Source organism: Amblyomma americanum, chromosome 1 (genome assembly GCF_052857255.1).
Source record: "Amblyomma americanum isolate KBUSLIRL-KWMA chromosome 1, ASM5285725v1, whole genome shotgun sequence".
Classification (NCBI taxonomy): domain Eukaryota; kingdom Metazoa; phylum Arthropoda; class Arachnida; order Ixodida; family Ixodidae; genus Amblyomma; species Amblyomma americanum.
Window position 1 is genome coordinate 67,819,481 of NC_135497.1, and position 125,115 is coordinate 67,944,595.

The 125,115-nt window shown below is 47.6% G+C and overlaps 4 protein-coding genes and 96 non-coding genes across 100 annotated transcripts; 99 read left to right on the forward strand and 1 right to left on the reverse strand.

Moving 5' to 3' along the window:
• Positions 1-12,381: 12,381 nt before the first annotated feature.
• On the reverse strand, positions 12,382-19,783 carry LOC144102025 (Krueppel-like factor 1). The gene is made up of 2 exons (XM_077635314.1): positions 19,471-19,783; positions 12,382-12,617 (listed from the first exon to the last, which is right to left on the reverse strand). Exons 1-2 carry the CDS (start codon positions 19,781-19,783, stop codon positions 12,382-12,384), a joined length of 549 nt encoding a protein of 182 aa, XP_077491440.1.
• An 8,370-nt stretch (positions 19,784-28,153) lies between these two features.
• Positions 28,154-31,385, forward strand: LOC144102094 (uncharacterized). The gene is made up of 2 exons (XM_077635412.1): positions 28,154-28,270; positions 30,372-31,385. Exons 1-2 carry the CDS (start codon positions 28,154-28,156, stop codon positions 31,383-31,385), a joined length of 1,131 nt encoding a protein of 376 aa, XP_077491538.1.
• Positions 29,712-29,785, forward strand: TRNAN-GUU (transfer RNA asparagine (anticodon GUU)). The gene has a single exon. It is a non-coding gene; the product is annotated as a tRNA-Asn (tRNA).
• TRNAN-GUU (transfer RNA asparagine (anticodon GUU)) lies at positions 30,035-30,110 on the forward strand. Its single transcript has one exon. It is a non-coding gene; the product is annotated as a tRNA-Asn (tRNA).
• A 3,976-nt stretch (positions 31,386-35,361) lies between the features above and the next one.
• Positions 35,362-35,435, forward strand: TRNAN-GUU (transfer RNA asparagine (anticodon GUU)). The gene has a single exon. It is a non-coding gene; the product is annotated as a tRNA-Asn (tRNA).
• A 246-nt stretch (positions 35,436-35,681) lies between these two features.
• On the forward strand, positions 35,682-35,755 carry TRNAN-GUU (transfer RNA asparagine (anticodon GUU)). Its single transcript has one exon. It is a non-coding gene; the product is annotated as a tRNA-Asn (tRNA).
• A 248-nt stretch (positions 35,756-36,003) lies between these two features.
• Positions 36,004-36,077, forward strand: TRNAN-GUU (transfer RNA asparagine (anticodon GUU)). The gene has a single exon. It is a non-coding gene; the product is annotated as a tRNA-Asn (tRNA).
• A 245-nt stretch (positions 36,078-36,322) lies between these two features.
• Positions 36,323-36,396, forward strand: TRNAN-GUU (transfer RNA asparagine (anticodon GUU)). The gene has a single exon. It is a non-coding gene; the product is annotated as a tRNA-Asn (tRNA).
• A 246-nt stretch (positions 36,397-36,642) lies between these two features.
• On the forward strand, positions 36,643-36,716 carry TRNAN-GUU (transfer RNA asparagine (anticodon GUU)). Its single transcript has one exon. It is a non-coding gene; the product is annotated as a tRNA-Asn (tRNA).
• Positions 36,717-36,961: 245 nt separating this feature from the next.
• On the forward strand, positions 36,962-37,035 carry TRNAN-GUU (transfer RNA asparagine (anticodon GUU)). The gene has a single exon. It is a non-coding gene; the product is annotated as a tRNA-Asn (tRNA).
• Positions 37,036-37,600: 565 nt separating this feature from the next.
• TRNAN-GUU (transfer RNA asparagine (anticodon GUU)) lies at positions 37,601-37,674 on the forward strand. Its single transcript has one exon. It is a non-coding gene; the product is annotated as a tRNA-Asn (tRNA).
• A 246-nt stretch (positions 37,675-37,920) lies between these two features.
• On the forward strand, positions 37,921-37,994 carry TRNAN-GUU (transfer RNA asparagine (anticodon GUU)). Its single transcript has one exon. It is a non-coding gene; the product is annotated as a tRNA-Asn (tRNA).
• A 246-nt stretch (positions 37,995-38,240) lies between these two features.
• Positions 38,241-38,314, forward strand: TRNAN-GUU (transfer RNA asparagine (anticodon GUU)). Its single transcript has one exon. It is a non-coding gene; the product is annotated as a tRNA-Asn (tRNA).
• A 249-nt stretch (positions 38,315-38,563) lies between these two features.
• TRNAN-GUU (transfer RNA asparagine (anticodon GUU)) lies at positions 38,564-38,637 on the forward strand. Its single transcript has one exon. It is a non-coding gene; the product is annotated as a tRNA-Asn (tRNA).
• Positions 38,638-38,883: 246 nt separating this feature from the next.
• On the forward strand, positions 38,884-38,957 carry TRNAN-GUU (transfer RNA asparagine (anticodon GUU)). The gene has a single exon. It is a non-coding gene; the product is annotated as a tRNA-Asn (tRNA).
• A 246-nt stretch (positions 38,958-39,203) lies between these two features.
• TRNAN-GUU (transfer RNA asparagine (anticodon GUU)) lies at positions 39,204-39,277 on the forward strand. Its single transcript has one exon. It is a non-coding gene; the product is annotated as a tRNA-Asn (tRNA).
• A 245-nt stretch (positions 39,278-39,522) lies between these two features.
• Positions 39,523-39,596, forward strand: TRNAN-GUU (transfer RNA asparagine (anticodon GUU)). The gene has a single exon. It is a non-coding gene; the product is annotated as a tRNA-Asn (tRNA).
• Positions 39,597-39,842: 246 nt separating this feature from the next.
• TRNAN-GUU (transfer RNA asparagine (anticodon GUU)) lies at positions 39,843-39,916 on the forward strand. Its single transcript has one exon. It is a non-coding gene; the product is annotated as a tRNA-Asn (tRNA).
• A 246-nt stretch (positions 39,917-40,162) lies between these two features.
• TRNAN-GUU (transfer RNA asparagine (anticodon GUU)) lies at positions 40,163-40,236 on the forward strand. Its single transcript has one exon. It is a non-coding gene; the product is annotated as a tRNA-Asn (tRNA).
• Positions 40,237-40,499: 263 nt separating this feature from the next.
• LOC144102168 (uncharacterized) lies at positions 40,500-41,803 on the forward strand. Its single transcript, XM_077635514.1, has one exon. The coding sequence runs from the start codon at positions 40,500-40,502 to the stop codon at positions 41,730-41,732; it is 1,233 nt and encodes a 410-aa protein (XP_077491640.1). The 3' UTR covers positions 41,733-41,803.
• A 3,544-nt stretch (positions 41,804-45,347) lies between these two features.
• Positions 45,348-45,421, forward strand: TRNAN-GUU (transfer RNA asparagine (anticodon GUU)). The gene has a single exon. It is a non-coding gene; the product is annotated as a tRNA-Asn (tRNA).
• Positions 45,422-45,670: 249 nt separating this feature from the next.
• On the forward strand, positions 45,671-45,744 carry TRNAN-GUU (transfer RNA asparagine (anticodon GUU)). Its single transcript has one exon. It is a non-coding gene; the product is annotated as a tRNA-Asn (tRNA).
• Positions 45,745-45,992: 248 nt separating this feature from the next.
• TRNAN-GUU (transfer RNA asparagine (anticodon GUU)) lies at positions 45,993-46,066 on the forward strand. The gene has a single exon. It is a non-coding gene; the product is annotated as a tRNA-Asn (tRNA).
• A 246-nt stretch (positions 46,067-46,312) lies between these two features.
• TRNAN-GUU (transfer RNA asparagine (anticodon GUU)) lies at positions 46,313-46,386 on the forward strand. The gene has a single exon. It is a non-coding gene; the product is annotated as a tRNA-Asn (tRNA).
• Positions 46,387-46,635: 249 nt separating this feature from the next.
• On the forward strand, positions 46,636-46,709 carry TRNAN-GUU (transfer RNA asparagine (anticodon GUU)). The gene has a single exon. It is a non-coding gene; the product is annotated as a tRNA-Asn (tRNA).
• Positions 46,710-46,955: 246 nt separating this feature from the next.
• On the forward strand, positions 46,956-47,029 carry TRNAN-GUU (transfer RNA asparagine (anticodon GUU)). The gene has a single exon. It is a non-coding gene; the product is annotated as a tRNA-Asn (tRNA).
• Positions 47,030-47,275: 246 nt separating this feature from the next.
• Positions 47,276-47,349, forward strand: TRNAN-GUU (transfer RNA asparagine (anticodon GUU)). The gene has a single exon. It is a non-coding gene; the product is annotated as a tRNA-Asn (tRNA).
• A 3,252-nt stretch (positions 47,350-50,601) lies between these two features.
• LOC144102272 (uncharacterized) lies at positions 50,602-51,159 on the forward strand. The gene has a single exon (XM_077635611.1). It carries the CDS (start codon positions 50,602-50,604, stop codon positions 51,157-51,159), a length of 558 nt encoding a protein of 185 aa, XP_077491737.1.
• Positions 51,160-51,362: 203 nt separating this feature from the next.
• Positions 51,363-51,436, forward strand: TRNAN-GUU (transfer RNA asparagine (anticodon GUU)). Its single transcript has one exon. It is a non-coding gene; the product is annotated as a tRNA-Asn (tRNA).
• Positions 51,437-51,684: 248 nt separating this feature from the next.
• On the forward strand, positions 51,685-51,758 carry TRNAN-GUU (transfer RNA asparagine (anticodon GUU)). Its single transcript has one exon. It is a non-coding gene; the product is annotated as a tRNA-Asn (tRNA).
• A 249-nt stretch (positions 51,759-52,007) lies between these two features.
• TRNAN-GUU (transfer RNA asparagine (anticodon GUU)) lies at positions 52,008-52,081 on the forward strand. The gene has a single exon. It is a non-coding gene; the product is annotated as a tRNA-Asn (tRNA).
• A 249-nt stretch (positions 52,082-52,330) lies between these two features.
• On the forward strand, positions 52,331-52,404 carry TRNAN-GUU (transfer RNA asparagine (anticodon GUU)). The gene has a single exon. It is a non-coding gene; the product is annotated as a tRNA-Asn (tRNA).
• An 862-nt stretch (positions 52,405-53,266) lies between these two features.
• On the forward strand, positions 53,267-53,340 carry TRNAN-GUU (transfer RNA asparagine (anticodon GUU)). The gene has a single exon. It is a non-coding gene; the product is annotated as a tRNA-Asn (tRNA).
• A 246-nt stretch (positions 53,341-53,586) lies between these two features.
• Positions 53,587-53,660, forward strand: TRNAN-GUU (transfer RNA asparagine (anticodon GUU)). The gene has a single exon. It is a non-coding gene; the product is annotated as a tRNA-Asn (tRNA).
• Positions 53,661-53,906: 246 nt separating this feature from the next.
• Positions 53,907-53,980, forward strand: TRNAN-GUU (transfer RNA asparagine (anticodon GUU)). The gene has a single exon. It is a non-coding gene; the product is annotated as a tRNA-Asn (tRNA).
• A 246-nt stretch (positions 53,981-54,226) lies between these two features.
• Positions 54,227-54,300, forward strand: TRNAN-GUU (transfer RNA asparagine (anticodon GUU)). Its single transcript has one exon. It is a non-coding gene; the product is annotated as a tRNA-Asn (tRNA).
• Positions 54,301-54,549: 249 nt separating this feature from the next.
• On the forward strand, positions 54,550-54,623 carry TRNAN-GUU (transfer RNA asparagine (anticodon GUU)). Its single transcript has one exon. It is a non-coding gene; the product is annotated as a tRNA-Asn (tRNA).
• A 245-nt stretch (positions 54,624-54,868) lies between these two features.
• On the forward strand, positions 54,869-54,942 carry TRNAN-GUU (transfer RNA asparagine (anticodon GUU)). Its single transcript has one exon. It is a non-coding gene; the product is annotated as a tRNA-Asn (tRNA).
• Positions 54,943-55,191: 249 nt separating this feature from the next.
• TRNAN-GUU (transfer RNA asparagine (anticodon GUU)) lies at positions 55,192-55,265 on the forward strand. Its single transcript has one exon. It is a non-coding gene; the product is annotated as a tRNA-Asn (tRNA).
• Positions 55,266-59,276: 4,011 nt separating this feature from the next.
• Positions 59,277-59,350, forward strand: TRNAN-GUU (transfer RNA asparagine (anticodon GUU)). The gene has a single exon. It is a non-coding gene; the product is annotated as a tRNA-Asn (tRNA).
• A 248-nt stretch (positions 59,351-59,598) lies between these two features.
• On the forward strand, positions 59,599-59,672 carry TRNAN-GUU (transfer RNA asparagine (anticodon GUU)). The gene has a single exon. It is a non-coding gene; the product is annotated as a tRNA-Asn (tRNA).
• A 249-nt stretch (positions 59,673-59,921) lies between these two features.
• TRNAN-GUU (transfer RNA asparagine (anticodon GUU)) lies at positions 59,922-59,995 on the forward strand. Its single transcript has one exon. It is a non-coding gene; the product is annotated as a tRNA-Asn (tRNA).
• A 249-nt stretch (positions 59,996-60,244) lies between these two features.
• Positions 60,245-60,318, forward strand: TRNAN-GUU (transfer RNA asparagine (anticodon GUU)). Its single transcript has one exon. It is a non-coding gene; the product is annotated as a tRNA-Asn (tRNA).
• An 862-nt stretch (positions 60,319-61,180) lies between these two features.
• Positions 61,181-61,254, forward strand: TRNAN-GUU (transfer RNA asparagine (anticodon GUU)). The gene has a single exon. It is a non-coding gene; the product is annotated as a tRNA-Asn (tRNA).
• Positions 61,255-61,500: 246 nt separating this feature from the next.
• Positions 61,501-61,574, forward strand: TRNAN-GUU (transfer RNA asparagine (anticodon GUU)). Its single transcript has one exon. It is a non-coding gene; the product is annotated as a tRNA-Asn (tRNA).
• A 246-nt stretch (positions 61,575-61,820) lies between these two features.
• TRNAN-GUU (transfer RNA asparagine (anticodon GUU)) lies at positions 61,821-61,894 on the forward strand. The gene has a single exon. It is a non-coding gene; the product is annotated as a tRNA-Asn (tRNA).
• A 249-nt stretch (positions 61,895-62,143) lies between these two features.
• Positions 62,144-62,217, forward strand: TRNAN-GUU (transfer RNA asparagine (anticodon GUU)). The gene has a single exon. It is a non-coding gene; the product is annotated as a tRNA-Asn (tRNA).
• A 246-nt stretch (positions 62,218-62,463) lies between these two features.
• Positions 62,464-62,537, forward strand: TRNAN-GUU (transfer RNA asparagine (anticodon GUU)). Its single transcript has one exon. It is a non-coding gene; the product is annotated as a tRNA-Asn (tRNA).
• An 862-nt stretch (positions 62,538-63,399) lies between these two features.
• On the forward strand, positions 63,400-63,473 carry TRNAN-GUU (transfer RNA asparagine (anticodon GUU)). Its single transcript has one exon. It is a non-coding gene; the product is annotated as a tRNA-Asn (tRNA).
• Positions 63,474-63,719: 246 nt separating this feature from the next.
• TRNAN-GUU (transfer RNA asparagine (anticodon GUU)) lies at positions 63,720-63,793 on the forward strand. Its single transcript has one exon. It is a non-coding gene; the product is annotated as a tRNA-Asn (tRNA).
• Positions 63,794-64,039: 246 nt separating this feature from the next.
• On the forward strand, positions 64,040-64,113 carry TRNAN-GUU (transfer RNA asparagine (anticodon GUU)). The gene has a single exon. It is a non-coding gene; the product is annotated as a tRNA-Asn (tRNA).
• A 249-nt stretch (positions 64,114-64,362) lies between these two features.
• Positions 64,363-64,436, forward strand: TRNAN-GUU (transfer RNA asparagine (anticodon GUU)). The gene has a single exon. It is a non-coding gene; the product is annotated as a tRNA-Asn (tRNA).
• An 862-nt stretch (positions 64,437-65,298) lies between these two features.
• On the forward strand, positions 65,299-65,372 carry TRNAN-GUU (transfer RNA asparagine (anticodon GUU)). The gene has a single exon. It is a non-coding gene; the product is annotated as a tRNA-Asn (tRNA).
• A 246-nt stretch (positions 65,373-65,618) lies between these two features.
• TRNAN-GUU (transfer RNA asparagine (anticodon GUU)) lies at positions 65,619-65,692 on the forward strand. The gene has a single exon. It is a non-coding gene; the product is annotated as a tRNA-Asn (tRNA).
• A 246-nt stretch (positions 65,693-65,938) lies between these two features.
• On the forward strand, positions 65,939-66,012 carry TRNAN-GUU (transfer RNA asparagine (anticodon GUU)). Its single transcript has one exon. It is a non-coding gene; the product is annotated as a tRNA-Asn (tRNA).
• Positions 66,013-66,257: 245 nt separating this feature from the next.
• TRNAN-GUU (transfer RNA asparagine (anticodon GUU)) lies at positions 66,258-66,331 on the forward strand. The gene has a single exon. It is a non-coding gene; the product is annotated as a tRNA-Asn (tRNA).
• Positions 66,332-67,193: 862 nt separating this feature from the next.
• Positions 67,194-67,267, forward strand: TRNAN-GUU (transfer RNA asparagine (anticodon GUU)). The gene has a single exon. It is a non-coding gene; the product is annotated as a tRNA-Asn (tRNA).
• Positions 67,268-67,513: 246 nt separating this feature from the next.
• On the forward strand, positions 67,514-67,587 carry TRNAN-GUU (transfer RNA asparagine (anticodon GUU)). The gene has a single exon. It is a non-coding gene; the product is annotated as a tRNA-Asn (tRNA).
• Positions 67,588-67,833: 246 nt separating this feature from the next.
• TRNAN-GUU (transfer RNA asparagine (anticodon GUU)) lies at positions 67,834-67,907 on the forward strand. Its single transcript has one exon. It is a non-coding gene; the product is annotated as a tRNA-Asn (tRNA).
• Positions 67,908-68,156: 249 nt separating this feature from the next.
• TRNAN-GUU (transfer RNA asparagine (anticodon GUU)) lies at positions 68,157-68,230 on the forward strand. The gene has a single exon. It is a non-coding gene; the product is annotated as a tRNA-Asn (tRNA).
• A 246-nt stretch (positions 68,231-68,476) lies between these two features.
• TRNAN-GUU (transfer RNA asparagine (anticodon GUU)) lies at positions 68,477-68,550 on the forward strand. The gene has a single exon. It is a non-coding gene; the product is annotated as a tRNA-Asn (tRNA).
• Positions 68,551-68,799: 249 nt separating this feature from the next.
• TRNAN-GUU (transfer RNA asparagine (anticodon GUU)) lies at positions 68,800-68,873 on the forward strand. The gene has a single exon. It is a non-coding gene; the product is annotated as a tRNA-Asn (tRNA).
• Positions 68,874-69,118: 245 nt separating this feature from the next.
• TRNAN-GUU (transfer RNA asparagine (anticodon GUU)) lies at positions 69,119-69,192 on the forward strand. Its single transcript has one exon. It is a non-coding gene; the product is annotated as a tRNA-Asn (tRNA).
• Positions 69,193-69,441: 249 nt separating this feature from the next.
• Positions 69,442-69,515, forward strand: TRNAN-GUU (transfer RNA asparagine (anticodon GUU)). Its single transcript has one exon. It is a non-coding gene; the product is annotated as a tRNA-Asn (tRNA).
• Positions 69,516-73,528: 4,013 nt separating this feature from the next.
• On the forward strand, positions 73,529-73,602 carry TRNAN-GUU (transfer RNA asparagine (anticodon GUU)). The gene has a single exon. It is a non-coding gene; the product is annotated as a tRNA-Asn (tRNA).
• Positions 73,603-73,851: 249 nt separating this feature from the next.
• On the forward strand, positions 73,852-73,925 carry TRNAN-GUU (transfer RNA asparagine (anticodon GUU)). The gene has a single exon. It is a non-coding gene; the product is annotated as a tRNA-Asn (tRNA).
• A 249-nt stretch (positions 73,926-74,174) lies between these two features.
• TRNAN-GUU (transfer RNA asparagine (anticodon GUU)) lies at positions 74,175-74,248 on the forward strand. Its single transcript has one exon. It is a non-coding gene; the product is annotated as a tRNA-Asn (tRNA).
• A 249-nt stretch (positions 74,249-74,497) lies between these two features.
• TRNAN-GUU (transfer RNA asparagine (anticodon GUU)) lies at positions 74,498-74,571 on the forward strand. The gene has a single exon. It is a non-coding gene; the product is annotated as a tRNA-Asn (tRNA).
• Positions 74,572-75,433: 862 nt separating this feature from the next.
• TRNAN-GUU (transfer RNA asparagine (anticodon GUU)) lies at positions 75,434-75,507 on the forward strand. Its single transcript has one exon. It is a non-coding gene; the product is annotated as a tRNA-Asn (tRNA).
• A 246-nt stretch (positions 75,508-75,753) lies between these two features.
• TRNAN-GUU (transfer RNA asparagine (anticodon GUU)) lies at positions 75,754-75,827 on the forward strand. Its single transcript has one exon. It is a non-coding gene; the product is annotated as a tRNA-Asn (tRNA).
• A 246-nt stretch (positions 75,828-76,073) lies between these two features.
• TRNAN-GUU (transfer RNA asparagine (anticodon GUU)) lies at positions 76,074-76,147 on the forward strand. Its single transcript has one exon. It is a non-coding gene; the product is annotated as a tRNA-Asn (tRNA).
• Positions 76,148-76,396: 249 nt separating this feature from the next.
• Positions 76,397-76,470, forward strand: TRNAN-GUU (transfer RNA asparagine (anticodon GUU)). The gene has a single exon. It is a non-coding gene; the product is annotated as a tRNA-Asn (tRNA).
• A 246-nt stretch (positions 76,471-76,716) lies between these two features.
• TRNAN-GUU (transfer RNA asparagine (anticodon GUU)) lies at positions 76,717-76,790 on the forward strand. Its single transcript has one exon. It is a non-coding gene; the product is annotated as a tRNA-Asn (tRNA).
• Positions 76,791-77,039: 249 nt separating this feature from the next.
• TRNAN-GUU (transfer RNA asparagine (anticodon GUU)) lies at positions 77,040-77,113 on the forward strand. The gene has a single exon. It is a non-coding gene; the product is annotated as a tRNA-Asn (tRNA).
• Positions 77,114-77,358: 245 nt separating this feature from the next.
• On the forward strand, positions 77,359-77,432 carry TRNAN-GUU (transfer RNA asparagine (anticodon GUU)). The gene has a single exon. It is a non-coding gene; the product is annotated as a tRNA-Asn (tRNA).
• A 246-nt stretch (positions 77,433-77,678) lies between these two features.
• Positions 77,679-77,752, forward strand: TRNAN-GUU (transfer RNA asparagine (anticodon GUU)). Its single transcript has one exon. It is a non-coding gene; the product is annotated as a tRNA-Asn (tRNA).
• A 4,016-nt stretch (positions 77,753-81,768) lies between these two features.
• Positions 81,769-81,842, forward strand: TRNAN-GUU (transfer RNA asparagine (anticodon GUU)). The gene has a single exon. It is a non-coding gene; the product is annotated as a tRNA-Asn (tRNA).
• A 249-nt stretch (positions 81,843-82,091) lies between these two features.
• Positions 82,092-82,165, forward strand: TRNAN-GUU (transfer RNA asparagine (anticodon GUU)). Its single transcript has one exon. It is a non-coding gene; the product is annotated as a tRNA-Asn (tRNA).
• A 249-nt stretch (positions 82,166-82,414) lies between these two features.
• TRNAN-GUU (transfer RNA asparagine (anticodon GUU)) lies at positions 82,415-82,488 on the forward strand. Its single transcript has one exon. It is a non-coding gene; the product is annotated as a tRNA-Asn (tRNA).
• An 862-nt stretch (positions 82,489-83,350) lies between these two features.
• TRNAN-GUU (transfer RNA asparagine (anticodon GUU)) lies at positions 83,351-83,424 on the forward strand. Its single transcript has one exon. It is a non-coding gene; the product is annotated as a tRNA-Asn (tRNA).
• Positions 83,425-83,670: 246 nt separating this feature from the next.
• TRNAN-GUU (transfer RNA asparagine (anticodon GUU)) lies at positions 83,671-83,744 on the forward strand. Its single transcript has one exon. It is a non-coding gene; the product is annotated as a tRNA-Asn (tRNA).
• A 249-nt stretch (positions 83,745-83,993) lies between these two features.
• On the forward strand, positions 83,994-84,067 carry TRNAN-GUU (transfer RNA asparagine (anticodon GUU)). Its single transcript has one exon. It is a non-coding gene; the product is annotated as a tRNA-Asn (tRNA).
• Positions 84,068-88,614: 4,547 nt separating this feature from the next.
• Positions 88,615-88,688, forward strand: TRNAN-GUU (transfer RNA asparagine (anticodon GUU)). Its single transcript has one exon. It is a non-coding gene; the product is annotated as a tRNA-Asn (tRNA).
• A 246-nt stretch (positions 88,689-88,934) lies between these two features.
• TRNAN-GUU (transfer RNA asparagine (anticodon GUU)) lies at positions 88,935-89,008 on the forward strand. Its single transcript has one exon. It is a non-coding gene; the product is annotated as a tRNA-Asn (tRNA).
• Positions 89,009-89,254: 246 nt separating this feature from the next.
• On the forward strand, positions 89,255-89,328 carry TRNAN-GUU (transfer RNA asparagine (anticodon GUU)). The gene has a single exon. It is a non-coding gene; the product is annotated as a tRNA-Asn (tRNA).
• Positions 89,329-93,343: 4,015 nt separating this feature from the next.
• Positions 93,344-93,417, forward strand: TRNAN-GUU (transfer RNA asparagine (anticodon GUU)). The gene has a single exon. It is a non-coding gene; the product is annotated as a tRNA-Asn (tRNA).
• A 249-nt stretch (positions 93,418-93,666) lies between these two features.
• TRNAN-GUU (transfer RNA asparagine (anticodon GUU)) lies at positions 93,667-93,740 on the forward strand. The gene has a single exon. It is a non-coding gene; the product is annotated as a tRNA-Asn (tRNA).
• A 249-nt stretch (positions 93,741-93,989) lies between these two features.
• Positions 93,990-94,063, forward strand: TRNAN-GUU (transfer RNA asparagine (anticodon GUU)). Its single transcript has one exon. It is a non-coding gene; the product is annotated as a tRNA-Asn (tRNA).
• A 248-nt stretch (positions 94,064-94,311) lies between these two features.
• TRNAN-GUU (transfer RNA asparagine (anticodon GUU)) lies at positions 94,312-94,385 on the forward strand. Its single transcript has one exon. It is a non-coding gene; the product is annotated as a tRNA-Asn (tRNA).
• Positions 94,386-95,244: 859 nt separating this feature from the next.
• Positions 95,245-95,318, forward strand: TRNAN-GUU (transfer RNA asparagine (anticodon GUU)). The gene has a single exon. It is a non-coding gene; the product is annotated as a tRNA-Asn (tRNA).
• A 246-nt stretch (positions 95,319-95,564) lies between these two features.
• TRNAN-GUU (transfer RNA asparagine (anticodon GUU)) lies at positions 95,565-95,638 on the forward strand. The gene has a single exon. It is a non-coding gene; the product is annotated as a tRNA-Asn (tRNA).
• A 246-nt stretch (positions 95,639-95,884) lies between these two features.
• Positions 95,885-95,958, forward strand: TRNAN-GUU (transfer RNA asparagine (anticodon GUU)). The gene has a single exon. It is a non-coding gene; the product is annotated as a tRNA-Asn (tRNA).
• A 4,805-nt stretch (positions 95,959-100,763) lies between these two features.
• TRNAN-GUU (transfer RNA asparagine (anticodon GUU)) lies at positions 100,764-100,837 on the forward strand. Its single transcript has one exon. It is a non-coding gene; the product is annotated as a tRNA-Asn (tRNA).
• Positions 100,838-101,083: 246 nt separating this feature from the next.
• TRNAN-GUU (transfer RNA asparagine (anticodon GUU)) lies at positions 101,084-101,157 on the forward strand. The gene has a single exon. It is a non-coding gene; the product is annotated as a tRNA-Asn (tRNA).
• A 249-nt stretch (positions 101,158-101,406) lies between these two features.
• On the forward strand, positions 101,407-101,480 carry TRNAN-GUU (transfer RNA asparagine (anticodon GUU)). The gene has a single exon. It is a non-coding gene; the product is annotated as a tRNA-Asn (tRNA).
• Positions 101,481-101,725: 245 nt separating this feature from the next.
• TRNAN-GUU (transfer RNA asparagine (anticodon GUU)) lies at positions 101,726-101,799 on the forward strand. The gene has a single exon. It is a non-coding gene; the product is annotated as a tRNA-Asn (tRNA).
• A 249-nt stretch (positions 101,800-102,048) lies between these two features.
• On the forward strand, positions 102,049-102,122 carry TRNAN-GUU (transfer RNA asparagine (anticodon GUU)). The gene has a single exon. It is a non-coding gene; the product is annotated as a tRNA-Asn (tRNA).
• Positions 102,123-106,138: 4,016 nt separating this feature from the next.
• On the forward strand, positions 106,139-106,212 carry TRNAN-GUU (transfer RNA asparagine (anticodon GUU)). Its single transcript has one exon. It is a non-coding gene; the product is annotated as a tRNA-Asn (tRNA).
• Positions 106,213-106,461: 249 nt separating this feature from the next.
• TRNAN-GUU (transfer RNA asparagine (anticodon GUU)) lies at positions 106,462-106,535 on the forward strand. Its single transcript has one exon. It is a non-coding gene; the product is annotated as a tRNA-Asn (tRNA).
• An 862-nt stretch (positions 106,536-107,397) lies between these two features.
• Positions 107,398-107,471, forward strand: TRNAN-GUU (transfer RNA asparagine (anticodon GUU)). The gene has a single exon. It is a non-coding gene; the product is annotated as a tRNA-Asn (tRNA).
• The last annotated feature ends 17,644 nt before the right edge of the window (positions 107,472-125,115 follow it).

Below are 125,115 nucleotides of genomic sequence, written 5' to 3' on the forward strand. Positions count from 1 at the left end.
GTCCTGCAGGAGTCCGAGCACAGGGAGCAGTCCCAGGACATGACGGCTGCTTCGAATTTGCTGTTCGGTCCGGTCGGCTTCACCTACTTTGTCAGCACCTGTCCCTGGCATTCCCTGCACATTCACCACATGTCACGTGGTGATGACGGCAGTTCCGCATTCATTAAGACAGCGAAAGACTTGCCAAATGAAACTCATTATTTGTCTGACTAGCGCCCACAAATAAGAGACCAACAAGCGTGCTCGGTGGTCATCGAAGAATGGAACCACCGTCACTCTCGGCCGCTCTCACTTTGAAGCTGGAGAGGAACTTTAGTTACAAGGCACGAAAAGCACCTGGGATGATCTCGAACAACGAGGCTGTGATCCTTCGAGATGAATATAGTCCCATCTCGAGTCGCAAACAAAGTAATAAAGCATGACAAATCTTCGAGCCAGTGTTAAGATAAAAGTTTCATAATAATTTTCGGTAGAGTGCTGTAGATATTTCCCGTAGCCACTGCTTTTCGGACCTGATGGTAGCCTCTTTGTTTTCGATAATGACACTTCTCTGCAGTGCTTTCGTGTGAAAGGTGAAAGGTACCGCAAGACCTACTAAGTGGCCTCGTAAAGCGGAGCAACGTATTCTCACGCGGGAAAAAAAAAACTAGTTTCCGCTACTCCTCCCACCTCATCCTCGTGTTAAACGTCGGATTATAGTATGCAGTGATTGAATTGAGGATTATATTGCAATCTCTAAGCTGCGTGTCACCATGCTGGCTCATACGAAAAACAAAACAGACGATTGACGCAACAACCAAATGCATTCGACACCTCGTTAGTATGATAGAATGCCGTCCACGTGACCTGGACATTCGTGTGAATGACGAAACCTGACGTGTTCTTGCTTCGAATAACACACGCACCATTCTCAAACCCAATTTGCTGCAACGCCCAAACCATAGAAAAAAAGCTTATTTTTTTTTCTCTCCGAACCGAACATGTAAATTGCATTCTAACGCTTTGGATGGAGTATTGTCCGTATTACTAATAGTTTAACGTATTTATGAGAAGCAAGTTAAAAAGCTGCTTGGATGCCTTGCAATGACCAGCAAGCATTTCGCGGTCACTCAATGTTCGCGAAGCGGGCTAGCCATCTACAGTACAAATCCGTGGACGTAGGTTTTGTCACAGCCGCGGACACAATGATAAAGAAGGCTCTTATTCAATAACTTTCTTTACCTCAGAAGAATCGCAGTTACCCCCCCCCCCCCCCACCTCCTGAACGGTTAGTGCGCGATGAGCGTTACGCAATCACTCTAAGCAGAAAGGAGTAAAAAGAGAGTAAACTCTCCTCTAGCATACTTCTTTTTAAAAAAAGGGACTGCGCTAGAGGACATTTCACTGTCTTTTTACTCCTATAAAGGCGTTTTCGTGTTCAGAGTGAATGCACCCCGAGCCTTCTATTAGAGCACGTATGACGGCTTGCTTCACAGCACCCTCATCCTCACCCAGTTTCCGTTTCTCTCTTGCCTATTCGCGAAGCGGTTACTTACACATTGCATTAATGGGGCTTCACTGAATGCTGCGTTGTAGCTTTCTAGGACAGATAAAGGACTGATATATTGTGCTCCTTGGAGGACAAAGGCGGCAAGGACTCTGATCCGACAACACGCAACAATTAAGAGGGGCTGTTCCCCGAGTAAGGGAGTACGGGCCTTTCTTTGAGGTGTTGCTCAATTTGATACGCTTCCAAAAGCGCCAGATGGACTCCGGCTGGATAATTTGTTATGTGATGAATCGCAAAGTAGGCCCCGCGCGCATAATTTATGCAACCGCGCCGCAGCCGGCTCTGGCCTTTTGTGCGGGAGCTCGTAGCACGCGGAGAGCGTCGAACGCGAGAAGGGGCCGCTCGCTTCAATGGCGCCAGCGGTGGCCCACAAAGACGAGCCCTACCTGCGTGCGTAGGCAGCGGCAACGCGCAGCGATGCGCGCCGCCTCTGGTCTCGTTCCCAAAAATGAAGACGACCGCACCCCGGGCTATGTGCGCCGATTGCAGCAAGAATCGGCGGCCTCGGCTCTTTGAGGGCCACAGAAGCGCGAGCGTTTCTCGCCATGTTTTCGCTGGTTTCACAACATCATGGCACTGAGGTGAGAGAGAAATGAAAAGAGAGAAAAAAACTTGGGCTGGGAAGAGAAGGGGGGGGGGGGGGGGACAAGAAAGCGAAGCGGTAGCCGTCACAATCCCTGCTTCTCTTTTGCCCCGACTTTGGCGCTGCGAAACGCGCTTACAAATGAGCCAAGTCGCCCATTGTGTCCGGAAGCGTTTAGTGAAGTGGTTCCCGAGGCACGTCAGTCGGTCACGCCGACGCTTCAGGCAGGCTCGTCGTCACAGCAACAACGCCTCGGCTAGAGGGAGTGGAGGATGAAAAGAGAGGCCCTAGCGATGCCTTTTTAACAAAGTGCCGCTTTCGCTCGACAAAGAACGGCGCCGGATCGCACATGCGCACACACAGACACGCGCACAGAATCCACGCTGGACGCTGCCACTGGCGGTCGGGTTTCCACGTGGGCTCTTGTAACCGTTTAAGAAGCGCGCGATGAAAGCGTGTTGCTAAACGATTTGCGCCGGTCCTCTATAAATGCTGTTCGTACCCCTACCCTCCTCCCCTTTCCTGCTTTTATTACTATTTTTTCTCATGCGACGAAGTTAGACGTCTGTACAAACGGGGAACAACCGAACGCCTCACACCAATGCGCTTTCTCCCGTGGTAGCCAGAGTACGCTTTCCGTACTGTATGTTCGGCTCGCGTTTAACCGTGAAGAACCACCGGCAGCTCCTAAAGAGGAATTTCTTTGCCGGCTTGCGAAGCACCGTCGCGGGAAGGCGCCTCAGTGCTCGCGCTGCGGGTGCGGGTCGACGGTTAGTCACGGCCGTCGCGGCCGCCAGGGCACCCTCAATCTTGCCGGTCCCAGGCGGAAAACGCCCGGCCGTGGCCGATGGGCCCAACAACGGCCCCTCGTCGTCGGCCACGGCTGGCGAAGAACGGCACACATGCACTCGCATATCAATGCGCAGCTCGGTCGATGCTGAGTCCATCCAGTTGTCCATTCAGCGACTCTTTCGAAGGGAGATGGAAGAGCCGCGATCCTGACGTCTTATTTTCCCGGGAGTGATTCGCCGCGGCTTGGTAGCCAGACGTGAGGGCGCACAGATGGCGCGGTGTGCGCGACGTTCGCGCTCTTTCCATGCACGAGGCCCGAACGCAGCGGACCGTGATTGCCCGCGCCCCGAGCGAGGAGGGTGCCTCCCCCTTTTTAGGATCGGGGAGGAGCGATGTAACTTAGACCTCTCCGTGCTAGCGACTCATGTCTCCGAGCTGCGGCCTTTCTCGCTTCAAAAAGTGGTTAGTAAAACCTTGTTTATGATTGCTTGTTAGATAACCTGTTAGGCGCTGTTTTGCTAACTGGGACGTGCGACGTCTTTCTTTATCTTTTGCTTGGGTGGTATATTACGTTTCAGGGTGCATACCGTATGCAAAGCACCTTACGCATGACGTTAATCTATACCTTTGCGTCAGTGATCCACTTGGAAATATTAAAATTAAAAAAAAAACAATCTTGCGTTCACTCATTTGTCGCTCTAGCCTCTGTGGCTTCACAATATGCATGCGCTTCTCTCTGTAAATTATGTTGCTTTTTACCTGGAAAGCACGAAAAAGCCTCGTGTCTCCTAGCTTCGTGCACATCTTCGGCATAGCACCCGTTGGAGATTCAAAAGCGTCGATGACCCCCTTGAGTGGCCTCTCTTGATGCGGAAACAAAAGCGCTCGAAGAATACGGCATTTTGCAAAATCGAAAGTGCCGTGTTGTTCGCTCTTCCCTAGTAGCACAAACTGCATGGTTTCAGAACACCGGGCCAATTTATTCTGTGTCATCGGTTGTTACACGTTCACTAACATTGCTACAACGCACTGAACATTGTGAGATGTGGTGAACACAAGCGACACATGAAGATTGCGACGTTATGGTGCCTTCGGTCTTCGCCTGCGTTTTACGGACGTATGCAGACTTGCGAATCCATGTGGCATCTATAGGAAGATTTGGGCAGCATGAGATTTTTTCAGCGCAACGGTGCGGTGAAGTTGGGGACTTACAGCATTTTCCCCACCTTTACTTTTAGTCTACATACAGTAATTGTGTACTTAAGTTTACAGACTTTCGCGGAAGAACTATCCAGTTCTTCCTCCCGTAAACTGCACAGTATAGCACCACAATTAAGTTTAAGGGTTGTTAATTGGCACTCCTTTACCTGCATGCACTTGAGCTGGCCAATAATGGTCGACTAGTGTGTAAGGAGTCCTGAACACAGGGTCTTTCTTTCGGCCAAGTGAGTGCAGTTGCACATATTAGGATACTATTTTATTGTATTTATTGTAGTCTTTGTTGCATCCTTGAATTTCTCAAAGAACGCTGATTAGCGCTGTGCCCGCTCATAGAACATGAGCACAACCTTGTGTCGTGCATAAATCGTGCCTATGGTCGTGCATATGGTTTAAAACATTTTCTGAGTGTTATAGTTACCGTTTTCGCTGCGTGGTTGACTTTAGCTGACCGTTCGACAGTTTATCATGAACGTTTCGTTGGTTTCCAAAGTGTGAGATTAGTGATTGCGGTAGAATTCAAAAGCGCAAGACAATTTCCAGAGACCGAAAGGCCGCCATAAAGCAGTTGCCTCATGCGAAAAGAAATGTCAGATAGCGAAATGTCCAAACACAGCTCTGAGCATGTTGTCTGCACCCACTGGCTAAAACGAATTAATCACTGAAGCCGACGGCCGCGCAAAGGGACCAGAAAGAATCTTATATCTCTGTTATGCAATGAAGCGCTCTAACTGCAGCGTGGTCGTGGGTCATGCGGGAAAGTCAACCAAAATGATTTCGCCGTGAAACCGTCTCCGCGTGCCCTCTTTCACAGCAGGCCGTATTAGCTTCTTCGGCTAGAAAACTCGTTTAAATATTCGTAATGGGTCTCCCCTGTCATCTACGTCATTATTCCTCAAATATCCATTTTGTAAACGTTAAAAGCAATGCGGATCGCAGAAAAAATGGGCTGCTTTGGCAATGCTGCTTTACTGGTTGGTGCATTATATTCGACTGTGTCGGGGGCGCGTGGTTCGCATGTTGAAAGCTTCTCAACACACATCGGCAGCGTGCTGAATGCTAAAGAGGTTGTACCCGGTCTACAAGGTGGCATGTACGCCTGTTCGCATCCTAAAGTGGCGGCCAAGGTCACCTACTTCTGTAACGAAGCAATGCCTATAGCGAAGAGATCACTCCAACCCTTTGACTTCATTATAACGAAGTTAAACTGCCCTTGTAAACAGACTAATTCAGTCTCGGCTACCGCACATTTGTCTGCACGTGCAATGGAGAAGAGGCAGCCTTTCAGGCAGCCTGTGGTAGCGTGACGCCTCATGTTTAAGTTATCCCCTGATTCCTTTTATTCGCCTCTGAAACCTGGAAAACAAGCAAACAAACAAACAAACAAACTAGTATAACTTTTCAGCAATAGCTGAAGAAAAAAAAATAGAAATGCGAGGAAGTAAACATGGCATTTTGTTGTGTCCCGGCTTCCTGAGCAAGCAGTACGCCGGCGCGCTTTCGACCACATATTCCTCGTTGATTGTTAGGTGAGTGTCGTGCCAGGCTCGAACCAAACCAGTAAACATACGAGGTATATGTACACTTTCCGTCGCGCGGAAGGATCTGTCGCTGTCGGCGCGTCACACAGCGAAAATCAATGAACAGTGCAGCTCAAAAAGAAACGCGTCCTCAACAAAGAATACATCGAGGAACGAGCTCATCACAGGAAAATATGAACCAGCCTACGAAAATTACCGTCCAGGAATCTTCAGCATGGCCATAATGTCTGTCAATTGGAACCAAGGGCTGAAATGAACCAACTAGCCCGAGGAGTCTTACTGAATAAAATTCCGCGCTCGCCTGTGTGGTATGCGTGTTCTTTCCTTCGTCTTTTTTGGCGCAGTTGAAACCAAGCAAGAATGGAACAGAATTGACGGTAAAAAATGATTATGTCACGCTGGCACAGGTCGGATTGGGGCTGTGAGAGGTATCTAGGCCAGGGGGCGGGCATTGTCGAGTATTGGCCATTTGAGCTCATATGCTTCGGGAAGGCATACATTGCTCCATGTATTAGCCCTCCAGGAGAATTGTACCCACTCCACCCCTCCCCTTACGCAGGCATAGGGATGTACACATTCAGGCAGGGGTACAAAAAAGCTGTCGCTCTTCATCCTTCACACCAGGGGGAGGTCTGGAAGCTTTAGAATAAGCACAAAGTCGAGCCTTGGCAACCATGCACTTCGCCGGCAGCGGTCTAAACCACATGCGTGGGAATCAGACGGATCATTCGTTTTCCTCCTTTCTCGGACGGAATAAGACGGAACTTACCCCCACTAATCGTCATCACGTTCGCTTTAAGGATTCCGTGCGTACAAAAGTACGCTATATACACTGCACTTTTCAAGCGTGACGGAGTGCAGTGGAGCGTAAGAGGCCATCCGGTACCTTCTTAGTATCGCACTAGAATTGCCTGAGCCTATCATACGAACTGCAGGGCGATGAACGTTACCAACGTTTTGCCAATCTAACTCAAATAAAAGCAAAGGACACAACATTGAAACCAACGAGAACCGGGCCACTGGCCGCAGCGGCCCTCTCACCGGTCAGTGCTGCATCCTACCCTGCTTTGACGCAGGTCTAGATCAGGTTAGACTATCGAACCTTTTTAGTTCATATAGCCATCCCTATTATATGCCCCGAAGCAATGAACGCCATTTTTAAATGTAAAATAACTGTTCGAATGCGCCCACGTGCTACTTACAGTGATGACTGCATAGCTCTGTCGTCACTACTTGATTTTTTTCTTAATATGTGTGAAATTGCACATAAATTAGCTCGATGTTAGCGCAGCGCCCTGTTTCTTCTTTAAGACGATGCCCTGTCTGGTGCGTGAATTCCAGATCGAGGCTGGAGGTTTTATTTTACTATTTACGTATTAAATATGAAAAAAATGCATGTTATTACCTATCTAGTCAAAAATAAAGTGACGGGCGATCAATGCGATTTATGCTGAGGGTTACCCATTAGCATGTTACTTCGATTGTGTGGCCGATTTGTGCCGATTAACTTAATTCACTCACATTAACGGTAATTTAGGTTTCCAATTTAAAATTTGTTTATTTCCATGTTGTTCAGTTAGTTCAAGTCAGATGTTCAATAGCCATAATTATCCATCTTGGGTGGTGGTTGTGCGCTTTTCACTCTCATGCACGCAGTCTTCAAACCGGAAATGACACCGGGTATGCCCACAAGACCATAATAATGCTAAAGTCGGATACAACTTTAGAACGCAGCGACTTTTCCACGTCAAAAAACCCCCTTTCCAGCCAATGGCATCGGCTGGTTCATGAACATGCTAGCGTGACAATTCAAAGAGAGAACTATTCCCGACCATGGAGGGAAGGGACTATTCTTTTTCATCTGCCACTCCCTGCATTTCCCGGCTAACAGGCTCATGAGCATCGGCCGAGGCCATTGGCTGGAAGGGGGTCCTTCGACGGGGAAAAGCCGCTTCGTTCTTGAGTTTTATCCGACTACAGCGCATTAAAGCTCCACCCTCATCTCCCCTTTCCTCACCTCCACGGCGCGGGAGTTGAGGTGCCCACGGAGAAGTGAGCAAGTCACTGGGCTTTTCCTTTCCTAAAGCCTATTTCCCTTCTCTCCTTCATCGCTTCCTTCAAGTCGCGGTTGAGGTGTCCACCGAAAAGTGGTGCATTCACTGCGCATTTCCTTTTAATTTTTAATTCCCTTCTTCGTCTCGTCTCTCCCGGCGCCGTCACTGCACCTTTCCTTTCCTTTCCAGTTTTCGCTCTCTGACCCCAAGGCTTCACGCGCCGACAACGGTCACTTTTTCCGATGATAGCAGTACTAATGTTAACGCATTAAAATCATAGCGGGAAGTGTAGCGTCTATTTTCGGTACAGGCCTTTGTTCGGCCATCTTCGCTTTTAGTCGAGAGTGTTCGACGAGTAGAAGTCGACCTTGCTGACTCACTGCCGAAATGCATGGAACATCCGCCTTGAAGAGAAGAACTCGTAGCAGTGCTTGTACATTAAACCTTGAGTCCATTTAACGTTTCTACATATCACTCACCTACTCACAAAAGAAACTCAAGGGCGGAATGACTCGCTGCCCAGTTCTGCAGCCCATAATCTTTTACCAGCACTCATTCAGCTCTTAAATGTGGTCTTGGGCGCGGCCCGGTGCGAGAATCAATTTCTTTGTTTCTAGGGGTTTTAACGTCCCAAAGATACTCAGACTATGAAGGACGCCTTAGTGTAGGGCTCCGGATAATTTAGACCGCCCGCGGTTTTTTAACGTGCATTGACATCGCAGAATACATTGGCCTACATCGAAATGCGACCGTTGCGGTCAGGATCGAACCCACGTCTTTCGAGTCAGCAACCGAGCACCGTAACCACTGAGCCATCGCGGCGGCTCGAGAATCAAGTGCATCTGAGCTCCAGAGCGTGGTCGCCTTTTATACGTTCCTTTAAACATTTTGAGCATTACGTAATATTCTCCCCAGCCTTATTTTCGAAGCTTTGTGATTCATATGATTTTCTGCGTCATGTGAAATTCTGCAACAAGCCTACTGTATTGCATTGTACTGTATTGTACACTTAGTATAAAATGATGCACGGGCTGCTTTTTGTGTGCTTCGCCTCTTGTATACGCCCCCTCACATAATACTCTTTGGGAGCCTGTGAGTATTTGGAATAAACAAATAAGTCATAAATATCTCCTAAAGTGAATATTTTTTCTCGCGGTCGCAGCCACACACCATGCAGATGTCTGAGAAGCGCCTACATTGTATTAAGACGTCTGTGCTAAGAAAACTTTGGAGATTATACAAGGCTAAATTTCTTTTTTCATGTACTTCAACTTATTACAGTGGCTTTAAAATATAGTTTTTGGCTGCATTCTGACCTGGTTCACCTGCAACCGCAGATTCACAACAGGCTTGTCCCGTGAAGTACAGGGCGGTCTTCAACGAAGCAGTTCCGGCCAGCGTCTTTAAGATTCTAGAAGTACGCTGCCTGCGTGTATGGTGTGTTTGTTGCTCCAGGAGTCCAGGATGTATTAAAACCCTACCAAGCCTGGCTCAACCAGGCGACTAATCAGGCGCAGAGAGATCTGTTCGCAACTCTGATGCATCATCACAGTCGCTCAGTGCATGTTCTGCAGTTGTATATAGTTCCATGTCGCGCAGCATTAACCAAAACTACTCGTTTCGCTGTTCGCACGTCGCTGTGTCACCATAGCATGCATTCCACTGGGCCTATGTGGTGAGATAAAATACACGGAAAGTATTCGCATCTGTCAGCAATCTGAACGCCAGCTCCCTGTGTATAATACCTTGAATAATAAAAAAGGCTGCCGCGAGGATGCATCTTTGCTACATATTTTCGCCGATGTCCTTTTCTTTGATGCCGAATCGGTGTCCTGCGTGTCACTGTCGGAAGATAAAAATTAATATGCATGTATCTCAAGTTGCGTTCCTTATTGACATCAATTAAGGCGCGTGAAACAATGGAAAGCTGCTTCTAAAAGGAGTGCGCTCCGAGTGAGAATATGCAAAGAAATGACAGTGTGTTTTCTTGATTTGCTCAACGTGTATTCTTTCCGAAGATTTGAGGCATAGTTCGCATATCTTAATGCATTCCATTTTCCGAGCCGAAACTGGAAGCACATACTGACTTGTCCTTTGGCACGAGTATTGAAACACCTCTGTCTTCATACCAACTCACGTTCTAGCTTTCTCCGCCCTCAACTTCGAGTATGGATGATATGAAAGGCAATCCAGATATCGCACACCGCTATTCAGTAGCACCACTTTTGCAACAAAGCTCCCCGCGTTGAAAAGAGCCCCGTGGGTATCACAACAAAAGATCAGAATTCATTGCTCATAAATCATTTATTACGTCAATAAATATAAAAATATGACAATATTTACAATTGAGTGAGACAGTCGCAAGCATGGCTCTTTCCACAATAATGACAACAGTGTCGCCAAAGGCTGAGAAATGTTTTCACTTTGAGCATAGATTGTTCAGCTGACAAGAAGTCTATTATTAAACATTATTCAGCGAGATGCTGATATGTATTACTCATTAAAAACTTGTATTTTAAAGGCAACGTTTCGCTGTGCGCGAGTGAGCGCGATAATAATTGCACAGAAAGCATGCGTATTCTCAGATACAGAAAGAAGAATGGCTCCAGTCGGACAGTAACAGTGGTAGCGAAACAAAATCAGATGCAATACTTTATTAAAGCACTCAAATTTTGCACCCACATCCTCATGCAATGGTAAGTAACAATGAACAGTGCTCAGTTTGAAGAAAAAATAAAACTTATAACATATGATCAAGCCTTCCTTGAAATTTCCAAGATAATTCGCATTCTTTAGCTCGGCACAATCGAATCAAGCTTTTTGATATCTAAAATTATTATGTTAAATATACTTCAGTACTCCTGGACTGCGCCAAGATCTGGAGCTAGTCACAAAAGATTACCAGAAGAACAGATGACCAGGTTATGAACTGTAATATGGGCAGTGTTTGAAGGGAATATCACGACATGAAATTTTTAACGCCATGACACATGGCTGGCTATTACTCCATGACGACATTGCGACAGGTATTATATAAGTATTTTGAACACTTACAGGTGTGCGTACATATCGAAGCAAAATTTAAACAGAATGCCACCCTGTCATCTAACTGCTTTGGTTCGCAGCAGAGTATTAATTGGCTGGCGTAGTATGATGGCATACAACTGCAGCAATAAACCGTTCACACATGAGCACAGTACACATGGTTAAACTACAAAAGGTTGTACATTAATGCACTCTTGTCTCCAAACTCTTTTTCGTTTACTTCTGCCACGTGCTAATGAAGTTCGCACGCGTTGAAAATTAATGATTTTTTTGTGGTAACATACATGAACCCACAAAATACGACGCGGAGGCAAGCGATTTAGCATCCGGTTCCCTTCACTTTAGCGCGGTAATAACTTGTCGTTCACTCTGTGGATTTGTACAAAACTATGGTATTCTATTTACAAGTTATGTTCTGTATGTACAAAAGCGCCATATATATAAGCTATTATAAATTAGTTGGCCCACGGGTAGTCCACGCATCTTTAGCATCTTTCCTTGTAAACTGCAGCAGGCAGTGCTGCAGGCGATGATTCATGAAAAATTACACATATAACATTGTACATTGGCTTCTAATATCACTGCTTTCCGGGGATGGTTAAAAGTGATAAGAAATCTTTGGAGTGGCGTGCTAGATTGGTCCCTCTTCACCCGTTTATTTTTTTTCTCTTCTGTGCCCATGGAAGTAAGGAAGTAATGAAGTACTCTTGGTGGCTCCACCAGTTTGCTTTAACGAATTGGAGCCCTTCGAAACCTTCTATACGGTGGGCCAAGCTTTCTGGCGCTCGTCACATGGGCATCTTGCTGTGTAAGCACAAAAAAAATAATCTGCTTAAAACCAAACTGCTGCCCCATGGTTGGCATCTGGCAGCCGGATCGCTTCCATTCGATTTTTTTCATGGAATCACCTGCTGTGTCTGGTCCCTCCACTTTTGCTTAAGTAGCATTTTGGATGTCTGCGTTGAAATGTAGCCACTGTTACACTCCAAAGCGGAGCCAACAAGCGGTGGACCTGGAACGCGTGTTCAGTGTTGGGGTATGAAGCCAAGATATCGTTATTGGCTCTGCGCACGTGAGTTTTTGCAAAAATGACAGTGAAGGCGACGTGTGAGAGAAATAGCGGCATCGCATCATTTTCCTTTTCAAGCGAAAATTTCGCGCGCGAATTTCAGCCCATTTTCACGCGACTCCTCGCGATCAGTGTGCGATCAAAGAAATCACACATGGGGGTTTGTAACATTAGAAGAAAAAAAAGTTCCTTGTTTCAACCTATTCTTTGTCAAAGCGTAAGTCAGCACTCTGAAGTTAAGTACTACGGCACTCAACTTTTCGTTCCGTTCCAAAACAAGTGGCGGGGACCGAGGCCCGCCGTACCCTTAGACCCTTCCTCGCGTGGCTATCGAAACAGCGCAGAAGCCTGCTTCGTGGCGCGTCCCTAGTGGCGGGAAATAGTTCTCGTCCAGCGGACCACACGCGGGCCCCGCGCAAAGTTTTTGACGAAGGGCAGGTGATCCAGGCAGCTCCATCTGACTACGCTGTCCCTGCGGATCCTCAGCCGTCCGGTCTGGTCAATGGGGAGGTTGATCGGCGCGTCCCGTCTCACATGAAGAAGAAGTCCGGCGTGGCACCGAAGAAGTAGGGTAGGCCTGGCAGCAGGGCTCTCTCGTGCGTCTTGACGTGCTTCTTGAGGTGGTCCTTGCGACCGAACGGTTTCTGGCACAGCGGACACGGGAAGGGCCGCAGTCCTGTGTGAATGCGACGGTGTCGTGTCAGCTCCTCGTTGCGGGTGAAGGTCTTGCCGCAGCCCTCGTGCTCGCAGGCGAAGGGCCGCTCTCCTGCGTTGAAAGAAAGGGAGCCCTGCTTGTGCACGCCCTCGGAATTTTGTGCGCAGATGACATCCTTCCCGAAATGTCCACTGACACCTCCGCAGACAACGCTGCTACTACTTCTGCTACTGCTATTTCTGCTACAACAACTGACAACAATAATACTAGTGATGAGCATAAAAACCGAAAGGCGCGGAGTGGTTGCCATGATGAACGGACTCGTGACCAAACAAAAGCTCACGTTGTCCCACGACCACGAATATCTGTCTCACCGTTTTCTTTTTGTCCTGTTTCTCGCTAGTCACTCTCCGCCGCCCCCAGGAAATTCCGCAAACGCGAATTCTTATATTGCTGCTATTTTGAACGCTATGCCACGTTCTGTATTGCTTTCTTAGATAGTGGTCATTAAGTACTGATAAGAATGGTCTTAGTGTCACTTACATATGTGTATACGGTCGAGCCCACTTATAACGGCCGCAGTTGTAACGAACGCTCCCTTATTACGAACAAGAGTGGTGCCACCGTCAATATATGCATAAGAGCAATGGAGCTGAGTCTCAGATGCAACGAACTACCGTGATAGCACAACTCGGTTACAGCGAACGAGGAGGCGCCGTAAATTCGGCCCCTTAGTAAAAAAAAAAAAGCGCGTTTCCCGATAGCGTGGATACCGAAAAGCGTTTCCTAGTTGCCGTGACAACTCCCCCCCCCCCCTTCCCCTTAAAAAAAAGCGATAAAAAGTCCACATTGAAACCATCGGCCAAGCGAGCATCGACGTGCTACAGTTTCAATCGGTGCATGCTCGTGTGCCTGTTGATGCCAAGTGGAAACATAAATGCGGTGTGTGCGAAAGAGGGACAGCTCTGAAAGCGAAAGAACTGCACGCGGTTCGCGATAAACTAATGGCAGCTCTGCGGTGGTATGCCTTGCTGGCACAGGCGGTCACGTAATGTGCGATCTCCAATCGGTTCTCCAACTTGTGCGCTGCTGCCGGCCGGAAGCACGCGCTTATAATTTGGCAGCGCAATTGATACGTTCTGCGCGTAAGTGCGTTCCGCTAGTTTCGTCGCTGCATCCTTACAACTTTCCCATCAACGCTCACGTCGTAATTAGCAATGCCGCATTCCTAAAGCAGCTCGTTAGTAGAAATGGTTTTGGCGAGAAGCACATGACCACTCTGGATAGCTTGGAAAGCGCTGTTATATATAGGGCCTACATGAAGAGGCGGACGTCCATAACGGACCTTTTCAAGAAACAACGGCCATATCATGGCCCCACTGTATTTTTCGCTGTTATAGGGGAAGTCCATTTACTACATACAACGAACGCGATCCCGGTGACCGTCAATTTCGTTATAAGCAGGCTCGATAGTATTGAGGCACCTCTCCTCATCGGAGAGGTGCCTCAATACCCTCCCTAAGAGTGGATGATCTGTCTTTTACCCGCGGAGACTAGTGCAGAGACTATCGATACAGCGCCCTTAGGAATGTGGTCGACTTCTTTCACGTCCCCTTAGCAGCGCAGAAAAAAAAAAGTCTTTAGGCTCGGACTGGCTGTTCTGATCTCTTTTTCCTGCATATACAGCGGGCCGTATATGTGAGGGCTTCTAAAGCCACTTAGCTCCTCACAGAGAGTCCAAATGCCCTCCTGCAGCAGTACTTTCCCACGCGTTAAATACTGACCGCCTTTTATCTTTTCCATTGCTAGTCGTGCATGTCAGCGGCCATGGACGCTTTTTTAACTACGTAATGACAGATACTACTTTGAACCTCCCCCTTTTTTTGAGGAGCACGCGCATATTTCTTCGTTTTGGCACGTATGGCGCTGCATTTGTTGTGGGAAAGAATAGCGGTAGGCTTTTCCAAGCAATCAATCGTTTTAGATGGACGACATGATGGATAGTTAAATCCTAACCTCCTTTACCTCCTGCACAGCTGACAGATATGTTATTAAGAGAATATATGTGTTATTAAGCGGCTGCGGCCTGTAGCCATCTAATAAACTGGACTGCTCGCAGGATGCTTGAAAGTGCCACTGACGGCGCGAGGAATCAACCTGACAAAAATGACGGCTGTCCCGCAAGCGTTGACAACAGCGATTCACAGCGACATCAACACCCCAGTACTTCAGAGCCACTTGAAACTGTGGGCATTTCCTTCCCATGATGTTTCGATGTTTTCAGGTGACCTTACAGCAACAGTAAGCTCAGTAGTCGCTACCGTTTTCTGATTCGCCGGGCATCTCAGGTTTGTGTCAGAGATGTCACGTTACCCCAACGCAGAAACAGAGGCCCCGATATTGGCAAGCACTCCTTCGCAAGGACCGGATTTGATCACCATCATGTATATAGGTAGCCACTTCTTTACATACGTCTAAAATACATAACCCTTGCCCATAGGTCCCCAGTGGCGGTGGATCACCTGACCAAGGCGGAGACGACATCTGTGACGCAGCATAGGGGTTCAGAGCATCTTTTGACCTGGAAATACCGCCATCAGAAAATTAACCTTACAACGTTTAAGGCTGGAACCTTGTCGAGAGATTATAACCCAGCAGGGCCGCTCAAATAAGCATCGACGATTATATATGGCATCTCACTGAACTTTGCGAGGTTAGGAAGACTGGGGAGAGATATACAGTGTTGAACAGTGGGAACGTCCTCTTCTCTGCTGGTCTGTCCGAATGAAAAAAAAAACCCGGAGTAGGATTCTAGCTCCATGAAGGAATAGCGGAAAACATAAAAGAATTCTCCAGAATTAACAAAAGGGCAGCACCAATCTTAGTAAAGCTCAATAAAAGGCAAAACTCAGGCGTCCCAGCAAACCTCAAAGACTAAATGGTCGAAAGGTTCTATGAAGGTGTCGACACGACAACCATGGGGTAGACGCGCAGTTCTCAGTAATTTAAGCTGAAAGTTCGAAAGAAATTTGGAGGTGAAAAGGTTTTCGGTATCTATGGCATATGCTCCAAGGTTGGTCGAAGAGAATTTGTAGAATATGCGAAAAGGCACAGTGTAAGGATCATGAATACATTTTTTCATAAACGCATGAACAGAAAGTGCACGCATGAAATCCCGAATTGACTGGCTAAAAATAACATAAACAAAAAAAAATATGCAGTTCAACATATTCCAGCATTCCGCCTCAGCCAAGACGAGTATAACGTAGAAGTAGAACGCGGACATCACGAATCACCATCACAAAACAACTAGACAGGACATTGAAAAACTCTCGCAGAAAACGATGGACCTCGTTCAAAAGATGGCATCGAATGAAATACCACAAATGCAAGTCAGAACTAGCAGAATGGTACAAAATTTAGCAACAAACGGAAGGTAAGCGGCATATGGAAATATAACACGAAGAGGATTGAGGACACAGTACTGCAAAAAGGAAACCCGCAATTAGTAAGCCGGAAACTACTCTCTGGCATAAGTCAGGTGTACGAAGTAGAAGAGGAAGATGGCAATGTTATTATGAACCAGGAAAATATGGGGCAGCAGAAAATTTAATTACGCAATTGAACAATAACCAAGCGAAGTAGGCATCACTGTTTGGAAGTATTAACACCGAAGGCGTAGAAAATGTCTTCAGATCCAAAGCATTAAGGGAAGCCCTTAAAAATGGCGAAGAGGGAAAAAGCGGTGAGTGAGGATAAAATGTCTGCAGATATAATCGGGAGCATAGGTATAGTGCTCTAAAAGCTTGCAGCCTCTGATACACGACGTCTTGTGACCTTTGCGAGTATACCAGGGACATAGTAAGACGTTAACACTATACTAATTCACAAGAAGGGAAGGATCAAAGACGTGGAAAACTACATATCCATTAGCTTATTGATCGCTGTGTACAAGACAGTTACCAAGGCAACAGCGATTAGAATTAGGGCAACGCTATATTTTATGAAGCCCCCCCCCCCCCCCCCCCGAAAAAAAAAAGGCGGGTTTTCAGTGACATGATCGACAATAGGATCGCATATATGTCGTCATTACAGTTGTAGCCAAAGTCGCGGAGTACAGCACTCCCTTTTTGTATGCTCTTCAAAGTGTACGAAAAGCCATTCATAGAGTGTAAGCAGAAGCGGCCATGCAGGCGTTGCGACACCAAGGCTTTGGCAAGTTAACGTGTTTCCAACACTTTTATTTTTTTTGGAAAATATCTACGGGGACTGTATAGTCCTACAAAAGACGAGAGAGAAAACACCATAGAGGGGTGTCATTTGCGAGTAAGCGAGTAAGCGAAATGTCTTCACCGTTATTCGCTGCACATCGGTAAGTAGTATGCCCAACGGTGTAAGAATTGACGAATACCTGAACAATAATGATGTGTTCGCGATATGTTGTCATCACTATGCACTGAAGGGATGAATTACAGTCATTTGTTGAGGGCCTAGACACTCGAAGTGCATTGGTATATGCTTAAGAAAAAAAAACAGAATGAGTGCGGCCAAATTATTTTTGTCCAGTTCGTCAAAGGTTGAAAAATTAGCGAAATGTAATAAAGTGTCTGATGTAGTCAAGGGGTACATCCACCTCGGCCAAGTATTGATGATAGATTCACATTATAACAAATAAATCAGAAATCAAATAAGAAAAAGGTGAGTGAACCGCTCGCGATAAGCAAGATGGATTGACAAGCTTGGAAAGTTTGCTGAAAAAGTGTGACAGCGTAGTTGCTGCTGGTGCAAAACAGGAAAAAATTGAGATAATTGTGACTATATATAGGGGTGCGCGAACAGTAAATTTTCAAAACCGAACAGAATACAAATACCGTAGCTTTTCTGTAGAAGAGAATGCGAATAGCGTATCTAAAAACTGAACTGAATTCGAATCGAATACTGACCTAACCGAATCGATTACGAATCGAATATTCGTATAAAACGAACAGTCGTGCTAAACAGCGACGAGCTAGCAGCGGCGCTGCGGTACGGCGCTATAACTCGTGGAGTTTTAGCTACAGCAGTGAAAACACGCAACACTGATTTCCATGAGGAGGAACGCAACACTAAGTCACTGCATTAACTATATGACCATCATGTCATACATAAAGGAAAGTTATCGCTTGCTAATTGACTACAGCGGATAAACTGGCAACACATCTCAGTCGATGAGAGGGGCGGTAGCTGTTATGAGCCATGGCCTCCAAGGTCGCGCATCAAGGCATGGTTTACTGTAAATGCCTGAGCACTGTCGCGTTGTACAGTCTTGGAGGACATGTGTCAACATTATGAACGCCGACGCACCAATGCACAGCGTCGTGTAGTTGGACCCTCCGTCCAGCGCAGACCGACTGCGGCAGCATGCTGTGCGGCGTGGGAGAGAACCTTGTTTTTAAAACAGTCGCCCATGGAAACAACGGCCAGTCTAATTCGAGCTCCTCGTCAACTATTCGAAAACGATTCGAGAACTTTACAGTGAATTCGATTCGCTTCGAACAAACTTGAACCTGCACTTCTCGTTCAGCGAATCGAATAGACGGATATTCAATTCGCACACCCCTGATAGTGGGAGATCTTTTTCATGTGGTGGATTCAACTCGGCTGATCAGGATAATGATCGAAGAAATAAATCCACGCAAATAACCTAGGGCAGTTCGGGGCCTAAATATTGTTCCATTACTGTCTTGTTAGATTTGGGTTATGGGGTTATGGGGGCTTAACGTCCCAAAGCGACTCAGGCTATGAGGGATGCCGTAGTGAAGGGCTACGGAAATTTCGACCACCTGGAGTTCCTTAACGTGCACTGACATCGCAGAGTACACGGACCTCTAGAATTTCGCCTATATCGAAATTCGACCGCCGCGGCCGAGATCGAGTCCGCGTCTTTAGGGTCAGCAGCCGAGCGCCATAACCAGTGAGCCGCCGCGGCTGGTTTTCTTGTTAGTTCTACGCGTTATTCTTGGGCATATGAATTTGTTTCTTTCCGGTATCGATTCATTGTTCATACAATGGGTACAAAGATGTCTGCGAACGACTATTGCAAAAGAAAAATCCATATTTCACAAACGACTTTCTTATGCTCGTACAAACATGCTGTGTCAGAAAATAAACTCGGAAAAGAACGTTTCTTTGTATGTTCCACCTAGCACCTAAGTGAGATGCATACTTCATTTCGCCTGAGACAAACTACGTGACTTGATTATCATAAAGGAAACTTTGTATCAAGGTCCTAACATATGTTTATCCAGAGCGGAATTCATTTGCTTGAAAAGCGGGCGGAAATTTCTAGTGACGCCAGTTCCATGCACCACCAACTTATACTCGATGGCAGTCTACAGGCTGCTCCACTGAGAACGTACACGCACAAGAAATTTGGCCGGTTTTAAATTGCCATAGTAGTAAACGACAAATGACACGGAACGAGGATATCGCACAGTACTACAATTCATACTATCAGGGTAAGAAGCTGTTTGCTGCGAATGCGAAAGTACAGCGTCGTACGATTTGCATAGCAACTTATGCCTCAGTGACGAAATTTCTACTTACATACAATGAATTTTGAGAACATCCTATATGAAGAGAGTGTGACACGCGGCCATTTAGCCTACAGATTACTACGCCTTCCCTTCTCTGGTTTTCACAGATACGATTAAAGCCACATTTTCTCGAAAAGTCTGAATTTTCCATTTCTTTCCCAATACGCAGTGACAGGAAGAGACAATTCGGCGCGTATCTTTAAGGATACCCACAAGACGCTTTAGACGACCCACAGCGGACACTGTTGGAATCGCTGCTCGTCAGCAAAAGTGCATTTGAGTGGCCGAGTCAATTGCCAACAGCTAACTCCCCAAGGAGGAGCGCTGTGCCACAACTTCGAGGCATGTTGTGTCACCGCGCTCCCGCACAAGCGGACAGCTGAGCGTACCGGTATGGATTCGCACGTGTCCCTTGAGCTGGCCATTGTTGCTGAAGGAGACCTTGCAATGCGGGCACTGGAAACGCTTGGGCCTCTGCTTCTTGGCCTTCCAGCGGGCTGCCAGCTCCTGCTGGAGGAGTACGGGCGCGTGGTGGTGCTGCGCCACTTCCCACGCGGTCAGCTGGGACGGGAAGGCCGGCTGCAGTGCCGACACGGCGGGCGGCGGCAGCAGGTACACCGGCTCGGGCTGCACGATTCTGGCCTCGCTCTGCTGCTGGGCCCAGGGCCGGAAGATGGGCGACGCGCGCTCCTTGCCGGTCATGGCTCGCTCTGCGCCCGCGGGGCGGCCTCGGCTGTGGCCACCACCGCCGGCCTGGGGATTGGCCCCCGGCGGGACAATGCGCTGGGGACGGGCGTGAAGCAGGCGGAGACTCGGGAGAGAGGGGGGCCCGCCCCTCTTTAGTCGGGGGCTCGGGCTGACGTCATGGACCCCGGCGGGGGCTCGCGCCGGGGGGGCACCGCCGCCGAGTGTTTAGGGAGAGCCGCGCGCGCGTCGCTTTGATGGCAGTCATCATGGGAGGATGCAGCTCCCCCGCTCCTAATTCAATAAGGCAGCGCCAATCCAGGGCCCGCCGGCGGGGCGCGCCCTTCCACCCGCGGCTGCTCACCCCTCGAGGCGGGGGTGAGGGCACGCATCTGGGCACACGGCTCCCACTGGTGGACCGCGCTTTTGACGCCGGCAGTCCGGTGGTGCGGCGCCGTCTGCTCGGTGATAACGACGCGAGCCACGAGTCGCCGGGACGCTTGCCGCTGCGAGAACACATGAAATCGGACGGACATATCACGCGCAGGCCGCGATCTCGGTCGGAAAAAGCTGCATTTATTCACTTTCGGTCTCATTTCGCTCATATATATATATATATATATATATATATATATATATATATATATATATATATATATATATATAGAGAGAGAGAGAGAGAGAAAGACTTGTCCTTTCTCAAGTCTTGAGAAAGGGCAGGCTCTGTCCGAAACGTCGACTCAAAATAAATCTATGGCTAACTGAAGCGTTTCACAACTTTGCAGATATATATATATATATATATATATATATATATATATATATATATATATATATATATATATATATATATATATATATATATATATATATATATATATATATATATATATATATATATATATATATATATATATATATTAATGTGCTGATCAATGGGACAATGGGATAATAATACTTCGATTAATCAATCACTTAAGGAAAATTACTTATAAAGCAGCAGAAAAAACTACCATGCCGCCGATGGGTTCCGAACCCACGACCTCCGAATATCGCGTCCGGTGTGCTACCATATATATATATATATATATATTTCTTGGCAGCTGATCAATATAATATAAAGTCAGCAGAAATTGAAAAACACAACAGGATTTAATTCACGACGTTTTGGCGGGAGGACCAGCCTTTTTCGAGGGTCAAAAAGGCTGGACCTCCAGCCGAAACGTCGTGAATTAAGTCCTGTTATGGTTTTCAAGGTATAGCGACTATATATATATATATATATATATATATATATATATATATATATATATATATATATATATATATATATATATATATATATATATATATATATATATATATATATATATACATACGAAGAAATCGACGAACTTTGTTGTGTGTGTGTTGGGAGGAGGGTGCGCGCGCACGTGTTTATTTGTTTATATATATAGCTTGGGGGGAGAAACGTATTTGGCTGCTGCTAACGTGCATAGACGAGTTGACCCTTATTAGAGAAACATTTAATTTATTAAGCCATATTAAGTCGACATTTTGGCCAGAAGCTGGCCCTTCAAAGGGAGAGGAGGAATCTAGGAAATGAATAAGAAAAGAAAAATAAAAAAATAAAGAAAGCTGGAGGAAAAGAGAAAGAGCCAGAAAAAGAGAACGCTCTAGCGGGAAAGTAGTTCGCAAAATAAAAAAAACGAAGTAAAATGAAAGCAGGGTGGTTCAGGTTGTGCCGTGATCATTAGGCATGACCAAGAAAAGTGCAAACGCTGAAAAACGAAGAAAAATAAAAAGGTCAGATATGTATATATATATATATATATATATATATATATATATATATATATATATATATATATATATATATATATATATATATATATATATATATATATATATATTGAAGAGGACAAGTTCGTGGCTTTCACACGTGCTCTTAAATAGCGTACTATTAGTTTTAAAAAGTGTTAAATATTAAAAAAAGATCGGAGAGGAGAATAGGAAAAGGGGACTTCATAGCTGCAGCGCGAGAGTCATCAGTGAGCACAAGGACGGGAAAATACAGACCGTATCAGAAAGACACACAAATGGGTGCAGCGGGCTAAAATTCCGCTTCCTGGTAAGCGTGATACGCAGTAGTCGGGAAAAAGCCCAACGAAACAGGACCGTGAGCAGTGTCCCGCACACTGTACTGAACAAAAATATATGAAATATCAGATTTTCGAATTTAACTTTTCTTACCGCACTAAAATTTGCACACGAGGTTGGTGGGAGTGTCAAACACACTACCAAGGAATGTTTAATCATCATATGGACCGACAATTTCCTCCCACAGCAAATTTATTGAAGAACTGCTTTATGCACTGCATGAAGGTATCGGCTATTATATGTTTTTTAATTACAAAATGTGACAGCAATTTCAAGAAAACGTTTGCACAATAACCTGGTGTGCGTCATTATTTCACACGCAAGCCTTTTCCATCTATCACTGCTTGACTGCGCCGATGCATGGAGTCCAAGAAGTTGTCAGTGAGCGTCTAGTCCATGTTTTCCCACGTTTGCAGCAGCTTCTCGACTTGCTGCTCAGCACTGCTGGCTTTTTTGTTCATCGAACTATGTGCGATTCCTATTCAAAGATATTCAATTGAAATAATCTAGTAAGTACACCGTCTTGGCCACTGCACAAGTTCTACCGTCCTTTTCATCTTTTTTTCTCGCAAGCGTAGAGGAGTGCTTCGGGTCCTAATTCTGTTGAAACACATATCCAAGTCCAGATTCTTGCGTGCCTATGGCAGCATACCCCTTTCAGGAATACCCTGATCAACATCTTCGCCCATGGTAACTTCAATTCACTCAAGGAGACAAACTCCACGAGCAGAGCCCGGGGCCATTGCGTTCCCGCCTCTGTGCACGGTTTAACGTGGGAGGTTGATAACGAGGTCCATATGAATTGTATTTGGGGCGACGTATACAACAAATTCCATCATTTTCGCACAACAAGAACTTAGATTTGTTTAATGTAATCACTGTTTTCCATTTGTAACCTATGCCACCAGGTGTTCCTTTACCTACATCATCCCGGAAACCCAAATATTTTCACAGATGTCAGGGGTTTGAACTGGATTCCTGTCGTTTAGCTCGGCACACTTCGTGACGTCTCACCGTACATGGAGTTACTGTAGAGCCCGATAACAGGGTAAAATATTCAGAAATGTCATTAACAATCAGTCTCAATTTTTCTAGGCTCGCCCGAATAATGAATTTCTCGACAACTTGGAAGACTGAGAAACCACACCTTCTCTGAACCAATATCTCTTCAAAACTTGTGAAGCCGTTGACTACGCTACACTGAAATCGAATGAAAGCTGGTGGTGTTTCATCCCCTTCTCGTCGCCGTGGATGAATGCCGTTTGAGCAGTCTTGGTGACGTTATGTTAACCTCCCACTCCGCTCACTGCTTATAAAGGTATGCAGTATTACATGTGACCGCAGAATATGTCACCTGAACATGACAGCGAGTTAATAATAATGTAGACCACACGATAATGAATGCAGTGAGAAGTGCCCATGAACGGAAAAAAATGAAAAACAAAATTGAAGCAAACAGTTACGCTCCCACTGACTCCAGGCAGAAGAAGATGGCATTAATGCGTCTTAATAGAGGGTGATTTTTTAAACTTTACACATTTTATTTAAAAAGTGTGAGATTCGTCGGCACGGTTCATTCAGCTGGATTGCACAGCAAGCCGAACATTATATACTTCATATAGTTAAATAATTAGACTAATTAACTTGAATTAACTAATCAACTTTTCTATTTTTAATATTTGGGTGCAAAGTTAAATAGCCAAGTTGATGGCCATCAACGTCGAAGGCGAGCCGTGATTTTAAATTTTTGTCAATCGGCAATGTGCTTCGAAATATCTAACGCCGACAATACAAATTTGAAAGCTAGTTGAGTTGTCTTTCCTGTATTACTTAAATGTGCGAGAGACACCAACTTATAAATATGCAATGCGGAAAAGGCAACCCAAGAATATTTCAAAAGTGATGTATCCAGGTTGGCAAGGTACCACCGTCCCCTTGTCTATGCCAGGAGCTGTTCCTAGGCGCAGTTCTATATATGAGTACTGCCGATACTTCCTCTAGCGTGACCTCTGCATCGAGCTCTGATTAGCTTTCTCCCTGGTATTCTGTGTTGGAGGGTGAGTCTAGTATGCTGCAGATGTATCGTGAGCTACAAATGTAGCTCTGACGCAAGTTCTTAGTCCGTACCTCGAAATTCGTGTAACGCCCGCCGGAGGTTTTTGCTTTGTTTCCCCTGGCTTTAAGGGGGGTGGAGTTAGTAGGCCATCTTAGTAGGTTCCACATGATTTTAGCATTTAGCTTGCCCTTGAGGGAGTCGCACTTGGCGATATCAGTTTTTGTGGAGGGCTGCTATTCTAAGTTTTAATCTGCGATTGTGCTTCTCGGTATCCCTTTCCTGATGAGGCTTGTTCGCGCCTCCCAAAGGTGTAGGAGATGGTTGTCGATAGCTGGGTGTCCTTCCGAGGTCTTGAGGGTTGTGGTTAGTTGGTCCTCGCATTGAAGTAGAGACGAGGCCAGTCTTCTTAATGAAGATGGTTGAGAGCGCCTCGACCCTCTTTTCGGAATTTCTCCCAGTCTGTCAATTCAGCTTGGCCTCTGGGAGTGCGTGACTTGTTGCATTTCATGCTAATGTGAAGAACGTGATAGAAACTTCCCAGATTTTCTCCAGTATTACACAGCTGGTAGTTTCTGGAGCTCCTTAATAAGGTGAGGTCCCGGCATGTGCCTTGAGTGACAGTATTGCCCATTCTAGTCGGGTAACCCTGCTCCGTCAGATTTGCAAAAGCCATGTTTGTGATGGCTGTGGGTAGTTTCTTGCTTTTGCTGTCTTCCCTGGGATATCCCCAGAGGTGGCTTCTGCCGTTACTTTTACTATGAAAAGTGGCGCTTTTTGGATAGTTTGGAAAGCCTCAAGGAATAGTCCATCAAATGGGATTACCACACTATCGCGGGAGTGTGCTAAATAGTCTCATAAACTCGTATTATAGTTCTCTGTCTGTTTCCAAGTCTAGTGTTGTCGCCTTTCATTATTTACTGATTAGGATGCACATCGACGTGCATTGTGGAGGCTGCTGAAAAATTTGTACCAGCTTGCGTTCTGTAATGTGCACTCACTTTGCACAGCACACGGGAGAATTCTGCACTCCGCCTCCATCGAAACGCGGCCGCCGCGGCCAGAGCTTGTCCCGCGTCTTCCGGCTCAGCAGACGAGGAAGGACTGAAACAGGGAGTGAAAAAAAGGAAGATACATAGACGGTGTAGTGGAGGGCTGCCTTTTATAATCTTGATCCCCTGGGGTCTTTCGACGTGCACGGACATCGCAAAGGAGACGGGTGTCTTTTGCATCTCACCTCCATTGAAACGCGGCCGCCGCGGCCGCGAATTCAGCCGGCGTCTTTATGGTCAGCACGCGCCGCCGAAGACGGAAGGACGAATTTCATTCCGCGTAAGCTGATTACCGCAAAAGACGCTGCCATGGCGGTAGCCAGCTTGGCGTGCACGTTCATATATCGGTGACACAGAAAACCAGTCACAATCAATAGTCGACGGCCTAATTTTAGCGGCACAGTGCAATTATTACTAGGGCTCTGTGTTTTTCGGTATATACCGATAAACCCCCGAAAAACAACCCCCAAGGCGGCTTTCTCTGAATCGGTGATGAACCGAAAAACTCATAATTTCAGCTGTCCTTGAAAAAAAAAGGAACGCCAGCTTTACGTGAAGAAATCTAACTTACATTTTATCTCGTTGACCGGAACACAGCCGCATTATCTTTAGGGTCGTTCCTTTCTATCGAAGCCAGGTTCCCTGTCTCGTTCCATTCTTTTAACTCTACCAGCATGGCGATTTTAAAGTATATAGGACAGGCATGAGTTTCCTGGAACAAGCAGAGAAGATGACACGGGAGTATACCAGGACAAGCTACGCACGCACTGATGAGAGGAGTCGGGTCCTTACTTGCCCTTTGGCGTTTTCTTTTTTTCTTCGGCGTCCGGAAGGCCAGCACCAGCACGCCCCAGTCCATTTGTGATCGCTTCAGTTCAGACGAGTGTCGAGCGCTCGTCAGCATGGGCAGAAAAGAGAAAACCATAGAGCACTGCGTCCAAGAATTTGATGGTTTTGAAGTTTATGTGAAGGTGCAAACAAGTGCCTTGTGTGTAAGTTCTGCCGACTAAGTATCTTCGAGGACCCTCCCATCAGCAGTCATCTGAGCAAGCACGTATAATCTGCTCTAGATATACAACTTGAAAAGCCGCGAGGATTGCCAGGTATGTAGGATTTATGTCAAATATCTTCCATTCGCTACCTCTTACGGGGTGACGTGGGTCTTAAAATGAGAAAGAAAATCGCGAAAATTCGGTTTTCTAAAAATATTTTTGGCATGGTTGCACATTTCAGATTCTATAGCCGTTCAGTATACCAAAGTCCAACGCCACCTAGAAATGCAAAAAAAAGACGTTTTATGCGCTCCCATGACCAGAAAACGATCCAGAATGGCGAGACGAAGCCGAAGTCTGCGCGCCGCTAGTTCCGCTTATTCTCGTCGTATATAGCGGCCACTTCAGTGTCGTTCGAAAGCTCGCTTCCTCCGCCATGTTTTGAATGCTAACGCGCCGCGAACGGCCGTGCGCAACTATAGTTCTTTCGCGCCTTTTCTGACGCATGCTTTCAGACAACCTGATTGGCTTGCCACGACTGCGGCCAAACGCAGTGCCGCTATTGGCAGGAGCGCGAGGCTCCTCTCGGCCTCCACGGGGGTTTACACTCTCGCCCAAGCCGCGCGGCCCTCCCGAGGCTAAGCGTGTGAGGGCTTTGTTCCCTGCGTGGTTTTGCAAGTTTTCTGTTGCCGCGCTTGCCTAGCTAAGTGTCTCTAGATTTCTTCAGTGTTTCTGCAGTTTCCTACGTCGCGCACTTTTGGAAGCACCGAGGAACTAATGCCGGAAAAGGCATGTTTGAAGACTGCGACGCGTCATGCGTGTGGGAAGAGACAGCGCCGTATACGTGCGCCCAACCGAAAGTCGCGTGGCACGACATCGAGATGATAGAGCGTGCCGCCTGAGGATCTTTTCACTGCGTCAGCTAGCGTCGATTGCCCCATTTCCGGATGATACGAACGCGTAAAATTGTCCGGTGGGAGCACTTTGTGTACAATGTACAGAATGTTCGATGTTCTGAACACTCTCCCGATCCTCAACCGCGAGCCGCGACTGCACCCTCGAGTACTAAACTCTGCGCGTACATCGCCGACGCCTAGATCGTCGGTCGCGCTGAACGCACCGCGAGTGGTGGTTTACGGCCGTGCCGTAGTAAAGAAATCTGGTCCACCGCAAACATATCTGCGTGAATGCACTTATCATGACTCTGCAAGATACATCAGCATCTTTAATGCGTTAAAGATACTGATGTATCTCAGTTAGAAGTACTATTTTAATCATGCATCCTGTTCTGTTCGAGGATCACCAGCTGAGATGACACTTGCACAGACAATAACCAGGTTTGCAGAGAAGCGCATGACTGGCAACGACGCCGCTCACGAATGTTGTCGGAGTCTGTGCCAAGTTGATGTGGCACTGCATCGAGCTGACGGTCCAGTGGGGGAGCTCTTCCGCACTCGCTGCCCTGCCTCAAGAACGCTGCCAGCATCCGATCAACTCTTCAGAAAGTACATTCCTAGGACGTGGAGTCTGTGAATTAGTCGCCGATTGTTGGGCATGGGTAAATATATATTCATGAAACCACTGAAATGCACGGGAGACCGACTTTGCTTTTCACGTTCTCCGACACGGATTCTAGCTTTCTGAAAAGCACAGGGCTTGCTGATTTGCGCGTCTTGAAGCAGTGCAATATACGGCCACAGGCCTTCTACTTCAAGAGATGCTCACGAAGTATGACAAGTCCCTTAGCGATGTGTCGGCGTTTGTCTCATACTCGGCATCGTATATGACGCAAATTGCTCACGAACTAAGCGCGTCCTCTCCTGATTTTGTCGTGAAGCACATAAGATATATTTGTCGTCTTTTAAACGTTGTTTTGACGGAGTCTATGAAAGTGGCATTTTTCAGTGCTGTGCGAGGGTTCCTCATTCTTCTGCCAGCAAAGTTTAACGGCTCAGGGAGGATTGCTAGTTAAGCAACTTGCCACTGCGGTTCCCACGCGATGGTACTATTTTTTTTTTGTAGCGCTCACTGGTGTTCTTGCTTACTGCAGAGCAATCAAGCACCTATTCGATGACACAGCTAATGGAGAAAGCTCCGGAAAGCGCGGTCAGTACACGCCAACCTCGAATCCATGACTGTACCGTTTATGAAGTGTAATTACGTGGCTGAGAACGTCCAGCCAATAGTCAGAGCAATAGAATCCCTGGACTCTGAGGAGGTGCTGGTCTGCCACGTGAACTCAATCATGGTTCGTCTATAGAGTCCACCCTCGCTAGTCAATCTATTCCTGAACGACAAGCGTTTAGTGCGAAGGCCGGAACACTCATTGACACAACGAGCACTGACGTCCGAGAGAAATGTGCGCGCAGCTTCAGCGAACACTCGCTTGAGATTCAGACAAACTGGGAAGCCGCCGTAAACAGGAATACTCCGGCGAGCTTTCATTCATTTCTCGACCAATGACTTCTAATGACATATATATTATTGTAGGCAGAGAAAAATAAAGACAAATAATGTTACAGAAGGAACTAATGACAGCAGGAAGCATTAACTAATGACAGCAGAAAAAGACTTCAGTGGATTGGTTTCGCCTATAGTGAGCTCTGCAGACCTACCATCTTTGAAAGAGGAATTCTTCGAATATTGACCCTGTAAAGTTCCGTCTGCTGAAGTTTGCCTTGGCAGCCTCTGGAGAACGCACTGCAAAGAATGGCCGGTCTTGTCAAAAGCTTCCCTTGATTTTCTTGCCATCCCCGTGTCAAGCGCCAACGTAGAACGTGCGTTTTCTGACCTGCGTTTCCTGAGCCGCAAGGAGCGTGCTCAAGGAGAAGGAGAAGCAGAACAGACTCCAAGCTACGGTACCGCTGCAGCAACGACTGTAGTGACGGACTTCATTCGCTTCCATCCGCGCTCCGGATGGCATCTCTCCATTCTCGTTTACAGTGACTTATGTTTGTGATACGTCCACCGAAAGTGTGTTCTTCGGCATCACACCAAATCAGCTGTGCTGAGCGCGTAGACACGCCTGGTTCACAATATTCCTCGAGGAACGAACGTCCCCGCTATGTCGAAGCCTAAGAGGGCTCGTGTCTGTGTCGAGGCTAGAAGTGCAATAAGGAAAGGAAAGACCCAACAGCAGTCTCACATTGGCTGGACACGTGTAGCGTACCGTGAAGAAGGGGATTGTGGAGTGAAAGGCAATGCTAAGAACGAAATATTGTGCGAAACCACGATTTTTAGCAGATGGGCGCCACCGCCACATACCTCCAATCGCGATTGAGGTCTACACTCAACCAGGGAGCCAGTTGTGGACCTTTAATTTCTTCAAAATCCACGGAGTCTAAGCCTTCCGCAGGTTTTAAGCAATGTAAATTCGCATACCTGCCTCAAATTGTAGGTGGATGCCACCGCCTATATACTCACAGCGCGATGGAGAGGTCCACTGACCAAATCGGCCAGTTACACTTGATACTCAGAGGCTTCACACACATACACAGACAACCATGTGCACTGCTGGAACACGGAGAGAGAGGCTAGAACTGCTGCCTCACTAAAATGAGGAAGGTCTCTTTCTGTGCATCTTTTGTCAATTCTTTTTTGCGACCCCTTTTCCTTCACTTAAAAATTAAAGTATCAAACTTGCTCAGCTTATTCCACTTTCATGTCGAGGTCCCTTCTGCCGGCGTTCAGCCTCCGTGGCGCAATCGGCTAGCGCGTTCGGCTGTTAACCGGAAGATAGGAGGTTCGAGCCCTCCCGGAGGCGATCTTATGTTTTTGTTTTTCATTTCATCCCCACCCTCTCTTTTCAGTTTTAATCGTTAGCGCTTGTCCGCACCTTATGTTTCGCTGTTCTTATATGCTTCTTCTCTGCCTTGGTCATCTCTATAAAAATGAGAGAGCTCTTCTTCTGCCATTTTATGCATTCCCACTTCCTTAAGCTGGACAATGAATCGCAACCTTGTCGCCCAGCTTGCTATAATTCTTGAGTCGAGCTCCGCTCTCGTGCCCCTCAGCCTCCGTGGCGCAATCGGCTAGCGCGTTCGGCTGTTAACCGGAAGGTTGGAGGTTCGAGCCCCCCCCCGGAGGCGATCTTGTATTTTTGTTTTTCATTTCATCCCCTCCCTCTCTTTTTAGTTTTCATCGCTAGCGCTTGTCCGCACCTTATGCTTAGCTGTTATTATATGGATCTTCTCTGCCTTGGTGATCTCTATAAAAATGAGAGAGCTCTGTTACTCTGCTTCTTCTGCCATTTTATGCATCCCCACTTCCTTTAGTTCGATAATGAATCGTAACCTAGTTGCCCAGCTTGCTACACTTCTTGAGTCGAGCTCTGCTCTCGTGCCACTCAGCCTCCCGTGCGCAAGATTCGACTTCCGGCCACCGAGCGTGACGGACGTGCGCCGACGGGCTCCGTTGGAGCAGCTACAGCGGCCATGTCGGGACGCGGAAACAGGATTCTTGCATCTGACAGTGATTATCAGGTCGTATTGCCGATTTGCCCGACAGGGCGTTTTGTCGAGAACACTGTTTTTTTGCACGGCGATATCAGGGCCCGCCCATTCAGGGTTGAAGATTTCCGCGACGCGCTCGCTCCGCTTTCGCTCATGCCAGACGTTATCGCCCTGGGGGCGTACCGCATGAACCATGTGTGGGCCGTGACCTTTAAGGACGCCGACGCTGTGAAGAAAATCGTCAGCGCGGGTGACCTGCAAGTGAAAAACACCCGATGTTTTGTCATTGATACTGCCAATCGAGATGTCCGGATGAAGCTTCACTGGCTCCTTCACAGTGTACCGGACGACGATGTGCGGCTCGCCTTCGCAGTATCCGGGAAGGTGACCGACATTTCAAGGGAGCGGTGGCGAGCACTGGGCGTCTCCGACAAGAGCTCAACAACGAGGCTTGTGACCCTTAAGTTGAATGCTGGTGTCCAGCTTGATGACCTTCCGCACCAGGTTAGCGTCAGCGGCGAGTTGGCTCTTGTGGTTGTGCCTGGCAGGGCTCCGCTGTGCCTGCGCTGCCGCGGCACAGGTCATATTCGGCGTGAGTGTCGCATTCCTCGCTGCGGAACCTGCCGACGGTTCGGTAATGAGGAAGGCCAGTGTCCTCGCACTTATGCCAGTGTAACCGGCCCTGGGAATGGTGACAGGTCGTCCGAGCTATACATGGATGAGGCTGATGCAGAAGAGGCCACGCAGGCAGAAAAACCTGCTGCGGTACTCACGAAACCCACGCTTGATGTTCAGGTAGCGGCAGAGCCCTGCCCCAGCGTTAGCACCTACCCAAGTTTGAAGAAAGATGCTAAGCAAGAAGAGAGTGCGGGGTTGCAAGACGTTTCGAAGGAGCTCACGACGGAGGACTAGAACTCCGTGTCTACCGAGGTCGACCCAATAGATATTTCTCGGGGAGCAGCTGGCGTTGGTGCCTGCCTGGCAGGAAAACGCTCGCGCGAGCAATAAGATGCCGAAGGAGAGCAGCCTGACGCCAGTGCCAGCGAGGAACCACCGTCGAAAACGGCTGGTATGAGACGACCGACCTTCGAACCTCGTCCGAACCTCCCGAGTGAGCCGAGGCAGGCGGCAAAACCACCTCCCTAGCAGTGCTGTTCCAGTGTCGGGTTGTGGGGGGGTTGGGGGGAGGCGGCGCCTACAAGAGGAAGACGACGGTGATGACAGTGTGTGTGCTTGTTGCCCTGAGACGTGCAGACAGCTGGTTGACTTTCAAGACACCTGCGGACGGCTGAATGAAAGAGCACTACATGGACACTTCAGGCGCTGCGAGTTCAGAGGCACCTTTGGCCCCTTACAAACATTTCTTGCGGGGCCTGCTCCAGTAGATCATCGCGGTCAAACTTGATGCAGCGTTTTGTTTAGCGTCACTAAATGTTCGTGGCTTAGGAGCACGAAGGAAACAAAAGCAGCTCTATCGCCTTTTTGTTGAAAACGATCTTGATTTAATTGCCATCCAAGAAACTCAGATTCAGAGCGCGGAGCAAACTGATCGCATGGTGTCCTCATTTAGTTCTTTGTACGACATATGTGTTTGTCATTCTGTCGGCACGTCGGGAGGCTGCGCTCTTTATATTCGTAAAAGTTTAGGTATTCATGTTGTTTCTGTTGCTGCTTTCGAAAGTGGTCGCCTACTTGTTGTTGATTTTTGGTTTTCGAATCTATGTTGGCGTGTTGTCTGTGTTTATGCTCCGAATGCCGAAACTGAGCGCAGAACCGTTTTTGAAGGCCTTGAAGCGCATCTAAATTGCGACAAGATTTTAATCCTGCTAGGTGACTTCAATTGCGTTTGTTTTGCTCAGGACCACGCAAAAACTTCGCGGGTGAGGGATAAAAGCGCTCAGCTCCTTAATTCTTTTGTCGGTGACTGTAACCTTGAAGACATGGGTAATTTTTACGCTTGCAATGCTCGCCCCAGATATACTCATTTTCAACGTGATAGCCACGCCAGACTGGACCGAATGTATATCTCACTTGAACTTGTTCAACTGTGCTCTGGGTATGACGTTAAGCCCGTAAGTTTCAGTGACCATTGTTCAGTTATTGCAAGTTTCGGCACCAAACAAAGGAGGTCACAATTTAACTGGCATGTGTGGAAGTTCAACGCGAAACTTTTAGAAAACAAAAATTTTGTAAAAGTGACCACGAAAGAACTTGAAAATCTACTTTCAGCGCAGCCCTCCAGTTATGCAGTTGAATGGGAGGAGCTGAAGCAGCGAGTAAAGATTTTGGCGATCGAAAATGCCAGTACACTTCGATATGCTGAGAAGCAAAAGGAGAAAGAAATGCACAAAGAACTCGATTTTTTGCTTAGCATGGATAGCTTTCATCCAGGAATGTACACGAGAGAAATAAAAGACGTGAAACGGCAGATTGAATGCCTTGACACTGATAGGTACGTACAAGGCAGCAATGATCCGGGCGAGGTCTGAAAAACTCTGGGCGGGAGAGACGCCAACAAAACGAGCGCTGTCCGACGAGACAAGATACTCGAATCAAAAAGAAATACGGCAAATTAATAACGGAGGCATCGTCACTAGTGAACTTGCTGAGATCAAAAACGTGATTGTAGAACACCACACGGAATTGCTTGGCCACAGACTCGAAGTGAATGACGACTTCCTGACTGACTTCTTGCACCAAATGCCAAAACTCGATGATGAAGTCATAACACGTCTCGAGCAACCCATTACTTTGGCTGAAATTGAACAAGCAATAGACGGACTGCCAATAGGAAAGTCGCCAGGACCTGATGGCCTAGGCGCTGCATTCTACAAAGCATTTAAGCTCCCGGTCGCCCACATTCTGCTCAGAGTGCTAGCCGAAGCGTATGAGCGTAAGCAAGTTCCTCTGTCATTTACCAGCTCGCACATCGTTTTAATTCCCAAAATCTGAGGATCCAGAAAAGCGCTTGTTGGTTGGGTCCTATCGCCCGATGAGCCTCACCAACGTGGATTACAAAATATTCATGAAAGTACTGGCCAAAAGGCTACAAAGTGTGACAGCAAATCTAGTTGGGCCACACCAGACATGCGGCATCAACGGCCGTAGCATCGCCACAAACGTACACGTTGTACGGACAGTTTTGGAATGCTGTGACGTGCTTGGTGCCCATGTAGCAGTGATGCAACTGGACCTCGCCAAACCCTTCGACCGGGTTTCGCATGACGCCCTGTTTCTGTTATCGGAACACTCAAACGTTGGCCGCGTCATTTTGGAGGGCGTTAGAATGGCGTATGCGAACTGCACGCCGAGAATTATTGTTAATGGGGAGCTCACTGATGGTATTTGCGTGAGATCGTCAGTAAGACAAGGCTGCCCTCTGTCATCCTTATCGTTTGCAGCCTATATTGAGCCTCTCTGTTTGGCGATCATAAATAACGACCGTATAAGTAGTAGTTTTAGGCTACAGTCAGCGCATGTGAAAATACTAGAGTACGCAGATTACATTTTGGTGTTTTGTTCGAACAGAGAAAGTGTTCAAGAAACTACCACTGTTGTGGAAAAATACTGTAACAAACAGGCTGCAAAGTGAACTGGGAAAAGAGTTCTGGGTTTTCGCACGGCGACTGGGACGTCAACCTCAGCACTATTCACGTTTGCAATGGTCGAACTTGCCGACTCAGTATCTGGGCGTGCCGCTCGATTCATACCTTGATCCCACCCACTACTGGGGCAACGAAGTGGAGAGGGCGAGAGAGAAGCCAAATGGATGGCAAGGCAAGCCACTGTCAATGTTTTCGCGTGCTTATGCGTGTAATGTATTCCTTGTTACCAAGATATAGTATGTCATGAATGTGCTTTCCGCTGCTCGGGTTAGCATCCAGAAAATCAACCGCGTTTTTGCAGTTTTCATGTGGTCATCAACGTGGGAAAAATGTCTCAGAACAAATTTGTTTCTTCCTGTAAAGGCTGGTGGGTTGGGGCTTGTGCATTTATTTTTGTGACAGGTTGTTTCACAATATTTTTTTCTTCGCGACCAGGGAGACGCCTTCTTGCGGACACTCATCCAGGCATGACTGCGAAAAATGCTCCCTCAGTTTGTGGTCTCCTCCAGTGAGAATATGGGTGGCGCAGTGACAGGTTACATGCGCGAGTTGTCCTGTCGTACAGAATGTTGCACGCGCGTTTTTCAATGGACAACTTGAGTAATGTGTGTAAAGGAAAACTCTATAAGGATCTTGTGGATGTGATGATTCCATTGCCAATGTACCGTTTACCGCACCATGGAGGCCCTGGACAAGATGTCTTAAAACATGTGAAAAGGATGCCAGTTAGACCCTCAGTTAAAACTTTCTTCTTTAAGTTACATGCCAACACACTACCAGTTAAAACTTGGTTGCTTGAAAACAGTATTTTCGTTCCTTGGACAACAAACTGCCTTCTTTGCAAGAAGTCTGAAACAACAGAGCACGTCTTTCTGGACTATTGGGACCCAATCTTTCATTGGGACGTCCTCCAGAGAACACTGAAAAAAGAGCTTCCTTTAGACCCATATGAGATACGGTTTCTACCAGTTGAGATTGAGGGAATTCCTTTCGATTTAATCATGCTCCTGGGCCTCCACAGCCTGTGGAAAACGAGGATGCAAGTTCGACATGCAGATCTCAATACACGTCCTGTGCGCGAAAACTTCATTGAAAGTGTGGTGTTCCTTACAGAAGTATACAAGGCACTGCCCGATCCACCTGAGTGGATTACCTCACTGGACGAACTTGTGTGGTTGAAGAGATTTTAAACCTTTCTTGATAGCCAATGTGTCTCTGTCGCGGTTTTAACATTTGTGAAAATTGTTTTGTTTCTATGTGAAATTAGGCAATAAAGAAAAAAAGCCTCCGTGGCGCAATCGGCTAGCGCGTTCGGCTGTTCACCGGAAGGTTGGAGGTTCGAGCCCTCCCGGAGGCGATCTTATGTTATTCTTTTTCATTTCATGCCCTCCCTCTCTTTTTCGTTTTAATCGTTAGCGCTTGTCCGTACCTTATGTTTCGCTGTTCTTATATGCTTCTTCTCTGCCTTGGTGATCTGTATAAAAATGAGAGAGCTCTTCTGCCATTTTATGCATCCCCCCTTCCTTTAGTTCGTTAATGAATCGTAACCTAGTTGCCCAGCTTGCTACACTTCTTGAGTCGAGCTCTGCTCTCGTGCCACTCAGCCTCCGTGGCGCAATCGGCTAGCGCGTTCGGCTGTTAACCAGAAGGTTGGAGGTTCGAGGCCTCCCGGAGGCGATCTTCTGTTATTGTTTTTCATTTCATGCCCTCCCTCTCTTTTTCGTTTTAATCGTTAGCGCTTGTCCGTACCTTATGTTTCGCTGTTCTTATATGCTTCTTCTCTGCCTTGGTGATCTGTATAAAAATGAGAGAGCTCTTCTTCTGCCATTTTATGCATCCCCCTTCATTTAGTTCGTTAATGAATCGTAACCTAGTTGCCCAGCTTGCTACACTTCTTGAGTCGAGCTCTGCTCCCGTGCCACTCAGTCTCCGTGGCGCAATCGGCTAGCGCGTTCGGCTGTTAACCGGAAGGTTGGAGGTTCGAGCCCTCCCGGAGGCGATCTTATGCTATTCTTTTTCATTTCATGCCCTCCCTCTTTTTTTCATTTTAATCGTTAGCGCTTGTCCGCACCTTATGTTTGGCTGTTCTTATATGCTTCTTCTCTGCCTTGGTGATCTGTATAAAAATGAGAGAGCTCTTCTGCCATTTTATGCATCCCCCTTCCCTTAGTTCGTTAATGAATCGTAACCTAGTTGCCCAGCTTGCTACACTTCTTGAGTCGAGCTCTGCTCTCGTGCCACTCAGCCTCCGTGGCGCAATCGGCTAGCGCGTTCGGCTGTTAACCGGACGGTTGGAGGTTCGAGGCCTCCCGGAGGCGATCTTATGTTATTGTTTTTCATTTCATGCCCTCCCTCTCTTTTTCGTTTTAATCGTTAGCGCTTGTCCGTACCTTATGTTTCGCTGTTCTTATATGCTTCTTCTCTGCCTTGGTGATCTGTATAAAAATGAGAGAGCTCTTCTGCCATTTTATGCATCCCCCCTTCCTTTAGTTCGTTAATGAATCGTAACCTAGTTGCCCAGCTTGCTACACTTCTTGAGTCGAGCTCTGCTCTCGTGCCACTCAGCCTCCGTGGCGCAATCGGCTAGCGCGTTCGGCTGTTAACCGGAAGGTTGGAGGTTCGAGCCCTCCCGGAGGCGATCTTATGCTATTCTTTTTCATTTCATGCCCTCCCTCTCTTTTTCGTTTTAATCGTTAGCGCTTGTCCGCACCTTATGTTTCGCTGTTCTTAAATGCTTCTTCTCTGCCTTGGTGATCTGTATAAAAATGAGAGAGCTCTTCTGCCATTTTATGCATCCCCCTTCCTTTAGTTCGTTAATGAATCGTAACCTAGTTGCCCAGCTTGCTACACTTCTTGAGTCGAGCTCTGCTCTCGTACCACTCAGCCTTCGTGGCGCAATCGGCTAGCACGTTCGGCTGTTAACCGCAAGGTTGGAGGTTCGAGCCCTCCCGGAGGCGACATATGCTATTCTTTTTCATTTCATGCCCTCCCTCTCTTTTTCGTTTTAAACGTTAGCGCTTGTCCGCACCTTGTGTTTCGCTGTTCTTATATGCTTCTTCTCTGCCTTGGTGATCTGTATAAAAATGAGAGAGCTCTTCTGCCATTTTATGCATCCCCCCTTCCTTTAGTTCGTTAATGAATCGTAACCTAGTTGCCCAGCTTGCTACACTTCTTGAGTCGAGCTCTGGTCTCCTGCCGCTAAGGCTCCTTGGCGCAATCGGCTAGCGCGTTCGGCTGTTTACCGGAAGGTTGGAGGTTCGAGCCCTCCCGGAGGCGATCTTATGCTATTCTTTTTCATTTCATGCCCTCCCTCTCTTTTTCGTTTTAATCGTTAGCGCTTGTCCGCACCTTATGTTTCGCTGTTCTTATATGCTTCTTCTCTGCCTTGGTGATCTGTATAAAAATGAGAGAGCTCTTCTGCCATTTTATGCATCCCCCCTTCCTTTAGTTCGTTAATGAATCGTAACCTAGTTGCCCAGCTTGCTACACTTCTTGAGTCGAGCTCTGCTCTCGTGCCACTCAGCCTCCGTGGCGCAATCGGCTAGCGCGTTCGGCTGTTAGCCGGAAGGTTGGAGGTTCGAGCCCTCCCGGAGGCGATCTTATGCTATTCTTTTTCATTTCATGCCCTCCCTCTCTTTTTCGTTTTAATCGTTAGCGCTTGTCCGCACCTTATGTTTCGCTGTTCTTATGTGCTTCTTCTCTGCCTTGGTGATCTGTATAAAAATGAGAGAGCTCTTCTGCCATTTTATGCATCCCCCCTTCCTTTAGTTCGTTAATGAATCGTAACCTAGTTGCCCAGCTTGCTACACTTCTTGAGTCGAGCTCTGCTCTCGTGCCACTCAGCCTCCGTGGCGCAATCGGCTAGCGCGTTCGGCTGTTAACCGGAAGGTTGGAGGTTCGAGCCCTCCCGGAGGCGATCTTATGCTATTCTTTTTCATTTCATGCCCTCCCTCTCTTTTTCGTTTTAATCGTTAGCGCTTGTCCGCCCCTTATGTTTCGCTGTTCTTATATGCTTCTTCTCTGCCTTGGTGATCTGTATAAAAATGAGAGAGCTCTTCTGCCATTTTATGCATCCCCCCTTCCTTTAGTTCGTTAATGAATCGTAACCTAGTTGCCCAGCTTGCTACACTTCTTGAGTCGAGCTCTGCTCCCGTGCCACTCAGCCTCCGTGGCGCAATCGGCTAGCGCGTTCGGCTGTTAACCGGAAGGTTGGAGGTTCGAGCCCTCCCGGAGGCGATCTTATGCTATTCTTTTTCATTTCATGCCCTCCCTCTCTTTTTCGTTTTAATCGTTAGCGCTTGTCCGCACCTTATGTTTCGCTGTTCTTATATGCTTCTTCTCTGCCTTGGTGATCTGTATAAAAATGAGAGAGCTCTTCTTCTGCCATTTTATGCATCCCCCCTTCCTTTAGATCGTTAATGAATCGTAACCTAGTTGCCCAGCTTGCTACACTTCTTGAGTCGAGCTCTGCTCTCGTGCCACTCAGCCTCCGTGGCGCAATCGGCTAGCGCGTTCGGCTGTTAACCGGAAGGTTGGAGGTTCGAGCCCTACCGGAGGCGATCTTATGCTATTCTTTTTCATTTCATGCCCTCCCTGTCTTTTTCGTTTTAATCGTTAGCGCTTGTCCGCACCTCATGTTTCGCTGTTCTTATATGCTTCTTCTCTGCCTTGGTGATCTGTATAAAAATGAGAGAGCTCTTCTGCCATTTTATGCATCCCCCCTTCCTTTAGTTCGTTAATGAATCGTAACCTAGTTGCCCAGCTTGCTACACTTCTTGAGTCGAGCTCTGGTCTCGTGCCACTCAGCCTCCGTGGCGCAATCGGCTAGCGCGTTCGGCTGTTAACCGGAAGGTTGGAGGTTCGAGCCCTCCCGGAGGCGATCTTATGCTATTCTTTTTCATTTCATGCCCTCCCTCTCTTTTTCGTTTTAATCGTTAGCGCTTGTCCGCACCTTGTGTTTCGCTGTTCTTATATGCTTCTTCTCTGCCTTGGTGATCTGTATAAAAATGAGAGAGCTCTTCTGCCATTTTATGCATCCCCCCTTCCTTTAGTTCGTTAATGAATCGTAACCTAGTTGCCAGGCTTGCTACACTTCTTGAGTCGAGCTCTGCTCTCGTGCCACTCAGCCTCCGTGGCGCAATCGGCTAGCGCGTTCGGCTGTTAACCGGAAGGTTGGAGGTTCGAGCCCTCCCGGAGGCGATCTTATGCTATTCTTTTTCATTTCATGTCCTCCCTCTCTTTTTCGTTTTAATCGTTAGCGCTTGTCCGCACCTTATGTTTCGCTGTTCTTATATGCTTCTTCTCTGCCTTGGTGATCTGTATAAAAATGAGAGAGCTCTTCTGCCATTTTATGCATCCCCCTTCCTTTAGTTCGTTAATGAATCGTAACCTAGTTGCCCAGCTTGCTACACTTCTTGAGTCGAGCTCTGCTCTCGTGCCACTCAGCCTCCGTGGCGCAATCGGCTAGCGCGTTCGGCTGTTAACCGGAAGGTTGGAGGTTCGAGCCCTCCCGGAGGCGATCTTATGCTATTCTTTTTCATTTCATGCCCTCTCTCTCTTTTTCGTTTTAATCGTTAGCGCTTGTCCGCACCTTATGTTTCGCTGTTCTTATATGCTTCTTCTCTGCCTTGGTGATCTGTATAAAAATGAGAGAGCTCTTCTGCCATTTTATGCATCCCCCCTTCCTTTAGATCGTTAATGAATCGTAACCTAGTTGCCCAGCTTGCTACACTTCTTGAGTCGAGCTCTGCTCTCGTGCCACTCAGCCTCCGTGGCGCAATCGGCTAGCGCGTTCGGCTGTTAACCGGAAGGTTGGAGGTTCGAGCCCTACCGGAGGCGATCTTATGCTATTCTTTTTCATTTCATGCCCTCCCTGTCTTTTTCGTTTTAATCGTTAGCGCTTGTCCGCACCTTATGTTTCGCTATTCTTATATGCTTCTTCTCTGCCTTGGTGATCTGTATAAAAATGAGAGAGCTCTTCTGCCATTTTCTGCATCCCCCCTTCCTTTAGTTCGTTAATGAATCGTAACCTAGTTGCCCAGCTTGCTACACTTCGTGAGTCGAGCTCTGCTCTCGTGCCACTCAGCCTCCGTGGCGCAATCGGCTAGCGCGTTCGGCTGTTAACCGGAAGGTTGGAGGTTCGAGCCCTCCCGGAGGCGATCTTATGCTATTCTTTTTCATTTCATGCCCTCCCTCTCTTTTTCGTTTTAATCGTTAGCGCTTGTCCGCACCTTATGTTTCGCTGTTCTTATATGCTTCTTCTCTGCCTTGGTGATCTGTATAAAAATGAGAGAGCTCTTCTTCTGCCATTTTATGCATCCCCCCTTCCTTTAGATCGTTAATGAATCGTAACCTAGTTGCCCAGCTTGCTACACTTCTTGAGTCGAGCTCTGCTCTCGTGCCACTCAGCCTCCGTGGCGCAATGATTCGACTTCCGGCCACCGAGCGTGACGGACGCGATATCATGAGCTCCGTCGGAGCGGTTTCAGCGGCCCAGTCGGGCCGCGGTAACAGGTTTTTTGCGGCTACTGCCGATCATTACCAGGTTATTCTGCCCAATCTGCCATCCGGACGCATCGTCGCCAACACCGTTTTCATGCACGGCGATCCAAGAGCCCGCCCGTATCGTGTTGAAGACTACCGGGACACTTTGGCCAACCTTGGTGCGCTTCCCGACGTTGTGGCGTTGGGGGCGTATCAAATGAACCACGTGTGGGCTGTGACAATGACAACTGCTGATGCTGCTCAGAAGCTGCTTTTGGCCGTCGACGTGAAGGTAAAGGATCGCCCATGTTTGCTCATTGATCCGAATAACCGAGAGGTTCGCGTAAAGCTGCACTGGTTGCTGCATGGCGTTACCGACGAAGACGTTCGCGTGGCACTGTCGCCCTACGGGAAGGTGTTGGAAGTGACCCGGGAGAAGTGGCGGGCGCTCGGTGTCACTGAAAAAGGGTCGACGACTCGTACAGTTGGACTAAAATTGCATGCCGACGTCAAAATAGACGATATTCCGCATCAGCTCAAGATAGCCGGAGAGCTAACTCTTGTTGTTGTGCCGAGCCGCGCTCCTCTGTGTCTGCGCTGCAAGAGCACCGGGCACATTCGTCGCGACTGCAAAGTGCCGCGCTGTAGTCGTTGTCGTCGTTTCGGCCACGTCGATGCTGATTGCGCAAAGACGTACGCCAGCGTAGCCGGACCAGTGCAGGCAAACGACATATCGGACCACCTGATGGACGAGGAAGACTCAGAGGAAACAGCAAGGACGAGCCGTAACCTGGTTACGCAAGGTGCATCGTCGAACTTTCAAGGGGAACAACTAATTGACGGCGGAGATAAACCCGCAGACAAGCGGCGACATGACGACGCAGAAGGCGGGAACGAGAAGGATGAGGCAAGCACTACGGGCCACCCCTCTCCCGGAGGAGGCGAGAAACCACCCACCGAGCCGGCACCAGTCACCGTGATGGACAGCGACAGTATTAGTGCCGCTGCAAAGCGACCTCACGACGCAGGCGAAAATGGGAAGGAGCTTAGTGTCGTTGTTGCAGACGAGCCGCCAGCCAAGACGACTGTTGGACGGCGTCCTTCATTTCGACCGCTGCCGAACACTTCGGCGGCGCGCAAGACGGCGGAAACGCCGCCTATGCCGCCGTGAGGACCGCCCTGTGCTAGCACACTCCGGATCAAACCGCAGTTGTGAGGTAAGCGCCATGCCCCCGGTTTTCTTTCCCGCCTTGCTATGATGACTATGGATAAGTTCATTCGCGTGGCCACATTAAATGCCCGAGGGCTTGCCTCAAGGAGGAAGCAGAGTCAACTGTACCGCCTGTTAAGCGACTTTGACCTTGACATTCTAGCTGTGCAGGAGACGAAAGTCGAGGGCGACGTGGAAACCGGGGGCATGGTGCAGCAATTCGTAGCGCGATACTGTGCTATTGTGAGCCATTCCGTGGGATATTCTTCAGGCTGCGCATTGTTGGTACGACATAGTCTAGGAGCTAAAATAGAAGCCGTTACGTCATGCACGTCAGGACGGTTTATTGTATGTGATTTCTTGTTGTCGTCCTTGGAGTGGCGTGTAATCTGTTTGTATGCGCCGACTGTTGCCGGTGAAAGGTGCAGGTTTTTTGAACAGCTAAAACAGTATACCCAGTGTAATAGGTTGGTCATTCTTATTGGCGATTTCAACTGCGTTCTTTCATCCCGGGACAAAACTAGCACCCGACCGTACAAGGATGCAAGCACGACTGCCCTAAATGAAATAATAGGGAACAGTAGTTTGGCGGATGTGGCTGAATGCCTTGGTGGTGGAAGAAATACGCAGTACACCCATTTTCAGGCTTCGAGCCACGCTCGTTTGGATAGAGCATACGTAAGCCTTGATTTGGTACCCTTTTGCAAGGAGTACCGAGTGAGCGCTGTTTCATTTACTGATCACTGCTTAGTCAGTTTTCTAGTAGCAAGCACGAAAGAAAGGAAAAGAAGCTTCGAGTGGCAGTTATGGAAATTGAATTCAAAATTACTGGATGATGAAATTTTTATGGCAGACGTGACGACGCAAGTTGATGCAATGAAACATATGGGTAATACGACGTACAGAGAAAAATGGGAGAACTTCAAGCAGACAGTTAAAATGAAAGCATTGGAGCGGGCGAGCGCTATACGCAGACAAAAGGGGGCAGAGGAAAAAACGATGCGCAGAAACTTGGAAAAATTGATCAGTGAAGAGTGTAGTAGACCCGGCATGTTCATGGACGATATTCGCGCACTAAAGCATAAAATAGAACAGTTCGACATCGAAAGATACCACGGTGCTCTGGTGCGAGCGAGAGCTGAAAATCTGATAGCGGGGGAAGTTCCATCAAAAAGAGCGTTGGGCGCAGAAAAGTGGCACGCGCGGCGCAATCAGATAGTGGAAATTGAAGTTGGTGGAAAAGTTAGTGACACAGCAGAAGATATTGAGCGCGCTTTCTTCGAGCACTACAGTGGGTTATTTGCCAACTGCTCAGTTGACATTGATCGTTTCAAGAAGGACTTCCTTTTGTTGATGCCCAGCCTAGACGACAGTACGAAGGAATTATTGGAGGCAGCTATCTCAGTAGAGGAGGTGAAAAACGCTATTGAAAGCTTGCAGCCGGGGAAGTCTCCGGGCCCGGGTGGTCTGACCTCAGCCTTTTATAAACGTCTAAAAAGAACAATTTCACCAGTTTTAGCTGCTGTCTATAATGAGGCATTCGATCTCAATGTACTGCCGCCTTCCTTCACATCCTCCCACACTGTTCTTATACCGAAATCAGAAGACCCCTCTGCATTGCGCAGAGTAACTTCTTATCGTCCAATTTGCCTCACAAATGGAGACTATAAGATAATGATGAAAATTTTGGCTAAGCGATTGCAGACAGTCATTACTGACCTGGTGGGGCCGCATCAAACGTGCGGTATTAAAGGCCGATCTATTTTCTCAAATATACATGTAGCGCGTAGTATCCTTGAGTGCTGCGACGCAATGGGCACACAAGTGGCAATGATCCAAATTGATCTGGAGAAAGCTTTCGATAGGGTGCCTCATGAAATTCTTCTGTGCATTCTAGATCATGTGAATGTGGGTAGAATTATTCGAGGCGGGGTCGCCATGGCGTACCAGGATTGCACGACAAGTCTAATTGTCAACAAGGTTGTGGGTTCACGCATTCCAGTCAAACGCTCGGTGCGCCAGGGTTGCCCTCTTTCGCCACTGTGATTTTGTTTGTATATAGAGTCATTTTGTTTGAGCGTGATACAGAGCGATTGTATGCGCGGTTTTAAACTACATCAGTTAGAAGTCCGACTGTTGGCTTATGCGGATGATATAGCCATGTTTTGTAATGATTACGACAGTGTAACACAGGCTGTTAAGTGTGTTAAAAGTTTTTGTGCGGCCAGTGGCAGCGCGGTAAACTGGAGTAAGTGCCTGGGATTCTGGCACGGGGATTGGCCGGAGGCCCCAGACACTTTTGCCAACATGAGTTTTACTACGACTCCTGTTAAATACTTGGGAGTTCCTCTTGAGTGTTACAAAGACAGCGAGGCCTACTGGAGGAGTGAAGTGGATAAAATGAGGGAAAGAGTGAATAAATGGAATGGATGGAATTGGTCCATGTTCTCGAGAGCCACAATTTGCAACATATTTTTAGTGAGCAAACTTTGGTATGTCCTTCAAGTCTTGCATTGCTCCAGGGTTCATATCCAAAAATTTCATCGGGTGTTTGCAGTGTTCGTGTGGGCATCTTCCTGGGAAAGATCAAGCCGCACCAATTTATTTCTACGAGTTCGAAATGGAGGACTCAGTTTGTCACATTTGTTTTTGAGACAGGTTGTCAATCGGTATTTATTTCTTCGGGACGTTAAGCACCCGTTTCTACACACTGTCTGTCAACTTCGCCTGGGGAAGCACTTGCCTAATATGGTTGTCTCTGCTGGCAGTATGCCCGGTGGAGTGCATGGTTTTCTACGCGAAGTTGTGGTTTCATGTAGGTTTTTGATGGCGCGATTTTCACCCCAATACCTGAGTGAAGTCAACCGGAAAAAACTGTATAAAGACCTCTGTAGTGTGGTTCTCCCCGTGCCTTTATATCGGTCCCTTTACAGGGAAGGTATAGGTAACAAGGTACTAAAGCGTGTTAAGGCAATGTTAGTCCCGTCTGGTGTTAAGACTTTCTTTTTCAAATTACACACTGGAACTCTGACTGTCAAACCGTGGATGGCTGAAAAAGGTTTTTTTGTTCCCTGGGGTACTCACTGTATAATATGCAGAAAGCAGGAGACAATTGAGCATGTGTTCCTTGAATGCTGGGATGCTGTGTTCCTTTGGGATGTGCTTCAGCGCACAATCAAAAAAGAATTTCCGCTTGATGGGTACGGAATTCGCTACTTGCCAATCGAAAGTGATGACGGTACCCCATTTGATTTGATCATGCTAATAGCCCTACACAGTATTTGGAAATGCAGAATGGCAGTAAGGCACGCCGATCTCGATGCAAGACCGGCACGTCAATATTTCAAAGAAAGCATAAGCAACTTTGTTCAGGAGAAAAAGATGCTGGAATGTAGTCCAGAGTGGCTGTCACGTATTGAGTTATTATTGGCGATGGAGGAATTTTAGCATGAGCGTGACCGCACAAGCTGAGCGGCCGTTGTTTTAACAAAGATGTTGGTTGTGTTTTAGTGCTTATGTATGAATATGTGCTTTCTTTTCATGTGGGTCACAATACCGGCAATAAAGAAACAAAAAGCCTCCGTGGCGCAATCGGCTAGCGCGTTCGGCTGTTAGCCGGAAGGTTGGAGGTTCGAGCCCTCCCGGAGGCGATCTTATGCTATTCTTTTTCATTTCATGCCCTCCCTCTCTTTTTCGTTTTAATCGTTAGCGCTCGTCCGCACCTTATGTTTCGCTGTTCTTATATACTTCTTCTCTGCCTTGGTGATCTGTATAAAAATGAGAGAGCTCTTCTTCTGCCATTTTATGCATCCCCCCTTCCTTTAGATCGTTAATGAATCGTAACCTAGTTGCCCAGCTTGCTACACTTCTTGAGTCGAGCTCTGCTCTCGTGCCACTCAGCCTCCGTGGCGCAATCGGCTAGCGCGTTCGGCTGTTAACCGGAAGGTTGGAGGTTCGAGCCCTCCCGGAGGCGATCTTATGTTATTCTTTTTCATTTCATGCCCTCCCTCTCTTTTTCGTTTTAATCGTTAGCGCTTGTCCGCACCTTATGTTTCGCTGTTCTTATATGCTTCTTCTCTGCCTTGGTGATCTGTATAAAAATGAGAGAGCTCTTCTTCTGCCATTTTATGCATCCCCCTTCCTTTAGATCGTTAATGAATCGTAACCTAGTTGCCCAGCTTGCTACACTTCTTGAGTCGAGCTCTGCTCTCGTGCCACTCAGCCTCCGTGGCGCAATCGGCTAGCGCGTTCGGCTGTTAACCGGAAGGTTGGAGGTTTGAGCCCTCCCGGAGGCGATCTTATGTTATTCTTTTTGATTTCATGCCCTCCCTCTCTTTTTCGTTTTAATCGTTAGCGCTTGTCCGCACCTTATGTTTCGCTGTTCTTATATGCTTCTTCTCTGCCTTGGTGATCTGTATAAAAATGAGAGAGCTCTTCTGCCATTTTATGCATCCCCCCTTCTTTTAGATCGATAATGAATCTTAACCTAATCGCCCAGCTTGCTACACTTCTTGAGTCGAGCTCTGCTCTCGTGCCACTCAGCCTCCGTGGCGCAATCGGCTAGCGCGTTCGGCTGTTAACCGGAAGGTTGGAGGTTCGAGCCCTCCCGGAGGCGATCTTATGTTATTCTTTTTCATTTCATGCCCTCCCTCTCTTTTTCGTTTTAATCGTTAGCGCTTGTCCGCACCTTATGTTTCGCTGTTCTTATATGCTTCTTCTCTGCCTTGGTGATCTGTATAAAAATGAGAGAGCTCTTCTTCTGCCATTTTATGCATCCCCCCTTCCTTTAGATCGTTAATGAATCGTAACCTAGTTGCCCAGCTTGCTACACTTCTTGAGTCGAGCTCTGCTCTCGTGCCACTCAGCCTCCGTGGCGCAATCGGCTAGCGCGTTCGGCTGTTAACCGGAAGGTTGGAGGTTGGAGCCCTCCCGGAGGCGATCTTATGTTATTCTTTTTCATTTCATGCCCTCCCTCTCTTTTTCGTTTTAATCGTTAGCGCTTGTCCGCACCTTATGTTTCGCTGTTCTTATATGCTTCTTCTCTGCCTTGGTGATCTGTATAAAAATGAGAGAGCTCTTCTGCCATTTTATGCATCCCCCCTTCCTTTAGATCGTTAATGAATCGTAACCTAGTTGCCCAGCTTGCTACACTTCTTGAGTCGAGCTCTGCTCTCGTGCCACTCAGCCTCCGTGGCGCAATCGGCTAGCGCGTTCGGCTGTTAACCGGAAGGTTGGAGGTTCGAGCCCTCCCGGAGGCGATCTTATGTTATTCTTTTTCATTTCATGCCCTCCCTCTCTTTTTCGTTTTAATCGTTAGCGCTTGTCCGCACCTTATGTTTCGCTGTTCTTATATGCTTCTTCTCTGCCTTGGTGATCTGTATAAAAATGAGAGAGCTCTTCTGCCATTTTATGCATCTCCCCTTCCTTTAGATCGTTAATGAATTGTAACCTAGTTGCCCAGCTTGCTACACTTCTTGAGTCGAGCTCTGCTCTCGTGCCACTCAGCCTCCGTGGCGCAATCGGCTAGCGCGTTCGGCTGTTAACCGGCAGGTTGGAGGTTCGAGCCCTCCCGGAGGCGATCTTATGTTATTCTTTTTCATTTCATGCCCTCCCTCTCTTTTTCGTTTTAATCGTTAGCGCTTGTCCACACCTTATGTTTCGCTGTTCTTATATGCTTCTTCTCTGCCTTGGTGATCTGTATAAAAATGAGAGAGCTCTTCTTCTGACATTTTATGCATCCCCCCTTCCTTTAGTTCGTTAATGAATCGTAACCTAGTTGCCCAGCTTGCTACACTTCTTGAGTCGAGCTCTGCTCTCGTGGAGCACGGCGCTTCAACAGGACGGCAATGGCGGAGACGAGCCGCCGTCCAAAGCCGCAGGTATGAGGCGGCCGACCTTGAAGCCGCGGCCGAACACTTCGTCCGAAAACGGCAGGCGGGGAAACCGCCTCCGTAGTTTCATGCCTAGAGCCCGATTTGGGGTCTGGGGTTTTTTTTAGGCGTGGCGCGAAGGCAGACACCATAAAATAAGCGTTTTTTTTTTCTCGATATGGCTCTCTTTTTAACTGAAGCAGTGCGTGTAGCCACTTTAAACGTGCGAGGCCTTGCAGCAAGAAGGCGACAATGCCAGCTCAGTCGCCTTCTTCTAGACAACGATCTGCACGTAGTTGCAATACAAGATACTAAAATTGAAAGCAAAGAAGCTACAGAACGTATGGTGTCCGTTTTCCGTACGCACTTTGAAGTATGTGTGTGTCATTCTGTAGGTGCCTCTGGTGGCTGCGTACTTTTTCTTCGCAATAATTTCGGTATTACGGTGCAGTCACTTTTCTCGTGTGATAGCGGCCGTCTTCTTGTCGTTGATTTTTTTGTACTCTGGCGTTGAGTTCCGAGTTATTTGTGTGTATGCACCAAATGCGGAGTCCGAGCGAAGAGTGTTTTTTGACCGCTTTGAGACATACTAAACTGTGACAAGGTACTAATCCTACTGGGCGATTTCAACTGCGTCTGTCAGGCTACCGATCGTGCAAGAAGTTCGTTTGTGAGAGATAGGAGAGCTGATGTCTTGAACGAATTGGTCCATGGCCATAATTTAGAAGATATTGGAAGTGTTTTCACCAATGGCCCTTGTACACGGTATACCCATTTTCAGGGCAATAGCCATGCCCGATTGGACATAGTGTATGTGTCGGCAGAACTTTTTTCACTATGCACATTGTATGATGTCAGACCTGTGGCTTTCAGTGACCACGCCCTAGTGATTACAACCTTTGGCAGGCAGCAAAGCAAAAAGCGGTTTAATTGGCGTTTATGGAAATTCAATAATAAGTTGTTGGAGGACGAAGGATTCGCTAAGGAAGTAAACCAAAAACTAGAGAACCTAATTACAGCGCAACCGTCGAACTTCGCTGCAGAGTGGGAGGAGTTTAAGCAAAGGGTAAAAATAAGATCGATTGAAAAAGGTACGCAGTTGAAATATGCCGAGAAACAAAAGGAAGCAGAGCTTCGTGAACAGCTTGAATACCTCACGTGTATAGAAAGCGCACAACCAGGCACATGCTTTAATGAAATCAGGGATGTCAAAGCCCAGCTGGAAAAAATGGACGCCGATAAGTATACTGTAACGCGGCAGTTATTCGGGCGCGAACTGAGCAGCTATGGGCAGGGGAAACACCAACAAAACGAGCGATATCCGATGAAAAACGATACTCGTGCCGAAAGCAAATACGACAAATAAACACTGGGGCAGGGGTTTCGGCAGACAGTGGCGTAATCAAGGAAACAATCTGTGATCAGTTCAAAGATATGCTGGGTCATTCGCGGAAAGCGGAAAGGGGCTTCCATTGCGAATTTCTACCACTTATGCCGAAACCTGACGAAGAAATCAAAATACGGCTCGAACAGACGATTTCCTTGCAAGAAATAGAGGACGCGATAGATGCATTGCCAACCGGTAAAGCTCCTGGCCCCGACGGCCTGGGAGCAGCTTTCCACAAAGCTTTCAAAACTGCAATAGCCCAGATACTGCAAGTCATTGTCGTTGAAAGTTATGAGAAAAAAACGTGTTCCGCTGTCCTTCACAACTTCGCACATAGTTCTCATTCCTAAAACCGATGATGCTGAAAAGCTCCTGATGGTGGGGTCTTATCGCCCGATAAGCCTCACAAACGTCGACTACAAGATTTTCATGAAGGTGTTGGCGAAGAGACTGCAGAGTGTTATAACATCGATTGTAGGCACGCACCAAACGTGTGGCATAAAAGGTCGAAGTATCGCTACGAACATACACGTGGCGCGGTCCATACTAGAATGCTGTTGACTCTTTTGATGACCGAGTGGCGATGATACAACTAGATCTGGCAAAAGCCTTTGACCGGGTGTCTCATGACGTCCTGTTTGCCGTACTAGAGCATGCGAATGTTGGCCGAATAATAACAGAAGGTGTTAGAATGGCATACGCAAACTGTACGACTCAGATTGTTGTGAACGGCGAACTCACTGGCAGCCTGCAAGTGCGATCTTCTGTAAGACAGGGTTGTCCCCTGTCGCCATTGCTTTTCGCGGCGTACCTTGAGCCACTTTGCTTGGCCATCCGGAATAATGAATGCATAACGGGTTTCAGGCTGCAATCAGCGCACGTAAAAATCTTGGCTTATGCTGATGACATCGCTGCATTTTGTGCAAATACAGAAAGTATTTCTGAGGTAACGAATGTAGTGCACAAATTTTGTAGCTGCACTGGAGCCCAGATCAACTGGGAAAAAAGCAACGGGTTCTGGTACGGTGGCTGGGACGTCACGCCTGAACACTATTCTCGGATGCGCTGGTCCACCACTCCAGCGTTGTATTTAGGAGTACCCCTTGACAGTTACCTGGACCCAGATCCGTACTGGCTTGACCAAGCATCGAGGGCCAAGGAAAGAAGTGATACATGGCAAGGGAGACAGTTATCGATGTTTTCGCGTGCCATTATCTGCAACCTGTTCCTTACTGCTAAAGTGTGGTATGTGATGAATGTGCTCAGTGCTTCCCGGGCAAGCATTCAAAAACTTCATCGAGTATTTGCGGTTTTTATTTGGGCTTCGACCTGGGAAAGGACGAGTCGAACAAACTTGTTTCTTTCTGTGAAGAAAGGTGGGCTTGGCCTGGCGCATTTATTTTTGAGACAAGTTGTCTCGCGTTTCATGTACCTACGGGATGAAAATGATGTCTTCCTCCGGACCGTAATGCAAGTACGGCTTTGTCGACTTCTTCCTGACCTTCTTGTAAGTTCGGTACATGTAAATGGTGCGATAAGAGGGTACCTTAAAGAAGTTGTGCTCGCGTACAGAATGCTGCATGTTCGGTTTTCCATGGAGTATTTGTGTAATGTCAAGAAAAAAAAATTGTACGTGGACTTAGTGGGCACAATGCTTCCTCTGCCGATATATCGTTTGCCACACATTGCAGGCCCAGGAGCTGATGTACTTAAAAGATTTAAGAAGATGCCAATATTGCCAGCGATCAAATCCTTTTTCTTTAAACTCCACACTAATACCTTATCAGTGAAAACATGGATGCACGATAAAGGTATTTTCGTCCCTTGGTCAACAAACTGTTTCCTGTGCCACAATCCGGAAACCATTGAACATGTGTTTTTGGACTGTTGGGATCCCATTTTTTTCTGGGATGTCCTTCAGAGAACTTTAAAGAAAGACCTACCATTAGATGCATATGGCATAAGATTTCTACCTTTTCACAAAACAGATTATTTTCCATTTGATGCAGTAATGCTCCTGGGACTTAACAGCTTGTGGAAAACCAGAATGGAGTTTAACAATGCAGATGAACAAGTGAAACCTGTACGGGAACATTTCATTCAAAATGTTGTGCGATTTAGGGAGGCGTAGAAGGCCCTCCCTGAACAGCCAAAATGGATCGATGTGCTTGATGAATTGGCAAGACTGAAAAAATTTTAACATGCCGTGTCAGGCAAAGGTCTGCCGACACGTTTTAATCGTTCATCTTGTGTGTTTTGAATGTCAAAGTCGGCAATAAAAAAAAAAGAATGGCCGAGCGGTCAAAAAAAAGAGCTCTGCTCTCGTGCCACTCAGCCTCCGTGGCGCAATCGGCTAGCGCGTTCGGCTGTTAACCGGAAGGTTGGAGGTTCGAGCCCTCCCGGAGGCGATCTTATGTTATTCTTTTTCAATTCATGCCCTCCTCTCTTTTTCGTTTTAATCGTTAGCGCTTGTCCGCACCTTATGTTTCGCTGTTCTTATATGCTTCTTCTCTGCCTTGGTGATCTGTATAAAAATGAGAGAGCTCTTCTTCTGCCATTTTATGCATCCCCCCTTCCTTTAGATCGTTAATGAATCGTAACCTAGTTGCCCAGCTTGCTACACTTCTTGAGTCGAGCTCTGCTCTCGTGCCACTCAGCCTCCGTGGCGCAATCGGCTAGCGCGTTCGGCTGTTATCCGGAAGGTTGGAGGTTCGAGCCCTCCCGGAGGCAATCTTATGTTATTCTTTTTAATTTCATCCCCACCCTCTCTTTTCAGTTTTAATCGTTAGCGCTTGTCCGCACCTTATGTTTCGCTGTTCTTATATGCTTCTTCTCTGCCTTGGTGATCTGTATAAAAATGAGAGAGCTCTTCTTCTGCTATTTTATGCATCCCCCCTTCCTTTAGATCGTTAATGAATCGTAACCTAGTTTCCCAGCTTGCTACACTTCTTGAGTCGAGCTCTGCTCTCGTGCCACTCAGCCTCCGTGGCGCAATCGGCTAGCGCGTTCGGCTGTTATCCGGAAGGTTGGAGGTTCGAGCCCTCCCGGAGGCGATCTTATGTTATTCTTTTTCATTTCATCCCCACCCTCTCTTTTCAGTTTTAATTGTTAGCGCTTGTCCGCACCTTATGTTTCGCTGTTCTTATATGCTTCTTCTCTGCCTTGGTGATCTGTATAAAAATGAGAGAGCTCTTCTTCTGCCATTTTATGCATCCCCCCTTCCTTTAGATCGTTAATGAATCGTAACCTAGTTGCCCAGCTTGCTACACTTCTTGAGTCGAGCTCTGCTCTCGTGCCACTCAGCCTCCGTGGCGCAATCGGCTAGCGCGTTCGGCTGTTAACCGGAAGGTTGGAGGTTCGAGCCCTCCCGGAGGCGATCTTATGCTATTCTTTTTCATTTCATGCCCTCCCTCTCTTTTCAGTTTTAATCGTTAGCGCTTGTCCGCACCTTATGTTTCGCTGTTCTTATATGCTTCTTCTCTGCCTTGGTGATCTGTATAAAAATGAGAGAGCTCTTCTTCTGCCATTTTATGCATCCCCCCTTCCTTTAGATCGTTAATGAATCGTAACCTAGTTGCCCAGCTTGCTACACTTCTTGAGTCGAGCTCCGCCCTCGTGCCACTCAGCCTCCGTGGCGCATTAAGCGTGTGAAGGCGATGCAGGTGCCGCCAAGTGCAAAAACGTTCTTCTTTAAGTTACTTACCGGAACACTACCAGTAAAAAAATTTTTGGAGGGGAAGCATTTATTTCTACCTTGGGGATCACATTGTTTAATCTGTAAACAACCGGAGACAACCGGAGACCGGAGACAAGGGGTATACTTCTGGGACATCTTGCAAAGGACTTTAAAAAAGGAATTTCCGCTACACTCTCATGGAATACGGTACTTGCCTGTAGAGAGTGAGGATGGGACACCATTCGACCTTATTATGCTAATGGGACTCCACTGTATTTGGCGCACCAGAATGGCAGTATGTCATTGCGATCCTGATGCACGGCCAGCACGGATCTATTTTCAGGAGTGTATGTATAAGTATACTGAAATTCAGAAAATCGCTCCTGAAGCTCCTGAGTGGCTCGAAAGAGTAGAGCCATTGGTGGCGCTTAGAGATTTTTGAGTTTTAACATGACGAAGCCACAACCCACCAGGCGGATAGTGTTAAGTATTGTTCATTGTACCCTGTAAGTGTATTTGTGTATTGTGGTTCTTGCCGAAGTCAGGCAATAAAGAAAAAAAAGCCTCCGTGGCGCAATCGGCTAGCGCGTTCGGCTGTTAGCCGGAAGGTTGGAGGTTCGAGCCCTCCCGGAGGCGATCTTATGTTATTCTTTTTCATTTCATGCCCTCCCTCTCTTTTTTGTTTTAATCGTTAGCGCTTGTCCGCACCTTATGTTTCGCTGTTCTTATATGCTTCTTCTCTGCCTTGGTGATCTGTATAAAAATGAGAGAGCTCTTCTGCCATTTTATGCATCCCCCCTTCCTTTAGATCGTTAATGAATCGTAACCTAGTTGCCCAGCTTGCTACACTTCTTGAGTCGAGCTCTGCTCTCGTGCCACTCAGCCTCCGTGGCGCAATCGGCTAGCGCGTTCGGCTGTTAAGCGGAAGGTTGGAGTTTCGAGCCCTCCCGGAGGCGATCTTATGTTATTCTTTTTCATTTCATGCCCTCCCTCTCTTTTTCGTTTTAATCGTTAGCGCTTGTCCGCACCTTATGTTTCGCTGTTCTTATATGCTTCTTCTCTGCCTTGGTGATCTGTATAAAAATGAGAGAGCTCTTCTGCCATTTTATGCATCCCCCATTCCTTTAGATCGTTAATGAATCGTAACCTAGTTGCCCAGCTTGCTACACTTCTTGAGTCGAGCTCTGCTCTCGTGCCACTCAGCCTCCGTGGCGCAATCGGCTAGCGCGTTCGGCTGTTAACCGGAAGGTTGGAGGTTCGAGCCCTCCCGGAGGCGATCTTATGTTATTCTTTTTCATTTCATGCCCTCCCTCTCTATTTCGTTTTAATCGTTAGCGCTTGTCCGCACCTTATGTTTCGCTGTTCTTATATGCTTCTTCTCTGCCTTGGTGATCTGTATAAAAATGAGAGAGCTCTTCTGCCATTTTATGCATCCCCCCTTCCTTTAGATCGTTAATGAATCGTAACCTAGTTGCCCAGCTTGCTACACTTCTTGAGTCGAGCTCTGCTCTCGTGCCACTCAGCCTCCGTGGCGCAATCGGCTAGCGCGTTCGGCTGTTAACCGGAAGGTTGGAGGTTCGAGCCCTCCCGGAGGCGATCTTATGTTATTCTTTTTCATTTCATGCCCTCCCTCTCTTTTTCGTTTTAATCGTTAGCGCTTGTCCGCACCTTATGTTTCGCTGTTCTTATATGCTTCTTCTCTGCCTTGGTGATCTGTATAAAAATGAGAGAGCTCTTCTTCTGCCATTTTATGCATCCCCCCTTCCTTTAGATCGTTAATGAATCGTAACCTAGTTGCCCAGCTTGCTACACTTCTTGAGTCGAGCTCTGCTCTCGTGCCACTCAGCCTCCGTGGCGCAATCGGCTAGCGCGTTCGGCTGTTAACCGGAAGGTTGGAGGTTTGAGCCCTCCCGGAGGCGATCTTATGTTATTCTTTTTGATTTCATGCCCTCCCTCTCTTTTTCGTTTTAATCGTTAGCGCTTGTCCGCACATCATGTTTCGCTGTTCTTATATGCTTCTTCTCTGCCTTGGTGATCTGTATAAAAATGAGAGAGCTCTTCCGCCATTTTATGCATCCCCCTTCTTTTAGATCGATAATGAATCTTAACCTAATCGCCCAGCTTGCTACACTTCTTGAGTCGAGCTCTGCTCTCGTGCCACTCAGCCTCCGTGGCGCAATCGGCTAGCGCGTTCGGCTGTTAACCGGAAGGTTGGAGGTTCGAGCCCTCCCGGAGGCGATCTTATGTTATTCTTTTTCATTTCATGCCCTCCCTCTCTTTTTCGTTTTAATCGTTAGCGCTTGTCCGCACCTTATGTTTCGCTGTTCTTATATGCTTCTTCTCTGCCTTGGTGATCTGTATAAAAATGAGAGAGCTCTTCTTCTGCCATTTTATGCATCCCCCCTTCCTTTAGATCGTTAATGAATCGTAACCTAGTTGCCCAGCTTGCTACACTTCTTGAGTCGAGCTCTGCTCTCGTGCCACTCAGCCTCCGTGGCGCAATCGGCTAGCGCGTTCGGCTGTTAACCGGAAGGTTGGAGGTTCGAGCCCTCCCGGAGGCGATCTTATGTTATTCTTTTTCATTTCATGCCCTCCCTCTCTTTTTCGTTTTAATCGTTAGCGCTTGTCCGCACCTTATGTTTCGCTGTTCTTATATGCTTCTTCTCTGCCTTGGTGATCTGTATAAAAATGAGAGAGCTCTTCTGCCATTTTATGCATCCCCCCTTCCTTTAGTTCGTTAATGAATCGTAACCTAGTTGCCCAGCTTGCTACACTTCTTGAGTCGAGCTCTGCTCTCGTGGAGCACGGCGCTTCAACAGGACGGCAATGGCGGAGACGAGCCGCCGTCCAAAGCCGCAGGTATGAGGCGGCCGACCTTGAAGCCGCGGCCGAACACTTCGTCCGAAAACGGCAGGCGGGGAAACCGCCTCCGTAGTTTCATGCCTAGAGCCCGATTTGGGGTCTGGGGTTTTTTTTTAGGCGTGGCGCGAAGGCAGACACCATAAAATAAGCGTTTTTTTTTCTCGATATGGCTCTCTTTTTAACTGAAGCAGTGCGTGTAGCCACTTTAAACGTGCGAGGCCTTGCAGCAAGAAGGCGACAATGCCAGCTCAGTCGCCTTCTTCTAGACAACGATCTGCACGTAGTTGCAATACAAGATACTAAAATTGAAAGCCAAGAAGCTACAGAACGTATGGTGTCCGTTTTCCGTACGCACTTTGAAGTATGTGTGTGTCATTCTGTAGGTGCCTCTGGTGGCTGCGTACTTTTTCTTCGCAATAATTTCGGTATTACGGTGCAGTCACTTTTCTCGTGTGATAGCGGCCGTCTTCTTGTCGTTGATTTTTTTGTACTCTGGCGTTGAGTTCCGAGTTATTTGTGTGTATGCACCAAATGCGGAGTCCGAGCGAAGAGTGTTTTTTGACCGCTTTGAGACATACCTAAACTGTGACAAGGTACTAATCCTACTGGGCGATTTCAACTGCGTCTGTCAGGCTACCGATCGTGCAAGAAGTTCGTTTGTGAGAGATAGGAGAGCTGATGTCTTGAACGAATTGGTCCATGGCCATAATTTAGAAGATATTGGAAGTGTTTTCACCAATGGCCCTTGTACACGGTATACCCATTTTCAGGGCAATAGCCATGCCCGATTGGACATAGTGTATGTGTCGGCAGAACTTTTTTCACTATGCACATTGTATGATGTCAGACCTGTGGCTTTCAGTGACCACGCCCTAGTGATTACAACCTTTGGCAGGCAGCAAAGCAAAAAGCGGTTTAATTGGCGTTTATGGAAATTAAATAATAAGTTGTTGGAGGACGAAGGATTCGCTAAGGAAGTAAACCAAAAACTAGAGAACCTAATTACAGCGCAACCGTCGAACTTCGCTGCAGAGTGGGAGGAGTTTAAGCAAAGGGTAAAAATAAGATCGATTGAAAAAGGTACGCAGTTGAAATATGCCGAGAAACAAAAGGAAGCAGAGCTTCGTGAACAGCTTGAATACCTCACGTGTATAGAAAGCGCACAACCAGGCACATGCTTTAATGAAATCAGGGATGTCAAAGCCCAGCTGGAAAAAATGGACGCCGATAAGTATACTGTAACGCGGCAGTTATTCGGGCGCGAACTGAGCAGCTATGGGCAGGGGAAACACCAACAAAACGAGCGATATCCGATGAAAAACGATACTCGTGCCGAAAGCAAATACGACAAATAAACACTGGGGCAGGGGTTTCGGCAGACAGTGGCGTAATCAAGGAAACAATCTGTGATCAGTTCAAAGATATGCTGGGTCATTCGCGGAAAGCGGAAAGGGGCTTCCATTGCGAATTTCTACCACTTATGCCGAAACCTGACGAAGAAATCAAAATACGGCTCGAACAGACGATTTCCTTGCAAGAAATAGAGGACGCGATAGATGCATTGCCAACCGGTAAAGCTCCTGGCCCCGACGGCCTGGGAGCAGCTTTCCACAAAGCTTTCAAAACTGCAATAGCCCAGATACTGCAAGTCATTGTCGTTGAAAGTTATGAGAAAAAACGTGTTCCGCTGTCCTTCACAACTTCGCACATAGTTCTCATTCCTAAAACCGATGATGCTGAAAAGCTCCTGATGGTGGGGTCTTATCGCCCGATAAGCCTCACAAACGTCGACTACAAGATTTTCATGAAGGTGTTGGCGAAGAGACTGCAGAGTGTTATAACATCGATTGTAGGCACGCACCAAACGTGTGGCATAAAAGGTCGAAGTATCGCTACGAACATACACGTGGCGCGGTCCATACTAGAATGCTGTTGACTCTTTTGATGACCGAGTGGCGATGATACAACTAGATCTGGCAAAAGCCTTTGACCGGGTGTCTCATGACGTCCTGTTTGCCGTACTAGAGCATGCGAATGTTGGCCGAATAATAACAGAAGGTGTTAGAATGGCATACGCAAACTGTACGACTCAGATTGTTGTGAACGGCGAACTCACTGGCAGCCTGCAAGTGCGATCTTCTGTAAGACAGGGTTGTCCCCTGTCGCCATTGCTTTTCGCGGCGTACCTTGAGCCACTTTGCTTGGCCATCCGGAATAATGAATGCATAACGGGTTTCAGGCTGCAATCAGCGCACGTAAAAATCTTGGCTTATGCTGATGACATCGCTGCATTTTGTGCAAATACAGAAAGTATTTCTGAGGTAACAAATGTAGTGCACAAATTTTGTAGCTGCACTGGAGCCCAGATCAACTGGGAAAAAAGCAACGGGTTCTGGTACGGTGGCTGGGACGTCACGCCTGAACACTATTCTCGGATGCGCTGGTCCACCACTCCAGCGTTGTATTTAGGAGTACCCCTTGACAGTTACCTGGACCCAGATCCGTACTGGCTTGACCAAGCATCGAGGGCCAAGGAAAGAAGTGATACATGGCAAGGGAGACAGTTATCGATGTTTTCGCGTGCCATTATCTGCAACCTGTTCCTTACTGCTAAAGTGTGGTATGTGATGAATGTGCTCAGTGCTTCCCGGGCAAGCATTCAAAAACTTCATCGAGTATTTGCGGTTTTTATTTGGGCTTCGACCTGGGAAAGGACGAGTCGAACAAACTTGTTTCTTTCTGTGAAGAAAGGTGGGCTTGGCCTGGCGCATTTATTTTTGAGACAAGTTGTCTCGCGTTTCATGTACCTACGGGATGAAAATGATGTCTTCCTCCGGACCGTAATGCAAGTACGGCTTTGTCGACTTCTTCCTGACCTTCTTGTAAGTTCGGTACATGTAAATGGTGCGATAAGAGGGTACCTTAAAGAAGTTGTGCTCGCGTACAGAATGCTGCATGTTCGGTTTTCCATGGAGTATTTGTGTAATGTCAAGAAAAAAAAAATTGTACGTGGACTTAGTGGGCACAATGCTTCCTCTGCCGATATATCGTTTGCCACACATTGCAGGCCCAGGAGCTGATGTACTTAAAAGATTTAAGAAGATGCCAATATTGCCAGCGATCAAATCCTTTTTCTTTAAACTCCACACTAATACCTTATCAGTGAAAACATGGATGCACGATAAAGGTATTTTCGTCCCTTGGTCAACAAACTGTTTCCTGTGCCACAATCCGGAAACCATTGAACATGTGTTTTTGGACTGTTGGGATCCCATTTTTTTCTGGGATGTCCTTCAGAGAACTTTAAAGAAAGACCTACCATTAGATGCATATGGCATAAGATTTCTACCTTTTCACAAAACAGATTATTTTCCATTTGATGCAGTAATGCTCCTGGGACTTAACAGCTTGTGGAAAACCAGAATGGAGTTTAACAATGCAGATGAACAAGTGAAACCTGTACGGGAACATTTCATTCAAAATGTTGTGCGATTTAGGGAGGCGTAGAAGGCCCTCCCTGAACAGCCAAAATGGATCGATGTGCTTGATGAATTGGCAAGACTGAAAAAATTTTAACATGCCATGTCAGGCAATGGTCTGCCGACACGTTTTAATCGTTCATCTTGTGTGTTTTGAATGTCAAAGTCGGCAATAAAAAAAAAAGAATGGCCGAGCGGTCAAAAAAAAGAGCTCTGCTCTCGTGCCACTCAGCCTCCGTGGCGCAATCGGCTAGCGCGTTCGGCTGTTAACCGGAAGGTTGGAGGTTCGAGCCCTCCCGGAGGCGATCTTATGTTATTCTTTTTCATTTCATGCCCTCCTCTCTTTTTCGTTTTAATCGTTAGCGCTTGTCCGCACCTTATGTTTCGCTGTTCTTATATGCTTCTTCTCTGCCTTGGTGATCTGTATAAAAATGAGAGAGCTCTTCTTCTGCCATTTTATGCATCCCCCCTTCCTTTAGATCGTTAATGAATCGTAACCTAGTTGCCCAGCTTGCTACACTTCTTGAGTCGAGCTCTGCTCTCGTGCCACTCAGCCTCCGTGGCGCAATCGGCTAGCGCGTTCGGCTGTTATCCGGAAGGTTGGAGGTTCGAGCCCTCCCGGAGGCGATCTTATGTTATTCTTTTTAATTTCATCCCCACCCTCTCTTTTCAGTTTTAATCGTTAGCGCTTGTCCGCACCTTATGTTTCGCTGTTCTTATATGCTTCTTCTCTGCCTTGGTGATCTGTATAAAAATGAGAGAGCTCTTCTTCTGCTATTTTATGCATCCCCCCTTCCTTTAGATCGTTAATGAATCGTAACCTAGTTTCCCAGCTTGCTACACTTCTTGAGTCGAGCTCTGCTCTCGTGCCACTCAGCCTCCGTGGCGCAATCGGCTAGCGCGTTCGGCTGTTATCCGGAAGGTTGGAGGTTCGAGCCCTCCCGGAGGCGATCTTATGTTATTCTTTTTCATTTCATCCCCACCCTCTCTTTTCAGTTTTAATTGTTAGCGCTTGTCCGCACCTTATGTTTCGCTGTTCTTATATGCTTCTTCTCTGCCTTGGTGATCTGTATAAAAATGAGAGAGCTCTTCTTCTGCCATTTTATGCATCCCCCCTTCCTTTAGATCGTTAATGAATCGTAACCTAGTTGCCCAGCTTGCTACACTTCTTGAGTCGAGCTCTGCTCTCGTGCCACTCAGCCTCCGTGGCGCAATCGGCTAGCGCGTTCGGCTGTTAACCGGAAGGTTGGAGGTTCGAGCCCTCCCGGAGGCGATCTTATGCTATTCTTTTTCATTTCATGCCCTCCCTCTCTTTTCAGTTTTAATCGTTAGCGCTTGTCCGCACCTTATGTTTCGCTGTTCTTATATGCTTCTTCTCTGCCTTGGTGATCTGTATAAAAATGAGAGAGCTCTTCTTCTGCCATTTTATGCATCCCCCCTTCCTTTAGATCGTTAATGAATCGTAACCTAGTTGCCCAGCTTGCTACACTTCTTGAGTCGAGCTCCGCCCTCGTGCCACTCAGCCTCCGTGGCGCATTAAGCGTGTGAAGGCGATGCAGATGCCGCCAAGTGCAAAAACGTTCTTCTTTAAGTTACTTACCGGAACACTACCAGTAAAGAAATTTTTGGAGGGGAAGCATTTATTTCTACCTTGGGGATCACATTGTTTAATCTGTAAACAACCGGAGACAACCGGAGACCGGAGACAAGGGGTATACTTCTGGGACATCTTGCAAAGGACTTTAAAAAAGGAATTTCCGCTACACTCTCATGGAATACGGTACTTGCCTGTAGAGAGTGAGGATGGGACACCATTCGACCTTATTATGCTAATGGGACTCCACTGTATTTGGCGCACCAGAATGGCAGTATGTCATTGCGATCCTGATGCACGGCCAGCACGGATCTATTTTCAGGAGTGTATGTATAAGTATACTGAAATTCAGAAAATCGCTCCTGAAGCTCCTGAGTGGCTCGAAAGAGTAGAGCCATTGGTGGCGCTTAGAGATTTTTGAGTTTTAACATGACGAAGCCACAACCCACCAGGCGGATAGTGTTAAGTATTGTTCATTGTACCCTGTAAGTGTATTTGTGTATTGTGGTTCTTGCCGAAGTCAGGCAATAAAGAAAAAAAAGCCTCCGTGGCGCAATCGGCTAGCGCGTTCGGCTGTTAGCCGGAAGGTTGGAGGTTCGAGCCCTCCCGGAGGCGATCTTATGTTATTCTTTTTCATTTCATGCCCTCCCTCTCTTTTTCGTTTTAATCGTTAGCGCTTGTCCGCACCTTATGTTTCGCTGTTCTTATATGCTTCTTCTCTGCCTTGGTGATCTGTATAAAAATGAGAGAGCTCTTCTGCCATTTTATGCATCCCCCCTTCCTTTAGATCGTTAATGAATCGTAACCTAGTTGCCCAGCTTGCTACACTTCTTGAGTCGAGCTCTGCTCTCGTGCCACTCAGCCTCCGTGGCGCAATCGGCTAGCGCGTTCGGCTGTTAAGCGGAAGGTTGGAGTTTCGAGCCCTCCCGGAGGCGATCTTATGTTATTCTTTTTCATTTCATGCCCTCCCTCTCTTTTTCGTTTTAATCGTTAGCGCTTGTCCGCACCTTATGTTTCGCTGTTCTTATATGCTTCTTCTCTGCCTTGGTGATCTGTATAAAAATGAGAGAGCTCTTCTGCCATTTTATGCATCCCCCATTCCTTTAGATCGTTAATGAATCGTAACCTAGTTGCCCAGCTTGCTACACTTCTTGAGTCGAGCTCTGCTCTCGTGCCACTCAGCCTCCGTGGCGCAATCGGCTAGCGCGTTCGGCTGTTAACCGGAAGGTTGGAGGTTCGAGCCCTCCCGGAGGCGATCTTATGTTATTCTTTTTCATTTCATGCCCTCCCTCTCTTTTTCGTTTTAATCATTAGCGCTTGTCCGCACCTTATGTTTCGCTGTTCTTATATGCTTCTTCTCTGCCTTGGTGATCTGTATAAAAATGAGAGAGCTCTTCTTCTGCCATTTTATGCATCCCCCCTTCCTTTAGATCGTTAATGAATCGTAACCTAGTTGCCCAGCTTGCTACACTTCTTGAGTCGAGCTCTGCTCTCGTGCCACTCAGCCTCCGTGGCGCAATCGGCTAGCGCGTTCGGCTGTTAACCGGAAGGTTGGAGGTTCGAGCCCTCCCGGAGGCGATCTTATGTTATTCTTTTTCATTTCATGCCCTCCCTCTCTTTTTCGTTTTAATCGTTAGCGCTTGTCCGCACCTTATGTTTCGCTGTTCTTATATGCTTCTTCTCTGCCTTGGTGATCTGTATAAAAATGAGAGAGCTCTTCTGCCATTTTATGCATCCCCCCTTCCTTTAGATCGTTAATGAATCGTAACCTAGTTGCCCAGCTTGCTACACTTCTTGAGTCGAGCTCTGCTCTCGTGCCACTCAGCCTCCGTGGCGCAATCGGCTAGCGCGTTCGGCTGTTAACCGGAAGGTTGGAGGTTCGAGCCCTCCCGGAGGCGATCTTATGTTATTCTTTTTCATTTCATGCCCTCCCTCTCTTTTTCGTTTTAATCGTTAGCGCTTGTCCGCACCTTATGTTTCGCTGTTCTTATATGCTTCTTCTCTGCCTTGGTGATCTGTATAAAAATGAGAGAGCTCTTCTTCTGCCATTTTATGCATCCCCCCTTCCTTTAGATCGTTAATGAATCGTAACCTAGTTGCCCAGCTTGCTACACTTCTTGAGTCGAGCTCCGCCCTCGTGCCACTCAGCCTCCGTGGCGCATTAAGCGTGTGAAGGCGATGCAGGTGCCGCCAAGTGCAAAAACGTTCTTCTTTAAGTTACTTACCGGAACACTACCAGTAAAGAAATTTTTGGAGGGGAAGCATTTATTTCTACCTTGGGGATCACATTGTTTAATCTGTAAACAACCGGAGACAACCGGAGACCGGAGACAAGGGGTATACTTCTGGGACATCTTGCAAAGGACTTTAAAAAAGGAATTTCCGCTACACTCTCATGGAATACGGTACTTGCCTGTAGAGAGTGAGGATGGGACACCATTCGACCTTATTATGCTAATGGGACTCCACTGTATTTGGCGCACCAGAATGGCAGTATGTCATTGCGATCCTGATGCACGGCCAGCACGGATCTATTTTCAGGAGTGTATGTATAAGTATACTGAAATTCAGAAAATCGCTCCTGAAGCTCCTGAGTGGCTCGAAAGAGTAGAGCCATTGGTGGCGCTTAGAGATTTTTGAGTTTTAACATGACGAAGCCACAACCCACCAGGCGGATAGTGTTAAGTATTGTTCATTGTACCCTGTAAGTGTATTTGTGTATTGTGGTTCTTGCCGAAGTCAGGCAATAAAGAAAAAAAAGCCTCCGTGGCGCAATCGGCTAGCGCGTTCGGCTGTTAGCCGGAAGGTTGGAGGTTCGAGCCCTCCCGGAGGCGATCTTATGTTATTCTTTTTCATTTCATGCCCTCCCTCTCTTTTTCGTTTTAATCGTTAGCGCTTGTCCGCACCTTATGTTTCGCTGTTCTTATATGCTTCTTCTCTGCCTTGGTGATCTGTATAAAAATGAGAGAGCTCTTCTGCCATTTTATGCATCCCCCCTTCCTTTAGATCGTTAATGAATCGTAACCTAGTTGCCCAGCTTGCTACACTTCTTGAGTCGAGCTCTGCTCTCGTGCCACTCAGCCTCCGTGGCGCAATCGGCTAGCGCGTTCGGCTGTTAACCGGAAGGTTGGAGTTTCGAGCCCTCCCGGAGGCGATCTTATGTTATTCTTTTTCATTTCATGCCCTCCCTCTCTTTTTCGTTTTAATCGTTAGCGCTTGTCCGCACCTTATGTTTCGCTGTTCTTATATGCTTCTTCTCTGCCTTGGTGATCTGTATAAAAATGAGAGAGCTCTTCTGCCATTTTATGCATCCCCCATTCCTTTAGATCGTTAATGAATCGTAACCTAGTTGCCCAGCTTGCTACACTTCTTGAGTCGAGCTCTGCTCTCGTGCCACTCAGCCTCCGTGGCGCAATCGGCTAGCGCGTTCGGCTGTTAACCGGAAGGTTGGAGGTTCGAGCCCTCCCGGAGGCGATCTTATGTTATTCTTTTTCATTTCATGCCCTCCCTCTCTTTTTCGTTTTAATCATTAGCGCTTGTCCGCACCTTATGTTTCGCTGTTCTTATATGCTTCTTCTCTGCCTTGGTGATCTGTATAAAAATAAGAGAGCTCTTCTTCTGCCATTTTATGCATCCCCCCTTCCTTTAGATCGTTAATGAATCGTAACCTAGTTGCCCAGCTTGCTACACTTCTTGAGTCGAGCTCTGCTCTCGTGCCACTCAGCCTCCGTGGCGCAATCGGCTAGCGCGTTCGGCTGTTAACCGGAAGGTTGGAGGTTCGAGCCCTCCCGGAGGCGATCTTATGTTATTCTTTTTCATTTCATGCCCTCCCTCTCTTTTTCGTTTTAATCGTTAGCGCTTGTCCGCACCTTATGTTTCGCTGTTCTTATATGCTTCTTCTCTGCCTTGGTGATCTGTATAAAAATGAGAGAGCTCTTCTTCTGCCATTTTATGCATCCCCCCTTCCTTTAGATCGTTAATGAATCGTAACCTAGTTGCCCAGCTTGCTACACTTCTTGAGTCGAGCTCCGCCCTCGTGCCACTCAGCCTCCGTGGCGCATTAAGCGTGTGAAGGCGATGCAGATGCCGCCAAGTGCAAAAACGTTCTTCTTTAAGTTACTTACCGGAACACTACCAGTAAAGAAATTTTTGGAGGGGAAGCATTTATTTCTACCTTGGGGATCACATTGTTTAATCTGTAAACAACCGGAGACAACCGGAGACCGGAGACAAGGGGTATACTTCTGGGACATCTTGCAAAGGACTTTAAAAAAGGAATTTCCGCTACACTCTCATGGAATACGGTACTTGCCTGTAGAGAGTGAGGATGGGACACCATTCGACCTTATTATGCTAATGGGACTCCACTGTATTTGGCGCACCAGAATGGCAGTATGTCATTGCGATCCTGATGCACGGCCAGCACGGATCTATTTTCAGGAGTGTATGTATAAGTATACTGAAATTCAGAAAATCGCTCCTGAAGCTCCTGAGTGGCTCGAAAGAGTAGAGCCATTGGTGGCGCTTAGAGATTTTTGAGTTTTAACATGACGAAGCCACAACCCACCAGGCGGATAGTGTTAAGTATTGTTCATTGTACCCTGTAAGTGTATTTGTGTATTGTGGTTCTTGCCGAAGTCAGGCAATAAAGAAAAAAAAGCCTCCGTGGCGCAATCGGCTAGCGCGTTCGGCTGTTAGCCGGAAGGTTGGAGGTTCGAGCCCTCCCGGAGGCGATCTTATGTTATTCTTTTTCATTTCATGCCCTCCCTCTCTTTTTCGTTTTAATCGTTAGCGCTTGTCCGCACCTTATGTTTCGCTGTTCTTATATGCTTCTTCTCTGCCTTGGTGATCTGTATAAAAATGAGAGAGCTCTTCTGCCATTTTATGCATCCCCCCTTCCTTTAGATCGTTAATGAATCGTAACCTAGTTGCCCAGCTTGCTACACTTCTTGAGTCGAGCTCTGCTCTCGTGCCACTCAGCCTCCGTGGCGCAATCGGCTAGCGCGTTCGGCTGTTAAGCGGAAGGTTGGAGTTTCGAGCCCTCCCGGAGGCGATCTTATGTTATTCTTTTTCATTTCATGCCCTCCCTCTCTTTTTCGTTTTAATCGTTAGCGCTTGTCCGCACCTTATGTTTCGCTGTTCTTATATGCTTCTTCTCTGCCTTGGTGATCTGTATAAAAATGAGAGAGCTCTTCTGCCATTTTATGCATCCCCCATTCCTTTAGATCGTTAATGAATCGTAACCTAGTTGCCCAGCTTGCTACACTTCTTGAGTCGAGCTCTGCTCTCGTGCCACTCAGCCTCCGTGGAGCAATCGGCTAGCGCGTTCGGCTGTTAACCGGAAGGTTGGAGGTTCGAGCCCTCCCGGAGGCGATCTTATGTTATTCTTTTTGATTTCATGCCCTCCCTCTCTTTTTCGTTTTAATCGTTAGCGCTTGTCCGCACATCATGTTTCGCTGTTCTTATATGCTTCTTCTCTGCCTTGGTGATCTGTATAAAAATGAGAGAGCTCTTCCGCCATTTTATGCATCCCCCTTCTTTTAGATCGATAATGAATCTTAACCTAATCGCCCAGCTTGCTACACTTCTTGAGTCGAGCTCTGCTCTCGTGCCACTCAGCCTCCGTGGCGCAATCGGCTAGCGCGTTCGGCTGTTAACCGGAAGGTTGGAGGTTCGAGCCCTCCCGGAGGCGATCTTATGTTATTCTTTTTCATTTCATGCCCTCCCTCTCTTTTTCGTTTTAATCGTTAGCGCTTGTCCGCACCTTATGTTTCGCTGTTCTTATATGCTTCTTCTCTGCCTTGGTGATCTGTATAAAAATGAGAGAGCTCTTCTTCTGCCATTTTATGCATCCCCCCTTCCTTTAGATCGTTAATGAATCGTAACCTAGTTGCCCAGCTTGCTACACTTCTTGAGTCGAGCTCCGCCCTCGTGCCACTCAGCCTCCGTGGCGCATTAAGCGTGTGAAGGCGATGCAGGTGCCGCCAAGTGCAAAAACGTTCTTCTTTAAGTTACTTACCGGAACACTACCAGTAAAGAAATTTTTGGAGGGGAAGCATTTATTTCTACCTTGGGGATCACATTGTTTAATCTGTAAACAACCGGAGACAACCGGAGACCGGAGACAAGGGGTATACTTCTGGGACATCTTGCAAAGGACTTTAAAAAAGGAATTTCCGCTACACTCTCATGGAATACGGTACTTGCCTGTAGAGAGTGAGGATGGGACACCATTCGACCTTATTATGCTAATGGGACTCCACTGTATTTGGCGCACCAGAATGGCAGTATGTCATTGCGATCCTGATGCACGGCCAGCACGGATCTATTTTCAGGAGTGTATGTATAAGTATACTGAAATTCAGAAAATCGCTCCTGAAGCTCCTGAGTGGCTCGAAAGAGTAGAGCCATTGGTGGCGCTTAGAGATTTTTGAGTTTTAACATGACGAAGCCACAACCCACCAGGCGGATAGTGTTAAGTATTGTTCATTGTACCCTGTAAGTGTATTTGTGTATTGTGGTTCTTGCCGAAGTCAGGCAATAAAGAAAAAAAAGCCTCCGTGGCGCAATCGGCTAGCGCGTTCGGCTGTTAGCCGGAAGGTTGGAGGTTCGAGCCCTCCCGGAGGCGATCTTATGTTATTCTTTTTCATTTCATGCCCTCCCTCTCTTTTTCGTTTTAATCGTTAGCGCTTGTCCGCACCTTATGTTTCGCTGTTCTTATATGCTTCTTCTCTGCCTTGGTGATCTGTATAAAAATGAGAGAGCTCTTCTGCCATTTTATGCATCCCCCCTTCCTTTAGATCGTTAATGAATCGTAACCTAGTTGCCCAGCTTGCTACACTTCTTGAGTCGAGCTCTGCTCTCGTGCCACTCAGCCTCCGTGGCGCAATCGGCTAGCGCGTTCGGCTGTTAACCGGAAGGTTGGAGTTTCGAGCCCTCCCGGAGGCGATCTTATGTTATTCTTTTTCATTTCATGCCCTCCCTCTCTTTTTCGTTTTAATCGTTAGCGCTTGTCCGCACCTTATGTTTCGCTGTTCTTATATGCTTCTTCTCTGCCTTGGTGATCTGTATAAAAATGAGAGAGCTCTTCTGCCATTTTATGCATCCCCCATTCCTTTAGATCGTTAATGAATCGTAACCTAGTTGCCCAGCTTGCTACACTTCTTGAGTCGAGCTCTGCTCTCGTGCCACTCAGCCTCCGTGGCGCAATCGGCTAGCGCGTTCGGCTGTTAACCGGAAGGTTGGAGGTTCGAGCCCTCCCGGAGGCGATCTTATGTTATTCTTTTTCATTTCATGCCCTCCCTCTCTTTTTCGTTTTAATCATTAGCGCTTGTCCGCACCTTATGTTTCGCTGTTCTTATATGCTTCTTCTCTGCCTTGGTGATCTGTATAAAAATAAGAGAGCTCTTCTTCTGCCATTTTATGCATCCCCCCTTCCTTTAGATCGTTAATGAATCGTAACCTAGTTGCCCAGCTTGCTACACTTCTTGAGTCGAGCTCTGCTCTCGTGCCACTCAGCCTCCGTGGCGCAATCGGCTAGCGCGTTCGGCTGTTAACCGGAAGGTTGGAGGTTCGAGCCCTCCCGGAGGCGATCTTATGTTATTCTTTTTCATTTCATGCCCTCCCTCTCTTTTTCGTTTTAATCGTTAGCGCTTGTCCGCACCTTATGTTTCGCTGTTCTTATATGCTTCTTCTCTGCCTTGGTGATCTGTATAAAAATGAGAGAGCTCTTCTGCCATTTTATGCATCCCCCCTTCCTTTAGATCGTTAATGAATCGTAACCTAGTTGCCCAGCTTGCTACACTTCTTGAGTCGAGCTCTGCTCTCGTGCCACTCAGCCTCCGTGGCGCAATCGGCTAGCGCGTTCGGCTGTTAACCGGAAGGTTGGAGGTTCGAGCCCTCCCGGAGGCGATCTTATGTTATTCTTTTTCATTTCATGCCCTCCCTCTCTTTTTCGTTTTAATCGTTAGCGCTTGTCCGCACCTTATGTTTCGCTGTTCTTATATGCTTCTTCTCTGCCTTGGTGATCTGTATAAAAATGAGAGAGCTCTTCTTCTGCCATTTTATGCATCCAACCTTCCTTTAGATCGTTAATGAATCGTAACCTAGTTGCCCAGCTTGCTACACTTCTTGAGTCGAGCTCTGCTCTCGTGCCACTCAGCCTCCGTGGCGCAATCGGCTAGCGCGTTCGGCTGTTAACCGGAAGGTTGGAGGTTTGAGCCCTCCCGGAGGCGATCTTATGTTATTCTTTTTGATTTCATGCCCTCCCTCTCTTTTTCGTTTTAATCGTTAGCGCTTGTCCGCACATTATGTTTCGCTGTTCTTATATGCTTCTTCTCTGCCTTGGTGATCTGTATAAAAATGAGAGAGCTCTTCCGCCATTTTATGCATCCCCCTTCTTTTAGATCGATAATGAATCTTAACCTAATCGCCCAGCTTGCTACACTTCTTGAGTCGAGCTCTGCTCTCGTGCCACTCAGCCTCCGTGGCGCAATCGGCTAGCGCGTTCGGCTGTTAACCGGAAGGTTGGAGGTTCGAGCCCTCCCGGAGGCGATCTTATGTTATTCTTTTTCATTTCATGCCCTCCCTCTCTTTTTCGTTTTAATCGTTAGCGCTTGTCCGCACCTTATGTTTCGCTGTTCTTATATGCTTCTTCTCTGCCTTGGTGATCTGTATAAAAATGAGAGAGCTCTTCTTCTGCCATTTTATGCATCCCCCCTTCCTTTAGATCGTTAATGAATCGTAACCTAGTTGCCCAGCTTGCTACACTTCTTGAGTCGAGCTCTGCTCTCGTGCCACTCAGCCTCCGTGGCGCAATCGGCTAGCGCGTTCGGCTGTTAACCGGAAGGTTGGAGGTTCGAGCCCTCCCGGAGGCGATCTTATGTTATTCTTTTTCATTTCATGCCCTCCCTCTCTTTTTCGTTTTAATCGTTAGCGCTTGTCCGCACCTTATGTTTCGCTGTTCTTATATGCTTCTTCTCTGCCTTGGTGATCTGTATAAAAATGAGAGAGCTCTTCTGCCATTTTATGCATCCCCCCTTCCTTTAGTTCGTTAATGAATCGTAACCTAGTTGCCCAGCTTGCTACACTTCTTGAGTCGAGCTCTGCTCTCGTGGAGCACGGCGCTTCAACAGGACGGCAATGGCGGAGACGAGCCGCCGTCCAAAGCCGCAGGTATGAGGCGGCCGACCTTGAAGCCGCGGCCGAACACTTCGTCCGAAAACGGCAGGCGGGGAAACCGCCTCCGTAGTTTCATGCCTAGAGCCCGATTTGGGGTCTGGGGTTTTTTTTTAGGCGTGGCGCGAAGGCAGACACCATAAAATAAGCGTTTTTTTTTTCTCGATATGGCTCTCTTTTTAACTGAAGCAGTGCGTGTAGCCACTTTAAACGTGCGAGGCCTTGCAGCAAGAAGGCGACAATGCCAGCTCAGTCGCCTTCTTCTAGACAACGATCTGCACGTAGTTGCAATACAAGATACTAAAATTGAAAGCCAAGAAGCTACAGAACGTATGGTGTCCGTTTTCCGTACGCACTTTGAAGTATGTGTGTGTCATTCTGTAGGTGCCTCTGGTGGCTGCGTACTTTTTCTTCGCAATAATTTCGGTATTACGGTGCAGTCACTTTTCTCGTGTGATAGCGGCCGTCTTCTTGTCGTTGATTTTTTTGTACTCTGGCGTTGAGTTCCGAGTTATTTGTGTGTATGCACCAAATGCGGAGTCCGAGCGAAGAGTGTTTTTTGACCGCTTTGAGACATACCTAAACTGTGACAAGGTACTAATCCTACTGGGCGATTTCAACTGCGTCTGTCAGGCTACCGATCGTGCAAGAAGTTCGTTTGTGAGAGATAGGAGAGCTGATGTCTTGAACGAATTGGTCCATGGCCATAATTTAGAAGATATTGGAAGTGTTTTCACCAATGGCCCTTGTACACGGTATACCCATTTTCAGGGCAATAGCCATGCCCGATTGGACATAGTGTATGTGTCGGCAGAACTTTTTTCACTATGCACATTGTATGATGTCAGACCTGTGGCTTTCAGTGACCACGCCCTAGTGATTACAACCTTTGGCAGGCAGCAAAGCAAAAAGCGGTTTAATTGGCGTTTATGGAAATTAAATAACAAGTTGTTGGAGGACGAAGGATTCGCTAAGGAAGTAAACCAAAAACTAGAGAACCTAATTACAGCGCAACCGTCGAACTTCGCTGCAGAGTGGGAGGAGTTTAAGCAAAGGGTAAAAATAAGATCGATTGAAAAAGGTACGCAGTTGAAATATGCCGAGAAACAAAAGGAAGCAGAGCTTCGTGAACAGCTTGAATACCTCACGTGTATAGAAAGCGCACAACCAGGCACATGCTTTAATGAAATCAGGGATGTCAAAGCCCAGCTGGAAAAAATGGACGCCGATAAGTATACTGTAACGCGGCAGTTATTCGGGCGCGAACTGAGCAGCTATGGGCAGGGGAAACACCAACAAAACGAGCGATATCCGATGAAAAACGATACTCGTGCCGAAAGCAAATACGACAAATAAACACTGGGGCAGGGGTTTCGGCAGACAGTGGCGTAATCAAGGAAACAATCTGTGATCAGTTCAAAGATATGCTGGGTCATTCGCGGAAAGCGGAAAGGGGCTTCCATTGCGAATTTCTACCACTTATGCCGAAACCTGACGAAGAAATCAAAATACGGCTCGAACAGACGATTTCCTTGCAAGAAATAGAGGACGCGATAGATGCATTGCCAACCGGTAAAGCTCCTGGCCCCGACGGCCTGGGAGCAGCTTTCCACAAAGCTTTCAAAACTGCAATAGCCCAGATACTGCAAGTCATTGTCGTTGAAAGTTATGAGAAAAAACGTGTTCCGCTGTCCTTCACAACTTCGCACATAGTTCTCATTCCTAAAACCGATGATGCTGAAAAGCTCCTGATGGTGGGGTCTTATCGCCCGATAAGCCTCACAAACGTCGACTACAAGATTTTCATGAAGGTGTTGGCGAAGAGACTGCAGAGTGTTATAACATCGATTGTAGGCACGCACCAAACGTGTGGCATAAAAGGTCGAAGTATCGCTACGAACATACACGTGGCGCGGTCCATACTAGAATGCTGTTGACTCTTTTGATGACCGAGTGGCGATGATACAACTAGATCTGGCAAAAGCCTTTGACCGGGTGTCTCATGACGTCCTGTTTGCCGTACTAGAGCATGCGAATGTTGGCCGAATAATAACAGAAGGTGTTAGAATGGCATACGCAAACTGTACGACTCAGATTGTTGTGAACGGCGAACTCACTGGCAGCCTGCAAGTGCGATCTTCTGTAAGACAGGGTTGTCCCCTGTCGCCATTGCTTTTCGCGGCGTACCTTGAGCCACTTTGCTTGGCCATCCGGAATAATGAATGCATAACGGGTTTCAGGCTGCAATCAGCGCACGTAAAAATCTTGGCTTATGCTGATGACATCGCTGCATTTTGTGCAAATACAGAAAGTATTTCTGAGGTAACGAATGTAGTGCACAAATTTTGTAGCTGCACTGGAGCCCAGATCAACTGGGAAAAAAGCAACGGGTTCTGGTACGGTGGCTGGGACGTCACGCCTGAACACTATTCTCGGATGCGCTGGTCCACCACTCCAGCGTTGTATTTAGGAGTACCCCTTGACAGTTACCTGGACCCAGATCCGTACTGGCTTGACCAAGCATCGAGGGCCAAGGAAAGAAGTGATACATGGCAAGGGAGACAGTTATCGATGTTTTCGCGTGCCATTATCTGCAACCTGTTCCTTACTGCTAAAGTGTGGTATGTGATGAATGTGCTCAGTGCTTCCCGGGCAAGCATTCAAAAACTTCATCGAGTATTTGCGGTTTTTATTTGGGCTTCGACCTGGGAAAGGACGAGTCGAACAAACTTGTTTCTTTCTGTGAAGAAAGGTGGGCTTGGCCTGGCGCATTTATTTTTGAGACAAGTTGTCTCGCGTTTCATGTACCTACGGGATGAAAATGATGTCTTCCTCCGGACCGTAATGCAAGTACGGCTTTGTCGACTTCTTCCTGACCTTCTTGTAAGTTCGGTACATGTAAATGGTGCGATAAGAGGGTACCTTAAAGAAGTTGTGCTCGCGTACAGAATGCTGCATGTTCGGTTTTCCATGGAGTATTTGTGTAATGTCAAGAAAAAAAAATTGTACGTGGACTTAGTGGGCACAATGCTTCCTCTGCCGATATATCGTTTGCCACACATTGCAGGCCCAGGAGCTGATGTACTTAAAAGATTTAAGAAGATGCCAATATTGCCAGCGATCAAATCCTTTTTCTTTAAACTCCACACTAATACCTTATCAGTGAAAACATGGATGCACGATAAAGGTATTTTCGTCCCTTGGTCAACAAACTGTTTCCTGTGCCACAATCCGGAAACCATTGAACATGTGTTTTTGGACTGTTGGGATCCCATTTTTTTCTGGGATGTCCTTCAGAGAACTTTAAAGAAAGACCTACCATTAGATGCATATGGCATAAGATTTCTACCTTTTCACAAAACAGATTATTTTCCATTTGATGCAGTAATGCTCCTGGGACTTAACAGCTTGTGGAAAACCAGAATGGAGTTTAACAATGCAGATGAACAAGTGAAACCTGTACGGGAACATTTCATTCAAAATGTTGTGCGATTTAGGGAGGCGTAGAAGGCCCTCCCTGAACAGCCAAAATGGATCGATGTGCTTGATGAATTGGCAAGACTGAAAAAATTTTAACATGCCGTGTCAGGCAAAGGTCTGCCGACACGTTTTAATCGTTCATCTTGTGTGTTTTGAATGTCAAAGTCGGCAATAAAAAAAAAAGAATGGCCGAGCGGTCAAAAAAAAAAGAGCTCTGCTCTCGTGCCACTCAGCCTCCGTGGCGCAATCGGCTAGCGCGTTCGGCTGTTAACCGGAAGGTTGGAGGTTCGAGCCCTCCCGGAGGCGATCTTATGTTATTCTTTTTCATTTCATGCCCTCCCTCTCTTTTTCGTTTTAATCGTTAGCGCTTGTCCGCACCTTATGTTTCGCTGTTCTTATATGCTTCTTCTCTGCCTTGGTGATCTGTATAAAAATGAGAGAGCTCTTCTTCTGCCATTTTATGCATCCCCCCTTCCTTTAGATCGTTAATGAATCGTAACCTAGTTGCCCAGCTTGCTACACTTCTTGAGTCGAGCTCTGCTCTCGTGCCACTCAGCCTCCGTGGCGCAATCGGCTAGCGCGTTCGGCTGTTATCCGGAAGGTTGGAGGTTCGAGCCCTCCCGGAGGCGATCCTATGTTATTCTTTTTAATTTCATCCCCACCCTCTCTTTTCAGTTTTAATCGTTAGCGCTTGTCCGCACCTTATGTTTCGCTGTTCTTATATGCTTCTTCTCTGCCTTGGTGATCTGTATAAAAATGAGAGAGCTCTTCTTCTGCCATTTTATGCATCCCCCCTTCCTTTAGATCGTTAATGAATCGTAACCTAGTTTCCCAGCTTGCTACACTTCTTGAGTCGAGCTCTGCTCTCGTGCCACTCAGCCTCCGTGGCGCAATCGGCTAGCGCGTTCGGCTGTTATCCGGAAGGTTGGAGGTTCGAGCCCTCCCGGAGGCGATCTTATGTTATTCTTTTTCATTTCATCCCCACCCTCTCTTTTCAGTTTTAATTGTTAGCGCTTGTCCGCACCTTATGTTTCGCTGTTCTTATATGCTTCTTCTCTGCCTTGGTGATCTGTATAAAAATGAGAGAGCTCTTCTTCTGCCATTTTATGCATCCCCCCTTCCTTTAGATCGTTAATGAATCGTAACCTAGTTGCCCAGCTTGCTACACTTCTTGAGTCGAGCTCTGCTCTCGTGCCACTCAGCCTCCGTGGCGCAATCGGCTAGCGCGTTCGGCTGTTAACCGGAAGGTTGGAGGTTCGAGCCCTCCCGGAGGCGATCTTATGCTATTCTTTTTCATTTCATGCCCTCCCTCTCTTTTCAGTTTTAATCGTTAGCGCTTGTCCGCACCTTATGTTTCGCTGTTCTTATATGCTTCTTCTCTGCCTTGGTGATCTGTATAAAAATGAGAGAGCTCTTCTTCTGCCATTTTATGCATCCCCCCTTCCTTTAGATCGTTAATGAATCGTAACCTAGTTGCCCAGCTTGCTACACTTCTTGAGTCGAGCTCCGCCCTCGTGCCACTCAGCCTCCGTGGCGCATTAAGCGTGTGAAGGCGATGCAGGTGCCGCCAAGTGCAAAAACGTTCTTCTTTAAGTTACTTACCGGAACACTACCAGTAAAGAAATTTTTGGAGGGGAAGCATTTATTTCTACCTTGGGGATCACATTGTTTAATCTGTAAACAACCGGAGACAACCGGAGACCGGAGACAAGGGGTATACTTCTGGGACATCTTGCAAAGGACTTTAAAAAAGGAATTTCCGCTACACTCTCATGGAATACGGTACTTGCCTGTAGAGAGTGAGGATGGGACACCATTCGACCTTATTATGCTAATGGGACTCCACTGTATTTGGCGCACCAGAATGGCAGTATGTCATTGCGATCCTGATGCACGGCCAGCACGGATCTATTTTCAGGAGTGTATGTATAAGTATACTGAAATTCAGAAAATCGCTCCTGAAGCTCCTGAGTGGCTCGAAAGAGTAGAGCCATTGGTGGCGCTTAGAGATTTTTGAGTTTTAACATGACGAAGCCACAACCCACCAGGCGGATAGTGTTAAGTATTGTTCATTGTGCCCTGTAAGTGTATTTGTGTATTGTGGTTCTTGCCGAAGTCAGGCAATAAAGAAAAAAAAGCCTCCGTGGCGCAATCGGCTAGCGCGTTCGGCTGTTAGCCGGAAGGTTGGAGGTTCGAGCCCTCCCGGAGGCGATCTTATGTTATTCTTTTTCATTTCATGCCCTCCCTCTCTTTTTCGTTTTAATCGTTAGCGCTTGTCCGCACCTTATGTTTCGCTGTTCTTATATGCTTCTTCTCTGCCTTGGTGATCTGTATAAAAATGAGAGAGCTCTTCTGCCATTTTATGCATCCCCCATTCCTTTAGATCGTTAATGAATCGTAACCTAGTTGCCCAGCTTTCTACACTTCTTGAGTCGAGCTCTGCTCTCGTGCCACTCAGCCTCCGTGGCGCAATCGGCTAGCGCGTTCGGCTGTTAACCGGAAGGTTGGAGTTTCGAGCCCTCCCGGAGGCGATCTTATGTTATTCTTTTTCATTTCATGCCCTCCCTCTCTTTTTCGTTTTAATCGTTAGCGCTTGTCCGCACCTTATGTTTCGCTGTTCTTATATGCTTCTTCTCTGCCTTGGTGATCTGTATAAAAATGAGAGAGCTCTTCTGCCATTTTATGCATCCCCCATTCCTTTAGATCGTTAATGAATCGTAACCTAGTTGCCCAGCTTGCTACACTTCTTGAGTCGAGCTCTGCTCTCGTGCCACTCAGCCTCCGTGGCGCAATCGGCTAGCGCGTTCGGCTGTTAACCGGAAGGTTGGAGGTTCGAGCCCTCCCGGAGGCGATCTTATGTTATTCTTTTTCATTTCATGCCCTCCCTCTCTTTTTCGTTTTAATAATTAGCGCTTGTCCGCACCTTATGTTTCGCTGTTCTTATATGCTTCTTCTCTGCCTTGGTGATCTGTATAAAAATGAGAGAGCTCTTCTTCTGCCATTTTATGCATCCCCCCTTCCTTTAGATCGTTAATGAATCGTAACCTAGTTGCCCAGCTTGCTACACTTCTTGAGTCGAGCTCTGCTCTCGTGCCACTCAGCCTCCGTGGCGCAATCGGCTAGCGCGTTCGGCTGTTAACCGGAAGGTTGGAGGTTCGAGCCCTCCCGGAGGCGATCTTATGTTATTCTTTTTCATTTCATGCCCTCCCTCTCTTTTTCGTTTTAATCGTTAGCGCTTGTCCGCACCTTATGTTTCGCTGTTCTTATATGCTTCTTCTCTGCCTTGGTGATCTGTATAAAAATGAGAGAGCTCTTCTGCCATTTTATGCATCCCCCCTTCCTTTAGATCGTTAATGAATCGTAACCTAGTTGCCCAGCTTGCTACACTTCTTGAGTCGAGCTCTGCTCTCGTGCCACTCAGCCTCCGTGGCGCAATCGGCTAGCGCGTTCGGCTGTTAACCGGAAGGTTGGAGGTTCGAGCCCTCCCGGAGGCGATCTTATGTTATTCTTTTTCATTTCATGCCCTCCCTCTCTTTTTCGTTTTAATCGTTAGCGCTTGTCCGCACCTTATGTTTCGCTGTTCTTATATGCTTCTTCTCTGCCTTGGTGATCTGTATAAAAATGAGAGAGCTCTTCTTCTGCCATTTTATGCATCCCCCCTTCCTTTAGATCGTTAATGAATCGTAACCTAGTTGCCCAGCTTGCTACACTTCTTGAGTCGAGCTCTGCTCTCGTGCCACTCAGCCTCCGTGGCGCAATCGACTAGCGCGTTCGGCTGTTAACCGGAAGGTTGGAGGTTTGAGCCCTCCCGGAGGCGATCTTATGTTATTCTTTTTGATTTCATGCCCTCCCTCTCTTTTTCGTTTTAATCGTTAGCGCTTGTCCGCACCTTATGTTTCGCTGTTCTTATATGCTTCTTCTCTGCCTTGGTGATCTGTATAAAAATGAGAGAGCTCTTCCGCCATTTTATGCATCCCCCTTCTTTTAGATCGATAATGAATCTTAACCTAATCGCCCAGCTTGCTACACTTCTTGAGTCGAGCTCTGCTCTCGTGCCACTCAGCCTCCGTGGCGCAATCGGCTAGCGCGTTCGGCTGTTAACCGGAAGGTTGGAGGTTCGAGCCCTCCCGGAGGCGATCTTATGTTATTCTTTTTCATTTCATGCCCTCCCTCTCTTTTTCGTTTTAATCGTTAGCGCTTGTCCGCACCTTATGTTTCGCTGTTCTTATATGCTTCTTCTCTGCCTTGGTGATCTGTATAAAAATGAGAGAGCTCTTCTGCCATTTTATGCATCCCCCCTTCCTTTAGATCGTTAATGAATTGTAACCTAGTTGCCCAGCTTGCTACACTTCTTGAGTCGAGCTCTGCTCTCGTGCCACTCAGCCTCCGTGGCGCAATCGGCTAGCGCGTTCGGCTGTTAACCGGAAGGTTGGAGGTTCGAGCCCTCCCGGAGGCGATCTTATGTTATTCTTTTTCATTTCATGCCCTCCCTCTCTTTTTCGTTTTAATCGTTAGCGCTTGTCCACACCTTATGTTTCGCTGTTCTTATATGCTTCTTCTCTGCCTTGGTGATCTGTATAAAAATGAGAGAGCTCTTCTTCTGACATTTTATGCATCCCCCCTTCCTTTAGTTCGTTAATGAATCGTAACCTAGTTGCCCAGCTTGCTACACTTCTTGAGTCGAGCTCTGCTCTCGTGGAGCACGGCGCTTCAACAGGACGGCAATGGCGGAGACGAGCCGCCGTCCAAAGCCGCAGGTATGAGGCGGCCGACCTTGAAGCCGCGGCCGAACACTTCGTCCGAAAACGGCAGGCGGGGAAACCGCCTCCGTAGTTTCATGCCTAGAGCCCGATTTGGGGTCTGGGGGTTTTTTTTAGGCGTGGCGCGAAGGCAGACACCATAAAATAAGCGTTTTTTTTTTCTCGATATGGCTCTCTTTTTAACTGAAGCAGTGCGTGTAGCCACTTTAAACGTGCGAGGCCTTGCAGCAAGAAGGCGACAATGCCAGCTCAGTCGCCTTCTTCTAGACAACGATCTGCACGTAGTTGCAATACAAGATACTAAAATTGAAAGCCAAGAAGCTACAGAACGTATGGTGTCCGTTTTCCGTACGCACTTTGAAGTATGTGTGTGTCATTCTGTAGGTGCCTCTGGTGGCTGCGTACTTTTTCTTCGCAATAATTTCGGTATTACGGTGCTGTCACTTTTCTCGTGTGATAGCGGCCGTCTTCTTGTCGTTGATTTTTTTGTACTCTGGCGTTGAGTTCCGAGTTATTTGTGTGTATGCACCAAATGCGGAGTCCGAGCGAAGAGTGTTTTTTGACCGCTTTGAGACATACCTAAACTGTGACAAGGTACTAATCCTACTGGGCGATTTCAACTGCGTCTGTCAGGCTACCGATCGTGCAAGAAGTTCGTTTGTGAGAAATAGGAGAGCTGATGTCTTGAACGAATTGGTCCATGGCCATAATTTAGAAGATATTGGAAGTGTTTTCACCAATGGCCCTTGTACACGGTATACCCATTTTCAGGGCAATAGCCATGCCCGATTGGACATAGTGTATGTGTCGGCAGAACTTTTTTCACTATGCACATTGTATGATGTCAGACCTGTGGCTTTCAGTGACCACGCCCTAGTGATTACAACCTTTGGCAGGCAGCAAAGCAAAAAGCGGTTTAATTGGCGTTTATGGAAATTAAATAATAAGTTGTTGGAGGACGAAGGATTCGCTAAGGAAGTAAACCAAAAACTAGAGAACCTAATTACAGCGCAACCGTCGAACTTCGCTGCAGAGTGGGAGGAGTTTAAGCAAAGGGTAAAAATAAGATCGATTGAAAAAGGTACGCAGTTGAAATATTACGAGAAACAAAAGGAAGCAGAGCTTCGTGAACAGCTTGAATACCTCACGTGTATAGAAAGCGCACAACCAGGCACATGCTTTAATGAAATCAGGGATGTCAAAGCCCAGCTGGAAAAAATGGACGCCGATAAGTATACTGTAACGCGGCAGTTATTCGGGCGCGAACTGAGCAGCTATGGGCAGGGGAAACACCAACAAAACGAGCGATATCCGATGAAAAACGATACTCGTGCCGAAAGCAAATACGACAAATAAACACTGGGGCAGGGGTTTCGGCAGACAGTGGCGTAATCAAGGAAACAATCTGTGATCAGTTCAAAGATATGCTGGGTCATTCGCGGAAAGCGGAAAGGGGCTTCCATTGCGAATTTCTACCACTTATGCCGAAACCTGACGAAGAAATCAAAATACGGCTCGAACAGACGATTTCCTTGCAAGAAATAGAGGACGCGATAGATGCATTGCCAACCGGTAAAGCTCCTGGCCCCGACGGCCTGGGAGCAGCTTTCCACAAAGCTTTCAAAACTGCAATAGCCCAGATACTGCAAGTCATTGTCGTTGAAAGTTATGAGAAAAAACGTGTTCCGCTGTCCTTCACAACTTCGCACATAGTTCTCATTCCTAAAACCGATGATGCTGAAAAGCTCCTGATGGTGGGGTCTTATCGCCCGATAAGCCTCACAAACGTCGACTACAAGATTTTCATGAAGGTGTTGGCGAAGAGACTGCAGAGTGTTATAACATCGATTGTAGGCACGCACCAAACGTGTGACATAAAAGGTCGAAGTATCGCTACGAACATACACGTGGCGCGGTCCATACTAGAATGCTGTTGACTCTTTTGATGACCGAGTGGCGATGATACAACTAGATCTGGCAAAAGCCTTTGACCGGGTGTCTCATGACGTCCTGTTTGCCGTACTAGAGCATGCGAATGTTGGCCGAATAATAACAGAAGGTGTTAGAATGGCATACGCAAACTGTACGACTCAGATTGTTGTGAACGGCGAACTCACTGGCAGCCTGCAAGTGCGATCTTCTGTAAGACAGGGTTGTCCCCTGTCGCCATTGCTTTTCGCGGCGTACCTTGAGCCACTTTGCTTGGCCATCCGGAATAATGAATGCATAACGGGTTTCAGGCTGCAATCAGCGCACGTAAAAATCTTGGCTTATGCTGATGACATCGCTGCATTTTGTGCAAATACAGAAAGTATTTCTGAGGTAACGAATGTAGTGCACAAATTTTGTAGCTGCACTGGAGCCCAGATCAACTGGGAAAAAAGCAACGGGTTCTGGTACGGTGGCTGGGACGTCACGCCTGAACACTATTCTCGGATGCGCTGGTCCACCACTCCAGCGTTGTATTTAGGAGTACCCCTTGACAGTTACCTGGACCCAGATCCGTACTGGCTTGACCAAGCATCGAGGGCCAAGGAAAGAAGTGATACATGGCAAGGGAGACAGTTATCGATGTTTTCGCGTGCCATTATCTGCAACCTGTTCCTTACTGCTAAAGTGTGGTATGTGATGAATGTGCTCAGTGCTTCCCGGGCAAGCATTCAAAAACTTCATCGAGTATTTGCGGTTTTTATTTGGGCTTCGACCTGGGAAAGGACGAGTCGAACAAACTTGTTTCTTTCTGTGAAGAAAGGTGGGCTTGGCCTGGCGCATTTATTTTTGAGACAAGTTGTCTCGCGTTTCATGTACCTACGGGATGAAAATGATGTCTTCCTCCGGACCGTAATGCAAGTACGGCTTTGTCGACTTCTTCCTGACCTTCTTGTAAGTTCGGTACATGTAAATGGTGCGATAAGAGGGTACCTTAAAGAAGTTGTGCTCGCGTACAGAATGCTGCATGTTCGGTTTTCCATGGAGTATTTGTGTAATGTCAAGAAAAAAAAATTGTACGTGGACTTAGTGGGCACAATGCTTCCTCTGCCGATATATCGTTTGCCACACATTGCAGGCCCAGGAGCTGATGTACTTAAAAGATTTAAGAAGATGCCAATATTGCCAGCGATCAAATCCTTTTTCTTTAAACTCCACACTAATACCTTATCAGTGAAAACATGGATGCACGATAAAGGTATTTTCGTCCCTTGGTCAACAAACTGTTTCCTGTGCCACAATCCGGAAACCATTGAACATGTGTTTTTGGACTGTTGGGATCCCATTTTTTTCTGGGATGTCCTTCAGAGAACTTTAAAGAAAGACCTACCATTAGATGCATATGGCATAAGATTTCTACCTTTTCACAAAACAGATTATTTTCCATTTGATGCAGTAATGCTCCTGGGACTTAACAGCTTGTGGAAAACCAGAATGGAGTTTAACAATGCAGATGAACAAGTGAAACCTGTACGGGAACATTTCATTCAAAATGTTGTGCGATTTAGGGAGGCGTAGAAGGCCCTCCCTGAACAGCCAAAATGGATCGATGTGCTTGATGAATTGGCAAGACTGAAAAAATTTTAACATGCCGTGTCAGGCAAAGGTCTGCCGACACGTTTTAATCGTTCATCTTGTGTGTTTTGAATGTCAAAGTCGGCAATAAAAAAAAAAAGAATGGCCGAGCGGTCAAAAAAAAAGAGCTCTGCTCTCGTGCCACTCAGCCTCCGTGGCGCAATCGGCTAGCGCGTTCGGCTGTTAACCGGAAGGTTGGAGGTTCGAGCCCTCCCGGAGGCGATCTTATGTTATTCTTTTTCATTTCATGCCCTCCCTCTCTTTTTCGTTTTAATCGTTAGCGCTTGTCCGCACCTTATGTTTCGCTGTTCTTATATGCTTCTTCTCTGCCTTGGTGATCTGTATAAAAATGAGAGAGCTCTTCTTCTGCCATTTTATGCATCCCCCCTTCCTTTAGATCGTTAATGAATCGTAACCTAGTTGCCCAGCTTGCTACACTTCTTGAGTCGAGCTCTGCTCTCGTGCCACTCAGCCTCCGTGGCGCAATCGGCTAGCGCGTTCGGCTGTTATCCGGAAGGTTGGAGGTTCGAGCCCTCCCGGAGGCGATCTTATTTTATTCTTTTTCATTTCATCCCCACCCTCTCTTTTCAGTTTTAATTGTTAGCGCTTGTCCGCACCTTATGTTTCGCTGTTCTTATATGCTTCTTCTCTGCCTTGGTGATCTGTATAAAAATGAGAGAGCTCTTCTTCTGCCATTTTATGCATCCCCCCTTCCTTTTGATCGTTAATGAATCGTAACCTAGTTGCCCAGCTTGCTACACTTCTTGAGTCGAGCTCTGCTCTCGTGCCACTCAGCCTCCGTGGCGCAATCGGCTAGCGCGTTCGGCTGTTAACCGGAAGGTTGGAGGTTCGAGCCCTCCCGGAGGCGATCTTATGCTATTCTTTTTCATTTCATGCCCTCCCTCTCTTTTCAGTTTTAATCGTTAGCGCTTGTCCGCACCTTATGTTTCGCTGTTCTTATATGCTTCTTCTCTGCCTTGGTGATCTGTATAAAAATGAGAGAGCTCTTCTTCTGCCATTTTATGCATCCCCCCTTCCTTTAGATCGTTAATGAATCGTAACCTAGTTGCCCAGCTTGCTACACTTCTTGAGTCGAGCTCCGCCCTCGTGCCACTCAGCCTCCGTGGCGCATTAAGCGTGTGAAGGCGATGCAGGTGCCGCCAAGTGCAAAAACGTTCTTCTTTAAGTTACTTACCGGAACACTACCAGTAAAGAAATTTTTGGAGGGGAAGCATTTATTTCTACCTTGGGGATCACATTGTTTAATCTGTAAACAACCGGAGACAACCGGAGACCGGAGACAAGGGGTATACTTCTGGGACATCTTGCAAAGGACTTTAAAAAAGGAATTTCCGCTACACTCTCATGGAATACGGTACTTGCCTGTAGAGAGTGAGGATGGGACACCATTCGACCTTATTATGCTAATGGGACTCCACTGTATTTGGCGCACCAGAATGGCAGTATATCATTGCGATCCTGATGCACGGCCAGCACGGATCTATTTTCAGGAGTGTATGTATAAGTATACTGAAATTCAGAAAATCGCTCCTGAAGCTCCTGAGTGGCTCGAAAGAGTAGAGCCATTGGTGGCGCTTAGAGATTTTTGAGTTTTAACATGACGAAGCCACAACCCACCAGGCGGATAGTGTTAAGTATTGTTCATTGTGCCCTGTAAGTGTATTTGTGTATTGTGGTTCTTGCCGAAGTCAGGCAATAAAGAAAAAAAAGCCTCCGTGGCGCAATCGGCTAGCGCGTTCGGCTGTTAGCCGGAAGGTTGGAGGTTCGAGCCCTCCCGGAGGCGATCTTATGTTATTCTTTTTCATTTCATGCCCTCCCTCTCTTTTTCGTTTTAATCGTTAGCGCTTGTCCGCACCTTATGTTTCGCTGTTCTTATATGCTTCTTCTCTGCCTTGGTGATCTGTATAAAAATGAGAGAGCTCTTCTGCCATTTTATGCATCCCCCCTTCCTTTAGATCGTTAATGAATCGTAACCTAGTTGCCCAGCTTGCTACACTTCTTGAGTCGAGCTCTGCTCTCGTGCCACTCAGCCTCCGTGGCGCAATCGGCTAGCGCGTTCGGCTGTTAACCGGAAGGTTGGAGGTTCGAGCCCTCCCAGAGGCGATCTTATGTTATTCTTTTTCATTTCATGCCCTCCCTCTCTTTTTCGTTTTAATCGTTAGCGCTTGTCCGCACCTTATGTTTCGCTGTTCTTATATGCTTCTTCTCTGCCTTGGTGATCTGTATAAAAATGAGAGAGCTCTTCTTCTGCCATTTTATGCATCCCCCCTTCCTTTAGATCGTTAATGAATCGTAACCTAGTTGCCCAGCTTGCTACACTTCTTGAGTCGAGCTCTGCTCTCGTGCCACTCAGCCTCCGTGGCGCAATCGGCTAGCGCGTTCGGCTGTTAACCGGAAGGTTGGAGGTTCGAGCCCTCCCGGAGGCGATCTTATGTTATTCTTTTTCATTTCATGCCCTCCCTCTCTTTTTCGTTTTAATCGTTAGCGCTTGTCCGTGTGGACACGACGAAGCATGGTGCATGAATGACGCTTTATTGAAGAAGGCGAGCGGTTATATAGGCAAGCGGTTAGATAACAGAAATGGGGGCTGCTTCTGTCCGGCTAGGCGCGTGTGCATGACTTGCACTACGTCACATCTCCCCTCTCTCTCTTTTTTTTTTTTCGTCGAATCAAGTAGAGTTTCAGAACTCAGGCGCCGGGTATCTTCGTGGTGGTTGGCGCTTCCGTTCACTCCTGCGGAGTTGTGTAGATTCGGATGTCCCTGTAGTGTCTGGGACTCCCACAGCTGGCAGCGGCGCGGGAGTCTTGTGGTCTGGAGACGAGGGAGGAGGAGCCGGATTGAGGTGTTCTCTTGTGCGCTGAAACTGTTGACCCTCTTCCGTTTTGACGATGTAGGCACGAGGAGTCTCAGCCCGCTGTACGACCGTGACAGGGGACCATGATCTTGAGGGCACATTGTACATAGTTGCGGTCGAGCCAGTGCGAAGCTCTGGAAGAGGCCGTGTACCTCTGTTGTAGAAGCAGCGTTGCTTGCTCCTGATGTCTTCTAGCCTTCGTCGCACGGTCTTGGGTGGCACTGTTTGTGGCTGTAGGTGGCTAGTTGGTACAGGAAGCAGCGTTCTTGTCTGTCGGCCCATGAGCCTCTGCACAGGGGACTTCAGAGAAGAGTCCCGAGGTGAATTTCGACACTCAAGCAATGCGGCACAAAACTCAGTGCTACCGAAACGGAACCGCCTTAACAGCTTCTTAGCTTCCTGTACTGCTCTTTCTGCCATTCCATTCGAGCGGGGATAGTACGGACTAGACCGGACGTGTTGCAGGCCAATCTTATCGGCGTAATCCTTGAACTGTTGGCTACTGAAGGGTGGTCCGTTGTCTGTGCAAAGTCGCCTTGGGAAGCCATGTGTTGCGAAGATGTCATTGCATGCTGCAATAACCTTGTTGGCTGACGGCGCTTGCACAAGCCTGATTTCAAAAAAGAAAGAGTAGAAGTCAACAACGACTAAGTACTCGGCACCGTTGTGATGACAAATATCAGCTCCTACTGACTCCCAGGGCAGAGTTGGTATCTCGTGACTTAACAGCGGGAGTCGCGCATTTCTTGATTTGTACTTTTGGCATGTTTGACAGCGTTGAGCGACTTCCTTAATATCGCTGTTTATACTTGGCCAGAAGACAACGGTTCGGGCGCGTGCTTTCATTTTTTCTGCTCCTGTGTGCGCGGCATGAAGAGAAGCCAGTACCTCACTGCGCAGTCTGGCAGGAATGATAAGGCGATTGCTCCGGAACACAAGGCCGGAATCAGTATGCAGCTCGTCGCGGAAGCTCCAGTAGCTGCGTAGCTCGGTAGGGACGTCAGCCTTGTCAATGGGCCACGCTGTGCTTGCATACTGGCGAAGTTTCACCATGCTTGGGTCACGGTCCGTCTCCCGCAGAACTTGCTCCAGGCGCCTGTCTGAAGCTTGAAGACAAGCGATAGTGTTAACGTGGAAATGCGCGCAATGTTCTACGAGCTGTGCTTTATTAGGAAAACGTGATAACGCGTCAGCGATGAACAGTTGTTTTCCCGGAGTATACTTGACGTTTATATGGTATTTTTGTAGGTTTAGACGCATACGCTGCAGGCGGAGAGGGCACTGGCATAATGGCTTCTTGAAAATCATTTCGAGCGGCTTGTGATCAGATTCCACAATGACTTCTGGCTGCCCGAAAATGTAGTCCTTGAATTTTTCACAGCCGTGGACGATTGCTAGCATCTCTTTCTCTATCTGCGCGTACCTTTGTTGTGCTTCTGTCAGCGAGCGAGATGAGTAAGCTAAGGGGTGTCCATCCTGCATTATCACAGCGCCAATTCCGTTTTGGCTGGCGTCTACAGATAGGGTGATTGGTTTGCCCTTCTGGTAATATGCCAATATGGGAGCCGTTGCTAGTGCTTCGCGCAGTGCTTCAAAGCTTTTTTGATGTCTGTCTTCCCAAACCCATGCAGCATTCTTTTTTAAAAGTTCTCGGAGCGATGCTGTGAGCGTTGACATATTAGGAATGAAGCGGGAAACGAAGTTCACCATACCCAAGAATGTCTGTAGCTCTTTCCGGTTGCAAGGGGCCTGCACGTGGAAAATATCTTCCAGTCTCCCTGGATCCAGGCTCAACCCGTCGCGCGTCAACACGTGGCCTAGGTACTTGACGGATTCCTGCAAGAAGTTACACTTTGTTTTGTTCAATTTCAAGTTGTGCTCCTGACATCTTGTCAGCACTTTGACAAGATTTGCGTCATGCTCTTCTTTAGTGCGACCCCAGACTAGAATGTCGTCCATTACGACTGCTGTGCCAGTGAGACCTTCTAATACTTTGTGCATGGCGCGCTGAAATATTTCGGGAGCCGAAGAAATGCCGAAAGGCATACGTAGGAACCTGTAACGACCGTACGGAGTGCTCATTGTGCAAATTCTGGAGCTTTCCTCATCCAGTTTTATCTGCCAAAATCCCGTAGCGGCATCCAAAGTCGAAAAGTATTGTGCTCCACACAGAGACGGTGCAATGTCTTCTAGCGTTGGCATAGGATAATGTTCCCTCAGCAGCGCTTTGTTCAAATCAGATGGATCGAGACATATGCGTACCTTGTCGTTCTTTATGACGGTAACCATGTGGCTGGACCACTCGGTTGGCTCGGTCACCTTGGAAACTACTCCGGCTGCTTCCATGCGGTCCAGTTCCGCTTTTACTCTGTCCTCGAGTGCGAACGGAATCCGGCGTGCTGCTTTGACCACTCCTTGGGAACCTGGCTTGAGCTTCAAGTGGTAGACGACACCCTTGAGCTCGCCTAATCCGGAGAAGACGTCTTCATACGGCTTGACTACGTCGTACAGCTCTTGGTGCTCCAGTGAAGCAATTCGGCGAATCAAGCCTAGCTTCTCGGCAACTGAGCCGCTAAGAGTCACGGGTATGTCGTCTTCCATTACGAAGAATGTCGTTTCAAATGTTCCCTCGGGTCCGGTCACATGAAGGTGACTACGTTTCGTTGCTTTTTTCTGAAAGCCAAAAAATGTGTTCAGCACGACAGCGCAGTTTTCGGGTTGCTTTTGAGTTATCTTCTGCAGCTGGCTGCGTGATATGACCGAGCAATTGGCTCCTGTATCAAGCTTGCAGGCAACGGGCGTTTCTTCTATTTTCACGATTGCAGTCCAGCGGTCGTCTTTCTTGCTGCTTGGCGATAAAGTTTGCAACCAGAAATTATCTGCCTGTCCGTCTGAATTCGCTTCCAGTGACGCCACTTTTTGCTCTTTCACGCAGAGGTTAGCGCTCTTCGTTTTGCACGCAGCTGCAAAATGATTTCTTTTGCCACATTTTAAGCACGTGCGTCCCTTTGCAGGGCATGTTTCACTGTTGTGAACACGAGCACATTTGTTACAGCGACTTTTCATTTGGAGGACCGCATTGACGTCCACTTGACAGTTCTTGCTGGAGTGTATTTCTTCACTTTGCTCTTTGCCGTGTTCCCGAGCTCGACACATTTCAACAGTTTTGACCAAGGAAGCATTTTCAGAAAGAAGCGTTTCTTGAAGCTTCTTGTCTCTCATTCCCAGAATGATTCTGCTTCTTAGCATGCGTTCTTCCAGCTCACCGAATTCACAGCTTTTTGCTAGTACACGCAGCTCCGTTAACCAATCGTTAAAATGTTCGTCTTCCTTCTGGTCACGCTTTCCAAATCGAAACTCGTGATAAGCTAGGTTTAGTGCTGGTTTGTAGAACGCTTCAAACTTTCGCTTCAGTACAGCAATGTCGCTTTTATCCTCTCCAGCATCAAATACGAAAGTGCTGTACGTTTTGCGTGCGTCTTCTCCAATACTGATGAGAAAAGTGGCTGCCTGTACCTCTTTCGGTTGTTGGTCCAGGTAGGTTGCAGTTGAGAAGAGCTCGAACTCTTGCTTCCATGCTTGCCAGCTATGCCAGACATCTCCCGTTGTATCCAGGGCCTTCGGTGGTGGCAGCAGCGAAGTGACGGGGGCGGCAGGCTGGGCGCGGTGCTGCTCGGCGTCTGTCATGGCTCTGGTCCGATGAAATTACCCGGGCCTCCCGGATTGCCGTGCTTCTGCCGTCGGTTACGTTGCCCGGTTGCGTTGCGCGATCGCTAACCGGCCACTTCTGGCACCATGTGGACACGACGAAGCATGGTGCATGAATGACGCTTTATTGAAGAAGGCGAGCGGTTATATAGGCAAGCGGTTAGATAACAGAAATGGGGGCTGCTTCTGTCCGGCTAGGCGCGTGTGCATGACTTGCACTACGTCACAGTCCGCACCTTATGTTTCGCTGTTCTTATATGCTTCTTCTCTGCCTTGGTGATCTGTATAAAAATGAGAGAGCTCTTCTGCCATTTTATGCATCCCCCCTTCCTTTAGATCGTTAATGAATCGTAACCTAGTTGCCCAGCTTGCTACACTTCTTGAGTCGAGCTCTGCTCTCGTGCCACTCAGCCTCCGTGGCGCAATCGGCTAGCGCGTTCGGCTGTTAACCGGAAGGTTGGAGGTTCGAGCCCTCCCGGAGGCGATCTTATGTTATTCTTTTTCATTTCATGCCCTCCCTCTCTTTTTCGTTTTAATCGTTAGCGCTTGTCCGCACCTTATGTTTCGCTGTTCTTATATGCTTCTTCTCTGCCTTGGTGATCTGTATAAAAATGAGAGAGCTCTTCTGCCATTTTATGCATCCCCCCTTCCTTTAGATCGTTAATGAATCGTAACCTAGTTGCCCAGCTTGCTACACTTCTTGAGTCGAGCTCTGCTCTCGTGCCACTCAGCCTCCGTGGCGCAATCGGCTAGCGCGTTCGGCTGTTAACCGGAAGGTTGGAGGTTCGAGCCCTCCCGGAGGCGATCTTATGTTATTCTTTTTCATTTCATGCCCTCCCTCTCTTTTTCGTTTTAATCGTTAGCGCTTGTCCGCACCTTAAGTTTCGCTGTTCTTATATGCTTCTTCTCTGCCTTGGTGATCTGCATAAAAATGAGAGAGCTCTTCTGCCATTTTATGCATCCCCCCTTCCTTTAGATCGTTAATGAATTGTAACCTAGTTGCCCAGCTTGCTACACCTCTTGAGTCGAGCTCTGCTCTCGTGCCACTCAGCCTCCGTGGCGCAATCGGCTAGCGCGTTCGGCTGTTAACCGGAAGGTTGGAGGTTCGAGCCCTCCCGGAGGCGATCTTATGTTATTCTTTTTCATTTCATGCCCTCCCTCTCTTTTTCGTTTTAATCGTTAGCGCTTGTCCACACCTTATGTTTCGCTGTTCTTATATGCTTCTTCTCTGCCTTGGTGATCTGTATAAAAATGAGAGAGCTCTTCTTCTGACATTTTATGCATCCCCCCTTCCTTTAGTTCGTTAATGAATCGTAACCTAGTTGCCCAGCTTGCTACACTTCTTGAGTCGAGCTCTGCTCTCGTGGAGCACGGCGCTTCAACAGGACGGCAATGGCGGAGACGAGCCGCCGTCCAAAGCCGCAGGTATGAGGCGGCCGACCTTGAAGCCGCGGCCGAACACTTCGTCCGAAAACGGCAGGCGGGGAAACCGCCTCCGTAGTTTCATGCCTAGAGCCCGATTTGGGGTCTGGGGTTTTTTTTTAGGCGTGGCGCGAAGGCAGACACCATAAAATAAGCGTTTTTTTTTTCTCGATATGGCTCTCTTTTTAACTGAAGCAGTGCGTGTAGCCACTTTAAACGTGCGAGGCCTTGCAGCAAGAAGGCGACAATGCCAGCTCAGTCGCCTTCTTCTAGACAACGATCTGCACGTAGTTGCAATACAAGATACTAAAATTGAAAGCCAAGAAGCTACAGAACGTATGGTGTCCGTTTTCCGTACGCACTTTGAAGTATGTGTGTGTCATTCTGTAGGTGCCTCTGGTGGCTGCGTACTTTTTCTTCGCAATAATTTCGGTATTGCGGTGCAGTCACTTTTCTCGTGTGATAGCGGCCGTCTTCTTGTCGTTGATTTTTTTGTACTCTGGCGTTGAGTTCCGAGTTATTTGTGTGTATGCACCAAATGCGGAGTCCGAGCGAAGAGTGTTTTTTGACCGCTTTGAGACATACCTAAACTGTGACAAGGTACTAATCCTACTGGGCGATTTCAACTGCGTCTGTCAGGCTACCGATCGTGCAAGAAGTTCGTTTGTGAGAGATAGGAGAGCTGATGTCTTGAACGAATTGGTCCATGGCCATAATTTAGAAGATATTGGAAGTGTTTTCACCAATGGCCCTTGTACACGGTATACCCATTTTCAGGGCAATAGCCATGCCCGATTGGACATAGTGTATGTGTCGGCAGAACTTTTTTCACTATGCACATTGTATGATGTCAGACCTGTGGCTTTCAGTGACCACGCCCTAGTGATTACAACCTTTGGCAGGCAGCAAAGCAAAAAGCGGTTTAATTGGCGTTTATGGAAATTAAATAATAAGTTGTTGGAGGACGAAGGATTCGCTAAGGAAGTAAACCAAAAACTAGAGAACCTAATTACAGCGCAACCGTCGAACTTCGCTGCAGAGTGGGAGGAGTTTAAGCAAAGGGTAAAAATAAGATCGATTGAAAAAGGTACGCAGTTGAAATATGCCGAGAAACAAAAGGAAGCAGAGCTTCGTGAACAGCTTGAATACCTCACGTGTATAGAAAGCGCACAACCAGGCACATGCTTTAATGAAATCAGGGATGTCAAAGCCCAGCTGGAAAAAATGGACGCCGATAAGTATACTGTAACGCGGCAGTTATTCGGGCGCGAACTGAGCAGCTATGGGCAGGGGAAACACCAACAAAACGAGCGATATCCGATGAAAAACGATACTCGTGCCGAAAGCAAATACGACAAATAAACACTGGGGCAGGGGTTTCGGCAGACAGTGGCGTAATCAAGGAAACAATCTGTGATCAGTTCAAAGATATGCTGGGTCATTCGCGGAAAGCGGAAAGGGGCTTCCATTGCGAATTTCTACCACTTATGCCGAAACCTGACGAAGAAATCAAAATACGGCTCGAACAGACGATTTCCTTGCAAGAAATAGAGGACGCGATAGATGCATTGCCAACCGGTAAAGCTCCTGGCCCCGACGGCCTGGGAGCAGCTTTCCACAAAGCTTTCAAAACTGCAATAGCCCAGATACTGCAAGTCATTGTCGTTGAAAGTTATGAGAAAAAACGTGTTCCGCTGTCCTTCACAACTTCGCACATAGTTCTCATTCCTAAAACCGATGATGCTGAAAAGCTCCTGATGGTGGGGTCTTATCGCCCGATAAGCCTCACAAACGTCGACTACAAGATTTTCATGAAGGTGTTGGCGAAGAGACTGCAGAGTGTTATAACATCGATTGTAGGCACGCACCAAACGTGTGGCATAAAAGGTCGAAGTATCGCTACGAACATACACGTGGCGCGGTCCATACTAGAATGCTGTTGACTCTTTTGATGACCGAGTGGCGATGATACAACTAGATCTGGCAAAAGCCTTTGACCGGGTGTCTCATGACGTCCTGTTTGCCGTACTAGAGCATGCGAATGTTGGCCGAATAATAACAGAAGGTGTTAGAATGGCATACGCAAACTGTACGACTCAGATTGTTGTGAACGGCGAACTCACTGGCAGCCTGCAAGTGCGATCTTCTGTAAGACAGGGTTGTCCCCTGTCGCCATTGCTTTTCGCGGCGTACCTTGAGCCACTTTGCTTGGCCATCCGGAATAATGAATGCATAACGGGTTTCAGGCTGCAATCAGCGCACGTAAAAATCTTGGCTTATGCTGATGACATCGCTGCATTTTGTGCAAATACAGAAAGTATTTCTGAGGTAACGAATGTAGTGCACAAATTTTGTAGCTGCACTGGAGCCCAGATCAACTGGGAAAAAAGCAACGGGTTCTGGTACGGTGGCTGGGACGTCACGCCTGAACACTATTCTCGGATGCGCTGGTCCACCACTCCAGCGTTGTATTTAGGAGTACCCCTTGACAGTTACCTGGACCCAGATCCGTACTGGCTTGACCAAGCATCGAGGGCCAAGGAAAGAAGTGATACATGGCAAGGGAGACAGTTATCGATGTTTTCGCGTGCCATTATCTGCAACCTGTTCCTTACTGCTAAAGTGTGGTATGTGATGAATGTGCTCAGTGCTTCCCGGGCAAGCATTCAAAACCTTCATCGAGTATTTGCGGTTTTTATTTGGGCTTCGACCTGGGAAAGGACGAGTCGAACAAACTTGTTTCTTTCTGTGAAGAAAGGTGGGCTTGGCCTGGCGCATTTATTTTTGAGACAAGTTGTCTCGCGTTTCATGTACCTACGGGATGAAAATGATGTCTTCCTCCGGACCGTAATGCAAGTACGGCTTTGTCGACTTCTTCCTGACCTTCTTGTAAGTTCGGTACATGTAAATGGTGCGATAAGAGGGTACCTTAAAGAAGTTGTGCTCGCGTACAGAATGCTGCATGTTCGGTTTTCCATGGAGTATTTGTGTAATGTCAAGAAAAAAAAATTGTACGTGGACTTAGTGGGCACAATGCTTCCTCTGCCGATATATCGTTTGCCACACATTGCAGGCCCAGGAGCTGATGTACTTAAAAGATTTAAGAAGATGCCAATATTGCCAGCGATCAAATCCTTTTTCTTTAAACTCCACACTAATACCTTATCAGTGAAAACATGGATGCACGATAAAGGTATTTTCGTCCCTTGGTCAACAAACTGTTTCCTGTGCCACAATCCGGAAACCATTGAACATGTGTTTTTGGACTGTTGGGATCCCATTTTTTTCTGGGATGTCCTTCAGAGAACTTTAAAGAAAGACCTACCATTAGATGCATATGGCATAAGATTTCTACCTTTTCACAAAACAGATTATTTTCCATTTGATGCAGTAATGCTCCTGGGACTTAACAGCTTGTGGAAAACCAGAATGGAGTTTAACAATGCAGATGAACAAGTGAAACCTGTACGGGAACATTTCATTCAAAATGTTGTGCGATTTAGGGAGGCGTAGAAGGCCCTCCCTGAACAGCCAAAATGGATCGATGTGCTTGATGAATTGGCAAGACTGAAAAAATTTTAACATGCCGTGTCAGGCAAAGGTCTGCCGACACGTTTTAATCGTTCATCTTGTGTGTTTTGAATGTCAAAGTCGGCAATAAAAAAAAAGAATGGCCGAGCGGTCAAAAAAAAAAGAGCTCTGCTCTCGTGCCACTCAGCCTCCGTGGCGCAATCGGCTAGCGCGTTCGGCTGTTAACCGGAAGGTTGGAGGTTCGAGCCCTCCCGGAGGCGATCTTATGTTATTCTTTTTCATTTCATGCCCTCCCTCTCTTTTTCGTTTTAATCGTTAGCGCTTGTCCGCACCTTATGTTTCGCTGTTCTTATATGCTTCTTCTCTGCCTTGGTGATCTGTATAAAAATGAGAGAGCTCTTCTTCTGCCATTTTATGCATCCCCCCTTCCTTTAGATCGTTAATGAATCGTAACCTAGTTGCCTAGCTTGCTACACTTCTTGAGTCGAGCTCTGCTCTCGTGCCACTCAGCCTCCGTGGCGCAATCGGCTAGCGCGTTCGGCTGTTATCCGGAAGGTTGGAGGTTCGAGCCCTCCCGGAGGCGATCTTATGTTATTCTTTTTCATTTCATCCCCACCCTCTCTTTTCAGTTTTAATCGTTAGCGCTTGTCCGCACCTTATGTTTCGCTGTTCTTATATGCTTCTTCTCTGCCTTGGTGATCTGTATAAAAATGAGAGAGCTCTTCTTCTGCCATTTTATGCATCCCCCCTTCCTTTAGATCGTTAATGAATCGTAACCTAGTTTCCCAGCTTGCTACACTTCTTGAGTCGAGCTCTGCTCTCGTGCCACTCAGCCTCCGTGGCGCAATCGGCTAGCGCGTTCGGCTGTTATCCGGAAGGTTGGAGGTTCGAGCCCTCCCGGAGGCGATCTTATGTTATTCTTTTTCATTTCATCCCCACCCTCTCTTTTCAGTTTTAATTGTTAGCGCTTGTCCGCACCTTATGTTTCGCTGTTCTTATATGCTTCTTCTCTGCCTTGGTGATCTGTATAAAAATAAGAGAGCTCTTCTTCTGCCATTTTATGCATCCCCCTTCCTTTAGATCGTTAATGAATCGTAACCTAGTTGCCCAGCTTGCTACACTTCTTGAGTCGAGCTCTGCTCTCGTGCCACTCAGCCTCCGTGGCGCAATCGGCTAGCGCGTTCGGCTGTTAACCGGAAGGTTGGAGGTTCGAGCCCTCCCGGAGGCGATCTTATGCTATTCTTTTTCATTTCATGCCCTCCCTCTCTTTTCAGTTTTAATCGTTAGCGCTTGTCCGCACCTTATGTTTCGCTGTTCTTATATGCTTCTTCTCTGCCTTGGTGATCTGTATAAAAATGAGAGAGCTCTTCTGCCATTTTATGCATCCCCCCTTCCTTTAGATCGTTAATGAATCGTAACCTAGTTGCCCAGCTTGCTACACTTCTTGAGTCGAGCTCCGCCCTCGTGCCACTCAGCCTCCGTGGCGCATTAAGCGTGTGAAGGCGATGCAGGTGCCGCCAAGTGCAAAAACGTTCTTCTTTAAGTTACTTACCGGAACACTACCAGTAAAGAAATTTTTGGAGGGGAAGCATTTATTTCTACCTTGGGGATCACATTGTTTAATCTGTAAACAACCGGAGACAACCGGAGACCGGAGACAAGGGGTATACTTCTGGGACATCTTGCAAAGGACTTTAAAAAAGGAATTTCCGCTACACTCTCATGGAATACGGTACTTGCCTGTAGAGAGTGAGGATGGGACACCATTCGACCTTATTATGCTAATGGGACTCCACTGTATTTGGCGCACCAGAATGGCAGTATGTCATTGCGATCCTGATGCACGGCCAGCACGGATCTATTTTCAGGAGTGTATGTATAAGTATACTGAAATTCAGAAAATCGCTCCTGAAGCTCCTGAGTGGCTCGAAAGAGTAGAGCCATTGGTGGCGCTTAGAGATTTTTGAGTTTTAACATGACGAAGCCACAACCCACCAGGCGGATAGTGTTAAGTATTGTTCATTGTGCCCTGTAAGTGTATTTGTGTATTGTGGTTCTTGCCGAAGTCAGGCAATAAAGAAAAAAAAGCCTCCGTGGCGCAATCGGCTAGCGCGTTCGGCTGTTAGCCGGAAGGTTGGAGGTTCGAGCCCTCCCGGAGGCGATCTTATGTTATTCTTTTTCATTTCATGCCCTCCCTCTCTTTTTCGTTTTAATCGTTAGCGCTTGTCCGCACCTTATGTTTCGCTGTTCTTATATGCTTCTTCTCTGCCTTGGTGATCTGTATAAAAATGAGAGAGCTCTTCTGCCATTTTATGCATCCCCCCTTCCTTTAGATCGTTAATGAATCGTAACCTAGTTGCCCAGCTTGCTACACTTCTTGAGTCGAGCTCTGCTCTCGTGCCACTCAGCCTCCGTGGCGCAATCGGCTAGCGCGTTCGGCTGTTAACCGGAAGGTTGGAGTTTCGAGCCCTCCCGGAGGCGATCTTATGTTATTCTTTTTCATTTCATGCCCTCCCTCTCTTTTTCGTTTTAATCGTTAGCGCTTGTCCGCACCTTATGTTTCGCTGTTCTTATATGCTTCTTCTCTGCCTTGGTGATCTGTATAAAAATGAGAGAGCTCTTCTGCCATTTTATGCATCCCCCATTCCTTTAGATCGTTAATGAATCGTAACCTAGTTGCCCAGCTTGCTACACTTCTTGAGTCGAGCTCTGCTCTCGTGCCACTCAGCCTCCGTGGCGCAATCGGCTAGCGCGTTCGGCTGTTAACCGGAAGGTTGGAGGTTCGAGCCCTCCCGGAGAGAGAGAGAGAGAAAACTTTTATTTCTTTCCAAGAGGTTCGCGGGGATGAAGACTTCCTGGTCGTCTTGCTTGGGTGCTGGCGACTTGAGTCTTCAAGCAAGAGTGGGCCCTCAGTCCAGGGCTCCACTGAGTTGTGCCGCTTCAGTTGCGTGCTTTACCAAGGCCCTCTGGACCTCAAGCTCGCTGCTGAAGAGACAGCTCTCCCATTGCTCCGCACTCGGTGTTTGTTGATTGTGGAATGCTATGTTTCTCTTGCATTCCCAGGTGATGTGATAGAGTGTGGGCGTACTGCCGCACCAGGGGCAGTCTGGTCTGAATTGCGTTGGTGATATCTTGTTGTATGTGTGTAGGTTAGGGAAGGTGTTCGTCTGTAGCCTACGCCATCCTACAGCCTCTTCCCTATTTAGTGCTTTGTGTGGTGATGGATATCTCTTTCTGATTCCCCTATATAGTTGTAGGGTCTCTGTGTAGCCCCCCTCGCATATGAGTAGCCGTGACTCCGAGACGATCGATAAGCCTGCTCGGTAAGTGAGCCCTCGAGCTAGACTGTCCGCCCTTTCGTTTCCTGCTACGCCTGCGTGGGCTGGCACCCAGATTATATGTTGTATGGGTATTCTTTCAGCTGAGGCTGCCGCCTCGCTGATTATTCTGAGGGCAGTGCCGCTGATATTGCCCTTCGTATAGTTTCTGCATGTTTCTTTCGAGTCCGTTAGGATATTTAGGGAGCGACCTTTTCTGTAGCCTTCGGCTATCGCTAGCGCGACGGCAATTTCTTCGGCCTCTGCTATCCCTGACACCCCTACTGAAGCGCAGGTGATAGTTTCCCCTGTACCGTTGACCACCGCTACCGCGGCTGTGCGTTTCTCTGCTCTTGCGTACATAGAAGCGTCTGTGTATAGTGTGCTTTCGGATTGGCCTAGCCTTCTGTTTATCTGTTCGGCCCTGGCTCTCCGCCTTTCTTCGTGTAGGTTGGGATCCATATTTTTAGGTAAGGGTCCCACGTTGAAAGTTCTTCTGAGGTCGTCTGGAACTTCTGTGTATCTGTCAGCCAGACCACTTGCGTTCCGACCTAGTCTTTTTAGGAGCGCCCTTCCTGTGGGGGAGCCCCTGAGCCTCGTCAATTGCGCACCCATTTGAGCCTCTGCTAGCTCGTCAAAGGTGTTGCTGACTCCGAGCTGGAGTAATTTTTCATTTGACGTGTTCCTGGGTAGGTGCAGAGCGATCTTGTAGGCCTTCCTTAGTATACAGTCGGCTTGCTCTCTTTCCGCTTTTGTTGTTGCGTGGTAGGGCAGCGAGTATGTGACCCTGCTGACGATTAGGCTGTTTACGAGTCTTAGGGTGTCGTCTTCCTTCATTCCGTATCTTCTTTGGGATACTCGGCTGATCATTCTTCCTACTTGTTCCGTGGCTTTCCTGAGCAGGGTGATGGTGTGGCTGCATTTGCGGCTACTCTGTAGCCACATGCCCAGAATGCGGATTATGTTTTTCTCCGGGATCGGTTGTCCCTCGAGGACGACGTCCAGCGGGGCTTGGGTAGGGTGTCTCCCTATTCTGATGAGCTCCGATTTTTCGGTCGAGCATTTCAGGCCCCTCTCCTTCACGTAGTCTTCTACGCAGGTGGCGGCTTCCTGTAGTCGGTCTTGTTTTTCTCCTAGCGATCCTTGGGTGATCCACACGGTTATGTCGTCGGCGTACATGGCGTGTTTGATACCCGGGATCTCTTTGAGCTTTCTTGCCAGTCTTAGCATTGACATGTTGAAGAGCACCGGCGATATGACTGAGCCTTGGGGTCTTCCTTTGCAGGGTGTGGCGAAGACGTCACTTCGCAGCTCGGCTAGCCCTACGGTCGCTGTTCGGTTGCTTAGGAAGGCCCTGATGTAGTTATGGGCTCTCCTTCCGCTACTTCTTCCTCCTTCTACTTCCTCCTTTAGCTGGAGGAGTACGTCTTGCGTGGACAGGTGGGCTCGAAACCCGTACATGCTATCAGGGTAGAGTTGGTTTCTCTCCAGGTGTGACTGAATTCTCTTCGTTATTATTCGTTCGTACATCTTGCCTAGGCACGATGTGAGGGATATCGGCCTGAGGTTTTCCACTTGTAGTTTTTTACCGGGCTTCGGAATCATCACCACGACCGCGTGTTTCCATTCGGCGGGTACTGTTCCTTCCTGCCATAGTTTATTGAGGTACGCGGTGAGCTGGTCAATAGCTCCGTCGCTTAAGTTTCTGATCAGTGAATTGCGGATTCTGTCTGCTCCTGCTGCCGTGTTTCTTGTTGCCGACCTGATCGCATCGACCACCTCTGCCCTGGTTATGGGCCTGTCCATGACGGGGTTCTCTTCGCCTTGATATTCCTCTTTGTAACACTCGACCTGGTCGTTGCCGTAGCATTTGACCCGGACCTCCTCCAGTAGTTGTTTATCTGTACCGGTGTATTGGTGCACCAGCCTTCGTATTGCTTTGCCGCTCTCCGACTTGTTTTTGCTTGGGTCCATGAGGGACTTGAGGATCTGCCACGTTCTGGCCGTGCTCAGGGTGCCGTTCAGCGCGTTGCAAAACTGCTGCCATCCTTGTCTGGCCAGCTGCGTCGCGTACTCCTCCGCCTGCTTGGTGATTTCAGCTATCTTGGTCTTGAGCTTCCTGTTCAGCTTTTGTCTTTTCCACCGTGCGGTGAGTCCGCGTCTCGCCTCCCATAGCTTGAGGAGTCGCTTATCCACCTCCGGGGCGTGTTCGGTTCGGTCCACTTCTTTGGTGTAGAGTTCCTGGACCTCCTTGAGCTGTTGGCTCCACTCCCCCACAGATACAATGTCGCCTCCTTGCATCTGTCTACAGTGGGCCCTGAAGGCGTCCCAGTCGACGAGACGGGTCTTGCCTATTTTTCGTTTTGTGTCTTCGGCTGTGATGCTGGTTTTCAGTATATAGTGGTCGCTTCCTAGGTTTTCGAGTAGGTTTTCCCACTCGACCTGTCTGGCGCCCCTCACAAAAGTCAGGTCGGGGCAAGTGTCTGGGCTGACGCTGTTACCCTGTCTGGTTGGTTGGGTTTCGTCAGTTAGGAGATCGCAATCCGTTTGCTCTGCAGCGTCGCTGATTGTTCTTCCTTTTTTATCGTCTTTGCTGTAACCCCATTTTGGGTGCTTGGCGTTGAAATCGCCTGCTATTATTAGGGTGTTGTTGCCCGCTAGTTTTCTAGCCTCTGTAAAAAGCCTGCTAAAGTCCCCATCCTTCTGCTTAGGCGGGCTGTATAGGTTGATAATAAAGGTGCTCTTGGATTGTGCTTTCTTTTTAGGTATAATCTCTGTGATCGTGTGGTCGATCCGAGTGTCCGTTATTTCGTCGTGTGCTGTGGCTACCAATTTCTTGCTTACGAGGGTCGCCGTACGGCGAGCTTCCTGACACGTATAGCCCCTCAGCGAAGGTGTGCAGTTGGTTTCCTGTAATATAATTACGTCTGGCGGGGTTCCTTTGGCATAAATGTACTGCTGCAGGAGGCCTTGTTTTTGCCTGTACCCCCTGCAGTTCCATTGCCATATCTCTAATTGTTGGAGGCGTTCTGCCATGATGGTGTACTAGGGTTGGAGTTGAGGGTTTCTGCGCCGAACCTGCGTTCGTTATATAGGCGTTCTCTAGCGTCGTTAGTCGTTCTCTGCGCGTTCTGATTCTTAATGTGTGTTCTAACGTTTTGCTCTAGAAGGGCAAATTTCTGCTGCATAAATTGCATCTGCTCTTGCGTCTGTTTCTGCATGTTCATTATGAGAGCCTCGAGCTTCCCATCTTGTGGCTGTGTTGCTTCCACCATTGGGGGTGGTGGGGTCTGAGTTTTGGGCTGTGTCTGCCCTGTCCTGATTTCGCGGAGTTCTTTAAGGACCTCGCTCAGCTGCTTTCTGAGTTGGCCTAGTTCCTGTCTGAGGGCTGTGTTCTCTTCCATTAACTGTTTCTCGCGAGTGGATTGTGTGTTTGTGTTTGAGTGCGGAGCAAAGAGCGTTTTGGGAGGGCCGTCTCCCCAGCTCACCTTGACACCGCCGGTCTTCTTTTTCTTCTGTTGCTCTTGTCCTTGCTTCTGCTTCTGTTGCTGTTGTCCCAGGGGCGGGAAGGACTCGTCCCGCTCGGATCCTCGACTCCGGCTCCGGTTGCGGCTGCGTCCGCGGCTGCCGCTGCGCCCGGATTCCTGGCTCTCGTCTCGGAACCACCGCGGCCTTCTTCTGCGGCTGCGGTCCCGGCTCTTGCGTTGCTGCTGCAGGGGGCCCCACCGCAGCTCGCTCGCTGATTTGAGTCGTTGTTTGCAGTCCCTCGTGCCCGTGATGTGGTCGCCGTCACACACTAGGCACTTGGGTGTACACTGGTGGTCCGTCGTTGGGTTCTGAAGTCCGCATTGTCTGCAGACCTTGGCGTTCGGGTTTGGGCAGACGTCCATGCGATGCCCCTGTTGGCCGCAGGTGTAGCATACCTGCCTTGTTGGCCTGTACGGGTGGCACCGGTATTCGCTGCTGTGGTAGATGACAAACTTCGGAAGAGTAGGGCCGTCGAAAGTGATGAGGGCCGTGCTTGAATTTCCAAGCATTCTTGCCGTTATGACTCTGACGCCCTGGGTGCGAAGTCGTATGTTTTCGTTTTAATCATTAGCGCTTGTCCGCACCTTATGTTTCGCTGTTCTTATATGCTTCTTCTCTGCCTTGGTGATCTGTATAAAAATGAGAGAGCTCTTCTTCTGCCATTTTATGCATCCCCCCTTCCTTTAGATCGTTAATGAATCGTAACCTAGTTGCCCAGCTTGCTACACTTCTTGAGTCGAGCTCTGCTCTCGTGCCACTCAGCCTCCGTGGCGCAATCGGCTAGCGCGTTCGGCTGTTAACCGGAAGGTTGGAGGTTCGAGCCCTCCCGGAGGCGATCTTATGTTATTCTTTTTCATTTCATGCCCTCCCTCTCTTTTTCGTTTTAATCGTTAGCGCTTGTCCGCACCTTATGTTTCGCTGTTCTTATATGCTTCTTCTCTGCCTTGGTGATCTGTATAAAAATGAGAGAGCTCTTCTGCCATTTTATGCATCCCCCCTTCCTTTAGATCGTTAATGAATCGTAACCTAGTTGCCCAGCTTGCTACACTTCTTGAGTCGAGCTCTGCTCTCGTGCCACTCAGCCTCCGTGGCGCAATCGGCTAGCGCGTTCGGCTGTTAACCGGAAGGTTGGAGGTTCGAGCCCTCCCGGAGGCGATCTTATGTTATTCTTTTTCATTTCATGCCCTCCCTCTCTTTTTCGTTTTAATCGTTAGCGCTTGTCCGCACCTTATGTTTCGCTGTTCTTATATGCTTCTTCTCTGCCTTGGTGATCTGTATAAAAATGAGAGAGCTCTTCTTCTGCCATTTTATGCATCCCCCCTTCCTTTAGATCGTTAATGAATCGTAACCTAGTTGCCCAGCTTGCTACACTTCTTGAGTCGAGCTCTGCTCTCGTGCCACTCAGCCTCCGTGGCGCAATCGGCTAGCGCGCTCGGCTGTTAACCGGAAGGTTGGAGGTTTGAGCCCTCCCGGAGGCGATCTTATGTTATTCTTTTTGATTTCATGCCCTCCCTCTCTTTTTCGTTTTAATCGTTAGCGCTTGTCCGCACCTTATGTTTCGCTGTTCTTATATGCTTCTTCTCTGCCTTGGTGATCTGTATAAAAATGAGAGAGCTCTTCCGCCATTTTATGCATCCCCCTTCTTTTAGATCGATAATGAATCTTAACCTAATCGCCCAGCTTGCTACACTTCTTGAGTCGAGCTCTGCTCTCGTGCCACTCAGCCTCCGTGGCGCAATCGGCTAGCGCGTTCGGCTGTTAACCGGAAGGTTGGAGGTTCGAGCCCTCCCGGAGGCGATCTTATGTTATTCTTTTTCATTTCATGCCCTCCCTCTCTTTTTCGTTTTAATCGTTAGCGCTTGTCCGCACCTTATGTTTCGCTGTTCTTATATGCTTCTTCTCTGCCTTGGTGATCTGTATAAAAATGAGAGAGCTCTTCTTCTGCCATTTTATGCATCCCCCCTTCCTTTAGATCGTTAATGAATCGTAACCTAGTTGCCCAGCTTGCTACACTTCTTGAGTCGAGCTCTGCTCTCGTGCCACTCAGCCTCCGTGGCGCAATCGGCTAGCGCGTTCGGCTGTTAACCGGAAGGTTGGAGGTTCGAGCCCTCCCGGAGGCGATCTTATGTTATTCTTTTTCATTTCATGCCCTCCCTTTCTTTTTCGTTTTAATCGTTAGCGCTTGTCCGCACCTTATGTTTCGCTGTTCTTATATGCTTCTTCTCTGCCTTGGTGATCTGTATAAAAATGAGAGAGCTCTTCTTCTGACATTTTATGCATCCCCCCTTCCTTTAGTTCGTTAATGAATCGTAACCTAGTTGCCCAGCTTGCTACACTTCTTGAGTCGAGCTCTGCTCTCGTGGAGCACGGCGCTTCAACAGGACGGCAATGGCGGAGACGAGCCGCCGTCCAAAGCCGCAGGTATGAGGCGGCCGACCTTGAAGCCGCGGCCGAACACTTCGTCCGAAAACGGCAGGCGGGGAAACCGCCTCCGTAGTTTCATGCCTAGAGCCCGATTTGGGGTCTGGGGTTTTTTTTTAGGCGTGGCGCGAAGGCAGACACCATAAAATAAGCGTTTTTTTTTTCTCGATATGGCTCTCTTTTTAACTGAAGCAGTGCGTGTAGCCACTTTAAACGTGCGAGGCCTTGCAGCAAGAAGGCGACAATGCCAGCTCAGTCGCCTTCTTCTAGACAACGATCTGCACGTAGTTGCAATACAAGATACTAAAATTGAAAGCCAAGAAGCTACAGAACGTATGGTGTCCGTTTTCCGTACGCACTTTGAAGTATGTGTGTGTCATTCTGTAGGTGCCTCTGGTGGCTGCGTACTTTTTCTTCGCAATAATTTCGGTATTACGGTGCAGTCACTTTTCTCGTGTGATAGCGGCCGTCTTCTTGTCGTTGATTTTTTTGTACTCTGGCGTTGAGTTCCGAGTTATTTGTGTGTATGCACCAAATGCGGAGTCCGAGCGAAGAGTGTTTTTTGACCGCTTTGAGACATACCTAAACTGTGACAAGGTACTAATCCTACTGGGCGATTTCAACTGCGTCTGTCAGGCTACCGATCGTGCAAGAAGTTCGTTTGTGAGAGATAGGAGAGCTGATGTCTTGAACGAATTGGTCCATGGCCATAATTTAGAAGATATTGGAAGTGTTTTCACCAATGGCCCTTGTACACGGTATACCCATTTTCAGGGCAATAGCCATGCCCGATTGGACATAGTGTATGTGTCGGCAGAACTTTTTTCACTATGCACATTGTATGATGTCAGACCTGTGGCTTTCAGTGACCACGCCCTAGTGATTACAACCTTTGGCAGGCAGCAAAGCAAAAAGCGGTTTAATTGGCGTTTATGGAAATTAAATAATAAGTTGTTGGAGGACGAAGGATTCGCTAAGGAAGTAAACCAAAAACTAGAGAACCTAATTACAGCGCAACCGTCGAACTTCGCTGCAGAGTGGGAGGAGTTTAAGCAAAGGGTAAAAATAAGATCGATTGAAAAAGGTACGCAGTTGAAATATGCCGAGAAACAAAAGGAAGCAGAGCTTCGTGAACAGCTTGAATACCTCACGTGTATAGAAAGCGCACAACCAGGCACATGCTTTAATGAAATCAGGGATGTCAAAGCCCAGCTGGAAAAAATGGACGCCGATAAGTATACTGTAACGCGGCAGTTATTCGGGCGCGAACTGAGCAGCTATGGGCAGGGGAAACACCAACAAAACGAGCGATATCCGATGAAAAACGATACTCGTGCCGAAAGCAAATACGACAAATAAACACTGGGGCAGGGGTTTCGGCAGACAGTGGCGTAATCAAGGAAACAATCTTTGATCAGTTCAAAGATATGCTGGGTCATTCGCGGAAAGCGGAAAGGGGCTTCCATTGCGAATTTCTACCACTTATGCCGAAACCTGACGAAGAAATCAAAATACGGCTCGAACAGACGATTTCCTTGCAAGAAATAGAGGACGCGATAGATGCATTGCCAACCGGTAAAGCTCCTGGCCCCGACGGCCTGGGAGCAGCTTTCCACAAAGCTTTCAAAACTGCAATAGCCCAGATACTGCAAGTCATTGTCGTTGAAAGTTATGAGAAAAAACGTGTTCCGCTGTCCTTCACAACTTCGCACATAGTTCTCATTCCTAAAACCGATGATGCTGAAAAGCTCCTGATGGTGGGGTCTTATCGCCCGATAAGCCTCACAAACGTCGACTACAAGATTTTCATGAAGGTGTTGGCGAAGAGACTGCAGAGTGTTATAACATCGATTGTAGGCACGCACCAAACGTGTGGCATAAAAGGTCGAAGTATCGCTACGAACATACACGTGGCGCGGTCCATACTAGAATGCTGTTGACTCTTTTGATGACCGAGTGGCGATGATACAACTAGATCTGGCAAAAGCCTTTGACCGGGTGTCTCATGACGTCCTGTTTGCCGTACTAGAGCATGCGAATGTTGGCCGAATAATAACAGAAGGTGTTAGAATGGCATACGCAAACTGTACGACTCAGATTGTTGTGAACGGCGAACTCACTGGCAGCCTGCAAGTGCGATCTTCTGTAAGACAGGGTTGTCCCCTGTCGCCATTGCTTTTCGCGGCGTACCTTGAGCCACTTTGCTTGGCCATCCGGAATAATGAATGCATAACGGGTTTCAGGCTGCAATCAGCGCACGTAAAAATCTTGGCTTATGCTGATGACATCGCTGCATTTTGTGCAAATACAGAAAGTATTTCTGAGGTAACGAATGTAGTGCACAAATTTTGTAGCTGCACTGGAGCCCAGATCAACTGGGAAAAAAGCAACGGGTTCTGGTACGGTGGCTGGGACGTCACGCCTGAACACTATTCTCGGATGCGCTGGTCCACCACTCCAGCGTTGTATTTAGGAGTACCCCTTGACAGTTACCTGGACCCAGATCCGTACTGGCTTGACCAAGCATCGAGGGCCAAGGAAAGAAGTGATACATGGCAAGGGAGACAGTTATCGATGTTTTCGCGTGCCATTATCTGCAACCTGTTCCTTACTGCTAAAGTGTGGTATGTGATGAATGTGCTCAGTGCTTCCCGGGCAAGCATTCAAAACCTTCATCGAGTATTTGCGGTTTTTATTTGGGCTTCGACCTGGGAAAGGACGAGTCGAACAAACTTGTTTCTTTCTGTGAAGAAAGGTGGGCTTGGCCTGGCGCATTTATTTTTGAGACAAGTTGTCTCGCGTTTCATGTACCTACGGGATGAAAATGATGTCTTCCTCCGGACCGTAATGCAAGTACGGCTTTGTCGACTTCTTCCTGACCTTCTTGTAAGTTCGGTACATGTAAATGGTGCGATAAGAGGGTACCTTAAAGAAGTTGTGCTCGCGTACAGAATGCTGCATGTTCGGTTTTCCATGGAGTATTTGTGTAATGTCAAGAAAAAAAAAATTGTACGTGGACTTAGTGGGCACAATGCTTCCTCTGCCGATATATCGTTTGCCACACATTGCAGGCCCAGGAGCTGATGTACTTAAAAGATTTAAGAAGATGCCAATATTGCCAGCGATCAAATCCTTTTTCTTTAAACTCCACACTAATACCTTATCAGTGAAAACATGGATGCACGATAAAGGTATTTTCGTCCCTTGGTCAACAATCTGTTTCCTGTGCCACAATCCGGAAACCATTGAACATGTGTTTTTGGACTGTTGGGATCCCATTTTTTTCTGGGATGTCCTTCAGAGAACTTTAAAGAAAGACCTACCATTAGATGCATATGGCATAAGATTTCTACCTTTTCACAAAACAGATTATTTTCCATTTGATGCAGTAATGCTCCTGGGACTTAACAGCTTGTGGAAAACCAGAATGGAGTTTAACAATGCAGATGAACAAGTGAAACCTGTACGGGAACATTTCATTCAAAATGTTGTGCGATTTAGGGAGGCGTAGAAGGCCCTCTCTGAACAGCCAAAATGGATCGATGTGCTTGATGAATTGGCAAGACTGAAAAAATTTTAACATGCCGTGTCAGGCAAAGGTCTGCCGACACGTTTTAATCGTTCATCTTGTGTGTTTTGAATGTCAAAGTCGGCAATAAAAAAAAAAGAATGGCCGAGCGGTCAAAAAAAAAGAGCTCTGCTCTCGTGCCACTCAGCCTCCGTGGCGCAATCGGCTAGCGCGTTCGGCTGTTAACCGGAAGGTTGGAGGTTCGAGCCCTCCCGGAGGCGATCTTATGTTATTCTTTTTCATTTCATGCCCTCCCTCTCTTTTTCGTTTTAATCGTTAGCGCTTGTCCGCACCTTATGTTTCGCTGTTCTTATATGCTTCTTCTCTGCCTTGGTGATCTGTATAAAAATGAGAGAGCTCTTCTTCTGCCATTTTATGCATCCCCCCTTCCTTTAGATTGTTAATGAATCGTAACCTAGTTGCCCAGCTTGCTACACTTCTTGAGTCGAGCTCTGCTCTCGTGCCACTCAGCCTCCGTGGCGCAATCGGCTAGCGCGTTCGGCTGTTATCCGGAAGGTTGGAGGTTCGAGCCCTCCCGGAGGCGATCTTATGTTATTCTTTTTCATTTCATCCCCACCCTCTCTTTTCAGTTTTAATCGTTAGCGCTTGTCCGCACCTTATGTTTCGCTGTTCTTATATGCTTCTTCTCTGCCTTGGTGATCTGTATAAAAATGAGAGAGCTCTTCTTCTGCCATTTTATGCATCCCCCCTTCCTTTAGATCGTTAATGAATCGTAACCTAGTTGCCCAGCTTGCTACACTTCTTGAGTCGAGCTCCGCCCTCGTGCCACTCAGCCTCCGTGGCGCATTAAGCGTGTGAAGGCGATGCAGGTGCCGCCAAGTGCAAAAACGTTCTTCTTTAAGTTACTTACCGGAACACTACCAGTAAAGAAATTTTTGGAGGGGAAGCATTTATTTCTACCTTGGGGATCACATTGTTTAATCTGTAAACAACCGGAGACAACCGGAGACCGGAGACAAGGGGTATACTTCTGGGACATCTTGCAAAGGACTTTAAAAAAGGAATTTCCGCTACACTCTCATGGAATACGGTACTTGCCTGTAGAGAGTGAGGATGGGACACCATTCGACCTTATTATGCTAATGGGACTCCACTGTATTTGGCGCACCAGAATGGCAGTATGTCATTGCGATCCTGATGCACGGCCAGCACGGATCTATTTTCAGGAGTGTATGTATAAGTATACTGAAATTCAGAAAATCGCTCCTGAAGCTCCTGAGTGGCTCGAAAGAGTAGAGCCATTGGTGGCGCTTAGAGATTTTTGAGTTTTAATATGACGAAGCCACAACCCACCAGGCGGATAGTGTTAAGTATTGTTCATTGTGCCCTTTAAGTGTATTTGTGTATTGTGGTTCTTGCCGAAGTCAGGCAATAAAGAAAAAAAAGCCTCCGTGGCGCAATCGGCTAGCGCGTTCGGCTGTTAGCCGGAAGGTTGGAGGTTCGAGCCCTCCCGGAGGCGATCTTATGTTATTGTTCTTCATTTCATGTCCTCCCTCTCTTTTTCGTTTTAATCGTTAGCGCTTGTCCGCACCTCAAGCTTTTTTTTTATTGCCGGGCTTCGACAGAATACAACAAAAAACATACACGGGTAGACACCCAAACTATAAAAAGGTAGCCTACAGCCCCCAGAGGGGCAGGCCTTGTCAGTTTAAAATTCCCTGAGTTCCGTCAAAGGTTCGAGCTTTGAAAGCCACTCAGGGGGAGATGCTTGTGTTTTCAGAACCTCGATGAACTTGTGCATTGTCTCTCGGAAATACAATCGCGCAGGACGCGCATCCGGGTCACAATGAAAGCCTGCCATTCGGGAGCGACATATGCTATGGAGGCCCGCGAGCATCACTAAATCAAACGGCATGCCATCTTCTTTTGCGGTAGGCAGGAATCGGATTCCATACGGATCCAATGGTAATTCTTTTTTGATGGTCCTTTGAAGGACGTCCCAAAAATATACCCCTTCCCAGCAGTGCAAGAAAACGTGGTCGATTGTTTCTGGTTGTTTACATATAAGGCAGTGGGATCCCCAAGGTAGGTAAAACCCCTTTTTTTCTTGGAAAGATTTTACAGACAGAGTCCCGGTGTGAAGCTTGAAGAAGACAGTTTTTGTTCCCGGTGGTACCTGCATTTTTTTCACCCGTTTCAGGACATCTCTGCCTGGGCCTCCGGAGTATACTGCCCTGAATATTGGTTCCGGCAATAACACGTCACATACATCCTTGTACAATGTTTTCTGCTGAACATCACTTAAATAATTTTTTGAAAATCTCGCCGGCAAAAACCTGACGCTAAACACATCCTCTTTAAGAAAACCAACCTCCAGTCACAGTCTCCGTTCCAACAATTAAATCTGGCACAGCACGCCCGAGCCTGACTTGGCATACGGTGCGTAGAAAGGGATCTTTAACGTCTCGGAGAAACAAAAATCTGTTTACTATCTGCCGTATAAACAAGTGCCCCAGACCAAGTGCCCCTATCTTGACGCTCCTGAACAAATTTGTCCGGCTGCACCTCTCCCATTTTGAGGCCCATATAAAGATAGCGAAAATACGGTGAAGCTTTTGCACATTTAACCATGAGCAGTGGAGTACTTGCATCACGTACCAGAACTTGCTTATCAAAAACAAATTGCACACAGTTGCTCTTGCAAATACAGACAAATTAGCACTTTTCCATTTTTCGGCTTTCTCACGCGTTTCTTCAACCTGTGTTTTCCAAAAAGGCTCAGTGTCCCTGTAAAATTCGAGTGGAACACCTAGGTATTTCACGGGTGTTGTCACCCAAGAAACGCTGGTGAAAACAGCTGGAGTTGACGGCCATTCTCCGTGCCAGAATCCCAGGCATCTGCCCCAATTCACCAAACTTCCGGTTACCTCACTGAAATCCTTTACTGATTCGATTGTCCTGCTTTTACTATCTTGGTTAACGCAGAGAACAGCAACGTCATCTGCGTATGCTAAGAGCTTCACTTCTGATGCATGTACACGAAAACCATGAATAGCCTCATTTCCTATAATGTTTACCAGAGGGTTTCTATATAAATACAAAACAGCAGGGGGCTGAGGGGACAGCTCTGGCGTACCGATCTCTGCACACTAATGGGGGGCCCCCAGGGTGTTGTTTACTATTAACCTCGTAGTGCAGTTACGGTAAGCCATGGCCACACCCTCTCTGATAAAAGAACCAACGTTAATGTAATGTAGAATGCAAAGCAGCAATTCGTGCGCCACACAGTCAAACGCCTTCTCAAGGTCAATCTGAAGAACTGCGACCCGAGCATATATTGCGTCACTACACTCAAGCAGGCACCTAGCCTTGTGAATATTCTCAACAATGGAACGCCCCTTGATCCCACACGTTTGGTGAGGCCCGACTATTTTATGCATTACGGTCTGTAGCCTGCCTGCAAGAACCTTCATATAAATTTTGTAGTCTACATTTGTGAGGGCTATGGGCCTGTACTATGCTACCTGTCTGAGTTTTTCTGTTTGATCGGTTTTTGGTATGAGCACAGTATGCGAGGATGCATATGATGTAGGCAGAGCATGCAACACATACGTTTCATTAAATACCACTGAGAGGAGCGGTGCTAGTTCCTTCTTGAAAGCTTTATAAAAAGCCGCGCTCAGGCCGTCAGGCCCCGGCGACTTTCCTGAGTTTAATTTATCGATAGCCTGTTCCACTTCTTGTTCGCTAATTGGCAGCTCTAATCTTATTCTGTCTGCGTCACCAATACGTGGCATGGACCCTAAAAATATCTCCTTAAATCTTCCCATGTCAACATGCCTCGAAGCGAAAAGCGCTTGATAGTAATAAAAAAAAAGCCTTTGCTATGCTGTCATCGTCAGGTGCAGTGGCACCGCCCCATTGAATTTCCGCGACATGGTTTCGCCGAGCGTGCGCCCTTTCTATTCCTAACGCTCGTTTTGTGGGTGTTTTGCTCGCGGCGAATTGCTCAGCTCTCGCGCGCACAAGTGCGCCGCGATATCGCTCTTCCTCTATCGTTTCTAGCTTATGTTTGGTTTTTCTGCCGTCTTCACTGAAAACGCCCGGTGCTTTGCATTCCGGAGCTAATAACTTGTCCAGTAAGGACTTCAAATGTGCCTCGCTTAACCTTTCTTGAAAACGTATGCAGCTGGCCCTTTCTATTGCATACACTTTTATCTGCTGTTTGCCACTTTCCCAATCTTCTCCAGCTGCCCGATTGCCATTAACGGTTATTTTATTAATTTCCTGTGCTGCAAACCCGGTGAAAATTTCGTCTTTCAGAAGCTTATTGTTGAATTTCCAGAGGTCCCACTGGAAAGAGTTTTTACGTTTTACCGCGCCTATACTGCATTTCACCAAGCAGTGGTCCGAGAAAGTTGCAGGAACAACATCGTAGCTGTGACACTTTGGCGACAGGTCGACCGATACATATATTCTATCAAGGCGGGCATGGCTACTTCGTTGGAAGTGCGTGAACATCATGCCGCGCTTGTATACCACGCATTCAGTCACGTCCTCCAATGCAAACTTATCGGTCAAGCGACGGAGAAGTTCGGTGCTTTCATCGCGGTGGCACCGCGTGCTGGTTTTGTCAGCCGCGCTCAAGACACAATTAAAATCTCCCAACAATATCAGGTGTTTTTCTGTGCTTAAGAAACCCTGAATGCTCTCAAAAAAGCTACCCTATCCTCGCTCACGTTAGGTGCGTAAACGCAAATTAGTCGCCATTCAGTGCAGGCGAAAGCAAAATCCACTACTACACAACGACCCGAAGGGCACGATGTGTACGCCTGCACCTCGAGGCTAGGCAGCTTTTTTATAAACACAATGCATCCGGCAGATCTGCCGACGGCATGGCTCACGACCGCATAGAATCTTGACGTAAAACTTTGCACAATGCTCTCGGTGTCTTGTTCAAAGAAAGCCATGCACTGGGCGGAAAAAATTATACTTATGCTGCGTGGTGGAGGTAGCGAGTAGAGAGATAAGCAACGTTCAACACAGTTGAAGTTAACAGCTTGCGGAAGTTTCCGATAATGCGACGGGTGAAAGAAGTTGAAAATATATGTCCACGTCTGCAAGCAATTCAACAAGTTATGGCTCGCATTGTACTCGGCTACAGAACACAATCTCTCCAGCGAGTCACTACGTAAAACGGGTGACAAATGACATGAACACAGGGGAGGGAGAACCGCCTGCTGTGCTCATATCCTGTGTTATATCTGTCTGTAATATTTTGTTTTATGCCGGATTGTCCCCGCAGACGGCCGCCTCCCTTCCTTGTGTAATGCGCCACCTATGCGTTTTGCTGAGTGATGGGGTGTTGTGTCAAAAGCGGATGGAATCTTTTGTAGCGAGAGCTACGCTAGGCGGCCCATTTCGGGTAAGCGTGTCTAGTCACTACTGCGCATGAGCCACTAGTTGCATCGAGCCATAGGTGTTCCGCCGCTGCGTTGCGCCACACCTTTCCTAAAAATTCGATTTTCAAGTTTTCTTTTTTCTTGTTTCCATCCCGCCTTTATCCATTCGATCTAGTGTCCACCGAGACATATGAGAGTTGCTGCTCCATTTCCTTTCCTCAAAACCGAACAAAACAAGGGAGCCGCCGGCGCTCATTTGGTGCATTGGTGTTGACAACGTAGAGGCCGTTCATTTTTACGACAGGAAAGGCGCACAACTGGTTCCCTGGGTCAGTGGACACCTCACTTTCGCCTTCATGTAACGTGGCGTTGGCATGCAACTACGAAAAATTAATGTGGATTAGCTCAGTTAATCTAGGGTATACAAAGCGAAAGGTGTCGGCGTTCACTGTGTTCTTGGCGTTGACAATGTTCTAGACGACGATGGAGTTGAACAAAGGAAGGGCGCATAACTGGCTGCCTGGATATGCGTACGCCTCATTCGTGATTTGATGCATGTGGCAGTGGTGGGAGAGAGATGTGGCCTGAATGCAATAGCGCTGACCGCGTTGTGGCTGACATGCGGCACTGCAGCAATAGCTAGGCCGCTGCGTTCGTTTGCTGATCAATATCTCGCGGTCAAACATTAACTGCGTGCCACCTCCCAGGGTGGCAGGGAGGGCGCGCTGCCTATCCAGTGTGGGGAACGCAATCAAAGTCTTTTGCAGTTCGACACCAGCGCCACTTGCATGAAAGCGAGATTTAGGTCTCCACTGACCCACGGAGCCGGTTGTGCGCTGCGGTGGCTCAGTGGTTAGGGCGCTCGGCTACTGATCCGGAGTTCCCGGGTTCGAACCCGACCGCGGCGGCTGCGTTTTTATGGTGGAAAAACGCTAAGGCGCCCGCGTCTTGTGCGATGTCAGAGCACGTTAGAGATCCCCAAGTGGTCGAAATTATCCCGGGGCCATCCACTACGGCACCTCTTTCTTCTTTCACTCCCTCGTTTATCCCTTCCCTTACGACTCGGTTCAGGTGTCCAACGATATACGGGACAGATACTGCGCAATTTCCTTCCCCCAAAAACCAACTATTACATTTATTATTACGCCTTTCCTTTCGTGAAAATGAACGGCCTTTTCAAAGTTGTCAACGCCAATGAACTATGAACGCCGTCGGCTGACTAGTTTTGTTTGGTTTTTGAGGAAAGGAAATGACATAGTAACCGTCTCACATATCTCGGTGGACACCCGAACCGCGCCGTAAAGGAAGCGATAAAGGAGGGAGGGAAAGAAAAAAGAGAAAACTGAAAATTGAAAGTTGGATTTTGAGGCAAGTCGTGGCGCTGCGCAGCGGCGGACACCTGTGGCTCGATGCTACTAGTGGCGCATGCTCAGTAGTGACTAGGGAGCGAGAAAGAGAGAAATATGCGCGGTGAGCCGCGCGTTGTGACGTTATGTGCTTCCTCGGAGCACCGCCACGGCGAAATCGCAAGTTTGCGGCCAGTAAAGCCTTCACTTTAAAACCCCATTTGATTGCCTTCCGCACTTTGGATATGCAGCGCGTCCACCCTGCCTCTGTGGCAGGTTGCAGTTGATGATCGCGAGAGGTTGATCACCCAATGAACGCTGCGGCCTATTACTGCAGTGCCGCGTGTCTACCACGAAGTTATCAGTGCTAATGTATGCAGAGACCCGCCGCGGTGACTCAGTGGTTAGGGCGCTCAGCTACTGCTCCGGAGTTCCCGGGTTCGAACCCGACCGTGGCGGCTGCGTTTTTACTGAGGCAAAACGCTAAGGCGCCCGTGGGCAGTGCGATGTCAGTGCACGTTAAAGATCCCCAGGTGGTCAAAATTATTCCGGAGCCCTCCACTACGGCACCTCTTTCTTCCTTTCTTCTTCACTCCCACCCTTATCCCTTCCCTTACAGCGCGGTTCAGATGTCCAACGATATATGAGACAGATACTGCGCCATTTCCTTTCCCCAAAAACCAATTATTATTAATGTATGCAGCCCACATGTATTCACCATCGTCACGTATCTCGAAGGACGAGTGAAGCGTCCACTGACCCGGGGAGCCAGTTTACGCACTTCCTTAAGCGTCTAGAACGGTGTCCACGTCAATGAACACATTGAACGCCGGCAGCTTTTGCATTGTATATCCTCGATTAACGGAGCTAATTCCAATTCATTTTATTTTCGAAATGGCCCATGTGTTGCCTCTCTCGTAATATGCTCTTTTCACGGCGCACTACATTCTTGATGAAGCACCAAGCTTGCGTCTCAATCTTGGCGGCCTAGGTTTCGCAAGGAACTGATGAGAATGCCCATAGATCAAACTCGAAGTACTTGATTGCGTGGCTGTATTAAACTGACTGCCAGTCGGACTGGATTATACTGAGTGAGGATTCGCTGTGCGTACAGAGATGTGGGTAAAAATTTAGCCAGTTGTGCGCTTTAAAGATTAGTCTATACTGTGCGCTCTTGTGGGTGTGTTTATGTAGTAGGTTTTAAGCCGAGAAGCCCCTTACCGAACGCAAAGTTATCCGGCCGGAAGAGTTGTCCAAACGGTCCCGAGCGGACGGCGTCCATGGTTCCCGGCTCCAAGTCAACCAGGATGGCCCGAGGCACATATTTACCTCCTCAAACAAAAAAACAAATATCACTTAGCGGCAACAAAGATACCGTGCAGTTATTAAAAGTACCTGCGTTACAACAAAGCCAGTTAAAGAAATGAAAATGCAGCGCGTCAACTGTAGGTGTCATAGCAAATAAAAGCGGCACTTCTAGGCCCTTGCGCCGCCTCCCGGCCTTTAAACAGCAGATCCAGTTATATTTAATAATAAAATATTTAAATACCTTTCAGCAGAAAAACAGAAGGTGAAATGTTGATAGATAAATTGAGATGGATCAAAATGATGTCACTACATTAACGTCCTGTTGCGACTCCTGTTTCGATTCTGTTCCGTATTACTAAACTTACGGTGTCCTATATGGGATTAACATTCCGAATTCTGTACATGGGCTGTCATCAACGCAGTAGTGCCGGCCTCTGGTTTAAATTTTCACCACCTCGGATTACTTTACGCGCAATAAGATCGCAGAACACACGGCTCTTTATGATCTCGCCTCCATAGAAATGCGTCCGCCGAATCATGGATGTCATGATCGAGCCCCTTCCAAATGAAGCACAGCGGCGGTATTAGCAAACATAGAGTTAAAAACTCCTTACAAACTAACTGCAGCAAGAGGAAACGTAGTAGAGGGGAGACGTACTATGTCCTCGTCAAATCTGACGAGGGAATTCAGAACCCGGGTTCGAACCCGACCGCGGCGGCTGCGCTTTTATGGAAGAAAAACGCTAAGGCGCCCGTGTGCTGTGAGATGTCAGTGCACGTTAAAGATCCCCAGGTGGTCGAAATTTTCCGGAGCCCTCCACTACGGCACCTCTGTCTTCCTTTCTTCTTTCACTCCCACCCCGCCGCGGTGGCTCAGTGGTTAGGGCGCTCGACTACTGATCCGGAGTTCCCGGGTTCGAACCCGACCGCGGCGGCTGCGTTTTTATGGAGGAAAAACGCTAAGGCGCCCGTGTGCTGTGCGATGCAAGTGCACGTTAAAGATCCCCAGGTGGTCGAAATTATCCCGGAGCCCTCCAGTACGGCACCTAATTCTTCCTTTCTTCTTTCACTCCCTCTCTTATCCCTCCCATTACGGCGCGGTTCAGGTGTCCAACGATATATGAGACAGATACTGCGCCATTTCCTTTCCCCAAAAAACCAATTATTATTATTATTATCACTGCCACCTTTATCCCTTCCCTTGCGGCGCGGTTCAAGTGTCCGCCGATATATGAGACCGACACTGCGCCATTTCCTTCCCCCAAAACCAATTATTATTATTATTATTATTATTATTATTATTATTATTATTATTATTATTATTATTATTATTATTATTATTATTCAAAACTCATTCGCGTTGTGAACATTCATTGCCTAGGAGAAAAAAGCCTTTGGTCAAGAACCTTCAAGCAAATCCCTGCGGGACTTGTGGCAATGCAACCTGAAAAGCTGCAATGGCCTAACATAACATGCCGCAAGCAGAAGAGGTCACTAGACGTTGCACTTTGACCTAACTAGATTTGCGCGATCGGTTGTAGAATTTAAAGTTTGAAGAGCAAAGGCCTGCCGTTGAAGAAGCTCCATTGACAGGCCAGATATCAGCTTAACAGCACAAACAGCGCTATTAAGGCAGGACCGAGAATAAGGGACAACCATACACACAGCGTTCGGTTTTATCTTTCGCTTGCTGTTTCTGTTGAAGTCATGTGCCAAACGGCCCGGCAAATTTCCGTAATGCTTAGCAGTGCGAAACAGCCGCAAGGCAAGATCAACTCGACGGGGAAGCTTCAAAGTGAAATTATCAACCGAAATACAGCCAGACGCGTACCGGAGGCCTCATTGTAGTAAACATTGATGCGCTCCAACTGGAGGTCCGAATCGCCATGGTACGCCCCGCTTGGATCGATGTCATGCTCATCGAAAATCACCTCCCAAAACTGCAGACGGGAAAAGATTTCAGTAATCAGAGTGGTGTCAGATCGCGCAGTGGCGGCAGTCAAAGCATATTTAGAGGCTGTAATTCACAGCGAAAGCAACATAACTGCTACAGTTCCACTTGTCAACTGGTGTTTGTAGTCAACTCGTCAACTGCCATCGATTCTCACCCGCCATGTGTCTTGCTGATGGCGGAAACCCGGCAGGGCCTAAGATCACTTGAGGCCTTTGAATTGCATCATACGCGAAAACTAGGTCGTGCGAAAAAAAATTCCGGCAAAGAATCCTCGCCGATCGCTTTGCGGCAGTCATTTGCCATAAAACTGTTCCATGTCACCTCTCCGCCAAGACCGATTGTCTCGAATTTTTTTACAACCGGGAATAAAGTCTGAGCTATATGCCATAAAACAACAACAATATCTCAACGCTCTCAAAGCGCGAGCAGTAATTAAAAGGTCAGAGCGAAAGGAGTGGTCAAGAACAAGAGATTGGATGAGCATTAGCTAGGGCTCAACATTGTCCAACGCAAAGAGGCCACAACTTAGAACGAAAGCAGTACGTCTGCTAAAAGCCGCGACTGCTTCACAGGCAATTGCTTTCGCCCGTATCCTGAAACGAGATTCTAGTACGTGGCGTTTAGGACGGAACGTAATCACCAACGTAAAACGCACCGGGACCGGCACTGGGACCGAATGGAAACCGCGATCCCCTGAGCCGTGAAATAACCCGCGAGGTGGTAGAGGTGGCTTACCTTCGCCCCAATCTGGTTGCCACACTGGCCTGTCTGGATGTGGACTATCTCGCGCATGTTAGATGCCACTCCGAGACTCAGCTGTCAAGATGCCGACTGCCTGCCCGGGTCAAGGGTCCACGTATTTGTAGCCTTGCGCCGCATCAACGCTCACTTCTTCCTCAACTCTGTTCCTATGTGTACGCGTGCCAACTCAATAGCGCATAAAATAGTGCCGCAGCCTGTTCCTGCCATGGTAAATGCGTTTCAGAGCTTATATATAAGGCCTTCAGTTCACGTACAGGATGCCGTGTAAAGGATAAGCGCCGTACAACGCGAACTATTTTTCGTTTCGCAAAGCTTCCGGCACAATGGGGTTCTCTCAACTGGCGGCAGGGGCAAACTCGGCCTCTTCTACTTTTTTTTCTCGGTGCTCGAAATTGATTTCGCTCGAAAGAACTAACGTGCATTCTGCAGCATATTTTTTTCACTTTTCTAACCTTTCGATTTGTGCGCGTGCGGTCGGTTCTAAAGTTTGAATGTTACCGACCGATTGGAAAACTTTATTTCATCATCAGCAGCAGCAGCAGCCTGACTGTAGCCCCAAGAGGTTAGAGACCTGAGTCCAGGGCCTCATTATCAGTTCCAATCGGGGTTGTCTGGTCGATCAGTGTGCGCTGGTCATCCTGGTTTGTGCTCTCGAAACAGTGGCTTCCCATTGGGAGGAAGGGGTTGGGTGTGGGTATGGGAGGTTGGGTTGGGGGTTTGGGTGGGTCATTATCATCATCGTCGTCATCAGCCCGACTACGCTCCCTGCAGGACAAAGGCTTCTCCCATGGCTCTCCAATTATTCCTGTCCTTTGCCAGCTGCGCCCACCTTATGCCTGCAAACTTCTTAATCTCATCCGCCCACCTAACCTTCTGCCAAACGTTACCAGGTTCAGATCGGGTGGCTATGTGCCAATATATGCCTAGTGAACAGCAAGCTATTAACACAGACAATTTGCGCAGAAATTGTTCATCCGGGCAGTGATTTTACTAGGTATAATGTTTGATACTTTTGATGGATCATGGAATTCTTTAGTAAATGTGGATTCACAATACGGGCCTCTTGCCGTTCCTTGGTCCGGGCGGCGTTCTGCTTTCGGTGCGTTAGGTATGCACACTGCCCGCGGACAATTGTCTGATGTTGGTGAACTTAGCACGGCGACAGGCCGTGCGTATGCCTAATCCACTTACAGCCGCTTGCTCCGACCTCCAGCATCACAGGTGCTGATAACAGGATTAGAGAGAAAGGGAATTTTAATGAAAGAAAGGCGGAGAGGTCGGCCGGTGGTAACAGGGCCCTGGCCTGCTACTCCACACAGGGGAAAGGGAAGAGGAGGAAAAGGAAAGTGTGAATGAAGGCTGATGATGGCATAATACAATGAGTTTCACGGGTGATGTCTATGCACACGCACACACACACACACACACAGCACTGGCTGGCGCTCGCATCGCGGTTACTGGACACACATAAAACTCAAAACTGGTGTCTGCAACACAACACCGAGACATGTCATTAACCATGTAGGTTGTGCACAGGCGGTCACAAACGAGTATCCAGGCCTGTTTCACACAAAAAGTTGAGCAGGGCTTTTGTCACACGCCACCAATCAGAACGTCTCGTCCTTGCGCCCAGAAGAGTTTCCTCAGAGAGAGGGCGAGAGTCCAGGTTTTTCACGGTCGCCTCCAATGTTGTTCTTTCAGAAGTATACTTCGGGCACGCGCAAAGAAGGTGTCCAATAGTCTCTGGTGTGTTGCACTGTGCGCAATTTGGGTTACTTTCGATGCCGATCTTGTGAAGATAGTGTTTGGTGTAGGCAACACCAAGCCGTAGCCGGTGGAGTAAAGTCCCATGACGTCGCACCACCACAGATGGGAAATGTAATCGTGAGCCAGCGTCAAGCTTACACACGCGGTCCTGTTGATGACTCGGATCATGCCAGTGCGACTGCATTGCCGCCTGCATTAAATGCGCCAACAAGGCTCCAATGTCTGATCTTGAAAAGGCTATCTCAATGAATGCACCATCACTATGTGCCATCCGAGCCTCGGCGTCAGCACGCTCGTTTCCCGCTATGCCGCAATGGCTCGGTATCCATTGAAACTTTATGATATGGCCGCGGTGGAAAGCCTCGGCTAACAAAAGCACAATCTGTTGAACCAGCTGCTCGCATGCTCTTGGTTTTAGATAAGTTTGTACGACCTGTAATGCCGATCTCGAGTCGCAGAATATAGTCCATTGCTGCGCTGGCTGGTGACCAATATAAAGGACGGCTTCTCGTATGGCTGCCAATTCGGTTGCCGTAGAGGACGTTTTGTGCATGAGCCTGAAACGGTGACATGAGGCATTTCCTGGCACTATCACCGCTGCAGCTGAAGAAGTGGTCGTAACGGATCCGTCCACGAAAACATGCTGGGTGTTAGTATACATAGATGTAATGTATGACAGCGCCAGCTGTTTCAGTCCGACTATTGGAATGTGCGTTTTCTTTGTTATCCCTGGGATTGTTGTCCGTATAGATGGTTTTGGTACTGCCCAAAGTGGCACCTCCGCAATCTGGTGTGGCGCGTAGTTCGAAGGCAGCGCATTGCGCTGCATCCAAAGGGCTCTGGAAAAGGCTGCATCTGGACGCACCGCACTAATGTTAGTCAGGGGGTGATGACGATGCCTGGTCAGATGCCGCAAATGCACACGAAGTGGCTCCTGTTGAAAATAAATTCGTGCTGGGCAGGCGCGGGCCTCATAAAATGTGCCCTATGTAGAAGGTTTACATGGCAAACCCAAGCATACTCTTAAAGCACGAGCCTGCGCGCTTTCAAGCACACGCAGGCCTGATAGTCTGACCCCCGAGAGAACGGGTGCACTGTATCTGAGAAGGCCGACTACCAGCGCCTGGTACACGTGTAGTAAAGATCGCTCAGAGGGACCCCAACATTTTCCTGCCATACACCGCACAATGCTTGCAAAGCTGTCGAGCTTTTTCTTGAGCATAGAAATGTGCTTCGTCCAGGACAGGTCACGGTCTATCGTAACACCTAAGAATTTGTGATGTGTTACGTATGGAACAATTTGCCCGTCGATTGTGACCGGATACCACGCCATTATCTTGCGTGTGAAAGCCAATGTTACGCTTTTAGTTGGCGAAAGTTCAAGCCCCTGACGGCGCAAGTACGCAGACGTAATGGACACCGAACGCTGCAATCTTGCTTGCACTTGGGGACGCGTGCCACTTGATGTCCAGATGCAAATATCGTCTGCGTAGGCGGATATTGAAACAGTCTTCGGTAGTTGTTTGAAAAGGCCAATGAGCACGAGATTGAACAACGTTGGACTGAGCACTCCTCCCTGAGGAACACCACAAGCAACATGATGATCTGCTGTGTCACCTTCAAGAGTCTCCATGTAGACTGTCCGGTTTGTCAAATAGCTTGCAATCCAATTGTGTAGACGTCCGCCTATACCACATTCTTCGAGTGCATTTAGTACTGCATCATGCTGAACATTATCGAATGCGCCCTTTATGTCGAGGAAAAGAGCAGCAGTCAACCTGTGACGGCGTTTTTCATGTTCTACCGTTGACACGAGATCAATTACACTGTCGATGGCAGACCAGCCTTTGCGGAAACCCGTCATTGTGGAAGGGTATAGCCCATGTTTTTCAAGGAACCATTCTAGACGGGTTAGCACCATACGCTCCATCGTCTTGCCAATACAACTTGCCAGAGCTACTGGTCTGTAGGATGTTAATGTGAGTGGCGATTTCCCTGGTTAACAGGATTAGACATGCGCATCACCTTTCACTGTGCGACGTTCACCAACATGGCAGCCAAGGATCCGGGGTCCGCCGTCAGAACAAAGGATATCGGAATTTCTGCTGGAACCCCTGGTGAGCAGATAAGCGGGGCCAATGTACCCTGTCCAATCCCCCACCGTGAGTACGTACCATTCAACCAGAGGCCAAAATCATCATCATTATCATCATCATCATCAACCGGGGCCAGGCCAGATACGGGCCAGGCGCGAACTTAACGAACTGATAGTAGAACGTCACGCGAAGCCTGTTTCGCGACACAAAAACTGGTCTCCAGATTTTCTTTTTTGTAATTGTCGAGTTTAACGTCTCGAACCGACACATGGGGTATGAGGAACACCGTAGTGGAGGGCTGCAGAATAATTTAGCCCAAATGGGGATCTTTAACATGCGCCACTTGTCGGTGCAGCACACGGGTATTTTTGTATTACGCCTCCATCGAAATATGGGCGCCGCGGCAGGAATCGAACTGGCGACCTTGCTTTCAGCAGACGACCGCCAAAGGCACTGCGGCGTCTCCGATATGGGGTTCATCGTGTAAACAGACCTTAACATAACGTAAGAGGAACAAAATTGGAGCCTTCCTCAATAGCCATGGATATCCGCATACCTAGTGTACAAAATTAAGCGAAAAATGGTTGCATTTGCGCCTTCCCCGTGCTGTGCATCAAAAAATGTGTTTAAAATAACTTCCTGTGAATTAAACATCAGGCCCCAGCAGCAAAACAGACAATTCCTTACCAGCATTTGTAACGGTGGAAAGCTGAGTGCGATTTGGTACGGGCCTCCTTACGCTCGAAATTGTTCATTAACTGGGTTAAATATGCTGAGGATTTTTTTGTGAGAACATGACTCTGACCCCTATCTCGCGAAATTCAGTACATACAATTTTAGCAGCTTTTCAGAGTATGTTGCACGGCTTGCGCATTGCTTCCCGCGTTAAGGCTTCCAAGATGCCCGCAACATCGAGCAGGCGTTTCCATTACGCTCGTCCAACAAGGATCAGTTGTAACGATACTCACGCATTGTAAAAACGAAGTGAGTACACAAAAAGAGACGCGACTACAGTGAGGAGAGCAATAGATTTGTCGTAATGTCTTCCCTTCTGCCGTAACATGGGCTGACGTTTTGCGGTGGTATATTTGCAAATGCGACACCTACCCCAAACCCGATCTGCGCTGAATAATAATAATAATTGTTTTTTGGGGGGAAAGGAAATGGCGCAGTATCTGTCCCATATATCGTTGGACACCTGAACCGTGCCGTAAGGGAAGGAATAAAGGAGGGAGTGAAAGAAGAAATGAATAGGTGCCGCAGTGGAGGGCTCCGGAATAATTTCGACCACCTGGGGATCTTTAACGTGCACTGACATCTCACAGCACACGGGCGCCTTAGCGTTTTTCCTCCATAAAAACGCAGCCGCCGCGGTCGGGTTCGAACCCGGGAACTCCGGATCAGTAGTCGAGCGCCCTAACCACTGAGCCACCGCGGCGGGCATCTGCACTGAAGGAGTAGGTGATTTGTGGTCAACCGTCTTTGGTTGTCGTTGGTCTCGCAAGGTTAATGACTCACTCCCATAAAGAGGGACCAGCTCAGAATCCGGCGAAGGCCAAGAAGTGCGTAAAAAGTGTACCTTATATTATTTAAAGGAAATTTGAGTTTTTAGTGATGAACACATCGCGGAACGTCGCAAACCTCGTCTTGCTCACCTTTGGGTGAATCATGAGCTTGCCGTTAAAAAATATAAACACTGATCGAACTGTTCGTTTATGCGGTTGAATGTAAGTAAATAAATGTTATTTGACTCATTCATTCGTTGTGCTTACCCAAATGAAGCTTTAGAATTTGCATACGCTCGGAGTGCCTTGTGCTTGTCAGTGAATGGAACGAGGAAAACGCTACGGACGAGGATGATGAGCGCACTGTAGGTCGCAATTTCTAATCTAATCTGTAGCATATTTCCTTGCCATGAGATGCCTAGCATTTCCTGTATACTGAGAAAGAAATTTATATATATATATATATATATATATATATATATATATATATATATATATATATATATATATATATATATATATTAAGGAAGCCAACAGTCACCGAAATCAAGGTGCATAGGGGAATGTTTCTTTTTTTTTATTAATATCTAGTGCCAATCAATTAGTTTTTTTACGAAGATTACTTATATAAAGCAGCTGAAAAAACAACCATCCCACCGGCGGCATGGTTGTTTTTTCTGCTGCTTTATATAAGTAATCTTCTTAAAAAAACTAATTGATTGGCACTAGATATTAATAAAAAAAAAGAAACATTCCCCTATGCACCTTGATTTCGGTGACTGTTGGCTTCCTTAATATGTTTGTCAAACTATCCCCTCACTTCATATATATATATATATATATATATATATATATATATATATATATATATATATATATATATATATATATATATATATATATATATATATATATAGCACGCGGCTCTTTTGGGGGGAGGGGCAGAAATTCTGCAACATATATACAGTCTGCGAGTTATACATGCTAAAAAATTTATATTGTGTGCTTTGCGGACCATCTATATATATGCACTGCACAGCATTTTTTTCTTTTTCAGCATCGCTGAATGTGGCAGAAAGTTCGCGAAGCTTACTCTATTGCCACGTTTTGTGATACTTGAACTGCGCCAAATATAATTTTATGTGCTGTTCGCACGCCTGATTCTGATAGTGTATGTAACGAGTGCGGAAAGTCTAGTATTTTTTTTTCTTCGCAGCCATCTCCAGACTCATACATTCCAGAACCCAGTTATGTGTAGTCTTGATTATCCGTCACAATATTCAAATGTGTGCAAGCTATGTCACCACAACGCGGATCTCAACCATATATATTGGAAATGCCCTTTTGCCCCCCTGGAGGGGAAAAAATTTTGTCGCTTGACCAATGGGAGGCTCTCCTATTCAGCACCGATCTGATGATTCAGACAAAGCTCGTACAACTGGCCGAAGACGCCGCCGCAAGCCAGGACATTCTGGCTGTCGTTTAGGCGAGGGGCCTAAAGCCTCTCAAACTGTTGGAAATAAAAGTTTTACAATCCATATGCAGCCAAAATTGTGCGTTACGGACTATACACTGCGTGCCGACTGTATACCGGATATTACGGTAAGGCGATAAAAATGCAACGAGTTCCAATCCAGTAGTGCACGAGTTGTGGCCGAATTTCGCGTTACACTGCCGCGACCTGGATGCTATTTGACCACGAAAATCCTCGCAGTCGCCGACGGCAACAGATGGCACAGATCCTTGACAGTAACCTCGACTCGCAGACAATCAGTCGTAATTACACCAGCGGTAGCCCCATCGAGAAGGCTTCCCAAATATTCCGCCATGGGGGTACCAGCTGAGAACCACTTACCATGACATGGGCTCTACACACCGGGAATCAAATCACGAACGCCACAGCTCGCGGTCATAAAACCAAGCGGTAGTCGACGAAGTGGGCACCTATCCTGTAATGCAAACATACTACGGAGACATACTTGAGCCCCTCAGGGACATCAGGAAGCGCTTTCCTACCTGCCATGCGAAACTTGGAAGGATCACTTAAGCTCCGCCCTAAGGGTATAACGCGGTAGCGCAATCGGTTAATTATCATATATGCAAACGGTCGTTCTCTACTTTGCATCCAAAAATACCTGGGCATTCAATACCTAGGCAACCAAGAGCTTGCGATTTTTCACTCAACACCGAAAACACGAACATCGGCACTGGATTTTCGGGTGAACGGGGCCTTTACCGCTATCGCGTTAAGAGCTGGTGATGCAGACGCTAAACTGCTATAGAGACAAAGAGCTGTTTATCCCAGGCCCTCGCCGGAAATATCGCTCCCGCCTCCAACCATAGTGCTTTCAGATCACGAAAGCTCGCGTGGCTTCCAAAGCACCTACCCTCCGTTTCTGTGGACACCACGCTAAGGGATTCTGAATCAATAGCGCAGAATTCAACACGGGAAATGTTCGTTGAGTATTAAGGGTTGAGGGCTCCTCACAGTGGCGAATCGCAAAAGCCTTTGGCGACGAACCTTTCTGCGCTGCGTCCCGGGTTAGGGCTGTGCCGCTCACAGAAGGACGAGATGGTTCGATCGCTACAGGTTCAGCAGCCCCGAGGAGCTCGACTATCGCTGAACAATGAATTGATCAATAAAGGCCGAGTTTGGGCGAGTTGGTTTACCATGCTGAACGTAAAAGCGCAAAAAAGGACGAGAATAAGACACACAACACGAGCGCTCACTTCCAACTGATCTTTATTACATGCAAGAAACAGATTTTTATACTCTTGATAATGCCTGCAAGGCATTACTACAGAGTAGTGAAAGATAGATGAGTCATCGGGCGTCACACTTGAATGATAAAAGATAGGACATCTCTTTTTGTGAGAGCAGAATTGACGGAGCACTTACACAGTCATCCCCAGCTCGCGCTATCTCCAACGCCTCAACAATTTCGGGCGTAATTTGACATTTGTTCCCGTAAAGGATTTTGCACTTGTGAAAAAGAGGACGACAACCCTCTTTTTCTTCTTTT

Excerpts from the sequence above, each read along its gene's own strand:
- LOC144102025 (XM_077635314.1), bottom strand. The coding sequence starts at position 19,783 with ATGACCGGCAAGGAGCGCGCGTCGCCCATCTTCCGGCCCTGGGCCCAG. Across the intron at positions 12,618-19,470 it reads ACACGTGCGAATCCATACCG|GAGAGCGGCCCTTCGCCTGC; the intron begins GTACGCTCAGCT and ends CTTTCAACGCAG.
- LOC144102094 (XM_077635412.1), top strand. The coding sequence starts at position 28,154 with ATGACTGTACCGTTTATGAAGTGTAATTACGTGGCTGAGAACGTCCAG. Across the intron at positions 28,271-30,371 it reads GCCACGTGAACTCAATCATG|CCTCCCGTGCGCAAGATTCG; the intron begins GTTCGTCTATAG and ends CGTGCCACTCAG.
- LOC144102168 (XM_077635514.1), top strand. The coding sequence starts at position 40,500 with ATGATTCGACTTCCGGCCACCGAGCGTGACGGACGCGATATCATGAGC.
- LOC144102272 (XM_077635611.1), top strand. The coding sequence starts at position 50,602 with ATGCTGCATGTTCGGTTTTCCATGGAGTATTTGTGTAATGTCAAGAAA.